The sequence below is a fragment of the Aplidium turbinatum genome, chromosome 1, assembly GCF_918807975.1.
Source record: "Aplidium turbinatum chromosome 1, kaAplTurb1.1, whole genome shotgun sequence".
NCBI classification, from domain to species: domain Eukaryota; kingdom Metazoa; phylum Chordata; class Ascidiacea; order Aplousobranchia; family Polyclinidae; genus Aplidium; species Aplidium turbinatum.
In genome coordinates, this window is record NC_137472.1 from 44,680,787 (window position 1) to 44,824,965 (window position 144,179).

General features: G+C 37.6%; 4 protein-coding genes across 5 annotated transcripts; 1 reads left to right on the forward strand and 3 right to left on the reverse strand.

Annotated features, from left to right (window-relative positions):
* Positions 1-13,574: 13,574 nt before the first annotated feature.
* On the reverse strand, positions 13,575-39,304 carry LOC145779246 (ovochymase-1-like). Of its 2 annotated transcripts, none has more exons than XM_082590789.1 (15): positions 39,099-39,304; positions 30,221-30,372; positions 29,966-30,055; positions 28,544-28,676; positions 27,564-27,674; positions 27,108-27,169; positions 26,641-26,825; positions 25,793-25,900; positions 25,246-25,397; positions 22,852-23,006; positions 21,450-21,594; positions 20,714-20,853; positions 20,484-20,576; positions 18,959-19,079; positions 13,575-14,934 (listed from the first exon to the last, which is right to left on the reverse strand). In XM_082590789.1, the coding sequence occupies exons 1-15, from the start codon at positions 39,205-39,207 to the stop codon at positions 14,729-14,731; spliced, it is 1,962 nt and encodes a 653-aa protein (XP_082446915.1). In that variant the 5' UTR covers positions 39,208-39,304; the 3' UTR covers positions 13,575-14,728. The 2 variants fall into 2 exon arrangements, with proteins under 2 accessions (XP_082446915.1, XP_082446923.1); XM_082590797.1 differs by having other exon boundaries at positions 14,730-14,934; positions 18,955-19,079.
* A 10,617-nt stretch (positions 39,305-49,921) lies between these two features.
* LOC145775239 (ovochymase-1-like) lies at positions 49,922-75,720 on the reverse strand. The gene is made up of 15 exons (XM_082586495.1): positions 75,546-75,720; positions 74,028-74,164; positions 73,044-73,133; positions 71,534-71,666; positions 71,286-71,396; positions 67,651-67,712; positions 64,279-64,436; positions 64,027-64,134; positions 63,036-63,187; positions 62,089-62,249; positions 60,566-60,713; positions 53,324-53,460; positions 52,792-52,884; positions 50,797-50,917; positions 49,922-50,121 (listed from the first exon to the last, which is right to left on the reverse strand). Exons 1-15 carry the CDS (start codon positions 75,637-75,639, stop codon positions 49,961-49,963), a joined length of 1,866 nt encoding a protein of 621 aa, XP_082442621.1. The 5' UTR covers positions 75,640-75,720; the 3' UTR covers positions 49,922-49,960.
* A 6,108-nt stretch (positions 75,721-81,828) lies between these two features.
* Positions 81,829-99,856, reverse strand: LOC145766250 (ryncolin-2-like). The gene is made up of 6 exons (XM_082577928.1): positions 99,632-99,856; positions 95,349-95,424; positions 87,344-87,492; positions 86,544-86,640; positions 84,451-84,547; positions 81,829-82,497 (listed from the first exon to the last, which is right to left on the reverse strand). The coding sequence occupies exons 1-6, from the start codon at positions 99,854-99,856 to the stop codon at positions 82,491-82,493; spliced, it is 651 nt and encodes a 216-aa protein (XP_082434054.1). The 3' UTR covers positions 81,829-82,490.
* Positions 99,857-136,254: 36,398 nt separating this feature from the next.
* Positions 136,255-136,788, forward strand: LOC145766261 (uncharacterized). Its single transcript, XM_082577939.1, has one exon. It carries the CDS (start codon positions 136,255-136,257, stop codon positions 136,786-136,788), a length of 534 nt encoding a protein of 177 aa, XP_082434065.1.
* The last annotated feature ends 7,391 nt before the right edge of the window (positions 136,789-144,179 follow it).

Genomic DNA, 144,179 nt, shown 5'->3' on the forward strand with positions numbered 1-144,179 from the left:
TTGCTTTTGAAGTCTCAATTACCGAGAAAGATATCCTTTTAAAATTTCCACTCTACAGTTTCCAGTTTCCCCACTTTCAGTTCACAACGTGTGCCGATTATTATCAGCACTCCTGAAAGTTGGATTAGTTTTTAAAGGTGTACAAATCAATCATTTTACTTACTTTCTACTCTTGTTGCGAGAAGTAGCCTAACCACCCTCAAAAATTTGAACTTCAAGCTTTTCATCTTTTTAATTTTTAAGCAGTAAAGGTATATGCAGCTAATAGTTAACCTGTAGTTCAGTTCAGTTTATTGTGTGATGCTATGGACTGGAGTCAGCGGTAGACACTTTTACGTATTGCACTGCCCTAAAAGGTAACCGCAACCATGCGTGACATACGACATCGCTGACGTTGGTAGCGCTATCATGCGTGACATGACTCAACACGTGATTAACTGGTCGTCTTTATCGAAAGATGTTGATACAAAGAAATTTAACTGCATGCATCGCCACAACCAACATTGCCTAATGGTTGGGGCAGAGGAGTAATAATTTCGATTGCATGGGTTCGATTCCCACCCTCTGCTAATACTATTTTTTCTTCTTCAACTGAACTGAGTGCAAGAAGAATCGTAGTGACTGCAAACAATGGAGTTTATGAGAAAAGTTGTGACTAAAACACCAGTAATGTCATATACGATACGCATGGTTGCGGTTGCCTCTTCGGGCAGTGCAATACGTAAAAGTGCCTACCGGAGTCAGCTGCTCACATTATTTTGAAATCCCATCATGTTTATTTATTTGTATTTTGGAGGGTCCTGTAGCCTAAGCCGCTTGAAAAAATTACGTAGGCTAATATTTTCGATTTTCTATTTTTTATCAAATTTCATGTTGTGTTGTTGTCATGCTGTGAATTTTTATGGTAAAAGAAATGTCAAATGGAAACCACGGAATGTACAGTTGTAGGCTACACGCTTGCTGGAAAATCTCTTTGTTAAAAACACAGAAACATCAACAATGATTTTATTTTCAGCACAATTGAACAAGAAAATAGTCCATGCACAACTTTGATTCGCAATCAGCAAATTGAACAAACGCGACTATACTTCATCACCAGAGGAGCAGCAAGCACAAAACTTTGGGGGAGGTCAAATGAGTATTATTGCACATGTCAGTGAGCAGGAAAAGAGCTACCAAAGGCGGAGCAGGGAGAACCCACAGTTGGGTCTGCTGAAGGGCTCCTCCAAAAAAGTTTGAAAAAGTACTTTAGAATTGCACATTCTAAGAGGACCTTCCGGCTAAACAGTGAAACTTCATCGATTCAGTTTGTTATTTCAAAATTGTACGTAGAGAAAATCAACTGGTAGGCTATCAATTAATTTCTTCGGATGGTATTGTTGATCCAAAGCAAGCAGGTTTGCAGGTCGTTCCAATGCTCCAACAGAAAGGTTCACAGTTCACGCGCCGTGTGATCGATGTATTTATTGTTTTCAACATGAAACCTAAACTATTATTTTCACCAAACAAAGCCAAAAACAGTGCTAATTTATCATACATTAATCACTTATAAAAACCGAATGACAAGATATCAGTTAAGTTAAACAACCAGAAAATTTTTTTTGTACAACGTCAAAAATTTGCGAAATTGACGTACGTTAAAGCATAGATATCTTACATATAGATATGCAACTCAGTGGTGCGTAACGATGTTTGAAGGCTAACAGCGTAGCTATGGCTGTATGCATTGACTTCAAACTTGGCACAGCAAAACAACTTTATTTTTAATATAGTTTTTTGGTTTTTGTTTAAATAAAACTTTCTTCGTTTTCAAGTTGACGTATGGATTGCTTGTGATGACGTCACATTCTCGTTCCGCATGGACTGCTTTATGGAGATTCTGGCGATTGAAAACAAATCACAGTCACAGAGGCTAGGCCTACCTCTAAATACCCATTGTCAGGCATTGTAGGCATTGTCGGGCATTGTCAGGCATTGTTGGGCATTGTCGGCTTTTTGGGGGGTTGTGGAGCATTTTCAGGGGTTGTCGAACATTTTCAGGAGTTTCAGGTCTTGTAGAGTAGGCTAACTACTTTCAGGCATTGTTGGGAATTTCTAGGCATTGTGTAGGATTTTCAGGCATTGTCGATCATTATCAGTGGTTGACAGGCTTGTGAGGCATTGTCGAACATTTTCAGGCATTATCGAACATATTCAGGGGTTGTCGAGCATTTTCAGGGGTTGTCAGGCATTGTAGAGTACCGTAGCTACTTTCAGGCATTGTTGAGAATTTCCAGGCATTGTCTAGGATTTCCAGGCATTGTCGATCAATATCAGTATTTGACAGGTTTGGTAGTCATTATGGAACATTTTCAGGCATTGTCGAACATTTTCAGGGATTGTCGAGCATTTTCAGGGGTTGTCAGGCATTGTAGAGTAGCTACTTTCAGGCATTGCTGGGAATTTCTAGGCATTATCTAAGATTTCCAAGCATTGTCGATCAATATCAGTGTTTGACAGGTTCGGTAGTCATTATGGAACATTTTCAGTGATTGTCAAACATTTTCAGGGATTGTCGAGCATTTTCAGGGGTTGTCAGGCATCGTAGAGTAGCTACTTTCAGACATTTGTTGGGAATTTCCAGGCATTGTCTAGGATTTCCAGGCATTGTCGATCAATGTCAGTGTTTGACAGGTTTGGTAGTCATTATGGAACATTTTCAGGGATTGTCGAGCATTTTTAGGGGTTGTCAGGCATTGTAGAGTAGCTACTTTCAGGCATTGTTGGGAATTTCCAGGCATTGTCTAGGATTTCCAGGCATTGTTGATCATTATTAGTGGTTGACGGGTTTGTCAGGCATTGTCGAACATTTTCAGGGGTTGTCTAGCATCGACAATGCCTGGAAATCCTAGACAATGCCTTGAAAGTACCGACAATGCCTGACAACCCCTGAAAATGTTCGACAATTCCTGAAAATGTTCGACAATGCCTGAAAATGTTCCACAATGACTACCAAACCTGTCAACTACTGATATAATCGACAATGCCTGGAAATCCTAGACAATGCCTGGAAATTCCCAACAATGCCTGAAAGTAGCTACTCTACAATGCCTGACAACCCCTGAAAATCCTCGACAACCCCTGAAAATGTTTGGCAATGCCTGAAAATGTTCTATAATGCCTAACAAACCCGTCAACCATTGATAACACAAGGGAACACAATTTTTGTTGACTTCGATCTAACAATTGTTTTTGACTAACTTTTGGGCGCTGAATCCAAAAATGACATCAGTTTTTTTCTATCACGTCACGTTTTTGAGCTAGGCACCCACCACTTTGTCTCATAACCCACAAAAAGTACAACATTTAAGACATCTGCGTTTATTGTATAAAACGTTTTAAGAACTACAAGCAACCGAAAGTAACTCCATGGTTTTCAAATAAACATTTGTACAGCTATATTCTATTTTTTAAAACGGATATTGCTTCTGCAGGACAAATAAAGAGCGACTTTTAGGGCAAAATTTACGCTTGTAGCTTTTCCTGGCATGTTCAAGCTATGGGCAGTCTCGCTTAATACTCCAGCAATTGTCAGCCAGCATATGCAAGTTTCATCTTCCCTGATATCTTTCCTCCATCACCTTCAGATCTTGGTGGAATCTTTCTCCTTGCCCATCGCTGATCGCACCAAGGTTTTCCGGGAAATTAGCAAGATGGCTATGCAAAAAATGCATCTTGATGCTCATGTTGTAGCCGAGTTCTTTGTAGCTTTCCAATAGCTTCTGAATAATTTCGATATAATTCTCTGCCCGTGTATTCCCAAGAAACCCCTTGGCAAAGTTTTTAAATGATAACCACGCATTTTCTTCCAATTCTGACATTGAACCACTGAAACGTTCATCTTTGATCAGTTGCCGAATTTGTGGACCATCAAATACACCAGTCTTAATTTTTTGTGTTGACCGGCCAGGAAAAGCCAAAACGAGGTAATTGAAACAGTTGCTTTCACTTTCAGTTGGCAATGCTTTAACGAATCGCTTCATTAGGCCGAGCTTTACATGGAGAGGTGGGAAAATAATTTTCTCTCTGTCAACAAGTGGCTCATGTAGAATATTGAGATCACCAGGTTTAAGGTCAGATCTCGGTAACAAAGCTGCTGTCACTTCGAAAGTACGGTAAAAACGCACTTTCTTTCGATCGAAAGTATGATACCTTCGCTCTTTTTCAAATTAAATTTTTCTCATTTAACTTAATCTGGATGCTAAGAGTTCCAAAGCTTTTTTTCCTAGTTCTAAATCTCGTGCCAAATCATTCAACTCATGTTGATGTAATACACCACGTTCTGAATCGTCTTCAATTTCAAAATCTTCATCATTAGGCCTGCCATCACTAAAACAATACATATATTGATTTCCATTTAGGATAGGCTAGGGGATCTCCAGACTAAGAAGCAGCAGGCCAGCTATTCTCCATCAAGTATCAATTAATCATTCTTTATTACAAAATACATGGAAAATCAGCAGAGCCCTATTGGCATATGCATTTCGCTCTAACTGTAGAGCATCATTAGTGCCTTATTCAAATAGATTTTATTTGAATAAAGCACTAATGATGCTCTACAGTTAGAGTTTAGTTTCTATTACATATTATTATTATTATATTATTTATTGTTGTTATTGTATTAGTTACAGTTTAGTTTCTATTTGAATAAGGCACTAATGAGTAATGATGCTCTACAGTTAGAGCGAAATGCATATGCCCATTGGGCTCTGCTGATTTTCCATATATTTTTGTAATAAAGAATGATTGATTCATCAGTAAAACATTCATCATGATCCAAATCTTCGAGCGTAGGTGTTTGAACGAAAACTGGAACTAGGATTTCAACTGAATGAGGCACTGGACATATAGCTGATGGAAGACTTGAATACTCAATTTTACGTTTGTTTTTCTTTTTATACCCTGAAGTTTGCACCAAGCAAAAGTAATTGTGTAGACTAATGATCTTTGGGCTCTCGCCACAAACCATGGGTCTACCGAATGCCAATTTGTCACGTGTTCCCTTGGTCTACATCCGCAAACTCTCGATACACTGCTTGCATACCTTGTGGGGTGCCCAAGACTTATTTTGATCACCAAGTTTTATTTTTAAAATATGTGAAGTAGGCTTGTTTAACAAATGACGTCTTTTCTTTGGCTAAAAATAGTAAAACTGCTGCAAATATAGCAAATAGAATCCGGATTATTTAGACACTGACGACGAGAAACAGCAGACGCAGACAAGATAGTATTCTAACAAACAAACATGTAGATTGTAGTACATACATGGTTGAAAGTGGAAAGCAACTAACTTCAACTTCATCACGGTAATCTAGTTTCGTTGGATGATTGCATCCTCCTACCAAAAATGGGGAAATAGCCTAGCATCCACCTAAATCGATGCATGTGCCTTTTTTACTTAATAATTCAGTTGAACCTCCTTGTATATAACTTACTATATGATTAGCTTGTGCATTCCTTTTACGTATGGAAAAGCAACACGGCTAAACTCGTGAAAAGTTGCATATTTTGGATGTATGCTGTAGAGCAAAAACTTGACGTGATAGAAGAAAACTGGTGGCATTTTTGAAATCAGCACGCCGGAATTAGCCTAAATCAAGTGCAAAATCAAAGTCAACAAAAAAAAATTCAAAATTGTCCCCCAGTGTAATGATCGACAATGCCTGGAAATCCTAGACAATGCCTGAAAGTAGCTACTCTACAATGCCTGACAACCCCTGAAAATGCTTGAAAATTTCCGACAATGCCTAACAACAAGCCTGTCAACCATTGATAAGTAGGCAAAGACCTTTTTTGGAGCTGTAGTTCCAGGACAAGCTGAAGTTTTATTCAATTAATCTACTGAGTGTTACCAAAATGAAAGTTAGGCTACTGCTGGCTACCGAAAGCTGTGCTATAGCATTTGGTAGCCTAGTTATGGTGTGTACCAAACATTATAATTGTCTTGGTTTGGCGGTTAGATCCGTGAAGCTAATGAAGCTGTCTCAGCAGGGCGGAGGATGCCCCCTGCCCTCAAATTTTTTCTGGATGGGGGGCAATGGTGCCCTTTTAAGGTCATGTAAGCTACTGCAAATTTTGCAATATAGGCTAACAACTTCTGCTATTCGCTTTTAGCCAAATTATAGGGCCTATAGCCTACAGACAGTAGGCCCACACAAATTATCCCGTGGACACATTTTATACTTTGCAGCAGATTGTGATGCTATGAATGTGAAATTTACCTTTCGTTTCTTGTTCAAGCTATTGCAATTATTCATTTGTCTCACATTTCGACTTTCATGGCTAATAGCGACAGGGGTGTGCAACCTTTATTACAGGAGGGCCAGATATTAACAACTGGGTGAAACCGCGGGCTGCACGTTTATTTAACATATGATTTCTAGTAGTTGCAGGCACAAAAAGTTTTTTTTTTGTTATTCATGTTATTTTTATGGCATTATTAGGGGTTATCTCCTTACAGAAATAATAAGTTAAGACGCACAAATTTCTGAAGAAAACTGCTATTCAAATTTATTGTCACACCGACTTTAAACGAGTTCAGTGAGAAATTTGCAGCTGGTTTCTTTTCCCGACGACTTTTTCCAATTTAGTTTAATGGAAGTGATCGCAATTCGAAGTCCGTTTTTCAAGTGTTTGTTTGTCAGAACAGATTGATAGGAAGACTTCATGACGCCCATTTTAGAAAAAAATTATTCGCACAAATAGGTTGAGCCAAAAAGAGCCATTTTTGAAGCCATGGATTTTTTTGAAATGTGGAAAGTCATCTTAGTTGAGATGTTTTCGATAAAAATCGCCAAGATTCATTTCTAAATACTTTACTTTCAAATCCGTTTTCTCTTAAAGATCAATCAGTTCAAGTTGGATATCAGCTGGTGCTTTGTCAATGTCTGTGTTGAATGGCGAAGCAAATATACCAAACAAATGTTCATGAGATTTAAGTCATTGAAGTCCTTGAAACGAGCCAAAAATTCATACGACAACTTTTCAAGTTAGTCTGCAACTTCAGTTTTCTTCTCAGGATGCATTCCATAGTCTCTCAAAGTTGGAAAGTGGAAGAGATTTTCTGTCTGTACGTGAGCTTTCCAAAGTCGTAATTTGTTCATAATGCCTTTTATGACCATACATTTTACGTTCCAAATAATTAAATACAATGGATTGGTGGTGGCCGGTGAAAGTTTTAAAATGATTAACAGAAGGTGCGAAATCTATAATAATCCACTCCACAATAAATTGTTCACACGTACCAGACTAAACTAAATTATAAACACGTTTCGCGGGCCACACACAATTCAAAATTGGCACATCTTCGCGGGCCTCACAATTTTTCTTCGCGGGCCGCATTTGGCCCGCGGGCCGCACGTTGCACACCCCTGAGTTACTACATGTGTGCTTCTGTCTGTTTTTGTTTTATTTTTTGCTATTTGTTTTTTTTGGGTTTTGTGGCCGTGCTAACTACTGATATATAGCCTACTACATAATTTTTCATTCAGGCACGTTTTAAACCTTTCAAGGTTTTGCCACCTTTTTCCGTTCGTTAACGTGCTGGGGTAGGTCACTAGGTCTATATCGATTTTTGTAGTTAGTAGCTTTTTCGTCCCGGACGCGTTAATGACGAAAAGTAAAATGATTGATTAATGATTGATTGGAGTCTTGCTCAGTTTGGGAGGGGGGCTGTCGATTCTTCTTATGCTTTAGGAGTGATATCTCTGTTATTTTCTAAGGCACGGTTTCAAAATTTGGGATTCACTTTGTAAAATTATTCACGCTGAGCATATCCGAAAATTAGAATTGTGTGAATTTTAGAACTGTTCATATAGCCTACGTTGAAATGTTGAGGTGACTTATGACTTTTAAATTATTTTGTGATTGCGTGAGTTTACACATTATTTTTTGGTAGAGTAGGCTAATGAAGAACATGCATTGCAATGTTGTAATTAATTTTTTTTTACATAGTCTCAATTTGAATCTATATTTTTCATGCAAAATAATATAATAATGCAAAACAACATTTAATAATGCAAAATAACATATAAATAGAATATGAAATATTTCAGAGGATGTGCTGAAAATAGCCTTAGGCCTATATCTCTCAATTTATAACCTTTTTTCGCTCAAAATTTCAGCTCAATAGAGGTGAATAAAAATTAGGAAAAGTCAAGAAATCTCGTAGTCGCAGCCTCAGTAGTTTTAGAGATAGCCTACAACTATTGATACAAAAAAAGTTGAATTGACAGCCCCACACCCTATAACCTTCAAAGGGTTAAGTGTTTCTATTTTAAACAACCAAAAGTAATTTTAGCGAAGCAGATTTTCGTTTTTTAGCGCTTTCTCAGTGCTTTTTTGATCTGAAATGGTTATTATTTCAAACAAATAGGGGAAGGTGGGGTAAAGTGGAATACCTAAGGGTTAATTCAGTACAGTTCACTGATTTTGCCAATAAAATTAACTTTTTTTATTTGAGCGTTAACTCTAACATATTTCGACAATTTTTAAAGTGCACTTTTGATGACTGCCAGCTTTTTTATATAATTTTTTTTAATTTTAAAATTACCTCCAATAATCCACTTTACCCCACATATGTGGGGTAAACTGGACCGTTGTAAGTTTTGAGAAAATTCCGTAATTGTTTTCCACGCAATCAAATTATTTACAACTAGCATCATTAGCGAAGACATTATGAAACTTCACAATTGCAGTTCATAAGTCCATTACGAATCAAACTTTGAAAATTTTTTTTAAAAACGGAGTTCACAGATAAAGTTGTCATCCTCTTCATTGCAACCAGCACAGGCTTCATACGCCCACAGGATGTCCTTTGGTGATAACGAAGCATTCTGAAAAACAAGAATATAACTAAGTTAAGAACCAGCTCGTCTACTCGATCATGATTGGTGGGATATTCCGCCCCGTTAGCTCAGTGGTTACGAGCCCGGCTCAAGATTACACGGCGCTGGTTCGACTCTCGGGATGTGCGCTTGAGCAACGCATTTCAGGACTGCTCTCCATTTAGCGGTACTTAATGGATGGAATAATTTTAGGCAACAACACGTCAGCAATCGGAAACTTCACTCAGCCAATCTCGGTAACCGGCCCTGCGTCAAGAGCCTCTACAAGTGTGCGAAACTACCAGAAATAGCCTATCAAGGCTTTGTCAGTCCGAGGATAAAGATTCAATAACCAACCAACCATATCAGAACAACTATCCACTTGAGTGCTAATTAGGCCTACACAGCTGTTGTGTAAAATAAGCTACAAAATTATAAGTAACACAGCACCTAATTCGGTCAAGAAATCATAAACAAGAAAAAATATTTATGACGGGGTAAAGTGGATCACCACTGGTCCACTTTACCCCACCTCTACATTACTACTAATTTAACTGTTGGTGAAATTTAGGCTAGTCAGCAACAAGAGTGAATCTACGTAATGCGTACGTGATATAGTGAGGCTCATTTTTATTATTCAAAAAAACTTCTACCTAATGTACATAAGATACAATTTAAGTTACCATACATACCTTTCAATAGATCAGAGGGTGCCAAAAGTAATTTCCACGCTTTTTTGTGTCTTCTAAACCATGAAACCTTGAATAATGGCGTGTGCAGCTACTTTTCGTCATGCTTCACTAAACTTAATGGTATCCGCACAATAGTGAAACTTTAATAGCAAAAAAAGGCGGGGTTCCACTTTACCCCGTTGGTCCGCTTTACCCCACCTTCCCCTATGTCGGCTACTGCAACTTTAAATATCAGAAATTATTAAAAATCATGTTTGTGTCAGTAAGAACGGCTAGATTGAAAAGCATGTATGGTGCCATTGGGACCTTTAAACCAGTGATTGACAAATGGCAACCAAGATGAAGAAATGCTTTGCAGTGACTTTAATCAAAAAAAGAAAAAGGAATTAAGCAGCAAGCAAACTAAGTTACAATAAAAAAATGCTTAGCTTGATGACATACTCACTGTTTTTGGAGAGGAAACACCTCATTGTGTTGTGACTTTAATAATAAAAAAAAGGAATTATATGGTAAAAGTGACCCTGGGTCTGCACCTCTGGCCCTAGAGATGACGCGATGGCAGCTTGCTCAAAGTCTACAATAACAGTCGATAGATCCAGGGTGAGGTCCAATTCATGGCAACGATCCATGACTGCCAGCAAAAGCACTTCAGAATCTTGGTCTAGAGGAAAGCATAGACGGTTGGCAGAGATGTCCGAGCAAGAGGAACTCGGACGACATGAAGCTGGAAAACCCTTAGCGGTGTCATTGCAAAGTTATCATCCAAGTTTCAGCTGCAGCCATATGTTCAAGTGCTGCATTTTTTTCCAAAGGTGATAAGACGAGCGTTGGAGTCAGGACCCTTGTCGTAGAAGAAGAATGGATAACCTCTCGATGATTGCATCCCATCACCTTCGACACGTAGCTCACGAAGGGAATTACGAATAATTTTTTGTCATTATTATGGTTGAAATTATCCATCGATCAGACTCCGTTATTTTCTTTCATACAACTTCAAATACATTTTAAGCAACATTTGTTGGAAACCACCGCTGAACCAAATGACGTCAGTTGAAGCAATTTGAAACCTTGACTGGCTGTTTTATATTATAGTTTTTAGTCTTATATTATAATTTCAATCAATTGCCGTATATGCCTGCACACATACAAATATCTAATCGGCAATGGACACTGCATACAGAGTTTTAAATCAGATTTCAAGTTTACTTTGGATGCTTAGCAATTTTTATTCAAGCAAAATTTATTTTTTAAACATTCACAATTAATGAAAATGGCTGTTTTAATGTCTATTTTGTAGCATATCGTATATGTCGTAGTATCATTGTTCATATCTGTTTTATCTTTTTAATTAATTTTCAAAATTTCTGCCCTACACCCCCGAAAAACATCCTAGATCGGCGCCTGCGAGGGTCTATCATTTTACCACCGCAGATTCACAAAGTTCCCGGACTACACCCTACACTAGAAGGCTACTAGAGAGCAGCTAGTCTTGAGTGTCATCATCCATGACGCGCAGACCTTCCACTCCGTTAGGTGGCTGGAAGATGGTACAGTCATTAATGATGTGGTCTGCAGTCTGTTCCTCGGCACCACATTCACAGGAGGAAGAAAAGGCTATTCTCCATTGGTGCATGGTTGAGCGGAAAAGCCCGACGCCCATACGAAAACAATTGAGGCGCACCCATGCCTGCCTTTGTAGTGTCAGGTCAATTGGGCGTGTGTCGGCGTCAGAGATGAACAAATGGAGTCTGGTGGTACTTGACTTCCATTTATGGTACGCCCAAGTAGCGATCTCCACCTGATGGTTAGACCCCTGGTGACCTGCTTGGTGTAGGCTACATGTGCCCTCGGTAACGCATTTTCGCTTGTCCTATGTTACTCTGTAACTTAATGACTTCCATTGTTAATGTTGGCTGGAGTTTGTCACCCAGGCTTTATGTATAGATGTTCTTCAGGCCGGACCTGACCGATTTCTCTAAACTCGCCTTTAAGTGCAAACAATAACATGCGAGTTCCTTAGGTGTTCCGTTGATTAAAGTCACAAAACAATGAGATGTCTCATTAATCTCTACTCTCAGGCAGGTCACACCTGAGATGATAAGTCACAAATCAATGAGTTTGTCATCAAGCTAAGCACTTTTTATTATAGTTTAATTTGCTTGCTGCTTAATTCCCTATTCTTTATTTGATTAAAGTAACAAAACAATGAGGTGTCTCCTTGATCTCCAAATTCAGCAAAGAAAACGTTATTGTGCCATTTTTTCCTAAAATCAACTCGAAGTCAATTTTTTTCTGGACCTGCTATTGCATACAAACCAGCACTTTGAATTTCAATCTCAAACATTAAGCTACTGCATTTTGTAAAGCAACTTTAAAATGAATTTTGTACCAGCTCACACTAAAGTGTTTGAGTACGCTACAAGCTTTACGTAAGTTTGTTTTTCAATTTCTTCAAGCACCTCCACTAAAATAACCGTGCCTTCGATACTCTGATTACCGGTCTGCAAAAGTTTTTATTTTTCATCGATTCCCAGTGTTGAAAGGTTAAAAACCATTGACCTAAAGTAAAGACAGGTGGAAGAACTGGTCTCCATTCAGCGGCTACAACAATTGACAACATTACTTTAACAATACAGTACGGTACAAGAAAAACAAGATGGCGAGACGAACTCTACCAATTCGACAAACACTGGACACAAACTTGCAAAGACAGACAAAATTATAAAGATATGGGGAAGGCCTTCATCCTGCAGTGGAACAACAATGGCTGATAATGATGAATGAATGACTTTAACAATCGAAAACTCCACTATCAAACTCGGTGACCGGGCCTGCGTCAATCGTTCAAAGCCTCTGTAAGTGGGGAAACTCTCAGGATTGAGGTCTCAAACAAGCTTCTAAACATCTTGAAAAACCCAGTCCGAGATTTAATCATTCAAGATCTCTCGCCTAAAATAGGGTTGACGAGTAAGCATGCACGGGACATGAGTTTTTATTTGTTTATTGATAGGCCTACCATATTTTCATCACCCAAAAAGAGGACATGTTTAGTAAGCAAGCAAAATGCCAGTGGATTTTTACGTTTAAACAATTCTTACATCTTCTTAGATCAGGGGTTATTAACCTGGGCTCCATAAACCTCTATGGGGTCTGCGAGGCGTTTTCAGGGGGTCCGCGAAAGTTTCCGAATTTGCAGCAAGATTGATAAATTACGACATTAAAAAATTAGTTCTGCTTTATTTGTGTATTTACAATGATTTTCAAACTGTACCACGCAACAATGTGGTGCGTCGTTTGAAATTTCAAAGGGCGTCGCACAAAGGTTCGGCTTCCTAACTACAAAAAATTTCATTCAAAAGACTAAAATCTTTTCATAAGCCTGTGTATGATCAACTTAATTCTTTTGAGACAGCAGGTTGTTGATCAATGCTTAATTTAGAAATGGAAACGTCAGTCTGTAGCCTATTAGCACTCACGGTTTTTCCATGGCTGTGATTACAAAGAAATATTGGTTAGGCTACAAATAAAAAAAAGAGAAAGTTTTTGTAACGGTCACAAAAACTCTATTCATTTGCAAAAAAACCTTCAATCAGCATGTACAATACACATTTTTGATCCTGTGTGCCAAGATATAGTTCATAACATAACTTCGTCAATCGTCAATGTCATCAATCGTCATAAGTGCGTCGCGAGTTCAGCAGATTCTTCTAAGTGTGTCGTTTCAAAACTTACAAAAAAGGAGACGCGATATGCTATAAATTTTTTAGGGGTCCACAACCGCTTCGAGGACACCAAAAGGGGTCCGCCTAAACAAAAAGGTTAAGAACCACTGCTTAGATGATTAGCCTATAGAGCTATGTAGCAAAAAGTGACAAATGAAGAACATAATATATTTATTTGTCAGATTCAGTCAATGAACATTTTGCTGTTCATTTGATTTTCTCCACAGAAAACATTCGTTTTACATTTGCATTTTGAGCCAAAGCTTAGCCTATTGTAGATGAAGAATTGCTCGATTTTTAACAATTCATTAAAATAAATCCATAGTTCTGCAATATTTGAACTATTCTGTCCATTTTCTAATATGCCATCATTTAAACAAAGCTAATGCAAGCTAGCTATCAAGTTTAAGACGCCTTTGCACAAGCTTTGGTTTAGATCAAACAGTTTAACATCATCAATGCCAACATTTTTCTCTGACAGATACTTCCACACACCACTGAAAAGCGTTAACCTAGTCTTTGGTGTAAGACAACATAAGCAATAAGCATCCAATCAAAGGATGTGAACTCGAAAAATGAAATTAGCGGTCTATACAAGTATACATCCAAACAGGCAAAACAAAAGTCGAACAATAAAAATACATCTGACATGGTCATCGAGTAACACTTCCTTCGTTTGCCACAGAAATAAATGTATCCACCATATCCACAGCAAGCAATGTATTGTCAAATTCAAAGTCAATAAACACTTTTCTTAAACAAGGATAACCTACTTCTGCCACAGCTCACAGAAAACATAGGCTACTTTTCTTTTTTGATATCGTTGCTTAACCTTATTTAGCTTTCGCCAAGGTCACATCAAAATAAAACCTTGTTGAAAATGATAGCAATGCAAAAAAGAGGACATTTGAGCATTTTCAAGTGTCCTCGGAGGACAATCCATTTTTTGTAAAAAAAGAGGACAAATCCTCCTAAAAGAGGACATATGGTAGCCCTATTTATTGACCGTCTGTTCAAAAAATCATCACAAGCAAATACCGCAAACAAGCTTTCTAAACATCTTGATAAACAATGTCATGAATACTGTACCGTAGTTGTGAACATGTAGCCTAAGCCTATCTAGGCTACAGAAGCGAGTGCAACAGCTGAGAAACTGGAGCCAAGTCCTTGTTCTGCTTCGTCCTTCCAAGAGATGACTTCACCCTGAATCTACCAAAGCTCAAGTCTAATCACTTTTCTAGGATGCTCTTCAATCTACAAAAGCGTAAGCGTGACATTTTGGAAGCTACCGATTTGCTCTTCTATTGAAATTGGATAAAAGTTCTCGTTACGGAACGATTCAAATAATTGATAAAACTCAGCATGCTAGGCCTACAAGAAGGCCAGAAAAAAATTACAAACATAGGCAGCCTTCGTAGATAGGCCCAAGGCTATGTTATTTTCACTGTGACTAGGCCACTGAATAATAAATGCAAACAAAGTACAACGTAGTGACATAGAAATATACACAAAAACTAAAATCGTTGATCGCAGAACCAATATTCTTGTCGTCCTTGTAGGGTGATATTTCTGCTGATTTAAGAAAATCAAATTCTGCAAAACTGAAGTTGGACAAAGGCTCTGGGTTTAAACCTGATGCTCCAAGAAGGTCGATAACTAAAAACAAAGTTAATTTTGAAACTATTGCTAATTGATATGGCAGTGTAGGGGAGACCGGGGCTAAAAGTAACAGGGGTAAGTTGTAACACTATCATTTTCTCCCCAACTAAACAGAAAAATGTATTTTTCTATTGCGCCCTCTATCAAGTGTATTGTAGCTAAGTTACAGATAAACCCTCGTTTCAATATCTCTCCGTACAGTTGAGTTATAACGAAAAGCATTTTTTGCCTACTGGAAGTAAAATTTTAGAAAAATAAACTTGTAGTTACTACGACAAGAAAAAGTAAGCTAAAGGGCTGGTCTTTTTTTTTTGATATAACCATTTACTTAGGTATTTAAAAAATTAAAGGTGACCAAAAATATGTGGCATTTTATTGGTGAAATATCGAACAGTTCATGGCTAACTGCTATTGGGGCAAGATGTAACAAGAGCTGTGTTATGTTCTTTGGCAGTAAATGAGCTAGATTACTTGGTAACTGTTACAATTATGCGTAATTATAAAAGAAAAAGTGAACGTGGGAAGATTCCACCTGCTGTATTAAAACGTGCTGCTGAGGAAGCCATCACTGGAAATGAGTCTATTCGAAAAATTGCCAAAGATTACAACATATGCCATGTGACTTTGTACAGACTGGTTAAGAAAGTTAAAGGTAAACTTAACTAGCCTACCTAAGATAGCTTACTGATTGTAAGAAAAAACATTGAACACCTGTAGGCCTATGTCTTTCGAGCGTATTCGAACAGTAGACCGGGAGAAAATTGGGTCAGGTGTGAAAAGTGCCATGGTTGGTCGCATTCTCAATGTACCGAGGGATTGCCAAAGTATTATTGTCACCTTTGTGAGGAGTAAAGGAAAAATGTGAATTTTTGAAATGCCTGTTATATTGTGTGCAGTTTTGCTTCAGTGTGTACCTTCTGGTGAAAATTTTCTGACCTTGAGGAGTGAATAAACCTTTCTTGAAGAAAAGTGAATGTTTAGTAAAGTGTTTGCTATTTATTCGCAGGAAAAATATTCTGTTACAACTTGCCTCTGCCTGTATTACAACTTGCCCCAGATCCGGGGCAAGTTGTAACGCCCGATTAAAGTTTTTCTAGGCCAATTTTCTCAAAATCCTTCATATATATCACAGGGCTTTAGGTGGAATAATATGCGTAAATAGTCTACCTATACAACTAATCTCCAAAAAATTCGCTCAGACTTGTTTTTACAGACATATAATAAATAATTCAAAAAATGTTACAACTAGCCCCGGTCTCCCCTACTAATTTACCTTGCTAAACCTACCCTTTAAAATGAAAGACAAACATAGATCTACGCTACCGGTACGAAATACTTTGCAAAGCACCTGTAGGTTTTTGTTGTTACTTAATTTATCCTATGTTTGTCAGTGCTGAATGCAAAAAAAATTCTAATTTCACTTCATCATTATTTTTTAAAACAAATTAAATCACCATAGTGGTTTCATAAGCCCATATTTTAAACAAGTGGCTAGGCTTTTGAGAAAGCGCTTGAACCTGAAATTTTGTAGCCTATAAAATACATCTACGAGATAGCTTGCATTTCGTTGACACTTTAAGCTCAACGCTTAATTCCATGGTCCACTTCTCAAGTAAAAGTAGCTCTTTTTTAGCAAACAAATGTGACTGTCTGCTGGGGTGAAATATAACAGGCCTACTTATAGAACATGTTGTACCCAGTGGTGGATTTCCAGAAGATTATCTTCCGGAACGGTAGTTTTTTACTTTCCAAATGCGCTAGGTGCCGAAGAAGAGATTCAAAAATATGCCCTTATAAGACTTTGAAACAACACACTTAATGTACGTAAAATGTTGCTAAAGTAAGTAACCTATCATGGTCTATAGATGATAGGCTATATAGCGTTGTTCAATGCAAATATTCGTATTTTAGTAAAACAATAACACAAAAAAATACAAGTTATAGCCTACAATTTTTTAAGACATTTATCGTATTCAAAACCATAAAACCTCTGGCGACTTCGGGTCTCAATTGCCGGGTTACGTCCCTGGCGCAACCAGGATCCAACATACTTCGCCAGTTAAAACTATCTCAGTGGAGGACAGACCATTCGTATAAAAAGTAAAGTCGAAAGAGTTACAGTGTGTAGAGAAACACGGTCAGATGTCAGTATGAGGTTCATTTGTGAAAATCCGAGTTCACACTCGCTCGATAAAATTGGAAGAGATTTTAGTGACTTTATCAAATTTCGAAGACTCTGAGATCTTCTTTTCGTAGTTATATATTCACGAAGTCCTCTCACAGCTTCGCGTTCATCTAAGCGCAATCTCTTTGCCACTTCAATGATTTCGTTTTTTCCGTGTGTCATTACTGTGTCCTCTGGCCAAGTAGTTGAATCAAGTATTTTTCAGCTGTTAATAAATGACAAGTCTGTTGAATTTAACAAGCGATCTTGGATGGAATTTCCTAAGTGATGATAGAAGATGCGGGGATTGATTAGCGGGCTATTTCTGCAATTGCTTACATGCAATTCCACCCCTTTGAACTCAAGTTTTCTTCAGCATCCATGGCAATGCGATAATGTCGTCCGGGTTTGTTCCTGCGTGTTTCAAATAATTTTGCAAGATTATTAATTTTGTTATCTGCATCCCAAATGGTAGGCTACATGCTGTGTTTTGCAATACGAGGCTTAGGCTACTTCGGCTAATTCTTGGGAGGATTCGTACGTCAAAGCAAAGTTCAACAAGAAATCCGTGGATGTTATCTTCGACAAGAGTCCTTGATATTTCGCACGTTCCGAAGAATTTCTTGTGTCGCTACTAGCTCCTTTTTTGAAATGTTCGACAAGTGCTGGGAAATCATTCCAGACGGCAATAACTGTGCGGAAACTCGAGGCTACCCAACGTGCGTCCAGTACCCTTCCGATTTTCAACAACTGCACTTCGACAGCCGCTGCACATTTTTCCCACTATTGTTAGGAGAAGCGTGGTAAAGGCTATAGCGCTTGTCCATAAAAGATTGAAATCGATTCACATTACTGACTGATTTTACAACATCACCAACCGATAGTTGCAATCTATGGTTTGCACAATACCACACCACAATGTCTGGAAATTCATCACGAAGTAATTTTGCCACACCATTTTTGCAACCTAACATCACAGCCGCCCTATCACATAGGCCTACAACACCAATCAAACAAGAAGATAAAAATGTTGCAGACATGCCATATGATTTTAGGCAGCTCTTCAGGGAATCAAAGATGCCATTCGCCGTAAGACTAGCGAGCTCAACAAGATCTACAAATATATTCACAGGTTCGCTTCCGTCAAGACTGGTGCGAAGAATTACTCAGAGTGAATACGAGATTTAACGTGTTCGACTCATCAAGAATTATAGATATACTTTTACTGAACAGGGTAAAGCATAATAAGAGTATAAAATATTTGAGCTTCCGGAGCGCCGTTCCGGACAAGTCAACTTTTTGATCGAGCTTCCGGAGCGGCGCTCCGGACCGTTCCGGCTGAAATCCAGCCCTGGTTGTACCACATACAAAGGCTACCACTACGTACAACTGTGCCATGCCATGCATTCCAATAAAACAATCTAAACATTGGCTATCAAGTGCAACGATAAATAGACTTTAGTATCACAAGTTGCTACTTGCCAACTTGCACAGAAGTAAACATCTTCCGCCCAACAAGGGATATACTACATGAACTGTAGACCAGCTATATAGTTCAGGGGTTCTTGACCAAGGCTACCCGCAGTACTATTGCGTGCGAGACGTGTTTCTCGGGTGGTGTAAATGCTGAATCATTGCGGTTAGCGGTATAATGAGTAATGACGCAAGAAGCTGTAATTAACTCGGTTCAGGAATTTTAACCTACATTCTGGATTGCGGAAGATTTTTGCTTTTCAGCAATTTTTAAAAGGAATGCGAAAAAAATGTTTGCGGATTCCATGCTGGTGCCAAGATGGAAAAAGATTCAGCACCACTGTACTACTACATTGATACAAGTAAGTAGGCTAAGTTACCTACTCTGCCAATTGATCAAAAACCCTCTGTCAGTGTATTTTTGATCAGATTTAAAAATCAAAGTAACGTTCCCAGAAACAGATTGATAATGCCTCAGCATTTGACGTTCACACAAATGATAAACCTGCAAATTACATAATGTCGGTTCAATGAGAGTCGATTGTGCTTCGTCATTGGATTGCTGTGACGCTAGGTCATCGATGTCAGGAGAACTTGAGACGTTATAAATATAAAATTGCTTTTAAAAGTTTTGTTACCAGCAAACAAAAGTTTTAATAGGAAAATGGCCTCAAATGAATACAGCTTTTGCAGACTTTTCACTGTTTTAACTGAACAAAATGATCGATATTTTGTATATTATACAAATATATTTAAACTATAAACTTTATCAACACTACAAAAAGCACTCAATAGCAAGCAAAAAAGCCAACAGAGCAAATTATAAAAACAAATATAGTTGCAAGTCACCAAAAAACCTTCACAACCTGTTTCACCCAAACTGTGATAATCAGAAAGATTTTATTCAAATAGAATATTTTTTCACAACAAAATAACCTATTTGAATAAGAAACTTCTGATGATTTTAATTTGGATGAAACAATCTGTCAAGGTTTTTGAATGACTAGCAATGATATTTGATGCAAATACATTTTAAAGTTGTCACAATTTGTTCATAAAATTTATGAAAATGCATTTAGGCCAATATCAGCTACAAAGCAATGTATTTTATGTTAAGAACAGTGCAAATCAAAAGGCCTACATCATGATCAGTAGCGGATCCGGGGGGAGAGGTGCTTGGTAACACATCCCCCAAACTGTATAAACCAAAAAAGCATATAACTTTCTCCATTTTCTTTATCGAAATTTTCTTGCTCGCTTGATCGCATTTCATTTATCGAACTGAACACATTGTTCACAACTGGTTTACAATCAAATGGATCGTTGTTACCTTATTTTACCGTTGAGGTGAAATACGCCTTGAAGCTATAAAGTTACTATTTTAATAGCATGACAAACTTCGTCCTAAAATATACTATGGAATCTTTCTGTGTTCATGAAAAAAATGAAAAGATTTGAAACAAGTTAAATTTGAAACCAAACCTTGTAAGGTTTAAAGTTGATGAATTAAATGCAAGGTGTTTGTCTAGAACAAGAAAAGCGATATTGATTTACAAAACTTGCAATTAACGAAAGATAAAATTTACCAACATTGTCTGGGAGACAAGCCTCTCACAGCCCTTACCAAATTATTTGACTTCGATGAAATTCTGGTGCGCTGCTCCCAAAAAGTTTTTTCTTGTCTAGATCCGTTACTGGTCACGATAACTGGTAACTTCACATTTTGAATATGAATAATGAACACAAATCAAAACTTAATAGAAAATCACTGAAGCTAAATTTGCAAACATTTTGTGAAGAGGCCGCAGCCCTGATATGGATATTGGATAACCTATCATGCTCAAATTTAATAACATTTAAAGCAAGACAGGAAGTAGAGATCTAGTAACATTGAGCTAACTCAATTTACTTTCGTGTTTCCATCGTAAATATTCAAATAATCTCCCAAATGTTTGTCACAAGGGGCGCTCAAGCGGAACTGACGGAATCGAAGAACAATAATCTGAAAGCCAACAAGAAAAATGTTTAATGCTCTGCATTTTTTAATTAAAATCTTTAGGCTGTATCCTGATGCTCTCCATTTGGTCATCTCTAGAGTTTTATATTGATCAACAACAGAAACACATTCTAAGTCAAAACCTGATCATCTGGGTCTGCTAGGATGGTCCACTTGCACAACGAGTCATGGTAATAGACGAGAGGAAAATTAGGGGTGGTCACAATGCCGGTTGAGGCGGTCAAGTTGATGCCTTCACTGCAAGCATCTGTCCACAGCTTCACTGGCATTCAAAGTACATGGAAACATAATTTAGAGTTCTAATTCATCAATTTGTTTGAACAAGAGCTATGCAAAATCATATTGATTGATTGATAGAATCTTTATCCTCGGACGAATCTATCAACAAAACAAACAGATATCGCCCAAAATTAGTGAAAACAATTACATATTATTTTCTGACTTTGAAACAGCGTGGCAGATAGTTCTATAAGAAAAAAATTGCCTTAATTCGTTTATCTACCCGCTGCATGGGTGGTTGCGTTGGAGCTGAAATGATGAGCTAACCACCCTACCATGACGTCACCGGAAGAGGAACAATGACTTAAACCCGAAATGCTTAGGTATAGGTTAGATGTAATGGGTAGCCTACTAACTTAATTGCATAGGAGCCTTTGTACTAAATCTGATTTTAGTCTTTGCTTAACAAGTTGAAATTAGGAACAAAAAATACAGGTTTGCATAAAACACATAGTGCATAGATGTTTTCAGAACTTCAACCAAAAGCTTCTAATTTGATGATGGTGGCACGATACTCTGGATGATTCTATTTTTTAAATGAATAGACCCATGCATGGATGCATAGATCATTAGACCTACCTTGTTTAATCCACTCATTGTAAAATGAAACTCTAACATAAACTCCAGGGAAAATATAGCTTGCGCATGCTCTTCCAAAAGACGTTATTCCAACTTGATACCAAGTACCATTGAACAAACAAGCCAAAGGGCCGCCTGAGTCACCCTGTAAACATACACGTTATTCACCATGACGTTGATCAATCTTCCGTGATAACTAGGGCCATTTTTATTTTGATCTAAAAAAAAATTATTTTGACTTTATTTTTATCAAATTTTGACCTAACGAAATTGCTTATTGGTAGAGGCCACAGTTCTTCCTTGAATTGATACCAGTTACCCAAACATAATCTTTTGTCGATTGCAGACTCAAACGTGTTCAATAAAAGGGTCTTGTTCAATAAAAGTTTGCCTTGATTGCGATGTTTGTTGTCGCTCCAATCCAGCTCGATGGCGTTTACTTTTCTTGTGGCTTTCAACAAAATACTTTTTATCGCACTTCACTATAAACTCGCAAAAATTTCATCTTAAGTCAGTTAAATCACCCTCGGGAGTTGCATCAAATTCATCAGAAAAATCTCGACAAATCTGTATAACTTTTACTGAAGAAGATTTAGCTTGCATAATGCATAGGTACGTAACATTATTTACATATTTAGATACGTAACAATTATTATATAAAACATTATTTAGATACGTAACAACGAATAAACAATGGACAATTTGCGATAAAAGTTACTGCTGATCCAAGGGCATTGGACATATTTCCTGCTTTCATGGGTTAACATGGTTTAATTGTTTCGCAGTTCCTGATTTACAATGCTTCCACGAGGATTTTGACAAAAATTACTCTCAAGAAACACAAAAAGTTTGTCAAAAGCCATAATTTGACAAATTTTGACTTTAATCAAAATTTTGACTTTATTGTCAATTTTGACTTTATTTTGACCTATAAACTTCTTAGAAACAGCCCCCTAGGTGCTGAAAACAACTTTATTCTTTGATTTGTGGACAGACGAGGTCCTTAAAAAGATTTGACTTTATTGACTTTTGCGGGCCCAAGTGATAACTTATAATACTGACTTTGCATCAGTACTTGCCGACTACTCTGAGTAAAACGTTTAAACTTAACCTAACTTTAAATACGGAAAATCATTAGGCTACTGGTCGTTGAATTTTAGCATTTCTTTTTAGAACCAACGCGTTCACATATGGTCATTCATTGCTCATATAATTTTTCAAGCTGGAAATATTACTTTAGACAAAAAAATCTGCTCTGGAATATCTTATTTGAAGCAAACAACATTAAACTTCAATATTTGAAAGTATTGATATTCCTTTGACCGTTGTATCTTTCATTAAAGAAACACTAGGCCTATCTGTCATTGAAGTAAAGTTGTCTGACAAGTAAATGTAGACGTACCTTGCATGAGTCTGCCTCCCCTGTCCCTGCACAAATCTGAGCTGCCGTGATCGTGTATTTTCTCGTGCCATAAACTGTTTGACAATGTTCGAAGTCGACAATCGGAAGGCGGGCTTGGTACAACTTCGTTGTCAGCACTTGACCATCGGTGGGATCTAAAAACACAAGTGTAATTCAAACATATATCCACTTCACTTAATTAGATGCTTTCGTTCTATGAACTAACATCAAGCAAGGAAAATGAGCTGGAGCAAAATTACAATAGTTTTAAGCCTTTATTTGATGATGATGATGGCGTATGAGCGATCTTTCCAGGCTAGATTGGAGGGCAGGAAATCTTCAGCCACTCAGCAGTCTCGTCGTCCAGGACCCTCAGACCATGCGCACCGTGTGGAGGCCGGTGGGTTAGGCAGTGGTGGATGACATGGTCAGCGGTCTGTTCCGTGGCACCACACTCGCATTCTGATGAAGGAGCCAGGCCCCACTTGTGCATGTCTGAACGAAAGCGGCCGACGCCAGTTCGCAGGCGGTTAAGCCTGACCCAGGCAAGCCTTGTGAGGGACATCCCTGGTGGGCGGGGATCGGCGTCGGGTATGAAGTCACGGAGCGTGGAGGTGTGATTTTGCCACTCCGTGTTCCACATGTGGTTCGTCTAGTGTGCCGCACTTAAACCAAGTTCTTCTGCGTTCTTAAGTAGTTGTTGTGCGGCAGGCACAAAGGGGCGCGTCTTGATTTCAGCCGCTGCTTTATAGGTGGTGGTCGCTTGAATGTTGCATGGAGGAGATGGTCGAAGTCCAAAGCGCGGCGAGCGAGAGAAATCGTGGCTCCTTTACGTTTAATTTGATCATAATAATTGAAAAAGGATTGTATTTTTTGTTATACTTTTGAAAGTATACTTTCGAAAGCACAGACAGAGAAGAAGAAACTCTTTCAGTCATGCAGAACTAAAATGTTGATGTGTAGCCTAAAGCCTAAATGTTTTACCACAAACTTTAGTTTCATTTTATACCTCTACCTAGTGCTATAGGGTATAAAAATTTGGACATCTAACTAGGGTGTAAAAGTTGGGTGAGCGTATCGTTGCTGATGGAAAGGCGGCCGAAAGAAAGGAAAGGACTACCATATTTTCGTTGTGGCGATGAGAACCTTATCTTCCCATTCCCCAAAACTCAGAAACTGAGTATGGGAGTGCCTACTTACCTACCTACACTTTGTAGGCTACTATAAATCTTTTGTCAACGCCATGACGTACTACATAGAGGCCGAGACAAGGCACAATAGGATTGTTTCAATTGGGGGCAGATAGTGCCGTTACAGTACCATTGTCTACAATGAAATTGCGCAGGACGCTTCCACTTTGCTGTGCGCTTAATTCAGATAGTTTTACTTCAACGATTACCAGTACCTAAGTTATTTATCGGTGTCCTATCTCCTATGTCCGCATAAGCATGAGATAGACCGACATTTGAATAGGAAATAGCCTACTTTGATTTGTTTTGGTATTTCAAAATATGCTTTTTAATCGTTTCAAAATCCAAGCAATTTAAATCGGTTGTGCGTTCGAAACGAAAGTGAAAAATTAGACAAACTTAGTCGGGCATCTCAGAACGTAATGAGATGCCCGACTAAGTTTGACCTAACACGTCTGACGCTTATTTGAATGAGATTACCAGCTGAGCGTATGAGACTGTCATACAAAATTACTGGGCTAAGGCTACTAGTTTGAGAATATCAAATAGGCTTATCAGTCTCTGTAAGGTAGAAAACGAATAACTTTCTTTTGCCTTTCATCAGGAAACAGCTTTTCATCCCCAGTGCTATTGCATGGTAAGCTCCTTTTCCGTTTGTAACACAATGATTGTTTTTTAGTTCATGGGTGATTTGAGTGGAAACCGCTTAGCCTACTTGAATTGCTGGTGGACATTTGAACTTCTAGGGAAGAAGGTCTATCCTTTAGCCACTCCGGTTTATTTACTAGTAATGAGTCAGGATGCACAGTAAGTAGACTAATGGATATTGCAGAAAGCGGAAATTCAAAGCAAGTAAATTAGCATGGTGGGTTGCGAAAAGTTTTAGGCCCATATATATAAGCCTAAAATAGGCTAGATAGGCCTATAATATGGGCTTATATTAACATAGCCTGAGGTGTGGGCAATGCCGGCAATATCTGAATTGAATAACCTTTCTGTGTCATATATGTCCACCATCGTATGGTCAAGAAAATTGTAGCTTCTGTTGATGAATAACATTTAAGTTTCACTTTCCTTTGCGGTGAGATGCTGTCATCAGCTCCTTTAGTTTTTACGTCATAGGTTTGTCTGGTAAGCTACTAGTAAAATAAAGACAGACTAGCCTACAACACGCAGGAAAAGATATCTCAGAAGTAAAACCTACCTAGATCTCCCAGTCCTGTGGCAATGCACCGCGTACCCGGGTCAGGATCAAAACTCTTGTCATCAGACTCGGGAAGACAGATTGGACGGATGTCATAAGCATAAACAAGAGGTGTTCCAAGCTCAATCAGAGCAATGTCGTTGGCAAATAGTCTACCACAAATAATCAAACACTCAATTATAGAACGTCACAAGTTTGAGAACTGTAAGATGAAGGTCAACGTAGACCCGAGGTAAACCATAGTTTAATTAGTTTCATCCAGTAAGATTTTTTACCCCTGCTCATAGGTAGCCTACAGTACTTAGGTACTAAAAATTTGCCATCTTAAATTTTCTTTATACACTATTCTTCCTGTATTGTTTACGCGTGATCTGGATATTTCGGAAACAACATTAACTTTCTTTAACATCTGCTTCATTCTACAATGCACAATAGTGTAGGCTTATTTTTAAAGGAAGATAAAAGAGATATGTTTGAACGAGATCAAAATTTCTTTTTTATCAAGACGTAGTTTTTTATCTTCAATAATAGAGAAGTTCCCTCTCACCTTGGGTAATAACTTGGGTGAATAGTTACTTTGTACAGCCTGAAAAATTGTCTACCAACAACCTCCGTACCATTCTTTAAACCAACAGAGACAAGTACATTAAGAGTGCTGGAAAAGACGAAAAAAATCACGATTAATAAAATAGCGCACGAAAAGATCAATGAAAAGTTGTGACTGTAAGTAACATTTCCAGTGCAAGTCCAATAGTCCATGTAACAAATGTAACCCAGACTGCAAAATTCGTCATTTTACATTGATTTAACGTCTGCAGACGTTTGCCAAGCGTTTACATTCCAAGGCTGTAATGTAAAAATGACAAATTTTGCTGTCCGGGAAACTACCACTTACGGTAACCAGACCATTTGTCAGTGGTGTAAACCTTGAAGCTTGTTGAAATCAGAAATATGACTGGAAGAGAATATTTCAGTCCAAAAATTAATATTCGTTCAATAAATCAAGCTTCATATCAGCACAAATTAGCATCGAATTAATTGTCCATCCATATTCTGTTGTTTGTTTACACAAAGCAAATTTTAGCATTTGCGCATTCTCATATAGGCTGTAAGCTTACTCTTCAAAGAACGAAGGATGTTGGTGAGTATTAACAATGGATGGACTAACTACCAGCAGCCTCTCAGTCAATGGACGTAAGTTTGATGCCCTGGCGGTTCACACCAAAGACCTCATCAAAATAGAACTAAAATTTATTCCGGCTAAGCCTCTATACGACTGCGCTGAATCTATAACCTCTGCCATGCAATGAGTTTGAGAGCAACACATTTCTTCCATGATTAAAAACATACATAATTATATCGTTATAAAAGCTCAGCAAGAAAAGACCTATTTACCTTACATTTCCCAGAGGTTTGTATCTAGTAAAGCAATGGGCAGCGGTCATTATCAGGCGTGGATGAATGATTGTTCCACCACAGAAGCTCAAAAATGTTCTGCTTTTGTCTTTAAATTCCCCCAACTGTGCTTGCCAGGGCCATGAACCAGGGATAGCTTTACTTCCACCAAGAATTCTGTAATTCTTAAGAACAGACTTTATCTGCAGCCAAACGGCAGGTTTGGACCACTGCACTGAATGATTTTGTTGATTTACTCAATTGTTGATAGCCTTTGCACTTCAGCAAAAACTCTTTCTTCTTTGGAGTGTTCTATTTTTATGGCCATCATTTATTGAAAAGGCAAGAGCAAAGCCTTTCGAAGATCAAACTGGTGAAGAATTACGCGAAGAAGAAAATAGATTAGAACGTTGGTATAAGGTATAGTGGCTTGTGTAATTGACAATATTTTATATGAAAATAATTACCGATGGAAAATGGGGTGCCGCGCCTTGTTTTCCGCATTCACTCAAAGAAGTAGCAGGTTGCGCTGTTATGAGATGAGCAAAATTTATTATAAACAAAAGTACAAAAAAATGCAAGCACTAAAACCTTTAAGATTTTAGAAAATTAAATGTCATTGTAAAGAAAGAAAGTATAGTAAGAATTAGTCATATCTTTATGACATAATGACAAAAAAATGTAAACCGTTGCCTCGTCTAGTATAGATCTTGCTGATATTTCAAAACCAATCTGTTAGGCTACAGCCTACCGTATCAAAAACATTCATGGCTTATAGGCCTAGTCTATTGAAAACAGACTAGGCCTTATATTCATTCAAAGTTTTAGCAAAAAAACATAAAATCATACTTTATTGGAAAAAATCAATTTTTTTTATAGAACAGAAATGATTTATAAATGTAAAGTGTGTAATGTTCTCTCACCGCAAGTCATTTCATCACTGTTGTCAAGACAATCCTTAGCACCGTCACAGTGCAAAGCATCAGGGATGCAGGTGCCATCCCAACAAGCGAATTCGTCACTTTCACATCGCGCTGTTGCAGACACAAAGAGAACTATAAGGAGCCTGTCCCTGTATCTACTGACATGGGGCAAAAACTATGAGTATCCACGTTGCTGCGTAGCCGAGTGATGAGAACGTCTGCGCGACGTTCGAAAGAACATGGGTTCGACACCGCTCCAGAGCACGCGGCTGTGTCTCGATGGCAAAGACACTTAATGGCAAGCCAAAACAAGGGGAGCAGCTGACTCGAAGACTATATCGCATCTGTGATCGCAGTCTGTGATGTTATCGCAATGGGCGAAAATAAAAAACACGATTATTATAGACCCCTAACAAACACACTGCATGAGGTGGGTTAACGAGTTATACCACTACGTTACAGACACGTTGTTACTCAGTGTTTTCATATTATACATGAGATTCAGCGTGATCATATACTCGCACTACCATAAGCATTTTGTTTCAAACCACTACTCTAGTGTTATTTCAGAAAGGGTTACAGAATTGGCGAATTCTCTAACAAGACGTTGATTCATGTGTAACTTCAAAAATCTTGACATTATCTTTGCTACGTTAGATTGAATGTGGTATTAATGTTACAAAATCAATGTAGAAATTTGAATAACGCAAGTACTCTTTTTGCGATTAGAAGGCCTAATCTTTATTTGGCAATTCGCGTGGTCTAATAATGAGCCAGTCTGTCGGAGGCTCGAAGGGGCGGCGAATTGACATTAACCAAAAGCACACATCTAACGTCTTGGCAAAACACTTCATAACGTGCTTAAAAGGTGATCACAAGATTGGGTGTCTAGCACAATGCCCAAGTTCACTTTAATCCCAATCTTTAACTATCACGGCCAAATTTGGACTCAATCAAAAACAAAGTCCGCTAAATTTTACCAACAAATTTCCAGCTCATCATGAATCCGCTAAAATTGTCAGCTCCATCCGATTTAAAGATAATCGAAACCTCGCTCGATGCTGTTGAAAAATCTCTGGGGATGGCTGTTCCACAGAAGCGCGCTCCCGTGTGCTACATCAACGATAGGTAAACAGATAAAACCAAGTAACAACACGGCATTTAACATAATATATTAAACTGAACATAAACTATAAACTACGAACGTTTTCGGCCATACGCATGTTAGCCCTTTTCAAGTAACGAAAAATAATTGATTTTACAACTTGTCAAAATAATTGTAACTGATTTTACATCTACATTAAAATAAATAACTGATCAACGTTCGTAGTTTATATATAGTTTATGTTCAGTTTAATATATACACCGATGCATAGCGCTCAAGTCCGCTTTCCCGCAATGCAGGATAAAGATATGAAAAACAAACAAACAAAACATTATGTTAAATGCCGTGTGGTTGCTTGGTTTTATCTGTATATGGTTGAAGAAAGTTACCTCTTTACCAAAATTGCATTAACGATAAAAGTTACTAAAGTTTTAAAACTTTCAAAACATTTAAAACACAAAACACTGCCAAGCATTTTGCCTTTGGGATGTGTACATTAACTTCCTTCCTTCTATTGGGGCAAAATATTGTGAGATGTGTTGCAGTGACTTTTGGTTTGAAATGACGCAGTCTTATCCTGATATTACAAAGACGGCACTAAAACTGCTAATTCCATTTCCAGCAACCATGGCCACCTAAAGATACGGCCTGATTTGTCACATTTTGCAAAAATTTCCAGGTTTTTCTAACTTTGGGCGAACGTTTAAATAAATTTTTCTAAGAATTAGACTTTTACGCTTTCTTTATTCTTTTCCCCAGATGACACAATAGGTTTTAACATCCTCACATGTTGAAGAGCAAAGAAAATTTGATTTCGAAGATTTTAGTCAGACTGTTAATTTTCAATAATAGTCTGATTTTGCGTTTTTCAACTTACTTTTTCTCGTTTGCTACTGCTCCCCCAAGGCAACTAAAAAGTTTTATGTCATTAGGAAACCGCAAAAAGTAAAAACATCTCAAAAAATGTCAGTCAAGCACTAGCAGTAGCTGTAATCAAAATCTGCAAAATGTGACAAATCAGGCCGCATCTCCAGGTGGCCATGCAACAACTTACAATTAAGTAAAACAGCATTTTCAACATCACTCGCTATCAAAGCAAAAGCACAAAACAGGTTGGATGTAACGCATGATAAAAAGGTCAGGTTGTACTGTACAAAAAAAGATTATTTACCGTATTTGCCCGAATTTGCCTTAATTTTTTGGTGGACCGTAAGTCATTAAAAAAATCGCAAGGAGAGAATTATACATTTTTTTTTGAAAAAATTTGAAAACTACTGAGCTAGACTTTATGCCTCACCTTGTAGGTGCCATAATATATTTCCAGATAATCATATTTGCAGCTGTCCGCACCTTCCAAAGAGAATTTCAGAAATGTTATCTCAATGTACTGAAAAATATAACATGAAGATTATTTTCGTTGCACCTTCTTCGTAGCTACATCTCTTTCGGATGAGGCTAAAAATTGATGAAGGAGAGTACGGTATATATTTTTTTATTCCAACACAACAGCCGCGGTTTTACCTTCTGGCTAGACAGCCAAACTACCACCTACTTTGTTCAAAGGTGCTACAACCGTCCAATTACAAAATAAATTTGGATTGTAATCTCGTGGAAAGTTTGGCGAAAAAATCAAGCCATCTTCTCGCTTTATTGTTGAACCACTCAAACAAGCGTCTCTTGTCTCTTCAGAAATGCTAGTTTCACCTGAAATAACACAAACAGGTTCAAATGCTGTTACAAGGAATTATAAAAGAATAAAGTTCGCCAACAAACTGTGCGAAAGTAAGATATTACAAAATATTTACAAGTAGCAATAAATAGTACAAGATATTTACAAATAGCACCAAAGTGTCAATTTTGCAAGTAAGAATAATACCACGTCCACCTCAATGGCAAACTTTTCTCCACTTAAGTTTTTGTAGACCTCGTTCAGTTCCGTAGTCGAGCCATAACGATCCACTGTATAGTGTATATACACAGGCCTTGGCATCGTGTGAACTGAAGGCCTGACTAAAGGCTGACGTATTTTTCGATTTTGATGTCTAAACTTACTTTACTTTATATCCCTTTGAAACGATAATTTTGAGAATTCAAATTGTCAAAGTGTGATCACTGAATCCCAAATCACTGCAGAACTTCTAAGTTTACGTTTTAAAAAAAAAAAATCTTTTCCTATTACCAGTGTTACCAGATACTTTTTGGATTTCCAGCACATGTGCCAAAATCTAATCCGCTAGTTGAATGGCAATAATAGTACAAAAGAAGTTTAAAATATACACAAAGACTATATTTATCAACTAATACTCAAACTATCAACTTATACTAGTGATTTTGGCTACTAACAGATTGGCCTTCAGTCAAATTTTAAGCTGCACGTTGTCATGGCCTGTGTATGCAGGTCGCCGCCATGGTCGAGGCATACCAAATAGTGTAGCACCGATTGTGTCGCTGATTCTTGGATAAATATGTAGATTACTTTTTCAATATTCCTTTTCAAGATCTCTGAGTTGGATTAATTTTTGTAAATATCATAAATTTAATGCAAAAATGATGGTAGTCTATTGCAGTGTTACTCAAACTTTTTAATACAGCATATCGGCAGAGATTTTATTGTCATTTGGAGTACCGATCATAAATTCAAAAAAAAATCGAAAATGACAAGTTCAGTTTTAGTTTTACAAGATACAATAAGTAATTCACAGTCCAAAAACGATAAGGTTTGGCTGAACTTTGGTCTGCAATATCTTTATCGTTTCTGGACCATAGCATCTTTTCACAAATTGGGACTAGGTGGGCAAATTTTCAAAAAAGAGCACTTTTAGCGCTAGAGTTATGTTAAAAAGGGCACTTTTCGCGCGTAAATGATGGGAAAAAGGGCATTTTTTCCCGAGAGTAAAACATGTGAGCTTAAAAATGTAGATTTCTCAGCAAGTTGTGGGTAAAAAGCCATATTATACAATACATACACTAAACTTTTGAGACCCATAATTGATTTCTATATTCATCCCCGCCCACAATAGGGCAAACCGGGGCGTGTCGTCAAAGCAATTTTTTTGTACTTGCACTGACTGCTTCGAGTCTATATTTGTAGCATGTGCTTCGTTAAGAACCATCTTCATTTTGAGGTTAGCAAAGTCAAGAAAAGACAGCAGATTTAGCTTAAATTAAATTATTATCAAAAATTTGGTCATCGATGTAAATTTCACTAACTTTTCAAAATTGTGTGACGCTTTCGTAAGAGCAGTCTGACCGCAAGTACGAAATCAGTTTTATAGCTTATTATGTTAGGAGTTTAGCTGACACTTTAGAAATTGGGTCTGCTACTATTCGGTGAGTCCGATTCGGTGAGTCCGATTCGGTGAGAGCCTTTTTCGGAGAGTTCCCTATTCGGTGATTTTTTGAAATTTTTTTTGAAAATTATCGGGTACCGTAGCCTAATTATCATTGCCGCTTTTACATCGTTTTAACGTCGCTAAACGTTGAAATAAGACCTTAATCCTAAACCCTAACCCCTGTCCCCTAACCCTGAAACGGCAATGATAATTAGGCTACGGCAGGGGTCCGCAAATAGTGGGTCGCGTCGCGAGACCATCCACTGTGGGTCGCAAAACAATTTAAACTTACTATCAATATAACTTGTTTGGCAAAAATAAATACAACCACATACTCTGTGATGTCATAAGTTTCATACAATTTTGTAGCCTACAAGGAAATTTATACTTTCAATGGTAATAGCCTTGCCCCTCTTATTAAGCCCGTGGTTAATAGGTCCACCCACTTATTAAGCCCAGTTTGGTCCATTTCAGAATTACTGAAAGTATAGGAGTGGCAAAGAATCGTCCCTCGCTTAATAAGCCCAAAATTGTCCTGTCAGGATGTGGGCTTAATACGCGGAGACGACCGTATTGAAATTGATATTAAATTGCAAAGTATTTTGAGCAATATTATATGCTTCCGAAACGTTTTGGGTCGCGAAGAATCAAAAGTATTGTTTTTTGGGTCGCTCCAACAAGTATTTGCGGACCCCTGGGCTACGGTACCCGAAAATTAAAAAAAAATCACCAAATAAGGAACTCTCCGAAAAAGGCTCTCACCGAATAGAGAACTCACCAAATCGGACTCACCGAACCGGACTCACCGAAACGGGCCATTCCGTTAGAAGTTAATAGCGTGCCTTTTCTAGCCGCCTTTAAAACTTTTGTCTGACTGCGTACGTCGGGGAGAGTTGTCACAGCTGTGACAACACGCCCCGACGTACAAGTTTAATGCAAGAATATTAATAAATTTCAATGAAACATCCTAAACATTTCAAAAACTGGGGACTTCACCCCCATCAACACAAGTCTTTTCTTTGAATTCTGTTTAATTTACGGATTTTTCTATTAAAGTGAAAACGTAACGCCAAAGTGCTAAAAAGTACATTTTAGGATTTCAAACCGTAAATATTTAACGTAATTTTAAGAGGGCCCTTTACTAGAATTTGGGCGGGGGCCCCAAATGGACTTGATTTTCTTGAAATCCTTTTGCGGTTAAAAAGTTTAACTAGTGGCAAAAGAAAGTGTAAGTGGACAGCGTACGAATGATATAACCAAATCACTTGCATTGTAGCCTATATAGCAAAAGCACAAATCGAAAATCGCCAAACCTGTGACAACACGCCCCGGTTTGTCTTATTTTATAAATAATAATGTAATAAAATTTAATCTAGCAACATTTAGTTGCAGAGGTCTTTTGTACTAAAGTAAAAAGAAACAACTACGATATATAATCTATGAAACACAACTGCTAAGATATTATAATGAGTTGAATCTTTGCAAAATTAGATGATTCTAAAGAGCTGGTAGGTTTTATTTTAATGAAAATCAGGAAACAAACTTAATTCAGACATTTAGAATCTCACACAAAATTTGAGGTACTCACCACACAAATTGCTAATTAATCTGCTTGAATGGAACATTAAGAATATTATAAGTACCTCAAAGTCAAAGGTAGGCTCATAAGTTCTAAATGTATGCTGAAGCTTTCCATTTAGCTGTTCATTCTGTAGCTTGGTTCTAAATTAAACAAAAATTAAGTCTTAAAAATTGCCCACCTAGTTTCAAACTAGGGGAGCAAAGAAAGGGCTAAGGGGGCAAGCAAAGGGACTAGGTGGGCAATTGCCCACCTAGTTTATATGTGAAAAGATGCTATGTTCTGGACTGTGAATAAAAGTTGCTTGATTCAACCTTTGTGTTAATGAAATCTTTGAACTACCTAACCTCGTGACAATGGGAAACTATGCAATAATGCAAGGATGTGTTTGTTAGAATAGAATTTGCAATAAGCAAAAAATTATGCAGTATACTTTTGCATTTGGTTTCAACTAACTTATTTAGAACTTGAATTAGTCAAAAGTGGTATCAACTGAATTTTATAGCATAATCAACGAAATGAAAGAGATATCTTTTGACAGATCTCAAACACACAACAATGCTTGATAAGAACAACTCGGTTAGCCGAAATGTCTTGTAATCATGGCGATCTATACTACTGGCCATCCCAACGTGGCAACAGCCAAATAATGTGGGGGCCTATACGAAATTTCAATTTACCGACTGAGATAAGTGTTACAACATCAAATCAGCAATTTTCATTGCTCAAGTAATGTTTTTTAGCCTAAAAATTGTAAATACAGCGCCAAAACGTAATTAAGATGTAATATTATTAAATAAGTGGCAAGAAAGCAGGACAATAGCCACATGTTAAGAATACTATGAGAATCAAGATATCTACAGAATCAAGGTAGGCTACACGAAATCAAGAGTGACACAACTTTCAAAACACTCAGTATGTTAAAAAATTCGATTTCTAATCCAGAAGTATTTGTTTTTAGTAATAATTCATGCAAAGACGCCTTTTTTACGCCTAATACCTGTTAGTTGCCAAAACTTAATAGGCCCCCACCAGTAGCGGCGCCACGGGGTGGACTGGGGTGGACATGTCCACCCCACTCCTATTTAGGGTCAATTTTGTAATTCGTCGAGATCCGATGAGAAAACTTGGGGGGTGTATGCAGGGGGTTAGGGGGGCCTAGTGACTTTGTCATAAATTAATTTCAACTTCTTACATATGAATTACTTTTGCAGCATTGACATATGAAGAAATGAAGAATCTTCATTGTTATCGCTCTGTTGTATTGATTGATTGTAGTCTAATTTTACCAATTTGAGGTGATGGCTTTTATCACAGCTGAGACACAAGCTTTGCAAGACCTAATAGACAAAGGTTTTGATGGGGCCACCAACATGTCAGGCAAGGATTGAAGGCGCACAGCAACACCTAGTTGCAGCGGGTGCCAAACTGTCGGTATATTTTCATTGTTTTGCACAACGATTAAATCTTGTGCTTGAGCACAGTGTTGAAAACGTAGCGACAGTCAAAACAATTTTTGAAACAATTGGTAACATCTACCACTTTATGGACTGTTCTCCCAAGAGACATTTTTTGTACAGTAGGCTATAAAGAGCATTTGAAAAAAGAGGGAATCATGTCTGGAAAAATTGCATTGCACTCGTTATCTGATAGGCTACTAGATGGTTTGCAGGTTTAGATGATCTGGATGTTGTTATTAATGTAGCCTATATCCAGCACTGCTGTCAATGTTCCAACAAATGTCAAACAAAGGTAACTAATAGTGTAGCTAATGGTTTGTTGTTCCGCATCAAGCAAACTGAATTTGTTACTGCTAGTCTTATTCCTCATAAATGATTTTCGTTAAATAAACAGGCTTCAGATTATTTAAAAAGTGAAGAAATGGATCTCACCACTGGGGTTGCTGCTATCAACGACTTGACAAGAGCATTTGACTCACTGCGTTCAGAGGAAGATTTTAACAAATTGGTTTTCAACTCATCGCTGTGTGCGGATCGAAATCAAATTACCAATGAAACCACCACACCGGCTAAGCGATGCCGCTACCCACCAAGCCATTTCCGAGATGGTCCGATATTATTGATAGGTTGCAACAGTCTGCCGTGGAGTGAATCTGAATCCATTACAGAAAAGTTAAGAAGAGATTTTTCTTTATCCTTTGACAGAATGCTAAATGAACTTAAAAAGCGTTACTCGGATCAAGCATGTGAATTAATGTCAAATGCAGCTGCATTTTATTTCACGCACATGTCTCTATCAAATTTGCCTAAAGTTGAATATTTAGTCAAATTCTATAATTTCGATTAAAATCAGGTTGGGCAGCAATAGGATCTTCTTTTTTTGAGGTCAGCTAAGTTATAATTGTCACAAGTGGAAACTAGAATTTAAAAAGCACCAAAATGGATTGACCAAGACCGCGTGGTTGTGTTTGCCTTCACTTTTAAAATAATTGTTTTGACAAAACGATCTTAAATCATTTGTACAGCGATTTGTTTCAATTTATTGCTACTTTGCCCATGACTCGGCATCTTGTGAACGTATCTACATTCTACAGCAAAGTTAAGATAATAAACAATTATCTACGAGCTGCCATGTCATCACAAAGACTTGAACATCTGGTGCAGATCAGCAGTGAGCGAGACATTGCCGATAACACTGATCTTCAAAAATTGGTGAAAGCTTTTAAACTGACCTGGGAGCGCAAAATAAAACTTTAGTGCAGTGATTCTTAACCTATGGCTATGGGTATTATTGGGTAGGTAATAGCTAAGTTTTTTAAAATTCTGTTTAAGGGGCCACCCAATAAATTTTTATGAGGCCGCTCATCATTGCAGCAGCTCCATGACATAAAATAACGACAAGCTTGCTAAAATCAAGATCGTAGTCGGAAATTCCATGGACTGCATAGGAAATGTATAGTAGCGTTTGGCCCCATTCTATTCTTTTGTTCATAATTTAGAGTGCGCTCAATGGAAGACAAGCTTTTACCCCCTTTCAATTTCCTTTGTTTATTTTTCAATAAATTTCACAACCGAGCTGCAGTGAATCACTTCGCAATTGGTAATCTAAGTGACCATATTTTACGGTAGCATTTTACCTCGAAATATTTTTGTCCACCCCACTCATTTTTGGCTGGCGCCGCCCCTGGCCCCCACATTGTTTGGTTGTTGCCACGTTGGGAAGGCCAGTAGTATAGATCGCCATGCTTGTAATAAAAACAAAATTATTTTCACGCAAATCACTTCGTCATTGTCGTCGTGTGAGCGTCTGGCGCCGAGGGTCTATCCTTTTACCACCCCAGATTCACGATGTTCAATCACTTCAACCTTCAACAACTAACAAACCAATTACGGTTTTCTAGATAATCTTCAGTTAAGCTTATTCAAATATAATCGTATGCCATGTCAGTGAATACGAACGAAATGCAATCCAGACAATGAAAAATCTTCTGACCTGTTTGCAGAGATGTACGTATAGGCTACGCCGCAAATTCTACGCCGTAGACTTGCGGCGTAGACTTTTTGTTTACGCTAACGCTTGCGGCCACATTTTTTTGGATAGTTGTCGCTTTGAGGCTAGGCCGTAGAGTTTTCGCGTTTTTTTAGCGCATAGCGTCAACGCATACTTTTTAATATCTTAGCTGTTGTTTGCATTTTTTTTTATCAAACTTTCCAAATCTTGAATAAGTTGAAAGAACGTTTTCAATGGGCAAAGACATATTGAAACCAAAACACAGCAAAATGTCAGACGAACACTTTCAGATGCTTGTGTTTCATCATGGAAATTCAAAATAAAACTTGTTTGTTTTGAGTAGTTTACATCGTGTAAATGTTGGGCACCTAGCAAACAAAATGAGTTTACGCTAGTGTATGCGCTGACGCTGACAACTTTTTTTTACAAGTTACGTTGACGCATACGGGGTATGGTTTTTCGAACGTTGGCGTTTACGCTGACGGCGTCAATATTTTTTGTATGCGCGTACATCACTGCGTGTTTGACATGCACGACTCAGGTAAATATCTCGTAATACAAACAAGTCAGTTCAATCATAAACAGCTAAATATCGATTTCGGTCTGTTGGCAGCTAGATCATCTTCAGTTAAGCTTATTCAAATAGAATTCTATTTCATGGAATGTTGTTTTTTTAACAAAAATAAGAAAAATAATCGTTTTTTTTGTGCAAACAATCTGTCTAAAATTTAAATCTTGGAACAAAATTTACACTTTGTCCTCTCTGAAAAATTTGTTCTGAAATAATCAAGAAGTCGATAGTAAATAAAAAAAAACTTTCGTCACTAAACTTTCCATAAAAATCTTTCACCAATTATTATTAAAAAGAAAGTGTGGGGCAATAAAATAATTAAAAAAGTATATAAAGGATATCACAATAAATTGGCCAATTTAAGTACATGAAATTTAAATTAAAAGAACTTGAATTTTCCAACTTAGTGTGATACTCTCTGTTTTTTTATCGATAGACTAGACTGCAGTTTCACCAATTAGGCTTTACAGAACTTTTATTCATCATAATAGGCTATATATATATATAGTAATGTATATAAAAACAATGAAAACTATTAATACTACAAAAAGTGCTCAATGCCAAGCAAAAAGGCAAAGCAGAGCGAATTAAATCAAATGTAGTTATTACTATCTGAAGCCTTTACATTTTGAATAATATTTTCTATTTGAATAAGACCTTCTGATGATCCGTTAGGTGAAACAATTTGTAAAGGCTTCAGATAGTAATAACTACATTTGATTTAGTAATGTATATACATATGTAATAAAAAAATGAATCGCAGAAATGAAGAAAATAAACAAACTAATAAAAGAACTTAAGACAAACAACAAAGGAAGTTGACTGTTAACATGGTCACCACTGGGATCATTTCCCATGATTCACCATCCGAACAGTCCTCATCCTCATTATTGGTAGCACTTGAAGACAAATGGTTCATTGGTACCACTTGCTGAGTGTGTGTGCGGCCACTTTTCTGACTTGTAAAATTTAGTCAAAATTGCAGTAAACTAATTTACAGTAAGTCATTCAGCAGCCATAATTTCAAAGTCTCCTACAACTCAGCAGTATGAGCAGTTGTGAACTGAGCAAGCGACAACTGAACAAGTGACAACTGAGCTAGCAACATTTCAACAAGTGGCTGAAGTTAGTAAATGAATCTGAGAAAGTAATAGGCTAACTGAGCAAGCCGAAACTTGACATGGCACAAGTCAGCAAATGCAGTTTAGCAAGCGATGACCAAACAAGTTCGTAGCTGAAATGTAATTGCTGAGTAGAAGCACTTGCTGAGTTGTCTGATGACAATAATTTTACAGTTTCTTTTGCAGTTCTTTGTTATGATAAGCGAAAATAGTTGTTACTTGAAAAATGTGTGAAACCATTTGAAATATAGTAGGCTATAAAAAAAAAAAAAACGATTAAAAACGACGACTAAAAAACCTGATTCATCCCTGGACACGTTATATTAATTTCTACCTCGTTGAGTTGGAAATCTTACCTTTTGCACCTGAATTTTCTAACGAAAGTTCATAGCAAACAAAAAGTAACGACATTACTATAAACCGTGACATTATTCCATTTTTTGCAGTGAGGTAATAAGATCCCATTTGCAACTGACTACTTCTTTACAATAAATTTTAAAAACACGATTGCGCAAACTTTTGATGCTCAGCTGTAAACGATCAACGTTAGCCTAATACTTAACAGAAAAATACCTGGGATTTAAAAGTTCGTGTGTAAGTGTAGCCTATGTATAAGTAAGTGTACGAAAATGTCAAATCAACAATTCAACACAATTCCAAAATTAAGCCACCGAAACTAAAAACAAAAATCTCGATTAAACTAAGAATGCAGGGCTGTAGAGTTGGAGTCCTAGAATCGGAATGATTTTAGCGTATCCGTAATCGCACTCGTTAAAAAGGACAACTCCGAGTTGGTAAATTACGATAAAAATTTGTGTAAAGTACGGTTATCAAAAACAAAAGGCACCGTAGTTATTCCATGAAAGTTGCTGTAAAACGAAACAAAACTGCCCCCAAAACCTAAGTTAGAGGCCTACCCATAGGCTATTCATATTTATTTGGTACAGCGTTTTTCGGCAATTATAAATAAAAAATGTGACAGTACTGCTACAAAAAGTCAAAAACTCGACATTTTTTAGGCTTAATCTTCATCAATAGGTTTTGTATTGTTGATCATCATTTAAAATGACTGTATTAAGCCAACCAAACCAGTAAATCTATGCTGTCTTGTTGGAGTTCACAGGAGAAGTAATAGCCTACTACGCTTTCGGGTTCGTAGAAAATGTGTTTCAACGGTTGATAGCATAAGACTTGTCCAAAATTAAACGACTATAAAGACTATAAGATGTTCAATAATGGCATTCCGAAGCGTTGACAATGATTATATCCAGCGTATAATTCTGCATTCGAGCTGATTTTTTTAATTCAAAAACTTTTTAGGAGGGGTAAGGGGTAAGCTTACATACGGAAAGAAACTCCACGTCGCCAAAATTTTTATACCTACCTTTCTAAAATGGGCTGTTTTGCATTCAACCCAGCGTCTTATTTTGGCGTCTACGTAAAACATTATACTGGTCAACAGCAAAGTTTAATCGGAGATCTGATTAGGTGGTTCTTGAAGGGTTTTAGACGCTAATTCCGAAAATGCCCTAATTTTTTTCAAGCACACCAGGTTTTTGAGATATTTAAATTTTTGTTGTTTAAATTTGACTGAAGGCGATGCAAAGACGACGCAACTATACCTAATAATGACAACTTTGACCTCAAGCTCGCAGAATGCGCAGTGATTGCCAATTGCATTTTCGGGACATATTTTTTTATAACTGACTATGTAAAAACCAATGTTGTACGTTGACGCCGTCAATTTGACGGCGTCATTTGACGGCGTCAACTTTTTGTTGACGCTGAGGCTAGCGCCGTCAATTTATTTTTCAGTTGACGGAAGTGATAGCGCCGTCAACTATTTTTCCGATTTTAAGCGTCAAGCGCTAAGCGTCATTTTTTGTTTTCATGGAAAATCTCGTTTCACAATGTATTCTGGCCAGCGCGACTCATCCGAATTACCGGCTTTTGCGTTGGTTGGAATGGCTCCCTGGAATACATGCGGAAGATGTTCGCCAAATGGTGATCACCCTTGTATTGAGAACGAGGGATCAGAGACAGAAAGCGAAAAATCCATGAATGGCATCGCGGACGTTGAATATACTTTATTTCAAGAGCTCTATGCTCCTAAAAAGACAGGTGTTGGTGCAGTGGACCTCGTTAAAAGAGTTATTAATGCTAAACTATCACAGCACGCTTGAAACAGTGATACCTTTCCGACTAAACGTTTTCAACTTGTTTTTGAAATACAACACACCAATACCAACTAGCGCTGCTGTGGCACGCATGTTTTCACTTGGAAAGGACAATATGCGCAGGGGCGCCGGAAGCGGGGGGGAGCAGGGGAAGCGGATGCCCCCCTGCCCTCACATTTCTGTGGATGGGGAGGAAAGAGGGGGCAATGGTGCCCTTTTAAGGTCATGTAAGCTACTGCACACTTTGCAATATGCTATTCGCTTTTAGCCTAATTATAATGTTCTATTTTTGCCTCAAAATAATATTCACGACACAAAATTTTCCATCACAGTAAGTTATATTACATCATTATAAAATAGCATGATGCCCTTTCGTGCCATTGTTCTTTGTATAGCGGACACTTGTATCATTACTCGATAATAGATGATAGATGAGCATTATCGCTATATTTTATCTTAAACCTTACAAAAGAAATTGGCCTTTCAGCAACAAAAGTGCCCTTTTTTCATACTCCTGGCAATCCAGTCAAAAATCGCTCCGGCGCCCCTGAATATGCGTCCCAAACGCAGCAGATTGTCAGACAAACGTTTTGAAATGCTTGTTTTTCTGCAAGGAAATAACTAATAGGCTGAGCAGCTAATTACAATACAGTCTCAAAACATAATACCTGCTCTTTATTTATAGCTATTGTTAGCCTGAACTTGGTTGAAATATTTCCGTTTTATGAGACGCTGGCAAAAAATAGCGCTAGAAATTAGCGCTGACGCTGACGCCGTCAATTTCTTTAAGAGCTTACGCTAGGGTTACCATATTTGAAAAAGCAAAATTCCGGACAGTGCATGACTATTTTCATGAGACAATTATATATGCGCTACCGAAATGCTAAAGCTGCAAACGTTGTACGATACTCATGCTAAAGCGCCAGTTACCGAAATGAAAAGTATTGTCTTCTGTCACGAGCAGAATCTCACACCAGGCAGGGTAAGCACTCTCTAAATATAGCTACGGACCGTCACTGAAAAAAATCTCAACTTCAGAGTGAAAAATAATAATGAGAATTAGGTTGTGCCGAAAAAGGAAGAACAGCAATTACATGCTTAAAACAAATTAAAGACACGCTTGTAAGTCAAGTCACTACAAGTTTACTCTTCTGACCATGCATATTTTTCTGAAGATCTAATTCTCTTCAATATAATAATAACAAATTATAAACCAAAAAAATAAAAAAAATAATAAACCACATCGAAAAAAAATAAACCAAACGGTTGCAAAATAAACCAGATTTGGTTTTAAAAAGACTAAAATGGTAACACTGACTTCTAAGTGGTAAACATCATTGATAAGGAAAACGCTCTGTTACATCATAATTCCGTACAACCTCGTAGTAAAAAAAATGCACACGGTACGAAATAACAATGTTCTGCATTGGCAGTGTGCACAGTACGATTGCAGATGCAGTAAAATGAGCTGGCTGAGCAAATTTTCTAGGACACCCCTAATTTACAGGATTATTCCCGCAAGTTTAATTCCCCCAAAACGCCCATCATAGAATTCCGGACATTTGAGCATTTTTTAAAATTCCTCCCGGACGCAAAATTTAACCCTAAATTCCGGACATGTCCGGAATTTTCCGGACGGTATGGCAACCCTAGCTTACGCAGTCTTTTACGCCGTAAAGTTTTTAGGCAATTCGCGCTGACGCTGACGCCGTCAAATTATTTCAATGACGCGTACAACAGTGGTAAAAACACTTAAAATATTAAAGTGCAAATATTTTCAAAACCTGATATGTGCTGGAGAAAAACGAGCGCAGATTCGGAAATAGCGCCGGAAAAGGAATTCGGAATTCATCCAGAAAAGTTTACTCGTATGTCTGATTAAAAAAATCAGTTAAAATTTATTGACCAGTGATCCGACGTCACAAGTGTTAGGTTATACCCGATTTTTTTGTTTTCAATAAAAAATTTATTCAAATGAGTAAACAAATTGTTGCAAACTAAAAAATTATCGTCCATGCAAGCTGAATATGGTAGGCTAATCTTACATACGACTTACTGGTTACTATTAGGAAATGGGCGTTTTAACAATTCCTTTTCTTTTCGATTCGAAAAAAATTGTGAATGCCCTCCCCCCCCCTTTGAGAAAATCCTGCGTACGCCACTGCTTACACATCATTGCGTTTTGTTGTTCAATCCTCCCTCCCCTGCGGCTACCTAAGCTATAAGCTATGGTTTTGACAAAAATTGATTTTTTGCTGCTTCTCAAACTAAAAATCAACTTTATCTTTGAATCTGAGTTTTTAAAAAAAATAGTCGACAAATCTGCGCAGGCCTAATCTATCTGATTTAGCTACCTACTGTACAGTAATTCAAACTGCAGTAGTGCAGTTTACCAAAAACAGTATTACTAGAAATGTATAATCCAAGGTTGCCAGATGTTTTTAAAATTTCCAGTCCAATGAAATGACAAGTAAAATGCTGAAAAATAGCCCAATCGGTACAAGTGATTAAACAAGCTCAAAGTAACCCAAAATATGACAAATTTATGCAAAATAGGCTATAGTCAAAATTGAAAAAATTTTGGATTAACGTAGAATACTTATATTCTACAAAAGTTAACTGAAATGAAACCAAACCAAACCAAGCGTCTGGATGCTTTTGCCCAAATTTTTGCAAACCCTTCACGAAGTAGCCTATACACATATGTTTTATACTCTCACAACGTTAATCATGCACATTTTTAGCTGATTTTTCTAATTTTTATGCGTGAAATTCAATATTAGGGCAAAATTCTGAGTATTTGTACAAGAAATCAAAAAACAGCTCAATTTGCTGATTTTACATGCGTTTAATTCAATATTTGAGTATAATTTTCATTATTTGGGCAAGAAATCAAAAAGCAGCTGAATTTTAATTAAAGTTGTAAAACATGTCAACATGCGTTCTATCCAAGGGGGTGAGGGGTGATCACCCCCCACTCATTGAAGTGGGGGGTGAGCAATGCAAAATCACCCCCCACTCATTTGGCTTTGAAAAGGTTTTGTGATAGTTTATTAATCGAATTTTGAAAAAAGTAATATTTCGGCTGTTATCACTCCTTTGATTTGGTAACCCTGAACTACGGAGACAGGCGTTTATGCTGTGGAGTTTTAACTTAGTTAAATCAATCATAGATGCTATTTCCGAAACATACTTTGTGAAACCATTTGGAAACCCTGTGCACATTGATGATCAATGAAGCTGATGCTGCAATGAGTGGGTCTGGGGGGTGTATAGCTAGACTTACCATAATTTCTTGGGCATAATCCGGGACAAACTCAAAACTATGAATGAAATAACTGGACGTAAGGCCGAAGGCCTGAGCTGGGCAAATTTTTATTCCATATTTATATTTATAAGCTTTAATATTGCATAATAAAGTATTTTAAGCTTACTTAGATTGAATAAAAAATTTTATTACGGTACTTTATTTAAAGGAATATACATGTTAATTTAAGCAACACTAAGTCACAAATCAGACATTTATAAGAAAAAAAGAAAGAACAAACACTGAGAACAAAGAAATAACACTAACTCACAAATCAAACGTTTATAGGTGGATGCATTCAGAAACCATTGGCTTCATCGTTTCATTGAAGTCGATAGAATGATGACGCAATAGACGTCACTCATTATTCCCTAACTAAAGGATTTCTCAAGCTGTGCGCGATATTTTACTCAACCTAATAAGCTAAAAAAATTAAGATATTAAAATAAGCCTCGAGTTAAAGCAAAGTTATGCCTTTTGGGACAGAATTATTTCATAATTTTGCATCAGGTTGGAGTTAATTTTGAAAATTTCACTAAAGTAAAATTCCGGGACATTTTGCTAACCGGGACGGGACACCGGGACAGACGTTTAAACCGGGACGTATGGTAGGTCTACGTATACCCCCCAGAAGTTTAAATGACTATGATGATTTTAACCCACTGTCCAAAAATCACCCCCCTCCCCCCGAATTCTAAAAGTGGATAGAGCCCTTGCATGTCAAAAGTTCTTGCCCAAGTTTGTTTTAAATTTTACCAAATTTTCAATCTAATGAATTTAACACTTTGCTCCTCAAAGGGAGGCCAGATTTGGCCCCCCCCCTCATATTTCCGTTGATTACTTGAAGCACAGTAACGCCATGCACTTGGTTTTTCTTGACTTTTCCTAAAATTGCCAGGCGGATCTGATGATACTAAATTTGATGCTAAAAGTTGTGTAGTTTTCTTGTAAATTCAAGATTTTGGTGAGTTTTTGCTATTTCTAGCTAACTTCCAGCAAAGCGTGAAATGGATTACATTGCGATAACAAGCCATAAGCTCATAATTGCTTCGTGAATCCATATGCGCGAGCAGAGAGAAACACCCTCTTGTTTTCCTTTGTTTGGTTTGACCTCAATAACACAAAGCGCGTTATTTCTAATGCTACAAAAAGAAGCCAGTGGTCACAAAGTTGTTAATTAGAAACAATAATAGCAAACGTTTTTTTGCGTTATCAGCTTTACGAAGAAAAGCAATCTATGATCAATGTAGGCCACAAACTATTCAAAACAGTTGTTTCAACCAGCAAATATCCATTGACGAATAAAAAGCGTTACAAATAAGAAATCTTCCCGTAGGTAGTGAGTAGTGACATGAAAAACCTGGTTTCGAAATAAACGTTCTATGGAAATACTCTCATTGACAAAACTTTCCATTGAGGAAATGCATCACTTCAAATGCTTTTGGAAGAAGCTGAAAAAATGGCGTTTTTGCAAACAGTAATTGTGAGATACAGTATGCTCAAAATTATGAGATCACGTAGCAGCTTACTCGATGACTACATGTCCCTTCGCTTCTTTATGTCGCCTACGCTTACTTGTTATGTGTTGCATTTTTGTTCGACGGTGCACTGTGTATTGTTCCAAAGAGCGCAAAATAAAAATGATAATGCCTCGTCTTCACTACAAAATATTTTGTATTGTAGACTAGGCACAATGCTCGGCGTCACATCAGACAAACAACAAATCAGCTTTCTTGATCATTGATTCAACATCTGAATACGTTGCGCCAATGTATAAGAGGCCGGCTATTGTGAAAATACCGATGTCTTCATTTATTTTGGAAAAATGCTGCCTAAACTTATCAACAAAAAATACCGAAAAAAACGGCAGAGATCCCGAAAGCAGAATTTGCTCGACTTTGACATGAATTTAGTCAGACAGCTAATAAATCCACACATACAATAACGGCCACTCAACGGCTATAATATTCATAATCAACCTGGTTCTGGGCGGTTTGTGTAACAGTTCAGGGGAAGACACTACTTGAAATGGTGCATCACACAAAAGATTTTCAATGTTGATTGTGGATTTCTAAAAACCGGTGTGGATTGTGCTGCACAGTGACTTCAAGTTTAGGACAGAAAAGGCACAAAAATATCAAGATAAAAACAAAGACCTTGTGAGAAATTTGTGGGAATCATAACACGATGCAAATACCATAAACGCGTAGTTTGCATGCTGCTCTAAGCTGGCCGGTAACCACAAAGGTAGACAACAAAGGCAATTAATAACTAGATAACAGCGTAATAAACATTATAAATACGTAACCCGACAGTTTTCTTTTACAAGCGTTTTACGTCTAACAGTAAAGTCTCCGCAAAATTTTTGTGAAGCGTTTACAAACCATGGTTATGTAAAATTATTCATCATTATTATTTTTACTTTTCGGATGTTGTAAAACTTCATCAGAAAAAATCACAAAAAAACATTTCATTACTTCAATGTAGTAGGCCTAAGAATTTTTTATAGAATTGTAGCCACGTTTTATCAACCAAGAAGCCATTTTTTGGCAATATGAAGTTATACAAAATAATTTGCAATACTGCAAATGTTTGAAAAGAATCTAGGAAGTCTTCTCACAATCTAGCACAAAATGATTGTATTTATTGTATCTCTGCAATATTTTTTATGACAAATTTTGAAGCTTCGTTATAATCATTTTTATCTTTCAAGTCATAAGTCCATTTTTTGGCCAGAAACGTAATCGCTGCTTTGTTCTTGTATCGCTTCGTCGCGTTTACGCGTATTTTTTGTGTTCCAAACAATAACGACCAAGTCAGCAATTCAGTCCTTTTACATTGATTCAACATTTGTAAACGTTAAATTAATGTAGATCTGCTGACTGTGGGTTTATTTCACATTTCCTTTGTTTACGCATGTTCCTCACTGCGCTGTTGAATTGTTTCGACGCTGGCGGACTAAAATGCATTTTCAAATTGATTGACACAATCTTCAATAAAAAGTGAACTTCGAACTTAGCTTTGTTGATGTAAATGCTGTATTTTTAGTGGATGTAATTCATGAGTTATGTTTATAAACACCCGTAAGCCAAATGACTTATGATGTAGCCGGCAGGATATTTGTGATGCGACTTGACACAAATCCACAATTCCAAAAGCGCCTAATTTGAACTTAGAAATTTCAGATAATTTCAACAGCTTATTCAATTGTCTTCCCTCTACTAAAAATATTCATACTACAAACTCAATTGTAGACCTAAAATACACAAACGAACATGTAAACAGCTATTCAAGTAGGCCAAGGTGTTACTTATGAGAAGTTTGGTTCCATAAAACAAGAAGCTGGCCATGGGTTTCGCAAAGCATTAGTTCAGGACAAAAATATAAAACAACGCAGTTTTGTTTTTTTCAAATTCATGTAACAATGTTACTCTGTAACTATTTTATAATTAATGAGTAGCCTACAATAAGATTTGCTCGCATGTCGTAAATCTTTATCGACGTAATGAGTCGGCACACCGCACACACACTTCGTGCGGTTGATCGAGCTCTTTGTCCTTTAGAATTTTGCATGAAATCGGATTAGCACGGTTAATTAAAGGCGGCAAGTTAAATCAAAATTGTCGTTTTTGGGTACCTTTGCAAAAGTTGAAATATCAAGTTTAACATATAAAATTTTAGAATAATGACTTTTCAAACTTATAGACAAATGATTTTTTTTTCACACCAGTGCAACTTCTGTTGAAATAGCACCAGCGGATCACACGTAACAGCTGATTGAATTTGATCCAAAAACGGCCCCCCCTTGAGCAGTTAACTTCCAAAAAAACGTTGAAAAGCAAAGGGTTAAAGGAAGATGTAATCAAACCTAAGGAAAGCTGAGAAGAGTAGGCTAAGCTACTCGCAAGCTTGAGCTGTTGTAGGATCTATTAATTTAAAAGAAAAAGATTTTATTTTTCTGGCGACTGAACGCTCCAACAACTCCTGAACTCTCCAAAAGAAAATTTCCGACGCTTTTAGAATCAGCAGACCAGCAGTTGTTCTAACCCAGGCTATAGCCTACCAGTTGTTTGTTCTCCAGGTCTAAATGTAAAAGTTTGTTTGCAAATTTTCTAAACCTACTCTGGTCATTTTTCTACCTTCCTGTCCTTCACAATAAGCATTTCGTCTCAGGTGACTAGACATTTTCGTGCAATAGTAGTTATATAGTATACGTATGTCAATGTTAGTGAAATATAAATGCTATACGTTAGTGCAATTACTTTGAAATGTAGAAACGTTCAAAAATGCCTTATATTAATGAGCACAAGTAACTTTTTGTTTAGTTTACCGGGTAGTTATAATTCAAAAATTTCAATTTGAAGCTATTTTCGGGAAATTAGAATAAAAACCGACTTTCTGATGTTTTTTCAACTCAAACACTTTATTTCAATAAATTTGTTGAGTAAAAATATAATTTTTATACGCACAATAGGCTACACATGGCTCTCGTTATTAACGATTAATTAGCACTGGGCTAAGATAGCCCGAGACGTGCTTTTCGCGTACGAAAACAGCTCGTATTAAGATAGGGTTAAAGTTAAAGGAATTCAATTTCACGCTGAGGAAAGTACAGTCCAAAGTTCAGGTTAAGACACATGATGCAACGCATGATACAAAATCATTGCTTTAATTTTGCTGAAAATTTTTTCGTAGGCTCATTTTTCGCATTGTTTCCCGACCAGTCCTCATTCCTTTCGGAGACGCGGGTGCCGAGGAACAGACCGCAGACCACATTATCAAGGTATGTAGGCCTACTAAAGCCACCTAACGGAGTGAAAGGTCTGCCCGTCTTAGATGATAAAACGAAACACTGGCTGCTCTCTGGAAGCCTTCTAGTGTAGTCCGGGAATACCGTGTATCTGGGATGGTAACTAGATGGACTCTGCGCCCCAGAGGCTCACACGATGAAAAAGAAGAACTGCAAATTGAGTTGAAAAGTTTCATTCATTCTAGTGACTGTTCTCAGAAAAGTCGCTTTTGATTCTGTATTTTTTATGTGATTTGTATGGTTATAGTTATTTGGAAGCATTCTGCTATTATGGACAGCTTCTCATCACATATCAGAGATTCTATACGTCAGTTTATCGAAAAATATTGCTGTAAACCAGTCGTTTCCAATTCAGAACTTACAGATAAGATACCAAGTAAGTCTCTGAATGCATTGATGACTGGGATAAGATCTCATTTTTGCTCAAGTTGCTTTTGCAAAAAAAGGAGGTTTGCTGTTGGAAAATTCTAAGACTTGAAGCACCAGTAAATTTTCTACATTTTAACTTGAGTTTGATGACCTAGTGACTTATATGCCTTTTCTTTAATGTTTGTAAGCTATGTGTATTGTGTAGGCTATTGCTCAATTTAGCCCGACAAAAATTTTATGGGATACAGTATATTGAGCGATGACCTGGGGTTAGTCGAAAGATTAAGAAACATGCCCGCCAATGAAAATCTTCAATTTACTTTATGGAAAATTCTATTTAGTGCTCAACTATTGAATTACGTTTACATAATGCTTGATAACATGTTATTTCTTCTCATCCACTCAAATGTCAAACTTGTTTGAACAATAAACCATCCTTGAAATCTTTGTTTCACCGAATTTGATGCTAAAATCCACGAAGCTTTCGTCTAACTATAGATTATCCAAAGATTGCATTTCATAAAAAAAATTGGTTTATTCGCGTGGTATCATATTTTAGCTAAAAAAAGTAAATAAGTAAAAAACAAGGAAGACAAAATGTAGCCATTTCGCTACACAAATGTGATGAGCAGCAGAACCTCCTGTGGTTGTTTCTGTTTCAGAAAAAATATCAACTGTGGTAACCATCGGAGAATCGGCTCTTGGTTCGGTGAGGGCTGAAATACAAGAGATCAGTTGGAAAGAATTTTTTGATTTCACACACTGTAATTAACGAACAGCATCCTATGTGTGGTACCAAAGCAAGCTCCTGAACTGCTTCACCATAGAAAAAAACTTACTTCGTTCCTATAGGCTAATTCAAAAGAAAATAAATGAACAAAAGAAAGCTGTAATTCTAACACAGTTTGATAGCCAAACCTTTGCTGATTTAAAGGAAGAGGTTTTCATAATCGAACAATATCTGCAGCTATAGAATGTAAGCAAACTTGAACTACATATACAACAAAAGCATTATCTCTAAATCTTCTTATTCTGATAGTTGAAATGAACCTCTGCAACTGCCCTTCCCTGCATACCGTATAAAATGTAAAAAAACGTTCAAATTTAAGAAAACGGAAAAGAAAAGTTTTTTTTAAGTACAGCGAGGTTTGCGTAATAAAGCGATATGATGACGTCGAAAATAATGCTAGAACATGTTTCCAGTAGACTAATGTGACTCTGGTGAAACTTAAGACCAATAAGGCAATCCCAGTTAGTACAAATTTACTTACTACGAAACGCTAAAAACAAACTTATTTAGGGCAATATTACAGTCAGTTAGTTTTTAATAAATCAGGTTATTCTTATTGTTACCTCTGTATGATATTAAAAATATAATTGTATTTTCTTACCATTCCAACGAATAGAAAACCCAGTGTTTGCGCCTGAATCATCAGTGGTGAAGATCACAGTCACGTTTTCAGTGTCTGATGTGAAGTCGACTGGTGCTGTATTTCCACAAAATCGATATTTCTGAAACCATCATGACGCAATAAAGATGGGTAATTATTAGGGCCCGCAAAAGTCAATAAAGTCAAAATTTTTAAGGACCTCGTCTGTTCACGAATTAAAGAATAAAGTTGTTTTCAGCACCTAGGAGGCTGTTTCTAAGAAGTTTATAGGTCAAAATAAAGTCAAAATTGACAATAAAGTCAAAATTTTCAATCAAGTCAAAATTTGTCAAATTATGGCTTTTGACAAACTTTTTGTGTTTCTTGAGAGTAATTTTTGTCAAAATCCTCGCAAAAGCATCGTAAATCAGGAACTGCGACACAATTAAACCATGTTAACCCATAAAAGCAGGAAATATGTCACAATGCCCCTTGGATCAGCAGTAACTTTTATCGCAAATTGTCCATTGTTTATTCATTGTTACGTATTTAAATAATTTTTATAAAACACTTCTTCACAAACGTGTTCTTTTCGAAGATCAACAGTTTGGATTTTAAGAATAGCTTACTGACATTCTGTAATACAAAAATGCAGAAGCAAGCTAAATTGTCTTCAGCAAAAGTTAAACAGATTTGTCGAGATTTTTCTGATGAATTTACTGCAACTCTCAGGGGTGATTTGAGGTGCAATTTTTGTGAGTTTATAGTGAAGTGCGATAATAAGTATTTTGTTGAAAGCCACAGGAAAAGTACCTACACGCCATCAAGCTAGATTGCAGCGACAAGCATCGCAATCAAGGCAAACTTTTATTGAACAAGCCCCTTTTATTGAACACGTTTGGGTCTGAAATCGACAAAATATTATGTTTGGGTAACTGGTATCAATTCAAGGAAGAACTGTGGCCTCTACAAATAGGCAATTTCGTTAGGTCAAAATAAAGCCAAAATTTGTTAAAAATAAAACCAAAAAAAAATTTTTTAGGTCAAAATAAAAATGGCCTTAGTAATTATTTATTAATTAATCAAAGAGATACAATTCTGCAGACATATTCCTGTAGCCGACAAATGCAACAAGTTACAGATATATATTTACAGGTTGTATATCTGAAACCAATTAATAAGCAATAGTAAGCAATGGCATATCACTTGGGGAGTTATTAATGTAATCGCTTAACGTAACCATCAGCGACAATCACTTTCTACAATCTTTTACAGTAGGTTCTGCTACTATTCGGTGAGTCCGATTCGGTGAGAGCCTTTTCGATAAGAGCCTTTTTCGGAGAGTTTCCTATTTGGTGATTTTTTGATTTTTTTTTTGAAAATTATTGGGTACCGTATCCTAATTATCATTGCCGTTTTTACATCGTTTTAACGTCGCTAAACGTTGAAAGAGAGAGAAGTTCTTTTATTTGCATCAACAGCACATGTGGAAAAAACAATACAAGTTGAAATAAGACCCTAACCCCAACCCCTAACCCCTAATCCTGAAACGGCAAGGATAATTAGGCTACGGTACCCAATAATTAAAAAAAAATCACCGAATAGGGAACTCTCCGAAAAAGGCTCTCACCGAAGAGGGAACTCACCAAATCGGACTCACCGAAACGGGCCATTCCGGTTACAGTAAAGTGCAACGCAGGCGATTAAAGTCTACATTCAATACATCAACCGCAATGGCTAGTAAATATTTGTGCTAAGGTAAAGCTCAGGATATCGAAGAAAAACAATTTTGATGCAAACGTTTTATTTTTGGCACAGACTTCCCAAATGGGAAAGGTTGGACATGGCCCTTGGAAACTGTGACTGCAACAGGCTTTAGCTATTTACATTAATCCAAAACGTTTCGCATAAATGAAAAAACTTTATTCGAAATTAAAAACAAATATTCTCCGTAATGTCAATTAAAAGTATGTCACTGTTTATCAATTCAGCAAAGAATGCAATACGAATCCTTACCAAAAAATTTCCGTCAAAAATTTCCAGGAAATCTCCGCTATTTGGAGTGCATTCACTGTGTAGTTTCACGTTGATGTATTTAATTTGTATTTTCTGAAATACAAACAAAACAACGTGGATTGCAGCAGCTGTTACAGACACAATCAAATAGTTTCTTTTTTCCTTCGGGTCTTTTCCAGGTCTGTGAAGCCAAAAAGGGGCATAAAAGAGCAATTCCGACTACGGCTTTGTGTAAGAAGAATGGTGCTACTTTTTGCAACGATAATTATTTTTATCGAATCTTGTGCAATTCCACTTAGGTTTAAAATCATTGTTTTGCCGAATTGCAATTTTACTGCTTGAAAAACGACTGGAACTGAAATAAAAATTTTCAATTTTTTTTTAAAACAGAATAGTACCAAAACAATTTTGCGCCGAAGTAATAACAAATAAAACACAACATGGACTGAGTAAAGAATTGTTGAAGGTTGTGTGATCTTTTCTCCAAATTGAGATAAAAATTAAAACGAGTGCATCTGCAGCGAGTTCTAACCTGTCCTGGTGATCCAATTATCTTCCACTCACATCTTGAATTACTGTGATAACCATCGGGATAGTTTGGCGAGTGAAAGTAACCAGTGGTTTCAGTCAGTCTCAAGCTCGTTGTGCACGCATCGATCCAACCGAGTCCTAAAAGTAAAGTAATGAGAAACAATGTTCAATGGTATGTAAACAATGTTCAATGGTATGTAAACAATGTTCAATGGTATGTAAACAATGTTCAATAAACAGTGTTTAATGGTATGTAAACAATGTTCAATAAACAATGTTTAATGGTATGTAAACAATGTTCAATAAACAATGTTTAATGGTATGTAAACAATGTTCAATAAACAATGTTTAATGGTATGTAAACAATGTTCAATAAACAATGTTTAATGGTATGTAAACAATATTCAATGATATATCTTTAATGTTATACTAGTTAGGGACAATCTTGTTTTAGCGAATATTTTTCTCTTGATGATTCCTTTAACCTTTGACCTAACCAGCCTACATCTGCTGCTTTGGTAACAAGCTAGGGAATGTTTTACCAGTTTTTTTTTCTGTTTTTAAAGACAGTGTTGCCTATTCAAACTATGCTTTTGGGAATCTTAAGCTCAAATTGAACACTTTTATGTGTTTTACTTAAATTATTGAAATAGTTTAATTACCGTACTGAAATAACACATAAATGAAAAAACAGACTAGATATTAGGCTACGTCAACGAGTGGTCAAAACTGGCTGACAAATAAGTCATCGAATCTTGTTGCTATGCTCTTCCACACAGTGGCTTTATGGAGAAAACTGCCTTGTATAAAACAAGTTAAGTTACAATTATCCATAACATCTTTTGAGTGACATACTGTAGTAGGCCAGTACCAAGTGGGCTCCCATCAATACCCTGGTCGTATTTTTGACTTTGTTTTTAAATTTAATATAGATTTTTTTGTACGCGCAGTAGCAGATTACTAAACCTAAACTTGGAAAATGCATTCCGGTTGGATGGAACCCAAAATCGGACATAAAAACAGCGAGTCGCGTAAAGTTCTTAAACTCTGTAGCCCACTGGAGGTCAGCCAAGATTGCCGCAGTGATAAAAGAATCTTCAGAATTTTTATCAGCAATTATGCGGTCGTTTGGCCTATTAATGCTTGCCTTGCAGCAGACAGAAATGCTCGCATATCTGTCCATGAAAGTTAATGCATAGAACAGGAGTGGGATCCGTGGCATAGTGATCAAGAAATATAGGCTAGTGGATTTTGCTCTAAGAATAGTAAAGTCATCTGTTCGAACGAGTCACAAGCATCCAGCCACAATGCACAAGTCACAGATATTCAGCCACAAGAAGTCACAGGTTTGTGCAAAGCCTCGATAGCTCAGTTGGTTAGCGCGTGGCTTCGTGAACGAAGAAGCTTCAAGATCAAGTGGCGCTGGTTCAACACTCGTGGTGTGCGCTTTGGCAACGCATTCGAAGGACTGCTCTCCATTCAGCGGGACCCAATGGACAAGGCCTCTGAGAGAAATTTTCACTAGGGGTACGAAGAGTCATTCCGGGCCCCCCTCTCACTCCGGGCCCCCTTTGTCTTGGGAAAAACGCGTGATGTTTGCTGAGGCATATAATATTGCACACCATACATACAACGTTTTATTACAGAATAGGACATCTATGCGCAATAATAGTATCAGGCTGCAATAAAACTATTATTTAGTGTTTAGTGTGTGCATATCATGTGATCTGTCCCTCGCCAATTTGTGCATCGTGTATTGAATTCGTGCGTCAGTTGTTGATAGTGCTGTTGAGAGGTGTTGCTTGTACAGCTTTATGTAAAATTTTCAAATTCATTTATTTATTTCTCTTAAATGTAGCCTATAATAATTAATCCTGATGGTCACTATGTGGTGTCGAAAACGTTGGATTTAGCAGTTTTTTTTCTTATTTTTTTTTGTGTGTTTATTAAAAAATGTTAAATTTGGTAACGTTACTGAGTGTTATATGTATCAGATTGTATCTGGTACAACAAGTCAAGCTCTCTACCAAGGCTCAAATAAAACATCTTGTTAAAATGTAATCAAATTAATAATCTGACCAATAACCTTTCTTCATTAACTTTTGCATTCACCACACCACATTCCTAGCAGAGGTGAACGAAGTCACTTTTTTTACTCCTTCTCCGACAGTATTGACTCCGGCTCCTGCTCCAAAATTTGTTTTAAAGTGAAATAAGCGTGAAACTATCTTTTTTAAATAGTTTTTAAAAAATACAAAAAAGCCCAAAAATACCAGGGCTTTGAAGAAAAACCTGGCGGGTTTTTCACCCGGGTTTTTTCAAAAACCCGGGTTTTTTCAAAAACCCGGGTTTTTCTAAACCCTGCTTCTGCTACACTATGCCTCCTCCTCCCCCTCCCCCCCGGACAGGAGAATAACCAAGTTTTATGATTTAATTTAGGGTGTTTTTAACAAAACATTTTTGCACGTAAAGCATTAAATTACCACTTTGGGCACCACAATGCATTCAATTACCTTTCTGGCCAATTTTCTACATCACGGGCCCCCTGGGACTAAAGAATAACAACTTTTATGTTTGAACTTAATCGTTTTGGATGGTTTTACCCAAACATTTTTGTGCGTAAACTATAAGATCACAATTTCGGGCCCCCCAACAATCACAGTCCTGGGCCCTCAAGGGCACGCCGTACCCTCCGTACCCCACTCACATAGGCCTTGCTAATGAATAGAATAATTCCTTGGCTGCAATACTTCAACAATCGGAAAGTTCACACTGTCAATCTTAGTAACCGGTCCGCCGTCAAAAGCCTCTACATTAGGGTGTCCCACTTTTAGGCGACTTTTCAGGAAAATTAGGTTCGGGGCAATATCTGACTGGATTTTCGTCACTGATTTCAAAAATGACGTTATTTTTTCATTATGACGTCATCTTGATGTGCCAGCTAGCGGATTTTTACTATTTTGGCCTTATCACGAATATGGCAAGAGCTAGAGAGTTGGAACTTGCGCCAAAATGACCGGAAGGGACGATTTCCTATTCGTCGTCAATACAATATGAAACGCTAACTGCAACAGAAAAGAAGTTATTTTGAAAAAAACATGTTTTTGCTCATTTTTGGACAAAAAAAATGAGAAACACGGCAATTTTGCTACAGTGACGCTTGTATTTCGGTTGTTAAGTTGCTGTGCTGCGCCACATTGTTTAACAATTAAGTACAGTGGTAGTTAGTCTAGCATATTGTGTTTACAATTGATTACCTCAGCATTGATTTTTACATGCATGTTGCAATTAATACTAGCTAACTTTATTTAAACCCTTGATCATTTAGTTCTAGATGTATTAGATCTATCAAAAAAAAACACCGTTCAACAACCAACACAGCTCAATGGGATGATTTATCACACCATACTGTGCAAAGCAGCACGAATGCGTAAATCTGTTTTGGCCAAACCATCTTGGTCATCTCGAATCAAGCCGTTCACAACGCGTTTCAGTCTGCCAATGAAGCGCTCTGTTCCTCGATTGTTGTTGTCGATCTAGGGATTGTAGATCATAGGGATGCGAAACTGCATCCGCTTTTGGCTTATCCGCAACACTAGAAGGGTTACGTTTTTTTCTAATTTATAAAATACTTTACTTTTTATGGGTTATATAAGAAGAGTTAAGTTGGTTTTAAAGTAATTTAAGGTTTTTAGTTGAAAGCAAGCCTGCAGCAAAGCGTAAAAAAAATGTCAAATTGGCAATTGACCCTTCTAATGTTGAAGGAACAACGGAGTTGCGCGTCCCGTAATGTACCGTCCCTATTGTCGATCATACGCCAAAAACACTGATGGAGAAGAAAAACATGCAATGCATGGAGCCATCTTACTTTCTTCGGAGAAAAATCACGTAAGTTGCCACGCTTCAAAAGCGTCTGCATCAACGTTTCTTAGAAAACTTTTCTGTCTTACCGCATCAGTAGCAAAAGGCGGAGCTTCAGCGTGGGAACTTAAAGCAAAGTTTTTAGAGCTCAACCATTAGGATGCATGCTTAACGAAATGCTTCAGAACAGCGTTGAATACTGGTTCAACAGATTTATATGGAAGTAACAAATCTCTTGTAAACAGTACAATTGAGGGACCTTCAGCAGCGGAAGGTTTAAGATGGATGACTAAAAATGCTGGCAAATAAACACAAAAAATGAAAGAAACCATGCGTTGAAGTTTAGGGATATCCTGAGGCTAAACAGACACAATAGGCCTACCCAAAAATCCGTATTCTTAAGTAACCACTCGCTTTTGTTATCCAACGCGCATGGGACACGCCTTCTTGACGATAAAAAAGTAGAGGTTTCAAATTTCCTGGAACATCCATCAATAAATGAGCTGCCAGAGCAAGAAGACACATATAGTCGCTCCGAAAAGATGAATCTTTAGCTTCTTTCTTGTGCTCAGAAAACCATACGATCATGGCTTTTAAATGATTTGCGGCTATAGATAGCTCTGATGGAAACTTTACAATCTTGTCAGATTTTCAGATGTTGGGGCTTAGGTTTTGGTATTTTCTTAATTCTGCTCATCAAACCGCCATCTTCGTATATGCATTAGGGCATTTCACTTTGCCTTCCAAAAATTTTTTTGCGTGTGTAAAGTAAATCTCATTTACATGGAAGAGACATTCAAGAGTGTGTACCACTACTACACTAGCTACCACTGTACTTAATTGTTAAACAATGTGGCGCAGCTTAACAATCAAAACTGTAGCAAAACCCAAGCAAAATTGCCGTGTTTCTCATTTTTTGTCCAAAAATGAGCAAAAACATGTTTTTTTCAAAATAACTCCTTTTCTGTTGCAGTCAGCGTTTTATGTTGTATTGACAACAAATAGGAAATCGTCCCTTTCGGTCATTTTGGCACAAGTTTCAACTCTCCAGCTCTTACCATATTCGTGATAAGGCCAAAATAGCAAAAATCCGCTAGCTGGCACATCAAGATGACGTCATAATGAAAAAATAACGTCATTTTTGAAATCAGTGACGGAAATCCAGTCAGAATTTGACCCGAACCTAATTTTCCTGAAAAGTCGCCTAAAAGTGGGACACCCTACTCTACATTCTACAAGTATGCGAAACCACCTGAAATCACAAAGGCTTTGTCAGTCCGAGGATGAAGATTCAAAACCAAACAACCAAATATGAACAAGCCAGACACGCTTTGTTCTATCATAAAAAGTTCAATGCAGCTGTTGGATCGTCATGTTCCGTTGCACATGGCTGATCAAGCGCAAATAAACCTCACAATTCAATACTACGATTAACTGCTTTGTTGTTCAAAAGTCAAGTAAACACATTAGATGCAAATAAACCAATTTAACCAATGACAAAATTTTCCACACGTTGGGCCACACATAGATCTATTTGGAACAGTTTTAATTACTTTGATAAATCCGGTGACAAAGCAGCATTATTGAAACATTATGCGAAACTCCACAACATTGAACTCAAAAAGAAACCAGCTCTGGCAGACTGCTTTGTCGTTACTTTCGCCGAACAACCCAGCAAACATTATTTAGACATCGCTGAAGATAAATGGTTACATACAATCAAAGCCACCATAAACATACAGAAATTGATTCGACCAACCACTTAAATCCCATGTCATCAGCAACCTCCGACCCCTGTGGTGTAGATTCTTCAACTATGCCCATTTAAACGTATTCTTTTTTGACGCTTTGTCTATGTAAGCTTATGGCAATGGACTGAAATTAAATTGCGTTTTTCTTTGTATTCGTCTTGTTGAACTGTTGTAATTTACTAGATGGATGCCCATTTACACTTATTCTTTATTGACGCTTTATCGATATAAACTTACGGCAATGGACTGAAACTAAATTGCGTTTTTTCTTTGTATTCGCCTTCTTAAACTGTTGTAATTTACTAGACGGATGATCAGGTTAATTTTTATATTTCTTGAATTTGTACCAGAATATTGTTGGAAATCGTGGGAGAACACCAGTTAAGATTTAGGCTTGCAGGTTTTGATTTTAATATTATGTAACCATCTATTTAAAATATAATTTTTATGCGTGTTGATAACATCGGAGTTTGCTTTATTTGTTCGTTTTACGTATTTTTCAAATTTTCTTCTTTTTTTACATGTGCTAGCTGAAGATGCTATTATAGCGAAATCGATTCTTAACTTAATAAATTACACTAAGAGGTTAGATTGTTGTGCAAATGCCAGCATTTGATGAATGCAAATTAGCAGTACCAAATAAAATAATGAAATAAAGTCCATCATACTAACAACAATTTATGGCTTAACTAGAGACTGTGCTTCTACGATGGCGGTTTAACTGAGCATGAAAATAACACAAAGATATATAATGCTGATAGTGACAGGTGAGGAAAGAAAATGTCAAATGATCTCTGGTTAAAGTTTAACACATATCATGAGTTGTAGCATGGCCACCTGGAGATGCGGCCTGATTTGTCACATTTTGCAGATTTTGATTACAGCTACTGCTAGTGCTTGACTGACATTTTTTGAGATGTTTTTACTTTTTGCGGTTTCCTAATAACATAAAACTTTTTTGTTGCCTTGGGGAAGCAGTAGCAAATGAGAAAAAGTAAGTTGAAAAACGCTAAACCAGACTGTTATTGAAAAATTAACAGTCTGACTAAAATCTTTGAAATCAAATTTTCTTTGTTTTTCAACATGTGAGGATGTTAAAACCTATTGTGCCATCTGGGGAAAAGAGAAAAGAAAGAGTAAAAATCTAATTTTTAGAAAAATTTATTTAAACGTTCGCCCAAAGTTAGAAAAACCTGGAAATTTCTGCAAAATGTGACAAATCAGGCCGTATCTTTAGGTGGCCATGGTTGTAGTCTTACTCAATTAGTCACCATGAGCCATTTCATCTAAGATAACATGTCATATACCATCGCTCACTGGACATGTTGATTGTTGAGCTTTGTAAAACCTTCAACCAAACAACTAATAACGGTTGCCAGAGCTATTGCTATAACAATAACACAATATATAGCCAAGACTCTCTAAAGTAGCCTATACAATAATACCCAGTCAGTCAACATACGAGACGAGCGTGCAACGCAAATTGGTCGCAAATGGCAACTCTGTGTAAATCAGTGAAACTTTTAATTCATAATGCCTATCAAGTGTAACTTACCTTTAAAACCACTGTTTTAAGAGATATTTCTTCCAAAAAACATAAATAATTTTACAATTTTTACAATAAGCCTTACTTTTTTCAATCCATTCGTCATAAAAAGAAACTTTTTGATACACTCCAGGATATGCTGCATCGTTGCAATCTAGTCCAAACGATGTGATGCCCACTTGGTACCAGGTACTTTCCCCAAATAAACACATTAGTGGACCCCCGGAATCTCCCTAGAAATAAAAAGCTGAAAATGAATTTTCACAATTCTCTTAAACTTGAATTGCACAACACAAAGCAACACAAGTAAGCTATTTGTAGAAAAAAAAAACAATAAGGAATTGACCTTGTTGCAATTTCCAATGTAGTTTGTTTCCTGGATACTGAAAAAAATGAATATTTGGATGGTAGGCTACTCATTTGCACATTAATTCGATTTTTAAAGAACGCTTCTACCTGCAAGGAATTGTTAGGCTAGTTTGCTTTTAAGCAAACACTAGCTCTGTAATTGTGTTTCTGTGTGGTAAGCGAAGGGAAATATTTATAAAACAGGCTATTTATATTCTATCATAAAAATAGTGCCCTATAAACCAACAAGAAATGAGTCTGCTTTTTTGTGTGCTTGCATAAAAATATGTCGGCTCAAGCAATTCTTGCATGTCAATATGAATAAGCCAGCTACAAATGGAGGATTGGCAAAAAATGCTCAAGGGGTATATGTACAGCAGGTTTAAAACGTTTTTTTGCTAAAAAAAATAATTTCATTACAAAAAAGCAAGCATCGATTAGCACTAAAAAAAATTAAAAAAAGCACTAAAAACTAAAAAATTTAAAAAAAGGCTACAATCGATTAGCACTAAAACATAGCATCGGCTATGGTGGACAAAAAACAGCATTTTTCCGTTCAAACATCAACACATGTGTCAAGTCATTTACTCCCATATTATGTTTCCTGAAAGAACAATATTTTTTCAACCACAGACATATACAACCAAGCAACCACACGGCATTTAACATAATCCATTAAAATTGAACATAAACTATAAGCTACAAACGTTTTCGGCCATACACACGTTAACCTTTATGTATGGCCGAAAACGTTTGTAGCTTATAGTTTATGTTCAATTTTAATAGACTATGTTAAATGCCGTGTGGTTGCTTGGTTGTATATGTCTGTGGTTGAAGAAAGTGACCTCTTTACCAAAATTGTAGAACAATATTTTCCATCAATTCCTTGTTCTTAGAAATTATCATACTCATCTGTGCATTTCATGGCAGCTGCTAACTAAGTTTACTTTTACTTGCAGCAGATATTTAATTGTCATTTGAAAGAGGCTGTTTACATCAACAAATGAGGTTATTTTGAGTCAGCCACCAAGATTATAATATCAAAAAGGCATTTAACATTATGGAAAAACTGACGTTAGTTAGGCTACAGCACTGACGTTATCGCACAAAATGAGAGAAAACAAGGACACAAGCCAAAAATAAGGACATTTTTTTAGAAATAAGGACAGGAATTTGTTCTAAGACGTACTTCTTCAAATCAAGGGCAAACCTTAAAAATAACGAGGGTATGTTGGCCTTACCCGCAAGCCTATAACTTACTTGACATGCATCGCCATTTCCAGCACCAGCACATAGTTGTGATTGTGAATTCACAGGAGCATTGGTGTTAGCATATTGATTCATGCAATGGTTAACATTCGCTATAGGCAACCTCACTTGGAACAAGCTGTTTGACGTCAAGACACCATTTTCAGTCGGGTCTAAAATGACAGAAACAGAAGTAGGCTATGCAAGTGCAAAAATAGCTTTAAATTGCATAAACATAGACTTTTCCTGCAAAATCTCCGTTGAACTGAAAAACTGTATGAGAATGTGAGAATATCTGATATTTTGCAATTTGTAAGCCTTTGCAGTGGTAATAAGTACAATACGGTAGCAAAGAAACTTGAAACCTTTGATGTATGTAACCACCTTTTATGAGCTTAGAACAAATGAGACATACAAAATTAGTAACTTAGACATGGCAGTACCAGAAAGCTAGTTCCCCTACTGCTAGTACACCACCTACACCGCCAATGAAGCAGCTCTGAGGTGAACTGACCACGTAGCAGAGATTTGACACTATTCCATCGCAAGCCAGGCAAGACGAAACTTCATTTAAAAATATTTGGCAAACATTTTGTTTGTAGAATTGCACAGTTCGGTTAATACAATCCATGGGTGAAAACATCAAGCTTCCAACAAATCATCACTCGGTGGAATAACATGGATCAGAAAAATTCAATACCAATGAAACTTGTGTTGTTTAGAAGGAGTGATTTTTTTTCTGGCGTGCGCACGAAGCTGAATACTCACAATAGAACAGCGAGCATTGCATTTGCTAACCATACCGGTGTAGCCTCCACGCTAGCCATCAAGGAATTAAGAATGAAAGTGACATCAAATTACTTATCCATTCTAGCTTTAGAAAAACTTAAGAACAATTTTAAAGAAAACGGTGGCTTTAACATCACCAGGAATCCCATGCAAAAAAATTTTGCCATCACCTGTGTCTCCAAATCCAGTGGCAATGCAGATAGTGCCATCTTTTGGTGCAAATTTGGGGTTGTTTTTAGGTGGAAGACATATTGGTCGAATAGTTTTTGTGAACGTGATGCTGCTTGCTAATTCTAGAAATGCCACGTCATTAGCAAATGTTCTGCAAAATTTTTTAAAGGTTGTTACAGATCAAAACCTTTAAATCAAATGTTATATTTCAATAAGGTTTATGGTTGATGGTATACGACCATAGCCTATATTTTATTCTAGCAATTTTGTCCACGTGAATCAAAATGGTTTAGCTGTATAATGACACAAATTGTTAATAAATTCAAAAATTAATTGCTGAACTTTGAAGTAAACTTGTTACATCATAAAGCTTTTGTACTTGTGTGCGCATAAGGTGTCCACTCAGTGTGATACAAACAAAACCAAAGTTTAATACAGATTAAATCATGTTTCCCTAGCTAATAAAAATCTAGCTCTGCCGATGCTTCATAGTCACTTCAGTCAGGTTTGCAAAATCAGGTCACTTGGAAAGTAGTAGGCTAACCAATTGCAGGCTAAATAAGTTCAAGTTTACTAAAATTACGAAGTGCTGAATACAAAAAGCTTTTTTTCACAAATTTAAAAAGCACAACAGTTGATATAAACAACTGGGCGAAATGATTTGCTATACAAATCAACTATTGTTTCAAAGTCATTCTAAATAAAACAAACTAAATATAAATCTCGATCTATGAAATCATCTTTGATCAAACTGAAAACAAGCAATTAGCAAATATCAATCAGGTAAGATTCTGAATAGTGATTAATCGAATATTTGTCAGCGAAAAAACATTCTGTTGAGTTGATTTTGAAGGCGAACTATCTGCATCATAAATCCCAACAACAAGGATGAATTAAATTCGGTCACCAAAAGATATTCAGTAAAAAGCACTAAAAATTAAAATATCCCAACATAACAAAAAGATAAATACAAAAAAGACCATAATTTACTTTAAGTAGAAATCGGAGTGCATCATAAAATTGCGGACTTTTATCAGTTGATATCCCCTTCTGTTGCGTGTATGATGTCTTCCCACTACAACCTCCACTTGTGAAACGCTGAAATTAAAAAAAAAATACATGAGCCGAGATTTCAACTAGTTAGTCAAAAATGTAACATTGCAACAAGCATTCATTACATGAAGCTTCTTTATGTTTTCACTCGTTTCATTACTGTATCCAAATGCAAAAGGCTTGGGCTACCTTTTCAAAATTTCCACGCAATGTGCAGCTGTCAGTATAGCCTTGGGATGGATGATGGAACCACCACAGAAAGTTTTCTGCGATGAAACGAAGACGAGCTCTGCGTGCCATGGCCATGATCCTGGAATGGCTTCGTTACCTTCAACGATACGAGGATCCTGCAATGGAAGTGAGAAAGAAGTTACAAGCAAAACGGTTGGAACACCTGGCTAATCTAATCAAAAAATAAAGAGCCCAATACGTAGATAGTAAGCTAAACTGTTTTCATCTGTACTTTAATAGCATTGAAAATGAAAACAAAACTGAAAAACTTAACTTTTAACTTCAGTTTCGAAAGCTAAACTGTTTTCATTTGCCCTTTCATAGCACTGAAGATGAAAACATTTTAGTCTTAGAAATGTTTACTTTGCAATGTAAATATTAACGACCTGTTTTAGCCTGATGCTGCGAGTTCGCTGTGGTAATCGCGAATTGCACTAGCTTTCGAACATAGTTCTGTAGTCATGTGCTATGACGAATGGTGTTGAAGTCAGTGAGTCGTTGTTTTATGCGGCTCTTTCGTTTGAGGTTGCAATCTGTTGAGTTTCTGTGTTGTTAGGCGCTATTGCTGGGAAATTTTGTTGAATCAGTTGATTCATAGATTAGATGAGCAACACTACACCTGACAAATTCGAAAAGACGATCGAGGACAACGAATACCCCAAGGACTTTAGCAACCACCCAGACGACGACGACACCAGCAAAATAGACAAAATCCCCAAACACCATATAATCCAATACATTTTGAATTTCCTTTTATGAGCGGCGACGCGGACCGTAAAGAAAGTCTTCAAAGACTTGGATTTGCAGGTCCTCCTCTTTTGACGCTCGCAAACCCTCCGAAACGCCCTTCAAAAACGACAAAAATCCGAACCTTGCAGGCTACAAGACTGCTCACTACGGAACGACGACATGTGTACTACCAATAACTGTGTTTACAAGATCATGCAAAAATGCAGAGAAGGCCATGCAGGCAGCACCATTCGTCCACGCCACTCCCGCCTGAAGAACACCTTCGCTCAAATAAAATTTCGGTCTTTGATCATCAACAACAGTGCCTCACCGACTTTGAATTTACAATCATTGCCAGAGAAAACAACGAGGTACAATTGGGCTTCAAAGAAGCCATTTTCATAAGAAGACAGAGTTCAAAGATCAACAACCTGCCGAAAGGGAAGAACTACGTCGCCTAATCTATGAATCAATTGATTCAACAAACTTTCACAGCAATAACGCCTAACACAAAATCTCAACAGACGGCAGCCTCAAGTCAAACAAAGGAGCCGCATAAAACAACGACCCACTGACTTCAACACCATTCGTCATAGCACATGACTAGGGAGTAGGGAGCTGTGTTCCGAAAGTTCATGCAATTCGTTTTTATCACAGCGAACTCGCAGCATCAGGCTAAAACAGTTCGTTAATATCTACAGTAGTCTACTTTGTAAAGTAAGCAACGATCACGCTGCCAAAAGCGAAACTCAATCTATTAAATATTTGGTGAACGTAAGTTTGGCTGCTGCAGTTTGGGTTCTTTATTCTTTGATAAAGTTTTATATTCGTTCCCATTTATGACGTATTAATACAGTACATTTATTCGACTGCACCTCTAATCTAATCATTTGGTGTTAAAATAACAAGACCAAAGTTATCACTAGAGCCATTTTGATTGACCTAAAAAAAATTTTTTTGACTTTATTTTTGTCAAATTTTGACTTTATTATGACCTAACGAAATTGCTTATTTGTAGAGGTCACAGTTCTTTCTTGAATTGATTCCAGTTACCCAAACATAATATTTTGTCGATTTCAGACCCAAACGTGTTCAATAAAAGTTTGCCTTGATTGCGATGCTTGTTGTCGCTCAAATTTAGCTTGATGGCGTGTAGGTACTTTTCCTGTGGCTTTCAACAAAAATACTTATTATCGCACTTCACTATAAACTCACAAAAATTGCACCTTAAATCACCCCTGAGAGTTGCAGTAAATTCATCAGGAAAATCTCGACAAATCTGTTTAACTTTTGCAGAAGACGATTTAGCTTGCTTAGGGAACGTTCAAATATTACGTAACGCTTTTTTCCGAATTTTTGACCCCCCCTCCCCCATGTAACGCCAACGTAACGCTTTTTTCAATCCCCCCCTCCCCCATGTAACGCTTTTTCACTACGAATTCAGCACAAAAAACTACCATTCCGTACTCGAAAGCGTTACGTAACGTTTTGCTTGAACCCCTCCCCCCCGATGTGACGCTAACGTAACGCTTTGCATAAACCCCCCCCCCCTCCCCCTCGAAGGCGTTACGTAATATTTGAACGTTCCCTTAGACATTTTTGTATTACAGAATGTCAGTAAGCTATTCTTAAAATCGAAACTGTTGATCTTCGACAAGACCACGTTTATGAAGAGAAAGTGTTTTATAAGAATTATTTAAATGCCTAACGTAACAATGAATAAACAATGGACAACTTGCGATAAAAGTTACTGCTGATCCAAGTGGGCATTGTGACATATTTCCTACTTTTATGGGTTAATATGGTTTAATTATGTCGCAGTTCCTGATTTACAATGCTTCTACGAAGATTTTGACAGAAATTACTCTCAAGAAACACAAAAAGTTTGTCAAAAGCCATAATTTGACAAATTTTGACTTTATTAAAAATATTGACTTTAATGAAAATTTTGACTTTATTGTCAATTTTGACTTTATTTCGACCTATAAACTTCTTAGAAACAGTCTCCCCAGGTGCTGGAAACATTCTTTGATTCGTGGTCAGAGGAGGTCCTTAAAATTTTTTGACTTTATTGACTTTTGCGGGCCCTAGTTATCACTGATACCGACGAATGGAATTAGATACAAAGCACAATGACTGATGATATTTCCAAAGAGTTTTTTCTGCTTTTTGTTGTCATAATTCCAGCATAATTCTCAACTAAAAGTAGTTTAGGCTACTTGGTTGATCAAACAAGAAATTCTAAAATTTGGAAACATGTTGTTTAATGAACTTATTAAATATAGATAACATTCCTGTATAATATTTGAGTTTTTTGTAAACTTGGTATGAGAACATACTGCTAGAGTTCATCTACTGTATAAAGCTAGAAGCGTCTTTGTTGACCATGCCAAAACGGCTCGATTCGCTTTATGCTTTTTATGACTCTTTATTAAAGCAAAGCATAATTGAAAGTGTCTATAGTTATGCCTACAAAGAAAATAGATATAAAAAAAAGTATAAAAGCTGTACGAGCCATAGAGAGGTCGGTCAATAAATTTTACGAATTTGAACAGTCGTTTAAAATGCAGTTTTATGCTAAAAGCAACAAACAAGACGAACCCATGTGAAATGTGGAGCAATATCTTGTTTCCCGCATTCATTCATGTCTTGACTACTTCGGGCTGAAAAAAAAAATTATAAAACAAACTTCGTTTCTATTGTTCGAACTTTGACCTTCTATGAATAGATGTCTTTGGCACAATCAGTTGTATTAGTTCATATCCATGCAGTATGAAGTTTTCTACATTATTTATTCATACTCTAGAGTCTAGAGTCTAGACTCTAGGCAGTGACGTGCGGTGAGGTTCCTAGATGGTGAGGCACTACTTTTTTCAAGTCACTTTTACAATAAAATTTTTTAACAACAAAAACGGTGTCATAACTTACTAATCAAAAAAATTAGAAGCATGCTTTCACATTTATTAAAAATAAAATCCATGCGCCTATCCTTTTGGACCAAAACATCTGTGACTTTGTTGTAGAGACCCTTCTTTACTCCAAACATTATCCATGGCCACCTAAAGATACGGCCTGATTTGTCACATTTTGCAGAAATTTCCAGGTTTTTCTAACTTTGGGCGAACGTTTAAATAAATTTTTTTTAAAATTAGATTTTTACGCTTTCTTTATTCTTTTCCCCAGATGACACAATAGGTTTTAACATCCTCACATGTTGAAAAATAAAGAAAACTTGATTTCGAAGATTTTAGTCAGACTGTTAATTTTCAATAACAGTCTGATTTTGCGTTTTTCAACTTACTTTTTCTCATTTGCTACTGCTTCCCCAAAGCAACAAAAAAGTTTTATGTCATTAGGACACCGCAAAAAGTAAAAACATATCAAAAAATGTCAGTCAAGCACTAGCAGTAGCTGTAGTCAAAATCTGCAAAATGTGACAAATCAGGCCGCATCTCCAGGTGGCCATGCATTATCACTAGATATTGAAAATAAGAGACGGGAAAGCAGAAAAGGCAATTTTTAAAGCATAGCCACACAGCCACTTCTTTTTTGAGTACCAATCTCTTTGAAAGTTGCAAGTTATTTTTTTTTGTTCAGTCGTCTGATGCAAACCTTATAAATTTGGAACAGGTCTTCCTTTATTTATGACTTCAACTTTGGATTGAAAGTTTAGTTTTTAAAAATCTCTCAGATTTGATACTAAATCTTCCTCCATTTTATTTACATTTTATAAGAAACAATCCTTTACGCTGCAAGAAGTCACATACCCCGTAGGCTCGCGGGCACTCCAGCTTGACGAAAAAGGTTTCATAGCTGTGACGTCACATTTGAGGCGTGCCTCAAATCGTAGCTAATTCGTTCATGATGATTTCTGGCGACTTTGCAAAAGAAAAAGGCACGCATAGTGCAGTGTATGGAAGTTTTCTGATCTGAAGTGAGGCAAAGCTGGCGTTGCCTCTCCTTGCGTATTTCAACGATTTTGACCACATGAACGCTCGATAGGAATATCGCCACAGACACAGAAACAAATTAAAGCACAGTTTGGGTGTAGAAACGTAAAATTTGGGGGAAAGGGGGCACGACTACAGCAATTCACACAAACTAAAGCACCTAAAAACGTGCAATATTTACTACTTTTTAACAAAAAATATTTATTCTGTGATAACCATTTCTTTGATATAACTTTTGCTTTGCCAGATGTTGGCAGGTGAGGCACTGCCTCACCTGCCTCCCCTGACTGCACGTCCCTGACTCTAGGATACCATATCAGGAGACAATGGTGTAACCAACGTAAAGTCTATCTTAGTCTGTCAATCCTGTTATGCGTTTGGGACAGTCTATGGCTGGGAGGAGAAATATTCAGCGTCTGACAATGATCGGTGATTGATTTTCGTAGATTGAGACGTGCCACTAATGCAGTGTATTGTTTGTTTTTATGACCAAGCTAGCAAAGGATTTTCAGCAATAGAACAACAAAGCAAATGAATTGTTTCTTTTCCAAACATCCGTTCTTGATTCGGCAAGCACCATGGCTACAGCCGAAGTAGAAATATGCGCGTCAACCAATTTATCCGAGATATAGCCTACTGAATGGGATGAATTCGCCTTTAGGTGATGAAACCCTATTTTTACTATCCACCGACCATTCAATGTTGCAAGTTGCTTATGGAACTAAATAAAGTAAATCAAGAAAAAAACGAGTTGCATTTTGTTGGTCTTTTGTGTAAAAGTAAAAAGCAAAAAAAAACAGTAAACTTAAATGATGTAACGATTGAAAATAAACGTTTCTGATAAATCAGTAAAGACCATTCTAAGACCATATTTTTTCGGCAATGTTCCCACAATACACAACCATGGGCGGATCCGGCAAGGAGCTTCAGGGGGAGGGGAGGCGATTTCAACAAAACAGAATAATGTGAGGCATACATTCATCTCACCTTGCAAATGTCCCGTAAATAAATTTACTTTTCTGTGTTGTTTTGGGGGGGTGGCAATCGCGCCAACCCCCTCCCCTGGATCCGGAACTGCACACAACTAAGCAGAGCGTAGCTGACATGGTGCATGGATAGAACTGCTTTCCTTATTGGTAAACTAAATGATAAAACCAAGATCCTGAAATTTTCACGTATTAAAATACAATAATTGTATCAAATATAACCAATTGGGGGTGTTTCAGCAGTTGCGTAATTACCCAGTTATTGATCAGGTAGCGTGCTTTACATCCGTTTGAAAACAAAATATACCATTATGAAACTAATAAGAATTCAACCGTACAAGGCTATGCCGTGTCTTTTACACTTCATTGTGATATGGTGAAAGCCATATGACAATAGAAAAAAAGAAAAGAAACGAAGACTTGGAAGTGAACTAAACTAGAATTACGTAAGCACATATAAAAATTTAAATTTAAAAATCTGATTTATGTGACAAAGATTTTGCATCAAAAACACAAAAAAGAAAGTCTTGAATCTTGACGTAGCACCAACGCAACATTGCATCACGTTGACCCATAATTGAGAACCAAGCAACATACAAGTCAATTGTATGTCAACAGCAATCTCAACAATAATCATTGTAAAGTGCAGAAAAGACGTACCGTATAAACTCTTTGTTTGTCCTTAAACCAATAACTGTTAAACACAGCTTTTATTTGCAGCAGGAGATGTTATTTAATTTGGGTTCGGTTCTAAGATCTCTAAAAGCACGGAATTTTGATCCGGCTCTAGAGAGTAGGGTGCGACAAAAGATAAAAGTGTAGTCTAGTCAAGTATTCTTTTATCTCAAATACTACTTTTAATTAATTAAAACTAAACTTGTCATTTATCTTGGTAGGCAATTATAGATTTGTTCTTTGACTTTTTTCCTCCGAGCGAAACTTTGTAGTCCATCAGCTAGATTGTTTCAGCTTAGTTAGGCTACTATATTAGTTTCAATCTTTCCACTTTGAATCGATCAGAAGTACATAGACCATCTGGTACTTGATTCTAAACTAAAATGAACTTGTTCCTTCGTATTCCGGTAGGCTAGTTATTAACCGTTTGTATTGGTGACAAATTTTCTATAGTTAAAGTGGGGATTCTGTCAAAAGCTAACATAGACAACACTTTTTCGAGTTTTTCAAGCTATTGCGATTGAACATATCCGAAATAAATAAACTTTACTATTTTTGAAACAAGCGTGCCTTACTGCATGAGAACTAAAGTTATTTGTTGTGTTAGCTTGAAACTTGTCCTTACCGCACTCCATTTCATCGCTGTTGTCCGCACAATCCTTGACCTGGTCACAATGCTTATCACGCGAAATGCAAGTTTGATCCCAACACGTAAATTCCTCTCTTGTACATCGATCTATAAAACATGTGAAATTTTTAAACTGTTAGATTACCCACATATTTCCGATTAACAGCAGCTTCAAATTACTAGGTATTAAAACAGGTTTCCTTCATTTTTGTTTTAGCTTTTAGAAATATCAATTGTATATAAACCTCTGAAATTCCAACGCAAGAAAAACCCTGTCCTATTGAAGCCCTCGTCCGATTTGAAGATAATTGTGAGCTTGCTGGAATTGGAAATGAATGGAGTTGGGGTAAGTCTTCCGCAATATCGGGCAGCCGCCAACTAAAATACAATTTAGAACAGACTAAAGCAGGCTATACACTATACCCAACACAATAGGAGTTAAAGCAAGCGACCAAAGATGTTAAACATAATAAAACAGTTTTTAGAATAACTCACTACAATCATCAGTTAACGACATTATTTTTCTGGCCAGTAACATTACAAATTGATAATAAAACCATAAAATTGTCCCTAATCAACTTATAGAAACACAGGAACCTCAACACAACAAAAATGAAAACGGAACACTGCGTCAATAAATTTTTACAATGTGTAGACGACTATGATGTAATGTATTTGCAAAACTACAACAGCTTACTTCGAGTGGCTCAAATATTATGAATCAGAAATGGTTTCGCAGAATCAAAATATTTTGGATATCAGCTGAGACACTTCAGCAGTAAACACCAATAGCATCAGTATCGAAACCAGGGATTTCCAGAAGCACGGGATGCGAAACTACATTCTCAGAGTAAGTACGTTAAATAATAGTATTGCCAGTTTTTTGTTTCTTCATAAATTGTATTCTTGACTTGTTCAAAAGTAAATTAATGCTTGTTTGTTAAATCAATTTGACAATTCGCGAACACAAGGTTCCAAAAAAAGCTTACAACATTAATTTATCAACGCCTCATTGCAGTAGTATTGAAAATTTTAAAGTCAGAGGAATTATAGGCTACAACCTTAAAAATTATGAATTTATCAAATAAGCTAATGTTGTTTCAACATCATCACTCGTCAACTTATCTAAATAGCCTATATCATTACTGGGTAAGTCAAGTAATGAGCGCAATATTTATTACATTTGTGATTTCTTTTTGAGTTGTTATTTCTACAGGGATAAATTGGTTAAATTTATCAACACCAATACTTTGATTAGATTTACCAGATTTGTGCGTTGACAATAGATCACTTTAGAAAGTTAGATAATTCGTGCAGTTGTTGCAAATTGTAGTCCAGGCTTGACTAAAGTTTATTGGCTGATTTTTGAGCTAATTAATTAAAAATAGGTTTTTGTATAAAAATTTGCAGAAAATCTGGCAACACTTTTTCATAACACCCTACTCTGAGAAAAAAGATGGCGTAAGTTGCACTTCCCGATATGTTCTGGATTTCCCTGACAGAAACAATTTTAAATTCAGACAAAGTTTTCTTTGAATTTAAGTTATCCTTCACAAGTTTTATTACCACTAGAACACGCTTTAACAGTGAAGTATATAAGTTGATGTAATTTGCATTATGAACTTATCAATAAACACTACGAAATACAGACCTAAGTCAAAACAACAACACAACAATAGCCTGAACTTTTCTAAAGAAATACGCTAACTTCCTAAACCGAAGTTTGCAAAATTTAAAAATTGAGCTCAAACTTACTTGTTCATTTCCATCAAAGATAGTCACAAAATCGTACTGACAACTTCGGGAAAGTTCAATGTTAAACGATTCAAAGTTGATTTCGATTGTCTAAAAATTAATTCCGACAAGTTGCCATGTAACTAAGACCATCTTCATTTTAGTGTTAAAAAACTTTTTGGCTCAACATTTCTTCAATATTGACCTAAAAACGTTTCTACATTGTTTGATTTTGGCTAAACGTTGCAAAGACGTAATTTGAAAAAATAGCCTATCAAAACACATCATTCATATTTTGTCTTCAGCAGCTTGACCAAAATCAAATCTCATATTGTACAAATGTGTATTCAACTAACCATCCATTATAACCAAGATTTAAAATTATTATGCTTCCAACTCGCGCACGTGACTTCTATCCGACTCGTTGCGCATTAAAAAACCGTTTTCGGTGCAACAGAATATTCATAAAATATATCACCGTTTAAAAATTTTTGTGGCGAAACAAAAAAGAAACTGATTGTTTTGACAAGACAAAAAAGAGACTAATTTTGGCATTATTTAGACCTGTGAAACTTAAAGCACATAAATGCATCGCATTAGCTACAGCCATAAATATGCCGCGCATGATCAAAGTGCAGGTCAATAAGGTAACTATTTCCTTTTAAGTTTGCAACAACACACACTTTGATCTTTGTTGCTAGCACAGAAATTGGAATTCAGTTGTAAATTAGCTGCTAACTTGTGTATTTAGTCAAGTGAAGTCATTTACAAAATGAGAGTGTATATAAAAATTATAGAAAACAGAGAGTACAATTTTATTGCTTTATTGCAACAGTTTCATCAACCAACATTCGATCTCGTTTACTTCAGGTTTTATTATATTTATTTCTGCCGTTGGCGTGAGGATGACCACAAGACGCATCAAGATGCACATACTGCATATTTAATTTCAGTAGACATATCTCAGGACAAATAGACTTTTAGTAAAAAAGAATTGCAACAAACCTGATTGGCCGGGGAGATAATAGACCATCTGCAACGGGCATTGTCAGGATAATTGGAAGGGTAGTTCGGTGATGAAATGTTTCCGACGGATTGATAGAAAGTCGTCAAGGTATCGGTGCATTCAGGTGCATTGGACTCTGCGGTAAAGTCATTGCAAATATTTTTTTTTCTAAAGATAACATACTCACAACACTCCATAATATAATTGAAAACTTAATAAATCCGATCAAAGCAAAGGGTTAGATTGAAACAGTGTAAAATTGCAAGTGATCCGATGTACACCGTAAACCGCATTAAAAATATACCTAAAAGCCGACTGTAGCCACTTTCTGAATAAGCGTTTAGAACTGGTGAGTAAATATTGTCATCAAAATAAATTTAAACTCAAATTCTTGTTTAAAATAGCATAAATTTACTTTGCAATGTACATATTAACGACCTGTTTTAGCCTGATGCTGCGAGTTCGCTGTGGTAATAACGAATTGCACTAGCTTTCGGAGCACAATTCTCTAGTCATGTGCTATGACGAATGGTGTTGAAGTCAGTGAGTCGTTGTTTAATGCTGTACTTTTGTTTGGCTTGAGGCTGCTGTCTGTTGAGTTTCTGTGTTGTTAGGCGTTATTGCAGTGAAATTTTGTTGAATCAATTGATTTACAGATTAAATTTATTATTAATCTATCAATAATACAACTAAACAAAATAAGAACGACCCACTGACTTCAACACTATTCGTCATAGCACATGACTAGGGAACCGTGTTCCGAAAGCTAGTGGAATTCGCTATTACCACAGCGAACTCGCAGCATCAGGCTAAAACAGGTCCTTAATATCTATATTGTGAAGTAAGCAACGATCAAGCTGCTAAAAGTGAAACTCAATCTATGGCAACCTTCTGATTATCCCAACCATAGCGATCTGTATAGTGTATACACAAACACAAGCCTTGACAACGTGCGAACTGGTGGATTGACTGAAGGCCAACGTATTTTCAATTTAGAACTCAAAGCTAAATTTACTTTGTATTCCTTTAAAACGATAATTTTGAGAATTTAAATTGCCAAAGTGAGATCACTGAATCTCAAATCACTGCAAAACTTCTAAAATTACGTTAAAAAAGTGACAATTTTCCCAATTACCAATGTTGCCAGACGCTTTTTAGATTTCTAGCACATGTACCAAAATCTAATCCGTTATTTGAATGGTAACGATAGAACAAAAGTAACTCAAAATATAGACAAAGACTATAATTATCAACTAATACCGGTACTTATACTGGCGATTTTGGCTACTAACAGATCGGCCTTCAGCCAAATTTTCAGCTGCATGTTGTGATGGCCTGTGTTTAAAGGTCACCATGACCCCAACTAAACGTGAAACAGCCTGTAAAGTTTTTTAGAAACTACTTTTTGTAGTAATAATAGTATTTATTGTTCAAAAATATCTATATTTTATTAGGCTAACCATGGGTTAAGTTTTAAACCAACAAACTAACTACTATATCAACCACACACAACGTACGAGGAGTTAGTGCTTCTGCGACTTCAATCAAAGCAACGAGCCACAAAAAGCAACAGAAAACGTTATCCGGTAGCTGAAGAATACACTTAATCATACTAAGAAGTAACTAATTAGAACTGCAAGTATATTCAAATATGCCATTTTCGTCCATTCTTTAACAACTTTATAGATACAATCATCTTGTGACTTCGGGAAGTTAACAATAACTATTAATGCAAAAAAAGTTGCTAGGTAAACAAACACAAAAATCAAACTAAGCTAAAACAAAAGCGAGAGTAGGCCTATTTCGTTCAAAAAGTGTCACAGCTGGCTTTCTAATGGATAGAAATACAAATAGTAAGCCCATCCATAGCCAAACACGTCGTTTCAAATTACTGTACAATCCACCAATTGAAGAGTTTTTTGAAAGTGCGAAACTTAAGGATGATGAGTAGAAGACGGTTCATGGCCCGTAATACAGTATTTTTCATCAGACTCTCTTTAAGAGCGTGTGTTCACAATGAAATTGATCTAAAATTCTAAATGGGTACGGTAGCCTATTTATAGACACTTCAAGCAGAACATTCAGAGCAGTCTATAGTTTATAAATATTCCACCAACTCAACGGCAAGCTCCTGGTGAGGTGAGACTAAAATTAGCGATTTCAAGCCCATGAACTATCTTCTCACAACACATAACTAAGGACATATGTCATATAGCAACCCAACTGACAACTAACAAAACGATTCCATGCTCTACTCTGCATTCAACATCACCTTCTTTCAGAAACTTGGGTAACATGATTTTATGAGCGCAGCGATGATGTTTAAATTTTTATGTGATTTATTCAAATGCTTAAAACTGTTGACCTTAAACTTATTTTTATTTTACATGGTAGTCTACCTTTGTGTACAATAGTTTACTCAAAGTATTGCCTGGCTCAAACTCAGCAGCAAAATATAAAGTAAAAACGCACTGTTTAGTGTATAGCCTACCGATGATAATCAAAACGCGTCTCTTTAGCTCACCTACAAAACTAGAGTAATTGTTATTTAAAGCCTGTTTTCGTAGCAGAAATGGCCCTCACTTGAAGGCAAGTTGACTTAGGTTAAATTGATAGCAGGCACGCTTCGGTGAGTTTCTTTATGATACGGTAAGTAACCAAGTGCAAAGTAGATATTTGCCAGACGTACGTCACGTCATTGTCTGTATAATGACGTGTGTTAAAAAACAAGAATAAAACATTATGGAATCTGATGACATCAATCCGGACAAATCAAGACGCAGTGTCATCGTCAATGTTTTTTCAATCAAACAAAATTTTACTCTGCGAATGACGGCTTGAGATAAAAGGAAACTTGAAATAAAAGTCAGGACTTCAAGAAAGGAAACTTTATCTAAATGAAACCAACTTAGGGGAATTTTGAGGTAAAACGAGTTTTCATTTGGGAATGCAAAGGAATTTAAGCTTATTCAAACATAATTTGTATTTGAATAAGAAATTCTATTTGAATAAGCTTAACTAAAGATGATCTAGCTCAGTGGTTCTCAACTTTTTTGTCTTGGTGGACCCCTTTTGGTGTCTTCGAAGCGGTCACGGACCCCTAAAAATTTCAATTTGAAATTTTGGTATATCTCGTTTCCTTATGGAATCATATGTTACATAAGTTTCAAAGCAACACACTTAAAAGAATTTGCTGAATTCGCAACGCGCTTGATGATTGATGAGATTGACGAAATTATGTTATGACTTATGAGCTATATGTTGGCACACAGGATCAAACATCGGTAAGCTATATGCTCATTTGATGTTTTTCTATAACTTTTATCAAAAGTTAATAGAATACTTGCGACTGTTACAAAGAATTTCTCCCTTTTTTCATTTGAAATCAATATTAATTCTGTGAGTGGTGATAGACTGCTGACTAACGTTTGCATTTCTAAGTTAAGCATTGATCAATAATCTGTTGTCTTAAAAGAATTTAGTTGAACAATAGCCAACATAGCCTTATTAAAAGGTTTAAGTAATTTATATGATATTTTAGTTAAGAAACCAAACCTTTGTGCAACGTCCTTTGCAATTTCAAACGACGCACCAGTGCGTTGCGACTTACAGTTTAAGAATCACTGTAGGCTAATACATAAACAAAGCACAAACAATTTTTAAATTTCTTAATTTATCCGTCATGTTGAAAACTCGGAAACTTTCGCGGACCCCCGGAAATCGCTTCACGGACCCCTTGGGGTCCGCGGACCCCCAGTTGAGAACCACTGATCTAGCTACCAGCTGATCGAAATAGATTTTTAGCTATTTATGATTGAATTGACTCGTGTGAGAATAAATTCCTTTGCATTACAAGACATGTAACCGAGTGGTTAATATCAAGCATTGTTGTGGGTTTGACACCTGTCAGAAGATACAGTACTTCATTTTCTAGATTTCATTTGGGAATAATTATGTTTTATCGTCAAACACACTTCACTAAGCCGTAAAAAAACTGTTCATAAAACACGATGCAAGGCAAGGCCATGGACTGAAGGAGAACATAGCAAGGCTTCTAAAATAAACGAAAATGTTTTGTTTAGCTTCCAGTTCTACGAAAGGTTTTATTTTCTGTGATTCGAAAGCTAAGCAACTTCGCTTCGTTTTGCGTTTGAATCGAAAAAAAAACAAGAGAATCTCAGAACACGGTTGGTGAGTAACAGTGTAAAATTTTTCGATTAGCCTACTTACGATTTGTTTTTAATTTCAAACAAAAACGCTTCGAAAAATATAACAATAGCCTTATATTATAATTAACATTTCGAAAATATTCTTTGGTGCAGTGTGTACGTTGATTCCGTCGAACGTCGTGGAGAAACTATTGTCACGCGAGGCCTACCTTAAAATATATATAGGCCTACCTTTCGCACAAAATACAACATAGGCCTAGTAGCCTACTTTTATCTAATATTCATCTAAGGTGTAGGCTACGCCGTACGTAGAAACAATCATTCGACAATACAGTTGGCTACCGCATTGGGAAATTAATGAAGCGGATGTGGGAAAACTCATTTTGTGGGGTCTGGCAACACTGCTTCAAATAACAAAACGGATACATCACCCCGCTAATCGGGCATACGTCTGTAGTTCAAAGCCTCTAGTTTACAAGTATCAATAGCTACTAGGATTAAACTTCTAAAATCCTTTTTTGTTACAAGATAATTCAAGTAGCTATTTTAGAATGAGCGGTTGTTTCAATGCCAGCCCAGAACGCAGGCCTAAATATACAGTTCTCATTAAACGTATTCTTGTTTGGTTATTATTACCCAGGCTACTTTCATTTTAAAACATGTTCTCCTTGACAAGAGGCACGGGGGAAAGCAATACAACTAGTCGTATCTACACCGTATTCTTAGTAAAACAGTAGGTTACATTGGGCAACATAACATAAAAAAAATAAAAACAAATTGAACTGAACATTTTCCTAAGCGTAAGTAGATTCAGGCTGAAATATAACATTACTTACGTGTTCAAACTTGTGTTAGATTTTTGTCAATTCAGGTTTTGGTTAATTCAGGGCTGCCAGACAGGTATTAAGGTTGGTGGCCAATTCCACAGGTAAAAATAGCCAGTTTTAACATTTTCAAAAGACCGTTAAGATAGGTCCAGTTACCACTTATAACTTCATTTTTATTATAACTACTACATTGAATGCAATACTTTTTAAGCAGTTGCAGGGGCAATCAGGATTTTTGCAAGGAAGGGGCTTAAGATTAGAAATTAGAAAAATGAGATCGTGGCGAAGAAATCGGATAGCAACAAAAAAAAATTCAAGCGGTCTGAACTGATGGATTCATGCACAATCGCCGATTGTGACTCAGACTCTGAAGTGATAGATTTGCAGTGGTCTTAGGTTATTTTTATTTAACCCCTGATGACAGCAGAACCGCTACTGTCGGGACAAAGTTTGGCATCCGGCTGTTGTGGTATGTTGTCTGTTGTGGTATCTAGATTGCTATGGTGTTATTTTATGCGTACTGTGTATAATTGCACCGTACCATTCTCGCAACAGACAAAATAAAAGGTTTTTCTATATCTCTCCGGCAACACTGCGCTGAGTGATTCTGGTTTACAAGCAAAGACAACAGTGTTGCCAGACAATTATCCATAAAGATTTTATTTAGGCAAATGGCAAATCGCGTCGAAAAGCCAAACATCAATGTGTCTTTTCTTTTATGTGTGAGACCTGACGTTTGTTCTGCTGGCAAAGAGTCCACTAGGTGTTGTAGGCCTAAGCTTCGTTTTTATAAAGCAAGAAATCTCAATTGAGATTGAAAGCAAGTGTGCTAAATTTATATTAAACAACATCTATTTGAAGTTTCTACATTTGAAAATGTAGTAGTCACGTCATGCAAATAAAAAATAAATGTTAGCGGAAATAAGCATGATTGATAAATCAAACAAATTACAAGCCTCAAGGAAACGGAATTCACTATATCCACGTGTGCAGCAGTTTAGGCTACGCTAGCCATTAGTTTGATACAGATTTCTTACCACATTGCTTTGCGAAATCAGGCAATAGAAGATTTTTTAGGCTTATCGCTTTACTTAAAAAATAGACTTAATTGATTGATGCCTGAACAAAAGCAAAGAATTATTGCAATCACAAGAAGTCGTAGCCTATTTGCAAAGTGAAGTCTCGCGGGCAAACAACAATTTAGATCAGTGGTTCCCAACCTTTTTGTCTTGGTGACCCCCTTTAAAAAATTTCGTAGATACCGCGACCCCCACTTATATGCTTTCCTAAATGCAAGTACAGTAGAACTCGGTTAATCCGGATTCGGTTAATCCGGATCTTTGCCTAATCCGGATAAAACTGGAAGTACAAATGATTTGTAATTTTTTTCTTGAGAAACAGCTTTGGATTATCCGGATTATTTAATCCGGATCTTCGCCTATTCCGGACAAAAGTTGCGCTTTTTCTATCACTTTATCCGGATTTGTCAGTGATTACTTTGTTTGACCGTGATTTTTTGTAAGTTTTCCATAGAAACTCGTCTTCGGTAACTATTTTCATAAGTTTTGAGTGACTACAGATTATTCCGGCACGCATGTCTGAAAATGTAACTTTTGCCAGTGTGTTCTTGCGTTAGACGCAGAGTCTACAAACACATTCATTTTACATGCATAGCCTATTGCATTTCAAAAAAACTCTATCACTGGGTCGCTAATGTGGTGATCGCGCGTCTCGGAATTGACAGATGACCACACTAATGCGTTCAATTTCGGTGATTTTTACCGATACCCTTCTATCTAGGTAACGTCAGGCTTGATAGAACCGTCATCGGTTAATCCGGATCTTCGCTTAATCCGGATGGAATCGCCGGTCAAATCGAATCCGGATTAACCGAGTTCTACTACACTATTAACAAATAATACAACAAAAGGCAGCACTAAAAATGTTTTTCTTGCATTTATTGACAAATCAATGCAATGGTTGACCTTGTAGGTCTGCAGCTAACCGTGAAATTCGAGGTTGCGTGTTAATCTAGTCGTGCCAATATAATGTTATCTAATATACTGTACAAGGCTACTTCGTTAATAGAGTTTCAATTTACACTTTTACAGCGAATAGTCCAACACAGTAAGCTATGCGTCCACTGTGATGTAATAAACGTGATTGTAGGACCAACAGTCACGCTTATTACATCCAGTGGACGGATACTGATGCAATAATATTGTGCTACAAGCAACCCGAATGAAATGGCTAGCGGACCGGTACCTCGTTCTACTTACATTCAGGGCTCCCATTCCTGGGTTTTTAAACCCAGATCTGGGTTTTTAAGTTTTTTTTATATAAAACGTTGATATCTAGGTTTTTTTCTGCATTTTTAACTTTTCTTAAATATCTATTGATTTTGCATAAAATTATAGGAATCGCGAGCTGAATTAACCATTCTAAGTAATTATTTCGCTACAAAATATAGCCTATCTAAAATAAATTCTGTCTGATTTGAAAGCTATAAGCTAGTTCCCCCTCTTGATCACAAGTAATGCATTCAGTTTCCAGTTTGAGTACCGGTAATGACTTTCAGTCAAGTTCAATTGCAGTTTTACCAGGCTGCTCTGCTGAGTGAGTATCACTAGTTTTGGTTCAATTGCTAGTTTTGTGAAAGATTTGTTGATAGCAAAACAGGCCATAAAAAGAGCGGAGCAAAATTGTCATACCTGGGAACCTAAAAGAAAATTGGTGAGCAAAGTAATGGAGGGTGTTTGCCATCAACGTTATGAAAAACGACTCCAAGGACAAAAAAACTTGCAGAAAATAACTCTTGTAAGTTTAGAATGAAATGTATTTGAACAGTCGATGGGTGGTACAAAATTTAAAGATAGCAGAAAGTGTAGTAGACATCTCAAAGCTTTTCTATTAGCTATCATGAACATCTGAGTTTTTTTAAGATAAAATCTAGGTTTTTTTCAAATTTGTGGATGGGACCACTGCTTACATTCACTTTTGTTGTTGCATGAGCAACAGCTTCGCGACCCCCTATAAAATGCTTTGCGACCCCCTTGGGGGTCGCGACCCCCAGGCTGGGAACCACTGATTTAGATCAACCAAACATTCCTTTTACAGTCAGATATCATTTGTAAGAATTGTAGCCTACGTAAGCTATGGATACATTTTATACAATTTTGTTTTTGCATTACGAGCAAAATGCTTTTCATAAATTTAATTGATGTTTGGTTTGATTTTCATTTCGGAAAACTTCAGTGAATATCCATTGCTTCTAAAAGTGTTCCAATTAATTCCCTCATAAGTCGATTGACCTGTATTTACGTAACGACCGTTTAGATTGGCATCAAAACAATAACGGTTCCCATTATGCCACCAGCCGCTTCGATGACGAATTGCACAGTTTTCTGGGAACACGTCGTTGTCTTGATCTTTTGTAGTAAACTTTTGGTTGTTGTGGAACCGAAGACTATTTCCTATTGCATAAATAAGAATGAGCTTAGGCCATGTCAGTTTCACAAATTAAATCGACTTTATTGGGAAAGTTCAGGCTTATGTTATTAATTCTAGCGTAGCCTACATTTTTAATAACCTACTTAAATTTGCATATTAGTTATTAACAGTAAAATTTTTGCAGTAATCAACATTACATTTTAAAAAGCTAGATGTCATAATATCTGAGTGTTAAAAATTTTTACTGTTTTTCTTTTTAGGGCTAGGCGTTTCAAAAATCATCATTAAGTGTCTTTTCCTAGTCGGTTGGCTGTCATTTGTTTCCATATGTCACACTTTTCCGCTACGTTTGCTTCCCTGATGCTTGACAAAGACAAGTCGGTCCACTGTTTTACAGTAGGCTACATCCTTTCGACCTTTCCCCAATTTTGTCTCTTTCCCCTACAGGCCTACACCTATTTGCTTCCACCATACCTTCCATAACCAACTGATGCAGTTGTCCTGACGATCCTTTCAAAATAGGCTATGTTTTTCCAATTTCATTTTTTGTTTAGCTAAATCGCATGCCCATTTATTTTGCACTCCAATTCTTTTTCTAATTGCTTTGTTTGTAATGTGTTTATTTAGGCTATATGATAAAAAAAAACTTGGCTAGAAAATGGAAAAAACAACAATATTATCCAAACTTTTAGTCAAAATTGCGATCAGCCATACGAACCTGCCTGCAAACAACTACAAAAAACATCACAAACCTGCATTTCCTCTGTAACCTTCCACATTCAGGCGATATTTCGAAGTTTGACTGCCGATAACAAACGACCTGGTCCAAAACAAATTTTACAAAGTCAAATTACCGTAGCCTACGTATAGAAATATTTTGTGCAATATCTTGGCCCAATAGTCTGAATGAAGTCTAAATTTCAAGTAATGTATGATCTTTTTTAAAAACCTTAATGCTAGATCCAACAGTGTACGCAGCACTTGCTTGAGGACGCCGGCCATTTCCATTTTTTTTTTTTTTTCTTTTTGTAGAAAACGCTTGTTTTTTCAGTTCTGTAGTAGGCTAGCCAGCATAAGATTATTGTATCATTCTAAATAGCGATACCAACTTTTGGACTTGCAACAATCTTTTCGATCAAAAGCAGCACAAAACATTTCAGAAACAATAAATGTGTTGAAAATTACTGTAGTCTATTGTCTATTGGTAAAGAAACGGTAGATTTTTCTTTATTTCTTTACAATTTAAGCATTTAGTTCAAGCAGCTAATTACTTGCCTCAGTTTCAAAAAAAAATAGCCAAACCAGGCCCAATTTGAAAAGTAGTCACACCAAACCAAAAATGAAAAATCCTATTTTATATGGCCAACTCACTATATTCAACAACATAACAAATGTTGCAGTCATCGCAAAACTTCGTGTGGATAAATTTGGAAATACAATTTTGGTATAGAGGTTACATTCTTCAACCATAGACAGATAAAACCAAGCAACCACACGGCATTTAACATAATACATTAAACTGAACATAACGATCGTTTTCGGCCATACACATGTTAGCCCTTTTCAAGTAACGAAAAAACTAATTTACATCTTCATTGAAAATAAATAACTGATCTTCACAATGAATTGAAAACGAAATGCATAAGCATGAAACGGCAAAACAGAAGCAGACGCCAATACTATACCTAGGCTACATTTAAAGCAACATGAAATGTAAATAGGCTATTGATACTTGCTTAACACACCTTTTACACGAAGGGAAAAAAATATTGAGTAGTAAAGGTTTTGCTTTTGTCTACCTATTATAGCCTACTATACCTGCTCCATGGTAGTAAAATACACTCTGCACAAAATGACGCGACCATTTTATAAATTAGTCAAATCCATATTTGTTGTAGTTTTTGCTACCGATAAGTTTTTACAAACTCAACAGTAAGTTACTTTACAAAAGCTTACTACAGCATCACACTCGTTACGGATAGCTTGCAAATCGTTGAGTGTTCTCAAAATCTTCCAAATCGATTCGGAGCTGGTAGCTTCCACTTGCGGTAATGGCATGTAGTATTTTCAAACCTGTACTCAAACAATGCATTTCAGTGGCACTTGGGTAGCTATTGTCTTACGGCCAGTGCCGGTCTTTGGGATGTGCAAACCGTGCGATCGCACAGGGCCCGCAAATTAGGGGGCCCGCAATTTACTCAGAAAATGCAGTAATTTTGTCATTTTCAAAGGAAAAATTCAACAAGTGAATTCAGCAAAGGAATTCGCAACAAGAAAACATAGAGACTCAACGAATTCAACCTATTTCGTCGCCTGAATATTTTGTACCCTGAAAAGATCGAGAAAAAAAAACGACATAGCCGCAATCGCTGATCGGAGTTGCCGCAAACATTTCAAAATTTCTCGATCTTTTCAGGGAACGAAATCAGTCGAAATTTAATTTTGCTACACGATTTCAGGGGACGAAATAGGTTGCATCCAGACTCAACATACTGTAGAGACATAGCTTTATTTCCGAAAAATGCCAAAGAAAGCATGATCTTATCCTTTTGCTATGCCACCGGACAGCACCATTTCACAGTAATATTCATACCTAAATTTTTGTTGAACATGCTCTCAGAATGTCCCAAATTCAAAGTATTTTTTCAAAATTTTTTGGGGGAGGCCCCCCAGACCCCCCGCCGCTGGTTGTCGTCTTTGGCGATCACGCCGCCACCGCCGCCCCTCCCCTTTCAAAGTGCCTAGCTACGCCACTGAATTGGATTATTGTCATTGGGGCCCGCAAAAGCATATTCCCCACAGGGCCCGAAAAACCCTAAGACCGGCACTGCTTACGGCCTTAACAAGGTTGGCTGATATCTGAGAGTAAACTGAAAAATGTTTTAGGTTTTTCCATAGACCGACAAAACAAAGTAGCTTCAACGGGTTTAACTTATTTTATTACACAACAAAATATAAGTTAGCATAATTAAAATAAGATCAAACGTTTTCGACACGTACTTGTGTCGTCATCAGAAATTGCTTTAAATCTGATGCAATACATCAAATGAGAATTATAAAATAAATCTGACCATGTACAGGCCAGGGGCGCCGGAAGCGGGGGGGCAATGGTGTCCTTTTAAGGTCATGTAAGCTACTGTACATTTTACAATATAACAATATCTGCTATTCGCTTTTAGCCTAATAATATTCTTTCATTTTTGCCTCAAAATAATATTCACCGCTCAAAATTCTGCAACACAGTAGGTTACATCATTAAAGCATAGCATGATGCCCTTCTTTGTATACCGGACACTTGTAGGCTATCATTACTCAATAGTGAGCTGATAGATGAGCATTATCGCTATATCTTATCTTAACACTTAACTTAACACTTAACTTAACACTTAACACTTAACCTAACACAAGAAATTGGCCTTTTAGTGAACAAAACTGCCCTTTTTTCATAATCCTGCCCCGCCCCCCCCCCCCCCCCCCAGTCAAAAATCGTTCCGGTGCCCCTGACCATGTACTATAACTACACTTCGAACTGAAAATCACAAACTCAACAAGTGAAACAAGAATGATTACGAGTAAATAACACGGCGGAAACAGATCACCTGAGGTGTAGAATACAATTTCCCGCCGTGCTATCTACTTGTAATAATTCTAGTTGAGATTGTGCTATTCAGTCCTGAGTGCCGTTACAGTTATAGTGCATAGTTAGATTTATCTTATAATTCTCATATTATGTATTGCACCAGATGTAAAGTAAAATAGTCATTGAAGCGCACGCTCTAAATAAAAAGATAAACAAAGCGACAGCAAAATAGAATCAATTGACAAAATAGTTTAGTGAGGTAAAACGTAATGTACCACATTTGAAAGGATATTTTATGAATATAAAATAATTTGTAAACGTAAATAAAGTTTGTCCACTTTCTGCTACACACATTACGCACATAGTGTAGCCTACCACACGACACTGTGTTGTAAAATTACTGGACTAGCCTACTCTTGCTTGTCGGCTCGTCCAATGTGCAACAATAATATAAACTACAAACTGGTAAAAACATTTTCAATTTCGTACCCAACCAGAAGTTTCCACTTATGTCTCCAAATCTATTTTCGTATTCTGAAAATGTTTTTTCGAAACTCACTGCATTGCTTACTCTTCTTTGGAAAACCTAATTTTCAAACATAAAAAATAACAGCATAAAAGAAATAATGTGACACCACAAAAAATGGGTTAATTTATTGAAAAATAACATGTCAGAAATGCGTAGTCGCCAAGTCTACAGTAGGCTATAGCCTACTCTTCAGAGTTGGATCAATTGAATGTAATTGTTGTGTTGTTGTGTCATTGACATTGTACTTTAAAAACCATATTGTTCCAAATTACAATTGGTAATTACATGCATGATATTAGTACTTTTGTTAAGCCGCTAGTTGGGGTTCAAAATGGACTTCTACATTGCAATTTAATCCATTTCAAATATAATTCTACTTGCCTTTGATGGAATCAAACTGTAGAAAATCATTGATGAAGATAAATATTGACATATTTAATGCACAAACACAGCAATGCACTTAAAATTTCTATAGATCAAAATAAAAGGTTGATTTGTGGCACACTATGTGAATAGCCTACAACGAGAAAAAGATTGTTGATAACTCGAAGCTGTGGTTTTTAGTCTGACTCTCTTTAGAAGCTGTTGTCAAAGTAAAGTGAACATGTAATGGAGTATTAGTTAAAAGAAAATAAGAAAATTTACTTTATTTAACGACAGCTTTTCAAGAGTCAGACAGAAACTGCAGCTTCGAACTATGCACAACCAACCTTCTTCTCGCTATTTACATAAGTCATCTAAATATAACTTTGCAACAAACCAGCCATCCTCCTCCATCCGTTTCCATATCGCAATAAACATCAATTACTTTCCATTTCACCGAAATGGAATATATTCCGCTCTCAGTAGCTCCAATTTCAAAAAGGTCTTGGCAGTTTTGAATATTTAAATAAGTTGGTACTTTTCTGTCTACAAATACATAACAGATAAATTTAACTTTAGAAAAAAAATTACTTAATTATCGCTATTACGAATGTGACTACAACTTATATTCAGCTAAATAGTGTCGTAGCTCGTAGGCCATTATGAACAACTATCTTTTAAGATTGTTCAAAACAACTTTTTGGTCACAATGAAATTTATTTTCTGAAAAGCGATTCAAAATGAAACAAACATCTTCAAAAGAAAAATATTTCAAAAGGTAATGAAAACAAATGAATTTAGGAAAGAGAAAAATGTTTTCTAATTTAATTTTTTTTTAAACAATAATTGTATAATAAGCCTAATCCTGAATTATCTGTAATCTAAAACCGACAGTTGGCTTGTACCGACTGCTGTCTTATATTCGTCACCAGCCATTATTCTGCGGTGCAGTCCAACGTTCTCATAATTCTGTACTGTTTAGCCTATACTTTCAAGTTTTAATATTTTTAGCATTGCGTCTGGCAGCACTCGCCAAGGGTGACTGATTTCGCCTATAAAACAGACTGGTGTGGTAATCTTCTCCCTTTTCAATCAACACACTTCTGATGGAATGACGTGACGTTTTTGAATCCGCCTTGATCGCTTCAACACGTGGCGTAATACAAGATGTACTTCCTGATCTCAACAATTTAGTATCGTTGTCAGCCACCCTTAGTCAGAAGCATTCAACCGGCAATTCCAGGAACGTTACAGGCTTTCTGCGTACAGAGAGTTTAATGCAGTTTGTTTCAAGTAGCCTAGACTATTAAATAAAAAAATTGCTTGTAATTGAAATGACCTCATTCACTGAAAAAATTACCGTACTTCAAAATGAATCAAACGAAACTAAGATGAGAGCGTTTGCGTAACTACGTAATGTTTTTGTTTCGAGCAATTTTGACAAAACTGAATCTCAGCTCAAACCCCCTGACTGTTCTAGGCTACGTTGCACATCATATCCATTAATCATTTAATCAATTATTCAGTCGGCAGCCGTGGCCGAGTGGTTAGCGCGTTGGGCTCGCAGTCGAGAGCCTGCATGTTCGACTCCAGCCACCCGCACTTGCTGTTGTTTCTCTGGGCAAGAAACTTAACGATAATTGCCTCTACCTAGTGATCGATTTCGAGTAATGGGTAGTACCAAATTTAAGTCATAAGTAAAGTAGACAACCGGAAACAGACATTGCCGTCGGCTGCAGCGTGGGTCAGGTGTATGTCGGAAGGCGTACATCGATGCATAGCGCTCAAGTCCGCTTTCCCGCAATGCAGGATAAAGATAAACAAACAAACAAACATATTTGATCTGTGCAATCATTTCATGCAGTGGCGGCTCGTCCACAGAAGCTGCGCACATTTCAGCATCTATTTTTTTTATTAATTTCATATTTTTTTCTCATTTTCTCTAGATCCTACCGACTGGAAGTTTCATAATTTCTGGATTTTAAAATGCGTTATAATTTTTTAATTTTTATATTTGGAAGCCTGGAACTGCAAGCTCTGCAGTTGCAATCTTATAAAAGAAGAACAAAGAGAAAATGTGACGTCATATTTTGGCTAAGGTTGCTTCAAAATCCCACAATTTCGATCTGGTCAGGCTAGCTACTGTTGCAAGTAGGCTATACTTCATCGTTTTCAAACCCGATATTACGAGGCTGCGACTGATGCTGTTACATGATTAGACTAATGTGCTTTACTTTGTGCACAAAAAGATAAAGCTTAGACTAGGTTTTTGTTGTTACTTAATCAAATTTAAACTGTTCATTGCTAACTTATCATAATAAGTTAAGGCCAAAGGTCACATGCTAAAACAGCCTATTTATATTTGTTGTAGGGGAGACCGGGGAGGGTTGTTACAGTTTTCAGTAAATGTAAGATTTCTTTCCTACTATTTGCGCAAAGTTGCTGCAAATTTAATACGCTATTGCCACATGACTGGTTGTTATAATCGCAACTTTAATTATTTTTTAAATTGAGCTTTAAAAAAAATATTTGCATTTACATACCTATGAGTCAGTTGTAACATCTCACCCCAGTATCGGGGTGAGATGTTACATAGTATGAGGTGAGATGTTACAGTTTTTTTTTTTAGACTGGTATTAGCTATTTTTTATAACTAAGAAGTCTATTTTTAAGAGAAAACATCTAAAACTGATGGCATATTTAACAAAGTCTGTCAGAATTTATTGAACACCCAAGTTTAATTGAAAAAAAAACAAGAACAAACAAGCAACAACATCACCAAACACAATCCATTATAACTGGGTGTAACAAACACACAATCTCTACCCAACTACTCATTGCAGTTTTCACAGACATATTGCTTTTCAAAGTCAGTGCAAGCTTCATGAGACCAGTCTTTGCAGTGTACACACTGTAATACCATACATATAGTCACACAAACAAAGTTGGTTTTAATTAACTAAGAAGTTGCATAACCTAAAACACAATAAGGTTAACTCACAAAACTCAACAAACAACACTTCTACTAAAGGTTAAACTAAACAAAGCAACTGCAGCTCAGTACACAAGACAGAACTCAACTGTGGCAAACAAAGTAAGCGTACAAATTCATCAGCGTCAGCGCAAAGCGCTTCAGGACAGAAACGTCCGAAATCGAGTACCACATTCTTCCCTCCTTAAAATGTTTTGCCAAATTATCACGATAGTCTGAAATTACAGGTAATTAGATGGGTTGAATCGGTCAGGAGGTATTTTTGTTCTTTGCGAGCGCCGAAGCTCCGTCTTTCCTTGTGAGTCGTTTTCAACTTGTGTAGCGGTATCTGAGGAACTTGAAACAGTAGGCCCACTTGATGAATTTTCCTTGTTCTCAGAAACTTCTTGGTGAATTTCGTCATTACTTGAGTGATCATTAAAGCAGTTGGAAACATCAGCATTCGTATTCTCTTGTGACTCTGGTTCTGCTATCTCTGCTTCTTCACCATAAGTTGGGGCCAGGTTTTTAAGAGCAACTGTGTCCTCTCTGCCGTTCTGGAATCGTATATGAGCGTACTGGGGGTTTGCTTCAATGAGTTCTACTTCCTCTGCCAGTCGATCATATTTTGATGCTCGAACGTAACGTTTCAGTAGAACGGGGCCTGGCGTCGTCAACCATGAAGGTATGGAAGTTCTAGTTGTTGACCTGCGTTGATATGCAAAAAGACGTTCATGTGGCGTTTGATTTGTTGCTGTGCATAACAGCGTGCGGATAGAATGAAGTACATCATCTAACACGTCTTGCCAACAATTATTCGGCAGTCCATGCGTTTTAAGGGCTAAAGTGATCGCTCTCCATATGGTCCCATTCATACGTTCAACTTGACCGTTTCCAGTGGGGTTATAACTTGTGGTTCGGCTTGTAGCGATACCTTTTTCATGAAAGAAACGTTTCAGTTCTTCGCTCATAAACGCTGATCCTCGGTCCGAATGCACATAAGCTGGCATTCCAAACACGGAAAAAAGTTTTTGAAGATGAATAATGATGCTTTTAGTGCTTGTGTCTTTGCAAGGGAAAGCAAATGGAAATCTGGAGTAGCCTACTCATCACATATTACTAGTATAAATCGATTTTTATTAGTAGACGGTAAGGGTCCCTTGAAATCCATACTCAGTCTTTCAAAAGGTTGAGTAGCCTTTATCAAATGCATTGCGTTGGGTCAATAAAAACGGGGCTTACACTCGCAACAAGTTTTACAGGATCGGATAACATCGCGAATTTGATCGAGTGAGAAAGGTAAATTTCTAATTTTCACAAAGTGGGCCATGCGCGTCTCACCTGGATTGCAAAGAGAATCATGTAAACTTTTCAAGGTATTTTTACTCAGTGTCATGCATTTAATACGAGAAAGTGTGTCAGCTGGAACGTTTTCTTTCCCACATCTATAGATGATATCGAAATCATAAGTACAAAGTTCAATGCGCCATCTCATGATTTTATCGTTCTTAATTTTACGTTTGTGCTTTGTGTCAAACATGTAGGCAACTGACTTCTGGTCAGTAATTAAAGTAAATCGTTTGCCTGTGAAATAGTGTTTCCACTTCCGAACGGATTCAATAATGGCGGCTGCCTCTTTTTCAACTGCTGAATGTTTCAGTTCGGATCCTTGCAAAGTTCTGGAAAAAAATGCCACTGGGCGGCCATTTTGATTAAGCGTTGCGGCTAAAGCAAACTCTGAAGCATCGGTTTCAATTTGAAAGGGTATAGTGCTTCGTCAATAGAAGCAACTACTGAATTTTCGATTTCACGCTTGAGCTGCTGGAAAGCTGATAATGCTTCTGAATTAAGAGGAAACGATTTGTTTTGAATAAGAGGTCTGATTTTGTCAGAAAAATTGCGTATCCACAGTGAATAATAAGCAAATAATCCCATAACACGCTTCTGACTTTTCATGTTGGAGGGAGGGGGAAGATCTTGTAAAGGTTTAAGTCTATCGGGATCTGGCTTTATTTGACCATTACAAACTACATTTCCGAGAATGCTTAAAGTTGTCGTGGAAAATATGCACTTGTTTTCGTTGTAAACCAGATTTTTACTTTTAGCTGCTTCCAGAAAGCGATGAAGGTTTTGATCGTGATGTGCTTGATCTTTACCACAAATGGTAACGTTATCTAAATACGCAAAAGTATCACATAAATGTTCGCCAGTAATAAAATTGTCCATAATTCTTTGGAACGCAGCTACGCCATTCGTAACACCGAAGGGTATTCCATGGAATTGGTAAAGCCGACCATTGGCTTCGAAAGCAGTGTATTTTTTATCTTGGTCTCGAATAGCGACTTGATGATACGCGCTTTTCAAGTCCACGGTACTGAACACACGATACTGCGCAATTTTGTTCACAGTATCATCTATCCTTGGTAATGGATATGCATCTAGGTTAGTGTACTTGTTTATCGTTTGTGAATAGTCAACGACTAACCTTTTTTTTCTGACGTTCATTTCTCGTGACAACCACTTGCGCTCTCCAGGGTGAGTTGCTTGGTTCTATAATCCCTTCTGAAAGAAATTTTTCAGTTTCATTCTTGATGAAATCGTGATCTTCGCGACTGTACCTACGCGACTTGGTGGCAGTAGGCTTACATTCCCGGGACAAATGCAGAAACAACGGCGGTGGTGGAGCATCCAAGGTGGTCAAGTTACAGATTTTTACAGGTGGTTCTTCTCCGCCGTACTTGATCGTTACACTTTCGTGTTTGGCTTGCCAATCCTGTCCCAGTATAATATCTGCACACAGGTTTGGAAACACAAACAGTTTAAGACGATAATGCCTATTGCCAACACGAATACTGGCAATGCAATGTCCTTCAACTTCAGCACACAAGTTCTGAGTGGCCATTGAAACGCTTTCCCGACTCGGAGTTATTTCCAAGGAGCAACGCTTTGCCACTCTTGAGTGAATGAAATTGTCCGTACTTCCCGAGTCAACGAGGGCAGTCGCATGTTGATCGTTAACAACGACGTGGATGGAGGACTTTCTTAAACTATCAGGTACACCAACAGGCCTTGTAGTAGCAAGTGTAAGATTTCCAACTGTTGCGTTTAAAGACTTGGTCGGTTTTGCTCGACATACACGCTGGTAGTGCCCCTTTTTCTTGCATTTGTGGCAAGTAGCCTCGCGAGCAGGACACGACGAACGGGGATGATAGTCTGAACCACAGAAGAAGCAAGTCCTTTTTGTAAAAGAAAGAGTTGATTCCTCGACACTTTTAGACGCAAACTCTTCTTTTTCAACACATGATGTATTGATCGACAAACCGATATCCTGACTTCTGTAGCATTCCGAGCTTTTTCGTGCTACATCTAAAACCCTCGCTTGATCAAATGCGTTTGCAAGTGTTAGCGTTTGATTTTCAAGGAGACGTTGTCGAATACTACTATTTAAAATACCGCTTATGAAAGCATCTCTAATGGCCTCATCTCTGTGAACAGTGGCAGTTACTTGTTGAAAATTGCAATCTTTACTCATATTCTTCAGAATTTGAAAAAATTCATCCAAGGACTCTTCTGGAAGCTGTTTACGAGTGGATAAGGCATGTCTCGCAAAAATTTCATTAGGTGTTTTAACGAAAGCTGCCTTAAGAACTCTTAAGGCGTCTTCATAGGTAGTAGCTTCGCTGAACAAGTCGTAAATATCGGCTGCTACGTAATTGATGAGTACATTCAATTTGTTCAGGTTCTCTGACGGCAAAGTAGCAACGAAGTTTTCAAACGTGACAAGCCAGTGTCGTCACAGTTTTGCTGCATCTAGAGTATTCGGGCTGACATCAAACCTTGCAGGTTTCAGCACTTTATCCATGGCCAGCTTTGCCGCTAATCTTAGTTAATTAAATTGTAATACCATACATTTAGTCACACAAACAAAGTTGGTTTTAATTAACTAAGAAGTTGCATAACCTAAAACACAATAAGGTTAACTCACAAAACTCAACAAACAACACTTCTACTAAAGGTTAAACTAAACAAAGCAACTGCAGCTCAGTACACAAGACAGAACTCAACTGTGGCAAACAAAGTAAGCGTACAAATTCATCAGCGTCAGCGCAAAGCGCTTCAGGACAGAAACGTCCGAAATCGAGTACCACACACACTGAATCCATGTTTCTGCTGATGCAGAGTTTGAGTATGAATCATCACACACCATGCAGAACCACTCCTTTGATTTTTGGCTGCAATTCTTCTTCAAAAGGTTTCGCTTGGCTTGTTTGTTGTGGCCAGTCTTTTTAGCTTCTCTGATAATGAAGGCATCTTCTATTTTCCTTTTTTCGGGAGTAGAAGTAACAACAGCAGAATAACGTTTTCGAGAAGTATGTTTACCTATTCTTGCTGGGGCTTTCGGAAAGGGCCGAATTGAAACCCGAGATGCTGTTATGCCTTTAGGTAAATCCTCCAATTCAACACATGCTGCTGCAGTTTAAGGCATTTCAGATGCTGCACTAGTAGGCTACCTTCCACAGAAGATGAAATGGCGCATAATTTAACTGCTTGAGCAATTTAAAACTTGAAAAATTTATTATTTAAATACCAAATCAAATAAATTTTCTGGTAGGGGAGAGATGTTACACCTTGTAACAAATCACCCCTATGGAGGTTGACTGAATAATGTCTAGATATGTCAAACATTTGATAATCAGCTCCAAAATATTTTTAATTAATCTAAGCTACAGCTCTTGAAGCCTACAGTAACTTTGAAACCAAAAAGATATCACTCCTCTCTTTATAGAAATCACATTTTCTTTGACAATGTAAAAATTTACTTTTGATAACCCCAAACCACTTTTCATAAATAATTTGCTACTACACCTTTCAAAACAGCTGAAACTTTGTTTGGAAAGAGAAAACAAGCGTCTGAACCAATAAACTTAATTCCAGCGGTTGGAATAATATAATTAATAAATTAAAGGGAGTGTAACAACCCACCCCTGTAACATCTCTCCCCGGTCTCTTTTACATTAGGAATTTAAGTGATCAAATAGCCTCAGAATGCACGAAATAGGCTACCACTAAAATAAGGTAACATTTTATGGGGGGCATGCCTCAAGACCCCCCTAGCTTGGCATCGCACCTTTGGCGCTCGCTCTTTCACAAATACTTCCGGTTGCAGCACCCCCTGTTATAAATACCATGAACCGCCTCTGAGTTCATGCAGAACCTTCAGGAAAAGTGAAGAAATTTCGGTGAAATAGGCTAATATGTTCACACAGAAAGCAGACAATTACCAAAACGTAAAAAGCGTAGCCTATATATTTTTTTTATGAAACAACATGCTCTTATAATGTAACAAAAATAAATAATCGTTATTAATGTTTTAAGCTCTCCTAAAACTAAATTCGGAACATTTTAAATCATAGCAGATTTGTAGGTCTACTTTTCAGTTGGGCAACTTCAGCCTTTAAGCGTTCCAATTCTTCTGATGCACTTTCATCAGGACTTCCTGGTTCTCCCTTTAAAAAGTAGGCTGAAATTACAAAATAATCCCAACAAAAATCCAAATTACTGACCATAACTATTTTTAAAATTTAAATAAAGTTAATAATATGTTGTGACTTTTGTATTTCATTTCTCAATCTGCTTTTATGTTTACATCCACCGCTTACATCTACTTTCGGTGATTTCGAGAAAACCACGAAAAACGTTTATGACAGTTTCGCTTGATAAATGTAATGCGCTTTTGATTTCTAACGATGTATAACTACCTACTGAATTGAGCCATGACGTTTGTCCAGATCTAAGGAATATTAGAAGGCTTAGAATCGCCTTTTTATAAAATTAGAAATGTGGATAGCCTATAAGCGGTTTTGGAAATAAACTGGAGAATAAAAATTGCCAGAACGACAGAAACCAATTTTTGAAACCATTTTTCCAAGCTGACCACCACTAATTCATCACCACAATCCAAATCCACTTTAAACAAAGCAAAAAAACACAGTTATAAAGCTCAAGTAGGCTACTAAGCAGTCTAAGCACCGTTGGTAGCTGCAACAATAGGCTGCAAGCCTATAACAGTGCTATAATCAGTGTTGCCAGATAGTAGATGCTTCAAACTACCAAACACATTTCAAATTTTGCCAAACTGACCAGAGACTGACTGTCAACTCACCAAAAATGTTTGCCAAAATTCTGCCAAACAACGTAAAATTCTGCCAAATCTCGAATTTGGTAGTGAAATTTGCCAAATGGTAACACTGCTGCTTATCACGAAACGATGACGAAAACGGTTTAACAATCAGCGATATGTCACGTGATACAATGGCTTAATATGATTGGTTAATTGTGGATACAAGTGGTTTTGGAAACAAAGTGTGATGGCGCGTAAGCGGTTTTGGAAGAAAACGCAATTTTTAGTGTTGAATTTGAAGCAGAAAGAGAAGGTTTTGGAAAAAAAGGAATTGATAGTAGGTACCTATGGTAATACTCTACCTAATGACACTCTAAACTCAATTTTGGTAAAAGTGGCGCCTAAGCGGTTTTGGAAACAAGCTCTTCAAGTAGTTTTCCACTAAAGTAGCCTATACCTTCTGCGTGCCACAAGCTGCGTTTCAAAGTAGGCCTTATTTTTACCTACCACAGTAGTTTAGAATTTTTCTAATGCTCAAGCTTTCATCAACTTGATACCAGTGACAAAGGCATATCTGATGTTGATGTAGAGACGTAGCCTACAGCAATCATCTTCAATAAGTAGTTGTTGAGTACACAAAGGCATGGGAATTCGATTCAAGGATGTATTCCACTTAGAAATCCATGACTGGATAGTGGATAATCGATACACTGTGTGATATTTTCAAAAATGGAATTCTTGAGGAGGAACTAATAACATTGCGAAGCGATTGGTACTCAAACCGAAGTTCAATATCTCGTATCAATTGTTCTGGCTACAGAATCAAATCAAAGAGAAATACCATCACGTGTGGAAACAGGTTAAAGTTTTTCTCATTGGCTTTCCCAGCTCATAGTTGGTGGAGCGTGCTTTCAGTGCCGTGACAACCAGGGCGGATTAACCATTAGGCTAATAAGGCTATAGCCTTAGGCCCTGGAAAAATTCAGCCCTCAATTTTTGAAAGGCTGATAGTGATACAGATCCAGTAGCCTACTAGTACAGTACAGTTTTTGCTTAAAAACGAATGACTGAGTTGAGTCAATACATATGAAGAGCCCATTTCCAAAACCCTGTAGGCTCCACTTTTACCGAGATTGAGTTTAGAGCAGGGCTTTTCAACCTGGGGGTCGCAAGCCGTTTTTCGGAGGTTCGCGAGACGCTTGAAATTCCAATGTATTGCTTTCAATTGCTTTTTGACAGAGAAGATTAAAAAATGTGTTTTTTTCGCAATTGCCCATTCCTCTACTTGAGGTTATATCGTTTAAGCTTTCAGACGTTGCAAAGGCTTTAACTATGGGAAACCATTCGATATTTTTCACCAAGTTCTTGTAGCCTACGTTGTTTTGTGCAGACTAAAGTAAACCAGTTAGGCTACAACGCTATAGTAAAAAAGCAAAATTACGTAAAATCCTATGCAAAATATAGATTTCTTAGTATCGTTTTCAATGGCATTGAAAAAAATTAGTGTCGGCTATTTTGTTTGAAAGTTCTTTCAACAACAGGTGCACGCATTGACAAACTTAATAGTTAAAAATATGCAGCACCAACCGCCTCACTGAAATTGATTTATATAAATGCATAAAAGATTACAATAGATTCAACCGGTGAAAGTGCAAAAACGTAGATTATTCTCATTATTTTTTCTCCTATTATCTAGCTAGGCTTGATAAAAAAATGAAAATAAAAATCGTAGGAAATGTAATAAAAGCCGTGATAACACCGCAAAAAAACGTTTTTCGTTTCAGAAGTTTATCTTGGAACAGCAAAACTAAACATAACTGGATGTTGGCATGAATCAAATTTGGTTAAATTTTGCATTAAATATGCTTTTGTTGAATACTTTTATGGGGGGGTGGCGCGAGACTACATTGATTGCTCTGAGGGGGTCGCGCTAAAAAAAAGGTTGAAAACCCCTGGTTTAGAGTGTCATTAGGTAAATTATTACCATAGGTACCTACCATCCATTTCTTCTTTTTTTTCCATAATCTTTTCCATCTGCTTCAAATTTGATTGAATTGTGTTTGTTTCCAAAACCAATTACGCGCCATCATTAGCCATTTTTCTGTTATGTTTATGTTATTTTGCAGTAAATAATTTCAATTTTTCATGTATGTAGCCTATTTTTATTACTTTTTGTAGCTTGGTTTGCAAAATTAGGTCCTTCTCTAGTAAACAGCCTTAGGCCTACAGTACCCTTAATTCAGCCCTGGTGACAACCAGGGCCGGATTAAGGCGGGGGCTGATGGGGCTGCAGCCCCAGGCCCACCAAGAAAATAGGCCCACCGATAACAACTTACTAAGAGTAACTGACATGCTTATTATCAGGATCTAAAGAATAAAGGACGAGAATCATAGAACGAACGCTAACTGTGTAAACCAGTGGTTCTTAGGGGCACGCCTCCCCAAAGGGCGTCAGCTAATTTCCAATGGGAGTGCGAGACCTAACGTGCTCTACAACTTGAAACCGTTGATTTAATTGAGTTATGGTCGTGCATAATGGAAACGTTTCATAAAACTAGTCGGGCGCTGCGGGATAGCAAAACTACTTTGAATAAGGTAACAAATTTTCTTCATGGTCTACATAACTTTGTTAAAACATTAAGATCCCAATCTCAAGAATTCGAAGAAAAGGGTAGAGTATTAGGCTAAGTGTCTGTCATCATTAGCCTATATTGAAGAAAGTTCAAGAAAGAAGAGAAGAAAAGTATGGTTGGATAGCGGAGGTGGATCTGAAGACACAGCACTTTACATCATAATGCTCAGGTGCTGAGCGCTCATTTTCAGTGCTTAAAAGAGTAAAGAATCAACTGCGTTCATCCATGGGACAGAAAAGGTTGCATTCCAGAGCTGGTAATAACATCACCGGTGTCTATTTTTTTCCAAAACTTTGTTTTCAATGCAGAGTAGAGCTAAGGAATATAAAGCTCTTTGCTTTGTCTAGGCTAAATCCGGAAGACATGTCATTTGAATGTGTTTAATAAGTAAATACTGTAGTTCGGATATAAGTTTTGTTATTTCATTTTAATTGTGATAGGTACAATGAGGGGAATGAAATTTAGGCCTCAGATTACCATACCGCCCCAGGTCCATCAAAACCTTAATCCGGCCCTGGTGACAACGCTTCTGGATAACAAAAGAAACCGTCTTGACGTATTTAGACGGGGAGACTTATGATTGTTCTTATCCAAAATGGAACTCGATATCAAGAGGCTGATAACATTGCACCAACCTCATCCGTCTCATTAGGCTTGGACTTTAAGTTGTGATGAATGGAAAATAACATTGGTTTCACTTTTTTTGTCGAAGGGGGCGTTTAATACTCTGATCGTTGTCCAAGGGGGCGCTATTAAAAAAAGTTTGGGACACACTGCTATAAAGTATACTTTTTTTCTTTAAAGCAACCTTTGAATCACTTTGCTTTTTCTTTGTCTGTTTATCGATTTTATTGTGTAAGTTAGGCCTAATTACTCCATTGATGTTGTTTTAGCACTTCTTTAAAAAAATGATTTAAACGTGTAAAGCGAGTTATTAAAAGCATTTTTTTGTATAATTACCTTTGATCCTTTTTGTCCTTGGATCCCAGGAATTCCAGCCTTTCCAGGTCTTCCAACTTGTTTGCTGCTCCTAATTGTTGGAGAGCTTGGTACTGATGTAGATCCATCATTGCCACAGTAACAGTTTACGTTTGGTGGCGCAACAGCGCATTCAACGTTCGAATTTTGACATGTTACGAAGACCACCAAAGCAAGCACTACGACGATGCGAAACCAAACATACATCGTTGACTGTCGTTAATCCTTTTTACAAAATATACAGAATGTTTAATCTTTTTGGACATGATTAGCCTACAGATTTGTTATACAGAAAAATTAGAACATACAGACATAGGCTATCATCAGAGGTGGGCATGCGCTACTTTAAAGATAGCGCGCTACCCGCTTGGGCTAAAATAGCGCGCGCTACCGCTACCCGCTACCAATCGACAAAAGTAGCGCACTATCCACTACCGCTGCTCAGGATAAAGTAGCGCGCTGCCACTACATCTTCCGCTACTTTTGTCTTAACTTAAAATGACACAGGAAGCACTTTGTGACGTCAAAATGACCTGAAAAACGAAGGATATCAGTGGTTTATAGGCTACTGCCATTTCAGTGTCGTTATAGAAAACACGTTCTAGGTGAAATTTATTGTTACGCATTTTTCAAAAACATGAGCATTACAAAATGTGAGTCGCTATGAGTCCTTCCCGCTTTGGCTTCAGCACGTCTTTTTAAACGGAGAAAAATCTTTACATCGCAACGCTGGAAGGAATGGAGATGTTGCATTTAATAAAAGAGAGGTTATAAATCGGCATAAGAGAAGCACAACGACTTGCTTCTGTCTGAAAAAATGCCTCTACAATTGACTTTGCTTTACGTATCGACGTTTCATGCAATGGCACCTCTACACCAAAAATTTATCCTCGGAGTCGTGACTGGTGTTGGTGTCACTCTTGTCGGTATCAAGGTGGCTTGATGTTTTCCGCAATTGTCAAATGATTTATGCTTTGATTTTTTCACGCATTGGTTCCACCAAAAATCTTCAAAAACGTGTCATTTATTTCGCTATAAATTGGAAAGTAGCGGGTCGCGGGAGTACGACTGAAAGAAATGTTGCGCCTCTTCGCTACATTTCCGGAAAACCAGCTCTCCAGAAAAATCAGCTCCCTATACATACATGCTATAACTTTAGATCATAAAATAACATGAAGCAATTCTAAAAATTGAAAGTGATTTTCAAAAACAAATGTTTCCTGAAAGTTGGTTTATCAATCAAAAGCCTCATGTAATGAATCGTAGTGAGGCATCACTTTTCCTACTTTTTATAAAAAAAATAAAATAAGAAATAAAAAACTATTGCAAGTACTTGTCTGATGTATTTAAATTGGTTTCATGATGATTAAAAACTGTGCAGTATTACGTACAACGGTATACAAATTAATTCTGTTAAGACTCATACGGTTCACTCTCTCCTCGCTCTGACGTTATTTAAGTTTTTTGTTGATTGATAACATTTTAACTCTTTTTTTTCTAGTTTCAATATTTGCACACGCGATCATTTTTGTTTAGAAGCTTATTTTATTTTGCATGTTTGGTTGGTTCACAGCAACATGGTCCAGTGTTTTGTCATGCTAGACAGGTAGTCACTACCTGACCTAGCTCCCTGAAAAGGTCAGTCGTGTCTGATTGACGAAACGTCGGAATATAAGCCAATTATCGCGTTATATATCTTGTGACAGTTCAGCTTATTTTGCACCAGAAGGACGTACAGGTTTAAGGCATAGACTATTACGCTCATATCCATATGACTTCCTGGTGGGCTACATGAAGTCACCACGAAGTCCTTTTGGCTATGTTCACAAAATACAGCAAATGAATGTTAAATTTGATGCGTAGGCTATCCTAAAATGTGGAAATAAATTACAAGGAACACTAGTGGCTTGTAGATAGGCTATTACAGATTTCGTTTCTATATAATTAATTCCACAGTTATTTTCAGAATCTATTTCCATGCTGATGCAGCCGACATGTTATGACTATATTAGTATTAGCATTAATTATTTAAAAAAATTAAGCCCAAGTGCCAAAAAATCTGTTAAAATTTCACTCTTAGATGAACAAAGTTCAGGTACGGTGATTTAAGCTAACAAAAAATTAGATGTGCATTAAATGAAATTTTCATTTACGTGAAGCTACACCCGAAGAAGGATTTTAGATTTCTGCGTTTTTATTCTGAAAATCTTTAGCCTACTAGGCTTACACTGGTTTGATTGCTAAAGAAAACTGGTGCTTGATATCTAAAATTTCATTTTAGTCAACTAGCTGAGTTTGTTTTCAAAGCAAGCTAAACCTAAATAAATCTTTAATAACTGAATCTTGTAAAATACAAAATAGCTTAGGCTAATTTATAGCTCAAGGAAATTAAATAAATCAACAGTAGCTTAAATCAAATAATAAATTCAAATTAATGTTTGAACATACGACTTCTTGCGACTACGCTTTCTTCGTTTTTGTTTCGACATCATTCACTTGAGTAGGCTACTTCCTAAGCAAAACTATAAGCCTAAATACACCATCCATAGCCTGATGTGTAATGTTGCAAAGTAATGTCTTACATAGGGGAAGACGGGCAAAGCGGGACATAGATAAAGCGGGACATCGCGATTTCTCTCGTGTTGTACTCTTTGGCTCCCTCTAAACGGAAGCACTAGTTAGACACCTATAAACTGTATTTTCTGTGGAAAAATGGCGACTGGCAGAGCACAACGCGTGTCATGAGGAAGTAAAATGTGTTTTGGCATGGTTTGTTAGAAGAAAGAGATGGAAAAGTAGCTACCAGCACATTCGTTAGCATAAGCGAATTTGTTGGTAGCTTTATTTATTTATCTTAGACATTGAGACAGTATTTGCTGATAACAAAAGCAACTTTTACCTAAAACGTTACAGGTTTCAGCAAAGATGTTATTTTCGAAAGGCTATACTTTGGGGAAAAGTGGGACAGTGCATTAGGGCAACATGAAACTCTAGAAGTCTAGATTTATCTGTGGTTTTTCTATGGATTGAATTTTTGTTTACGACTCTTTTAGCCTTCAAGATTGTAAAATATTTATCAGCATTCATTTATATTGTATTGATAGGCTTACACAATTTAATTCTGACAATAGTTCGTCGCTATAAGAGAAAAACTGAAATGGGTAAATAGACGGATACCAATTTTAAGAATGCAATACAAAATGTGAAAAGCAAGAAGTTGTCTTTGAGAGAAGCGGCTAAACAGTATCAAATACCTAAATCTACTTTACAAAGACATTTAAATGAAAAGGTGGCAAAGCCTGGTGTGCTCAGTTTGGACGTTTCAGACAAGCTCTGAACAGTGAGTTTGAAAATGAACTGGCTCAGCATGCCAAAGATATGCAAATAAGATTTTTTGGAATAACACCAACTACGCTATGCTCACTAGCATTCCAACTTGCAAAATGTAATAATGTTCCTGTACTCTTCAATGAAAATAAAGAACAAGCTGGTTTTACATGGCTAGAAGGGTTTCTGCGACGCCATCCAGATTTAAGTTTAAGCATAGCCGTACGAGACCAAACCATTTTGGGGGGGCAGAACGTAAATTTTCTCAAATACGCACACTTTTATAGAAATTGCCCAAATATAATGTATGCGGTGCATGATAACAGTGAAAAACTAACATAACAAGATCACCAGCCAGCTAGAGTTTCTTACCAAAGTAATCAAGATAGAACAACTTAATTCATCTTTAAAGATACCTTGCCTTTGCTTGTGCATTGCTCGATGCTTCTGCACTTTAGCATGGTAGGTAGGAGTAACAAATATTGTTTTACACACCACAAATAAAAAACAACCCCACTTAAAGATTCTGTATAAACAAGTAAGGTAGGCTACCGGTAGCCTACTGGAATTGGACCTATATAGACCTAGTGCACTGATTAATAAACCTTGAAGTTGAAACAATGGAGCCTGTCTGTAGTTAGCCTATATGATTGCACAAATCATATAACCATTGCACATAATCATAAGCCATGTAGTCATTGCCATTTCATGTGAGGGACTTTCTCCATGTTTTCCCAGTTTTTTAGTTTTTTTCCAGTTACTGTACACAAACAAAATTCCAGAATTTTTTTTAGATGGATAGCATTCTATCCCTTTCGTTGAAACATTAAAACTTGTCCAGGGATATTTTTTGAACAGTTCAGGATTAAAACCTCGTTTTGCGGTTTCCCCTTGGCATTGCTTTTTGTCATACAAACTTAAAATCGGCTGGTGAGGACCTGCTGATATTGTAGCATTTGTTATAGTTGTAATTTCTTCCTGATCATTTGACACACAATTTTCAATAGATTTATTATTTTCTGCTTCCTGGCTTAAATCCATAACTATTGGTTCTTTGCTTATAATCTCGGCAGATAATTCTTCCTCATGCAAATCATGATCTACTATTTCTACATTTCTGGAAGATGTCAAATTTACAATTGATACATGAGTGGCCTCAGTATTTTCCATATCCTTATCAGTAATTGCTTCATTAGCAACCTCGGCAATTGTTGACTCTTCATCTGTTCTAAAGCTTGTGTTACTGCTGGAAACATTCTGAGCTCTTGTTGTACCGATACTAAACGTTAACTGCCGTTGCTTTGGATCTTCATTGACTTTTATAAATTTAATGTTACTATCTTCACTGTGTATCCTCTTCAGGTGTTGTTTTATGTTATCAGAATAAAGCCTTTTTTTTGCACACTGTACATTATACCTTATATCTGTACGATCTTTTTCTAGAATCCATTGCTTATCTTAGAAATAACTTATCTGTGTTAAAACACCTCATTGAGTATGCATTCAAGTGCTTTAATTAATTTTCCATTGTACAATATCTATGCCAATGAGGTAAAATCAAAATTAAGATAGGCATACATATCCAGATATAATGTTTTAGGTATGTTGCTCTCATAGTCAAATTTCTGCAGTATTGCTGGCGCTTGCTAACTGCTGACATCAGAACCAAGGGCTACATCTGCAGTAAATTATAGTACGGTACACATAACCAATGCATGCCATCGTGCAGCAGTAACTGTTGAATGCTTGAGCTAAAAACTAACTTATAACGATATGCTTTCTACATCATCACAAGAAACACTTTCTATGCATGCAGCTTGCCAACATTTTTTTGCAACTAGAAAAAGCAGGTCAAGTTAATGCAAACAACTGGATCTGTCTCCACAGAACAGAAGTCAAGATATTAATGAAAAAAGTGGAGCTGCCATGCTTCACACAAGATCTTGCAAAGCAAATATTTTGCCAGCTTGCATGGCAGGTTTTGAGTTTGGAAAGCTTTGAAATAAATGAATATATTACGATTGGTTTGAGATTATATATTTCAGCAGTAGCATTTTAAATGTTGGTGAAATTAACATGACACAGTTGCATAAACAAACTAAATATTTTATTTTCGGGCGTAACTGCATCATTTTAATTTGGGTAGTTTTATAAAAGTAACCAAACAAAGCTACGCAACACCACAACATGAACATTACATTTAACAGGTAGGCTATTACATTTTTTTGTTAAATGTTGTGGTGTTGCTTAATTATGTCCGTTTATGGTTGAAAAAGTACTGTAACCTCTCCACCCGAATTGATTTATAAAAGTATTCCCAAGATTTATATAAATTTACATTTTGTAGTTGCCCAAATCAAGATGATGCATTTATGGATATTATGAAAAAAATTAAAGACTTTGTAAATTTTGATGTCGAGGCAACTGCATCATGCAAATTTGGGCAGTTTTATAAATAGACCATGATTAGATAATTTCATATTTTTTGTTGCCCAAATCTAAACGAAACAGTTATGTAAATGGGAAAAATTAATAAATTTGTTCATTTTGGGGAAACTGCCTCACGCTAATTTGGGCAGTTGCATAAACAGACTAATCAGTTTCATCAGATAATTTCATGTTTTCAGCTGCCCAAATCAACAGGATGCATTCGTGAAAATTAATAAAATTAGCTACATAGCAAATTTTGCGTTTTGATTTGGGAAGCTTCACAAAAGTATTAGAGACATATTTTGGTGACTGCCCAAATTGGCATGATGCAGTTGGTTAAATGCATTTCGTACTACAGTTTGATCACCATGCAATAGCCTACAATGCATCAATGCGGGTGTGCCAAATAAAAAAATTGCGGTGCATTTCTTGTGCAAATAAGAGGCTGTAGGCTACTTAGTTTGATAGGTAAAAGATATAAATTTATAGTTTTTCTTAATTCATGCAATTTTGTAGGTTTTCATATAGCAATTTTTGCCCTAATAACTTAATTGCAAGATTTCGTTTGAATTCGCGACGTTGTGAAACAACACGGGGGCAGCTGGCCCCCCTGGCTCGTACGGCTATGAGTTTAAGACAACCGAAAGGAACAAGCGTAACTTGAGATGCTGGTTTTAATCATGAGTTTAAGGCAACCGGAAGGAACAAGCATAACTCGAGATGCTGGTTTTAATCATGTTCAGGTTGGCCGTTTTTTGATCTGCTTAAACAAACCCAACAGGAGCATGCAATTCCACCAGGAAGGATTTATAATGTAGATAAAACTGGCATCTCTAATGTCCAGAAACCCCCAAAAGTTATTGCAAAAAGAAGGCTCCAAAACAAGTGGGCAAAATTACCAGCGCAGAGCGAGGCAAAACAATAACAGTGACATGTGCAATCAGTGCCGGTCTTAGGGTATTTCGGGCCCTGTGCGGAATATGCTTTGCAGCCTCCAATGACAATATCCAATTCAGTCGCGTAGCTAGGTATTTTGAAAGGGAAGGAGAGTTTTGACGGCCGAAGGCGACACCCAGCAGCGGGGAGTCTAGGGGGCCTCCCGACAAAATTTTGAAAAATTACTTTGAATTTTGTGCATTCTGAGAGCATGTTCAACAAAAATTTGGATATGAATATTACTGTAAAATGGTGCTGTCCGGTGGCATAACAAAAGGATAAGATCATGCTTTCTTTGGCATTTTTCGGTACTTGCTTGTGAATCGAATTGAATTTTTTCTATTGGAAATGACAAAAATTACTGCATTTTCAGAGTAAATTGCGGGCCCCCTAATTTGCGGGCCCTGTGCGAACGCACGGTTTGCACACCTCAAAGACCGGCACTGGTGCAATGAATGCGACTGGAACTTATATTCCACCAGTGTTCATTTTCCCCGTAAACGTGTGGTTGATGCACTTATGAGAGGAGCACCACATGGAGCAGAGGCTATTGCATCTCCTTCCGGGTGGATTGACTCTAAACTATTTCATCAGTGGCTGCGGCATTTCCAACGTCACATCAACTCATCAGAAGAAAACAAAGCACTGCTAATTCTTGACAATCATGCCAGTCATACGTCTTGGTTTACTGTCGGTTTTGCTTGCCAAAATAAGATTATTATTTTATCCATACCCTCTCATACCTCCCATTATTTGCAGCCTCTTGACAAAACCTTGACGGAGGACTGGATTGAATGCAGTAAATGTGCAAAGTGGTGCCATGAGAATTGCTCGGGCTATTCCGGAGTGGGAAATTTTGTCTGTGACCTTTATTCCTAGTGTGTTATTTAGTACGTGATTGGTTTCTAATGCTGGTATGTGCTACCTTATTGTTGTGATTATTAGCCTAAAGTTTGATTTTGTTTGATCCTAAATGCGGTGATATTGATTCCTATACACTGTCAAAATAACCTTGAAATCACTTAAGTTACAGCAATTATCGGATGTTTAAGACTCAAAAAACTTCTTAGCAGCTTTATTTCATTGGATTTTCATTGAATGTAAATTGAATTGAAAAAATTTTTAAGCATTGAGGCAAAGCGGGACATTTAAAAAAAAAAAATCTTTTTTTATTTCTAAAGATTCCGCTTGATCTTCAAACCAAATATGCTGACCAACTAAGGCTTTCAATTAAAAAATAAATTATCTATAACCATCACTGTTGCTGAAATTCCGTTTTTACGAAAAGTGTCCCGCTTTGCCCGTCTTCCCTACTTCCGCATTAAACCTTTGCCTATCTACACTGCTAAAGTAACCTATAGCCTACTGTGAATTCTACATTAGCCTGTTTCCTTGTAAGGTACATTTAATTTCATTCACCGATAACAAGCAACTCATACGAGTTCAGTGGCCTAGTAGCTTTGGCTTAATTTTGCCGTATAGGCTAAGCCAAGCTTGCAATTTTAACAAAAGTTTAGTTAAGTGGGCCTAATTTAGGCCTACCACATTTTTATCGTCTAAAAAGGACACGTTTCGCCATCAAGTACAGTAGAATTCTACTCTTAAAAAATATTTTACATCTTTATAGATAATTATAGTATTGGTTTAGCCTATGCAGTAAAAGTTACCAACAATAAAAAAACAGTTTGACTGAGCGTTTTTACCTTACTTTTTTCTCATTTTTAATGCTTCCCTGGGACAAGGAGCATCGAAATTGAATAATACAACAAATTGAATAATGCACCGATTTTGTCTGAAGAAGCTGTCGTTCGAATTACTGATACACAGCCTGAGGCTGTTACGGACGATCTAACAAAAGGGCGAAGTGTTGTCGCACCAGAAATATTACGTCGATCTGCTCGTGAACGACGCCCGTTAATCGTTTAATATTAGTTATTGTCAAGTTTTTGTTAGTATGTATTGCTTTCTTTTTAAAGTTTGGGAGAATGTTGTAAAACTCTTGATTCTCTTTTCTGATTGGTTGTGTTTAATTGATCTTGCGTGCTCTGTGCACAATCGACGTGTTGGCTTCTGGCATAATTCGCGAAGCTCTTGTTCACATTTCTCTTTGTCCATTTTTCAGTTGTGTTGTTAGTAGAGATGTAAAAAAACGTTTTTTTTTGTTTTGAAAAAAAACGAGCTCGTTTTTTGTTTTTTTTTATTCGTTTTTTTTTTGGTTTTTTTTTACCTATTTTGGCATTAAATGTCACAATATGTAGCAATTAAGGTAAACTCATTGCAGTAACACAACAGATTATTCATCTGAGGACTCTGATCTTGCATAACTAGCCTACTTTGTAGCAGACAAATAGACCCTTACTACATCAGATTTTTGTTAGTTTCATTAAATTTGTTTTTGCTCCCAAATAAAATAAGTTTTCATCTTTGATGTTTGTTTTGTATCTTTCTCCTGCATTGTGGGAATATCAGTAAAACTTTATATTTGTCAGGAAAAGTAGCCTATTATGAAGCATTTATTCACTCTGTGAACACTAAGCAGTGCTGAAAAACACCACTTTAAAGGGAAAATTTCTTCATTCAGGGTTGTTAGTTACTTAGGCCTACCATATTTTCATCGCCTAAAAAGAGGACACGTTTCGCCAGCGAGCAAAATATGTGGAATAGAATGTTACGCATGAAAATTTTTTGACATCCTTTTGGATAATTATACGCGTAGCCTATGCAGTAAAAGTTAAAGCAAAAAAACAGACAAATTTGTTTTTCGCAAGCCGATTTGTGTGACAAATAAAAATGTGATGTGATGATGTAATAAAAATGTGACAAATCAAGCAGTAGGCCTATCTGCAGGTAGCCATGCCTTAACTTTTTTCGGAAAAAAGGATCAGCTTTAACGAAATCATAAAATTACTTGCACGAAATATGATTGAAGTTGTATACAGCTGTTAATGAGATGCTAAGGACAGACTCAACTAAAAGGCTGATTCCCTCCTTATACCATTGTGGCTACATCACAGCAGATAAAATTCATTCTACATTTGCACCCACATATCCATGCTACGATATATTTTGAAATAGGTTACCGTATAGCCTATAGGCTATATATTATGCATTGCATAGTGCACTTTGGATTATTTTTTCGATTTGCTTCACTTGACAAATTAGCCAAACTATTAAGTTGGTAATCAGCAACGTTTACAAGCGCTGAATCAATATAAAATAGACCTGGGCAGTGGCGTAGCCAGAAAAAAATTTTGGGGGGGGCCAAATATTTGATGAATTGAAGAGAACGACAAAATGTTTGATTTAAGACATCGCCACCTGATGTGCAGTGGCGCATCCTGGTGGGTTAAGCAAGGGAAACAATAAAGCTGGTGGGGGTTAGAGCGTGCCGAAGGCACGCGTATTCTAGAGGGGTCCGGGGGCATGCTCCCCCGGAAAATTTTTGCAAAATTACACTTAAATAATGGATTATAACGCTTTCTGAAAACACTTTCAGGGTAATATTTGTATGAAACTTATTAGCAGATAAACAGCTATTAACTTATTAAAGGTAGCTCTTATCTACACACAAACGGGCAAAAACTGCGGCTAAAATTAGAGAACACAAAAAACTCAGCTACACAAAAACCCTACAGAGTAAGCGATTCTGAAATTGCTTCCACAGATTAGTTAAAAGAAGCGTAAATCGCGTAAACTTTGAGCGATTTACGATTTGCAAAATTTATTGGTGTCTTTCTGTGTGTCTAAAACAAGTCCTGGGGGGTGTTAATAGCCAGATGTCTTGGAAAACAATATAAATTTCTACAAATTATATTATATTCTCAACAAAGGGTTCAACTTCGGAATCCAAACTTTGAAAATTTTGGGGGGGCCGTGGCCCCGTTCGCCCCCCCCCCTGGCTACGCCTATGGCTGGGTAAAACAATAATTTATTGTAAAAGTGTGAGAAGCTTAAAATGTAAACATGTCAAACTCTTTTGCAAGTTTTTGCGTTTTTAATGTTTTATTTCTTTGTGATTTACTCATTTTTTGATTTTCTCAATTTTTCTTTTTCATAAATTTGTTGATCAGATCTCCTCAAATGAGGAAATTTCCTCACAAGTGAATTTGCAGTTCCACTCGCACTCATCGCTGACCATTTGCCTACCTACGACAATCGTAGGTAGGCAAATGACAAAGCAATGTACAAATGACAAAGCAAATGTAGTGTTTAAATGAACGTGTAGAATTGTTTAGAACAACAGATCAAATAGTACGCCAATGTTTTTTGAAAATCTATAAATCAACACGTTGCATTGGTACGAAAATGGTTGGAAATTACTAAAAAGTCACATAACAATGAAATCCTGTTGAAAATATGAGCACGAAAACTGAAAATGTAAAAAAAGAGGACATTTGAGCATTTTTGGGTGTCCTCGAAGGACAATTTATTTTTCTTCAAAAAAGAGGACAAATCCTCTTAAAAGAGGACATATGGTAGCCCTATAGTTACTAGCAATAGTCAACATTGTTGGTGGGTATTTGAAAGGAACATTAACCTAAACCTTTTCTGACAAATGCACTTACTTCTGACAGCTAAAAATATCAGTGATAAGATCTCTTGCATTATGTCACAAATGATCTGCAAGAAGCATCAATGACAAAGTGTCTAAGACCTTACAACACACGAAAGGAATACTTCTGTTTCAACATTTATAAAGCATATACAATATACATCGTTGGCCGTTGCCTAGCTATCAGTTAAAAAAAATGTTTAAACAAGCTATTGGCAATAGCTTGCATTAGTAAATTACCACAAACAAGGTAATGTGTGTTCTGAATACTGCCATCCAGTGGCGTAGCCAAGGGGTTTTGGGGGTTTCAACCAGGGTTGCATTCCTGGGGGGGCTCAGCCCCCCGAAATACGAAAAGACTTGATGTAGGGGGGGCTCAGGTGGGGCTCGTTCAAGCTTCTATTTTTCAGCTTTTTTGGCTGAACAACAACTTCTCGACTGAACAAGTAATACTTTAACAGCTTTCTCACAACAGAACTGCAAAAAAAACACGAACATAAGTTGATAGCAATTGCCATTTTTCCTGATTAGGTCCCCTATAGTTACTTAGTTATCTTATTCTATCATGCAATCTACATGGTAGTAAATCAAGCTTTTTGCAAAAGGGCAATAAACAGTGATGTAGGCTACGCGCATACAAAAAATATTGACGCCGTCAGCGCAAACGCAAACGTTCGAAAAACTATACGCCGCATGCGTCAACGCACACGGTATAAACCACTCGAAACAAACAAGTTTTATTTTGAATTTCCACGAAGTAACACAAGCATCTGACATTTTGCTGCGTTTTGGTTTCAATATGTCTTTGCCCAATGCCCATTGAAAACATTCTTTCAACCGCAGCACTGGAAGGTATTGGCGTGTTGTAGCGAAAAAAAGTATTTTAGAAATCTTTCGTTGGAAAAGCGCCCACGGTTAATGGTCCTTTGTGTGGCCTCTCTTCCAAGTACGCTTTTACAACCTCGTCTATGCTGTCTTCGCCAGTGTCCTCATAAAGAGCATGGAGTAGCCCACGGGGTTCGTTGTGCTCTCAGCCTCAGAGTTTTTTAACAACTTTGATATGTGGCGAGTGCCTATCAAGAAAATTCTAGTATTATACTAACTGTCGCTCCTAGTAATATACTAACTGTCCCTCCCTAAAAATCCATTATAAAAAACACTATTTTTAAAATGATTCCGTTTGAATAAGACTGATGTTGCTTTTAAAGCCATAATTCTCTATCAGTAAGCTCTATGCTTTTTTCTGATAAGATTTTTAAAAAGTGGGTTAATGGAAGACAAAACTGCCAGACACATGCAAGTTTAGATTCTGAACTGCACAACTCTTTGTTATTAGCATTCAGGGATAGTTAGCATTTAGCCTACTAGTGTTATTAGCAGTAGGCTACTCAAAACCTCTCACAATTGGCCCCTGGATGCATGTTTTGCTAAACTGCTCATCAAGTTACAAAAAATGTACACTGTGACACAACACTAGAACAATGGGCAATTGCAAGACGTCAACATTTCGCAGTTTGACAAAAAAAATTGCAAGCAACAACTAAGACATTAAAAAGTATGCGTTGACGCTATGCGCTAAAAAATCGCGAAAACTTTACGACGCAGCCTCAAGCGCAAACTATCCAAAAAAATGTGGCCGCAAGCGTTAGCGCAAACAAAAAGTCTACGCCGCAAGTATGCGGCGTAGAATTTGCGGCGCATACGTACATCTCTGGCAACAAAGAATGACATAACAAATTTTGTGGCTCTTTTGACATTCTAGATGTCCGCGTGTGATGTGGCTTTTGCATTGAATAGCTTTTCCCACCCATGTGCCCTAAAATTTAGGCTATAGCATTTTTACCAGGAATGTTTTTGCGTAGCCTACTCACCGTAAAAAATAGCAGACCTCAAAAGAATATAATTACATGCTTACGCAACAGAATGTATAAATTGTCAAGTAAAAATTACCTTAGCTTGATAGGCTACTGTATGTAGGCCTACACATTACTACGCTACCTACATAGCCTACAACAAGAATAACCGGCAAAGGCAAAGTAATGTACTACCGTACATATAACATACAGAGTACAACATCATGCAATATAAGCAATCACGGTCGGAGACCAAATATTTGAGTTTGTTTAGATACATAGGCTGCACTGCTCATTGCCTGAGAAGTTTCTGATTTGCCCCAAAATGCAAGACTTAACTAATATAAATTAAAGTGCTCACAATTGCTTACAAACGCCTTCAACACTGCTTGACTAAAAATACTTCACACTACGAAGCCAAGTCATTGTTTACATTTTAAATGGAGCGACATTACCAACCTACCTACTTGCTTGCTTACATTACATTCCTGTTCTGACCCGTAATTTACTAATTTTTCAGTAAGCCTAAGTTGTTTTAACTAATTCTTTCTTTTTTTCGGCAAGACTTCAGTCTCCACGTGGGACTCTTATAGCGTCAAAGGCAGTAGTGCAATATACAAACAAACTCCAGCTGACTAAACAATAGATGACACTGTGACACAACACTAGAACAATGGGCAATTGCAAGACGTCAACATTTCGCAGTTTGACAAAAAAAATTGCAAGCAACAACTAAGACATTAAAAAGTATGCGTTGACGCTATGCGCTAAAAAATCGCGAAAACTTTACGACGCAGCCTCAAGCGCAAACTATCCAAAAAAATGTGGCCGCAAGCGTTAGCGCAAACAAAAAGTCTACGCCGCAAGTATGCGGCGTAGAATTTGCGGCGCATACGTACATCTCTGGCAACAAAGAATGACATAACAAATTTTGTGGCTCTTTTGACATTCTAGATGTCCGCGTGTGATGTGGCTTTTGCATTGAATAGCTTTTCCCACCCATGTGCCCTAAAATTTAGGCTATAGCATTTTTACCAGGAATGTTTTTGCGTAGCCTACTCACCGTAAAAAATAGCAGACCTCAAAAGAATTAACTTTATTCCTCCGAAATGGCTTCCGATTGTATGTTGACAATCCTTGTCATATACCAGATACGATAAAGTTGCTCAAGAACGTAGTAGGCTACTAAACATGATTGCTATAAGTTCTGCTGAAGCCGAACGTGGATTTTCACAAATGAACTTGGTCATCACACGGTCAACCTCCCTTTGGCACGTGTGTAACCTCACGATATTGAGAATGATGCTTTTAGTCTCTTTATGTCTCTAAAACAAAGTTTGTCTAATTTTAAACGAAACTGCATTAAAAGAGCGAGTTTTGCCAATACCAAACATTCAAATATCAGAAGAAAACATAGAGACTTAGCTTTATTTCCGAAAAATGCCGAAGAAAACGTGATCTTATCCTTTTGCTATGCCACCGGACAGCACTATTTTACAGGAATATTCATACCCACATTTTTGTTGAAAATGCTCTCAGAATGCACCAAATTCAAAGTAATTTTTCAAAATTTTCTGGGGGAGAGCCCCCACCGCTGGGTGTGGTCTTAGGCCAGGAGTGACAAACCTTTTTGCGGTCGCGGGCCACTTTGTCAATTACACATGAGATATCGGGCCACACAACTTTTTAATCGTAACCTACTATGAAATCTTTTAGAAGCGACTCAACATATTATTCATGAAAAGTAACAAACGGCAGATAAAAGTAATAAAACCCACACAGTTGAAATTATCTTACGCAGAATTGAAACATACAACAGTAAAAATAAAAACAAATCAACTTGAGCAAAAAGGATAGAGCAACAGTACTTGCACTGAAGACAGTTTAATTTTTCAAGTTTAAAGTTCCAGTTTAAGCGTTTGCTTTCTTCTTTTTTTTGGCTCTATTATTTTTGCTCAAGTTGACGAAATGTTTCGACTATTATGCTCCGAAACAACAAATCAGTTAATGAAATTTCTTTTTCAAACAACAAACAAAAGCCCATGCAAATCATACAGCTGAAGCTATCTAATGCAGCATTGAAGCATAAAATATTAAAAAATAACATTGAAGCATTGAATTTTGTTGCTTAGTGGGATTTTTGGAAAGTTTTTTGCTTGACTAAGCGTTCAATATTAAGTCGAACAGACGATGTGGCAACTCTCAACTGCACACTAAGATTTTCATCTGTCAGCCTCGACCTGTAGCAAAGGAAAGGTGTAGCCTACCAGTGAAGGCATAAAACAGCTTTGAGATGTCTTTTGTCTTTAATGCATGAGCGATTGTCAAATTGTTTTGCGGGCCGCACAAAATTCTTTGACGGGCCGCAGGTTCGTCACCTCTGTCTTAGGCGAACACGCCTACGGGCTTCGCTCGCCGGCCGTCAATCCCACCCTTTCAAAATTCCTGGCTATTCCACTGCAATGCCATCTTGTTTTTGCCAAATTTTCAACCCATTAAGTGTGTACAACTTATAACAAGTAGCCTACTGAAATAGCCTACTTAACGCCGTATAGGCTACCTTCCATACAAGGAAAAAGAAAATAACTCATGTGCATTATGTCATGCATCAAACTGCATTAATTCAATGTTTGTCAGGTCTACTGCCACAGCTCACAACACATGCCTGAGAATGAAGAAGAAAGTGAAACAACGTAGGGCTACGCAGAAAACATATGCTGCTGCCAAGCACAAACACTTAGGAATTTCAGCACACCAATAAAACCATTTTTACTAGTTTAGTGTTTTTCAAGAGCACTATAATGAAACTAAGCTGCAAATTGTAAAAAATTTGCAACTTTTCCAAAAAAATATGAAAAAAAACAACAAAAAAAACAAACAAACGAGTGTTTTTTGGGCCCAAGTTTTCTTTGAAAAAAAAACACGTTTTTTTTGCATTTACAACTCTAGGTGAGGGTTGTAAAAGTTTATGTGCTTACTTTAACTTATGTTTATATTTAGCTATGTTTTATAAAGCCTTTGTTATGACAATGTTATTGAGTAAATAAAATAATGTCAATAGCTATCCGTATGATAGGCAACGTGACTTACCGCGTCATGTGACAGCTAGTACTATTCAAGTAGAACAAATCCTTTTGAGCTTTCATCTAGCACTTCTCAAATGCCGTAAACAATTTCTTTCATCGATACAAGTTTGCAAAATACAGTTGGCTTCATCATCAGTCGTTATCTCCGCCTGCGGCAGATTGCGCATCAACATGGCTTATTTGCTTCCAAGAGTGGCGATTTTGAGCCAACTCGCCCAGTGTCGTCAAGTGGAGTCCGGTCCATGATTGAATGTCATCTTGCCATCGTTTTGGTTGTCTGCCACGTTTTCTTTTTCCTTCTACTTTGCCTTCTGTGCATACTTTGCTGATTCTGAATTGTGATCTTTTAGTGTGGCCGAACAGTTTTAAAACTTTTGATTTTATTATTGCTGCAATTGGATGTAGTTTTGTCATAGTTAGAAGATCTTCTATTTTTGTGTGATCAAGTAACCTTTTGTTGGTCATGCTTCTCATGATGTGATTTTGAAAGGTAGTGAGTTTTTTCATTGTTGATGATGTCCAATTTACGCATTCTAGACCGTACAGCACGACTGGTAAAACGTAGGTGTTGAAAATTTTTGCTTTCAGTTTGACTGGGAGTCTATTCGATGTTAGAATCTTTTTGTTCTTTTCAAATGCTGCCCAGCCTAAGCCAATTCGGTGTTGCACTGCAGTCTTTCCATCGTTGGTTGCGGATAGTCGGTGGCCAAGATATATGAATTCTGGTACTTGTTCTATTTGTTTTCCATAGAGAGTGAGATTGAGTGTGTTGTTAGTTTTGTCGGTTGTCATACATTTGGTTTTGGACACATTTATTTGGAGGCCGTATTTAGCAGCATTTTTTGACACAGTTGGCTTATTGGTTGATAAATGCACTCCGCAATTTCGTCAAATCGTCTTATTTCAAAGCTTAGGCGTACGAGCCAGGGGGGCAGCTGCCCCCCCTGTTGTTTCAAAACGTCGCGAATTCGGGCAAAATCTTGCAATTATTAGGGCAAAAATTGCTGTATGAAAAAATTCAAAATTGCATGAATAAAGAAAAACTACAAATTAATATCTTTTACCTATCAAACTAAGTACGGTAGGCTACAGCTTTTTATTTGCACAAGAAATGCAGGCTACCGCAAAATTTTCATTTGGCACACCCGTATTGATGCATTGTATGGTGATCAAACTGTAGTACGAAATGCATTTAACCAACTGCATCATGCCAATTTGGGCAGTCACCAAAATATGTCTCTAATACTTATGTGAAGCTTCCCAAATCAAAACACAAAATTTGCAATAAGCTAATTTTATTAATTTTCACAAATGCATCTTGTTGATTTGGGCAGCTGAAAACATGACATTATCTGATGAAACTGATTAGTCTGTTTATGCAACTGCCCAAATTAGCGTGAGGCAGTTTCCCCAAAATGAACAAATTTATTAATTTTTCCCATTTACACAACTGTATCGTTTAGATTTGGGCAATAAAAATATGAAATTATCTAATCATGGTCTATTTATAAAACTGCCCAAATTTGCATGATGCAGTTGCCTCGGCATCAAAATTTACAAAGTCTTAATTTTTTTTCATAATAACCATAAATGCATCATCTTGATTTGGGCAACAACAAAATATGAATTTATATAAATCTTGGGAATACTTTTATAAAACAATTCGGGTGGAGAGGTTACAGTACTTTTTCAACCATAAACGGACATAATTAAGCATCACCACAACATTTAGCAAAAAACTGTTATATTATAGGCTACTGTACCTGTTAAATGTAGGTTAATGTTGTGGTATTGCTTAGCTTTGTTTGGTTACTTTTATAAAACTACCCAAATTAAAATGATGCAGTTGCGCCCCAAAATAAAAAATAAATATTTAGTTTGTATATTCAACTGTGTCATGTTAATTTCACCAACATTTAAAATGCTACTGCTGAAATATATAATACTCCTAAATGTTACTCCTAGGCTACCTACCATGCCAAAGTGCAGAAGCATCGAGCAATGCACAAGCAAGGTATAGCCTATTCAAAGATGAATTTAGTTGTTCTATCTTGATTACTTTGATAAGAAATTCTAGCTAGCTGGTGATCTTGTTATGTTAGTTTTTCACTGTTATCATGCACCGCATACATTATATTCGGGCAATTTCTATAAATGCCTGCAGATTTGGGCAAATTTACGTTCTGCCCCCCCCCCAAAAAAATGGTTTGGTCTCGTACGGCTATGTTTCAAAGGTTTGGCTACAGTCGTTGTTTACTCATTTACAATACCGTACTCTGCAAAATCACTGTTTTTTAGGGAGTGAAGCGTCTGTGACGGCTGTTGTCGAAAAACACTTATAGTTGTACGTCCATGAAGCTCGTATTCTGAGTTTCCCCATCCCTTTCCCGCAGATTTATATATTACCACCAACACCTTTCTTTTGTTTTAACATCCAGGTCTTCCAAAATGAGATTTAAAATAAACTTTCACATAAACCAGGGATATCTATAACTACGGGATTGGAAACTCTATTCAGTGCTATACATCAGTAGGGTCATTACATTACTACGACTACAGAAAGATTAACAAAATACAATACCCACTTAAAGATATACACAATTCGATTTTACAATAATAATACAAAATGTACACTCACATTAAAACTTAATTGATGTATAAAAGATTAAAAGTACATTTACGCTGCTAGAAAAAAAAAACGATGAATCCAAAAAATGAATGAATGCAATGAGTCCAAAAACCGCCTACTGTTGTTCTTTAGCATTTTGTGTACTGCAAATCGGATCAGAAGTAAATGAGGACTGTTCAGCAATCAGTGAAATGTGCTGTTGTATCATCAACTTGTTCACAGAGACCAATCCAGTACGAAACCAATACGTTTACAATGTTATCAGAACTAAAACCAATAGTCATTCTGGAAATTTTTTAAGCAGCAAACAAAATACTACATGACTGCACTAATGGAATACAAACAAATAAACAAACCAGGCAAGCGCAGTCCTTACAATTTACAGGTGAATTGATTGTTACATTTTTGGTTGTTTGTTTAGCCTACCACTTGCTGCCCTTTGAGGTCAATTTATGTGATTATTTATCACAGCAGCGCACAAAGAAAAGTGACCCTACTGGTGTATAAAATGGTTTTCAGTTCCACAGAGTTTCCAATCCCGTAGTTATAGATATCCCTGACATAAACCTTTCTTACAACACCAAATAAGTAAACACAACATTACGGCCGTCCGGACGGCATCTCACATTGAACTGAACTGGCAAAACAAGATGGTGTTGCCTTTCCTTTGAGAAAGGTATTTTCCACAGGTAAAGACGTTAACAAATAGTTATGCAAGGCGTGAGCACAATCAATTATGCCAAGAGCTAACGCTTCCGACAGAAATCAGCACAGGTAGGGAAAACAATACGAAAAATGGGCCCCAAAATACTTTTTATCAAAAATACAACTAATTTATATCTTGGGTTGCATGCTCGTGCTGAAGCAGTGCCGGTCTTAGGGTATTTCGGGCCCTGTGCGGAATATGCCCCTTAATTTGCGGGCCCTGTGCGATCGCACAGTTTGCACACCCCAAAGACCGCCACTGAGCTGAAGTTAGCCTACTTTCTTCACATTAACGACCTGTTGGTATCGTCAGCAAAATTGGTATCAAATTGGTATCGTCAAACACAAATTGGTATCGTCAAACACAAATTGGTATCGTCAGCAAAACAAACATAGATTCAGAGTGTACTAAACATCTCGAAAAATCATTAACATAGATTAAAAATAATAGTGGTGCAAGAATCGATCCTTGTGGTACTCCATAACATATTTCTCATTGTGGTTAAATGCCATTGTGGTTAACTATATTTTGTCTAGAAAGCTTTGTAAACACCATAGTTAATAAATATAAGAAAAAAAATAGGTTGAATACTTTAACATATTAACGTCCACCTTGTAGAGTACCGTACCGTACAAGTCAATTCAAAGAGAAACAAGAGTTTATTTACTAAACTTCCATGTTTGATCAACTACACCATTAATATTTTTCAAAGTTTTCATGTCCAGCTTGAAATTATCTTGTTGCAGATCGCGATTTCGGGTATTAAACCCTCTTCAGAACAACTATATAAATCAGCTTTGAAAACTTTGAAAAATATTAATGGTGTAGTTGATCAAACATGGAAGTTTAGTAAATAAACTCTTGTTTCTCTTTGAATTGACTTGTACGGTACTCTACAAGGTGGACGTTAATATGTTAAAGTATTCAACCTATTTTTTTTTAAATTTTCGACGCATAAGTATCTGCTTTACGTGGATCCCTTAACAAACTTTACGTTTATTTAAGGTTAAATGTGTCAAACCCCTTTTTAATTAGTGATTTGAAGTATCTTGCATCCGGCTCGCTCGGATCATTCTACAGGAGGCTGGCTTGACTGGTCTCAGATTTGGGCGTATGTCAGCTTGACTGACCCCCATTTTTATTGTTAGAATTTAAATACTTCCCAGAATGCTTTTAATGTATTTTCTTTGAACATTGTATGACCCAATTGCCTTCATAATTTGCATAAAAATTGTCATTGATACTGCTCGTAGACTAATTTCGCAGACTAATTCGTTTCTTGGCAACCACATAACAATTTTGTCATTTTCTAAAGTGAACTGTTGTAAATTTTACTGTACTATGCTGTTTATATAGTTGTACTGAAGAGGGTTTAATACCCGAAATCGCGATCTGCAACAAGATAATTTCAAGCTGGACATGAAAACTTTGAGAAATATTAATGGTGTAGTTGATCAAACATGGAAGTTTAGTAAATAAACTCTTGTTTCTCTTTGAATTGACTTGTACGGTACTCTACAAGGTGGACGTTAATATGTTAAAGTATTCAACCTATTTTTTTTCTTAAACTTTCGACGCATAAGTATCTGCTTTACGTGGATCCCTTAACAAACTTTACGTTTATTTAAGGTTAAATGTGTCAAACCCCTTTTTAATTAGTTAATAAATATACTGTACCTAGTTCGCCAGCTTCCGTTGTTTTAAACGGTAGGCACTTCAACATTACCCACTGTTCGAAGAGGTACGCAATCATGCGTGACATGTTCATTCGCGATTCAGCTGATTTCAGTCATGTGACTCGTGACGTGATATTCTGATCGAAAAATTTTGATACAAAGAAATTTAACTGAATGCTTCACCACAACCACCGTTGCCTAATGGTTAGGGCAGAGCAGTGTAGTAATTTCGATTTCGTGGGTTCGATTCCCACCCTCTGCTAATACTATTTTTTCTTCTGCAACTGAACTGAGTGCAAGAAGGATCTTAATGGTAGCCACTTTAACAAGTCGAAATTGTGACTAAAACACAAATATTGATTGAACATGTCACGCATGATTGCGTACCTCTTCGACCAGTGGGTAATGTTAAAGTGCCTACCGTTTTAAACTCGGCACGTACGCCCTCTGTCGGTGGTTAATACGTTTTGCTGAATCAGCAAAACTACTAGACATAAACCTGTAGAAAAATGTCGAATTGAATGGTTGCAGTATTTGTTAGCAGGGTTGCCAGATGGCCTTTTTTTAGGCCAAATTCCAGAAAACTGGCCTTTTTAAATTGCAGTTGGCCTACAAAAATTGATGCAAATAAGGCCAGAAAATCTGGCCTTATTTGGCCCTTTTTATGACTGCAAATTTTGACCGGTTTAGAAAGTATTATTTTAAGGAAATTCAATTTCAATTGTATAATATAAAAGTATCACTTATCATCACTTAGAGCCTGACCTATATTCGTTTTAATTTTAATTAGTGAGTAGAGACATAGGTAGAGAGTAGAGAATGTGTTAGCGGTGGACAGGGCGGTTCTATTAAGTTGAACCTGATTTCGGGACTATTGCCAAGTAGCCTAATTAGTGAAGTCTTTTAGCTTAGTCAGTACCGTACATAGTGTACCAGCAGTATAGTAAGGCGTAAGCATCTGATTCTGTGAACCATCTAAAAACTTCATAGACCTGCTGATTATAGGCTAATAATAAAAAGAACCAATTTCATCAGAAATAGTTATATTTAAATCATTTTTTTTAACAGCCTATGCAAGTATTAAAAATGAGTAGTAAATGGAAAGCGAGGTATGACGATGGAAGAAAATATAACCAAGCATGGGAGCATACTCGTGATTGGATCAGAAAAGCAAGTGATGGCAGTGAAAATGCTTTTTGCAAATTATGCAAGGTACAAATTGCCCCTAAGATTTGCCGTTTACAAGCCCATTTTTGATTTTTTAGATTCGTGGTTTTAAACTTCTATACATCAAATAAGTTTTGATGTGAGTGAAGGCTATATTTTATATTGTTATTGCGAAATTGAATTTTATACATTCTTTAGTTGATACAAACAGTGTTTTATTTTAATAATTCTTCTGTAGTCATGTATAGCACTGAAAAGAGTTTCCAATCCTGTAGTTGTAGACATCCCTGGTAAATACACTCAATAAGACAAATTCATGCTTATTGCTTAGCTAGATGTTTCGAATAGCACTGTTCATGAATTGAAGTAATAATGGTTTCTAGTTTATCTGCTACTACAGTAATTTTTCATTAATCAAATTATGCAAACGAAGGTCATTATGCTCTGACAGTGCTAAATTATTATCTGTCATATTTGATCGTAAAATGGCATTTTCAAAAAATTACCGTATTTTAATTAAATTGTTAGCATTTATTTAGCCTTAGAAGTAAATAGAAAATTTGGCCTTTTTTTGGCCTTATTCTATAATGGATTTGGCCTTACTATAGCTTGAGTATCTGGCAACCCTGATTGTTAGGTGAGTTTGGGCTGCTGAATGGGGGGGAATAACGCTAGAAAGAAGAAATTGTGTTACAGAAGTGCTAAACGTTCCTATTAGGCCTTCACTGTGTAATTTCCATTAAAATATAATACTCCATGTGCAAGTTTTCCTCAGAACATACCGTAGCTCAGAAGTCAGAATGCTTGCTGCACCAAGTTGAGCCATATAGACAGAAAGCATGCAGAAAGGCACTGGTAGCATGACTAGGCCAACAAGTAGTTAAAAGATGATGTGAGTTTTCAAATTCCTAAGGAAGTGATTAGTTTATAGTTTGAAGTAGTGGTCTTTAAAGTTCATAAGTTTAAAGGTGGTCTTTAAAGTTCAATGTACCAAGTATATACAGCAGCTTAGTAATTGAAGGGTTTAATTACTAACTATTTGTGGAAGCTTTAAGCTAAAGTAGGCTTGAAATTAGTACCATAATTGGAAGATGCTACGGTACTTAGCCAGCATCATTTCCAAAAAAATTGATTGATCAACTAATTCAGTTGACAGTTATTTTGAAAAGTGTATAAAGTTGTTTTATTTAGTGAAACTACAAAATGGTGATAGGTTTCAATTTGTTGCACTCAAAATAGCCACTCCCAAAAATAATTTGTAAACAAAGAGCATTAGCAAGACAAATTTGAGTATGTATGTATGCAGGTTCAGTAATTTAAAGCAACAATGTCTCAAAGGTGAAAAGTCCTGAGATTTAGCTTAAAACTAGTTAGGCTGACTGAAGATACAGCAGAATCAGATACCGTAACTTGTTCCATATTTGGGGAGCCTGGTTTGCGACATGTATAGCATCTTAATTGATTATGTACACGCTGGAAATTTGATGAATGGACCAGTTAAGGCAGTTATGCTGACAAAGGTTATGTTTTGTTTGTTTCCTTTGTGTTGTAATTTCCTATTCTTTATTATGTTAAGCATACCATTTTTTGTAGGTCAATTAGTCTACTTTGAGACTACCAGCAGGTCACTAATGCAGTAACCGGTTAACCACTACATTTGTTAGCAATTATCTTTTGTTGTTATTAGCATTACAGTTCATAATCAAATGCTGTACTCTTTTTAGGATTATGAATGATCTTAGTTATGATTATTTAGTTGGATAATGTCACAAGTTGAGTGTAGATGTGGTGAAATATTGGAATAAACTGCTGTTTACCACAATGTAGCAGCACTACAAATGTGGAATTTTGTTTGTACAAAGTTCCAAGTGGTGAAAAGAAAAAAATTTCTGTTTCAACAGCACAGTGGGCAAAACAGTTTCATCAGGTAAGATCAACACAATAAAATAATGTAATTTTATGTCATGTAGGTTGACATTGGTAAAAATTAAGAGCTTATGCCTAGTGAATCACGTCATGTGTCATATATATTATGTACCGTATTTTTTTTTAATTTAAGCAATAAGCATATGGTGCTTACTGCTACTGTACTCGTATGTTGAGAAGATTCACTAATCTGGCATCCCTGTGTAATGTGTATGATATAGTTAATTTGTGATGAACACGTGTGCTAATAACATACATTGCTAAACATATGCGCCGACTTCCGGGGGGGTCGATGCCCCCCGTAAATGTATGGTTGAGGGGCAACAAAAATGGTTATTATAAGTGGTGTTTCAAAAATAAAACACTTCGCGAAAGAGATTTAGATCATTTAATCGGGCTTAAAGAATGCCGAAAGGAAAAAATAGCCTACGTTGCTCTTGCCCGCAAAACAGCAGCTGATCGCATGGCTTTCTCATACGGTATGGAAATTTCAAAGTAGATGGTAGAGTAACTAGAGTAACTATTCATTGCAATATTAAGTAAACATGGTGTCAATGCGACCAAGGTGTCAATATAAACAAGACACTAAGCTTAATCAAAGACTATTTTAATTGAGTAAAATAGCGTTATGGTTATGACGTCATCACCTTTCTCGCCCCCCAAGATTTTTTGAAAAGTCGGTGCCTATGTTGCTAAATGTTATTTTTGATAGGTCATTGATTTTCAGATTTAGTTGGGGATGTCAATAGAGAGAAGATGCTACTAAGTAAAGCTTCAGATGCTTTTCTCGTATCGCCCCTGTCTTTACCAGCGATAATTCAAGAAACGTTTGCTGCTGGCTGCTGTACTTACAAGAAGAATAAAGCAGGATCATCTTGAACACTACTTCAGTTGTCAAGGTCAAAGAGTTGCATGTGATACCGCACCTACAGTTCAAATGCTTAGCAGTACCACAGAAATTTTAGATATTGTAAAGCACTCTGCAGTGAAGGGATCTAATGTCGAGAAGTGAACATTAGACTAACCACTCTGGCATACTGCGCTTTACTCGAGACTGCATAAAACAGTGATTGAAAGTGGCGTATCCGTATCTACAACACATACTGTATGCTAATTTCCGGTACAGTAAACCTTGCATATAACATACAGTATGGGTATATAGACGAGAATTTTAATCTGGATGGTTTCTTATACATATTAGTTCATTCAGATGAATGAGGGTTGGTTATAAGAGTGGTTTACTGTACTTTCACTGCAACTACATCATTGCCGCATTGGCACCCTTCTATGTACTTTTTACAGTACCTATTTAAGTTACGGTGTTAATAGAAAGCCTATTTTATTCTTTAAAGTAATGTGCTATGAAATCAGCATGAAAAGCATACGATAAAAGTATGCTACGATATTTATGGTACAAATCAAAAACGGATGACTGTCACAATCAAGGTGCAATGCCTCGCGATGGTTTGCTTTGTATCTTCAACGAGCGTGTTGTTTTGGTTGTAGAATTCTGGTGCGATGTGTTATTATCGGTTATGACCTGAAGTAACCTCTGATTACAAAATCTGTATTATGTAAAACGTGTTTTCTGGAATCATTTTCCCTACGTGACTTTCTAGAGACTTCTGTTGTTTACATTTAAATGCTGCTTGATAGAACAATGGTTTTTTATGATGTAACCTTACGTAACCTTCTCGAAGTTACTGGACTGAACAACCAACTATAAATAGTGGTGTAGTTTGTGTAATTTTTATAATGATGATTATTATGAGTTGATTATGAGAGTTGTGCAATGAGTTGTGGATTGGTAGTTGATGCAGAAATTATTGGTGATTGAGACTTGAAGTAATTGAATACAAGTAGATGAGAATTGGTGCTGATATAAATTGTGTTCGAAATTAGAGTTATTTGAGAAGCCGTTCGTTAAAGTCCTTCAAGAAGTTAGATTATCATCTCACTAGTAGAACCATTCGACATTTAATTGACTGCTTTTCGGTTTGACCCATCAAACTACGTCATTGAACCTTTCCAAGTCTTTTTCCTGGTAAGAGATAGAAAGAAATCGTGACAATGACAAAATACAACAAGAATCCTCCCTCAATGTTTGCTTTTAGAATTGTTTATACTTTTCAGACTTCAGAGTGCTACGTAGTGCACTGTTCGGCTTATGCGATTGTTTTGCTGTTTTGTTTCTCTTTGAAGAAGTCTTGTAGTGGTAAAAAATATGAGTCCTCATATGGGCGCAAATAAAAGCATGATTATTATTTGTTATGTATTTTAGTTTATTTGCATTGAAACGATGCACTTTGTTTTCGTTTCCCTCAGGTCTTCTCTTTTGCTTAGTATTCATCCGCCTGCTTTTGTTAATTGGCACTTCTCGTTTTGGGCTTACTTTGCAGGTTTCACACTATATCTTGGTTGTGCAATTTTATAATAAAACAGAATTCCAGTATGACTCTGATTGAATGAGCTAAAAACACAACAGAGTTATTTGGCGACGAGGATGGGATGCTGAACGTCTGAACGAGAAACTTACAGTGGTACGCAGAAGTGTTCAGTCTTAGTCCCTACGAGTTTTACTTTCTACAAGATCTAGTTTTTTTAAAATTTTTTACAATATGGACAAGGTGGTTGAATTAATGCAGTCGCAGCTAGAACATATGCGACAACAAATGCAGCAACAAGAAGAACAGGCGCGACAAAAAAGGCAGCAACAAGAAGAACAGGCGCGACAACAAAGGCAACAGCAAGAAGAACAGGCACGACAACAAATGCAACAGCAAGAACGTCATCATGAAGAACAATTGAAGGAGTTAATTTCAGCCCTCAAAATTCCATGCGAATCAGAAAACCAAAATCGATTATCTCAAGCTATTCCAAAATTTTGTGAATTTGATTCAACTTTAGAACTTTGGACTGATTATTGGTCACGTTTTTGCACATTTGTAAAAGCACAGTCAGTTCCTGATGATAAGAAGGCTCAAGTTTTCCTCACTAACCAGTCCGCCAGCATCTACAAGATGATCCTCAATCTGGCCGCACAAGAGTCTACAGCAAAGCCAATCAATGAACTTACAATGGAGGAAATTTCGAATTACATGAAGGCACAGTTCAACCCTAAGCGCATCGTTATTCGTGAACGATTCCGCTTCTGGAGCAACTTGAAGCGGAAACCAGGTGAGACTGTTCCAGAATTGGGTGCACGAATAAAGCAAGCCGCTGCCACGTGCGACTTTTCTTCTATTACTAATCCTTTAGATGAAGCTTTGCGTACTTGTTTTATGTGCTCGGTAGGAAACGAAGCAGTTCTTCAAGAAAAAGAAGAAGAAGCTCTGTTTAAAATTAAACCTGACGATCTTACTTTTTCACGTGCTCTTGAAATAGCCATAGAAACTGAAGACGCTGCAAAAGTGGCTAAGGAGACGGTGTTTGGCACTGAACCGTCGGTGGTACATAAAGTTAAAGGCACCGATAGACGATATTCTTTCAAGAAAGCTACAGTGGCCAGTGCTAATGCTAACAAGCAAAGTAAGTACTATCGATGTGGTAACTCTAATCACCTTGCTAACAACTGCAGATTTAAAAATGCGGTCTGTCATTTCTGTAAACTTACAGGGCATGTACAATCCGCATGTAGTAAAAAAGCCGCACAAGTTTATTCTTCTAAGGTCAACTGCATACAGGAGATAAATACTGTTCATAATTCGTCGAGTAAAGTTCCTAAACTGGAGGTTCAAATTTTTATTAAGTCTTTTTCCGTCTTAATGGAACTTGATACAGCTACAGGGGGAAATTTCATCTCTTCTGAAGTTTGGTCGCAGCTAGGCAAACCTATCCTGCAGACTCCGCAGCTACATTTTCAGTCGGCAAGTAAGCACTCGATGCCTATTATTGGATCTTTCACTGCCGAAGTGAGCTGCAACAAATCGGGAAAGACGACCACAGTTCAATTTATGGTATGTGAAATCCCTAACCTTAACTTATTAGGGCATGATGCTATTCAAGCACTAGATATTTCGGTAGATAAGTTCTTTTCTTCATCTTTACATGCTATTCATCGTCACAACGACATAGATTTTAACTTGCAAAAATCATGTTCCGAGTTATGTGACCAATACGAAGACTTATTTAAACCTGAGTTAAGTTGTCTTCAGGATTACGAATTAGAGATTGAGTTTAACTCTGATTGTAAACCAGTGTTTTCAAAGCCCAGACCAGTGCCTTTCGCCATTCAAGAAAACTTAGCTCTTGCCTATGACGCCGGCATAGAAAAAGGTATCTGGACACCTGTACAATTTTGCGACTGGGGAACTCCTGTAGTACCAGTTCGCAAGGCTTCTACCGAAGGTAAGAAATCCAAATTAAGGGTTTGTGGTGACTATTCTTCGACAGTTAATCCACAACTTAAAACTCACAGGCACCCTTTGCCTCTTCCAGAGGATTTAATGCGTAAACTAGGGGGTGGCCACGGATTCACTAAGATTGACCTGGCAGATGCTTATAACCAGATTAGGTTAGGTCCAAAGAGTCGAAAAATATTGGCATTAAGTACCCATAGAGGGGTTTTACTGCAAAATGTTATGCCTTTTGGCATCTCTTCTGCCCCAGGCCATTTCCAAAAGATAATGGATGATTTAACTAGTGACCTTCCAGGTGTAGCAGTGTACCTGGATGACATTTTGATAAGTGGAGCTACAGCGGAAGAGCATTTCCAGAACCTTAAACGACTACTCGATCGTTTATCTTCGAAAGGTCTTAGATGTAGGAAGGAAAAATGTAGATTTGCCCAGGCAAATGTCGAGTACTTAGGTCATGTTCTTTCTAAACAGGGGATTTCAAAGGGTCCTAAAGTCGATGCAGTACTGAACATGCCTGCTCCTTCCAATGCTGGTACCTTACGTTCTTTTCTGGGGTCGGTTCAATTTTATTCTAAGTTTATGCCCCCAGAATTTTCTACGGTAGCGCAACCGTTATATCATTTAACCAAGAGTGGTGTTCCTTGGAGATGGGAACACAAAGAAAAATGCGCTTTTGCAAAATTAAAAACGTTTCTTTCCGCAGACGATTTTCTCGTACACTTTAACCCGTTGCTTCCTTTAGGAATCGCATGCGATGCATCAAGCGTGGGCATTGGCGCCACACTGTTTCACCGCTCCCCGGACGGAAGCGAGAGGCCAATAGCAAATGTGTCGAAAATCTTGACGAAGGCTCAAAGAAACTACAGCCAAATCCAAAAGGAGGCTTTGTCTATCATCTTCGCTTTGAAGAAATTTTATCAGTACCTCTACGGTAGGAATTTTATTTTGGTAACGGACCATAAGCCTTTACTTTCACTTTTTGGTCCAGATAAACCTACCCCTTCGCTGGCGGCTAACCGGTTAGCACGCTGGGCGTTGTGTTTGAGTCAATTTAGTTATACTATAGTATAGAGTATCGCAAAACAACGCATCACCAAAATGCTGACGCCTTGAGCCGTCTTCCGTCCAACGATGACACAATTTTTGATGGGGAGGAAAGTGCAGATGATCTTGATATTGTCTGCGCAATTGATACGTTGGACTCGCAGGTTAGTCATTCCGATTCTTCTACTTTGCGCAAGGAAACTTCCAAGGATCCAGTCTTGTCTAAAATCATTCGCTTTACACAAGAAGGATGGCCTGCGAAATCAAACTCTAACGATCCAATCGAACAGTTTAGAAGAGTTGCTGATTCTCTAACAACATGTTATGGTTGTTTATTATATGGTTCTAGAGTAGTTATTCCTTTTAAACTTCGCAATGACATTCTTTCTCTTTTACACGAAGGTCATTTCGGCATGCAGCGAATGAAACAGCTGGCCAGGACAGCAGTCTACTGGCCCAAGATCGACGCGGACATTGTCGACCTCTGCCGAACATGTACTACATGTGGTGAGCATCAAGCTGCACCAAGCAAGGCTCCTATCCACCCATGGATAGCTCCAGAGAAGCCTTGGAGTCGAATTCATGTCGATCACGCTATTAATTTTTTAGGTCATAATTGGCTTATTGTTACCGATGCTTATAGTAAGTATCCTTCTATTCACCCAACTTCTTCCGTATCGACGTCTGTTACTATTGATCTTTTAGAGCAGGATTTTGCCCATTTTGGATACCCCCACTCCATTGTCTCAGACAATGCGACTACGTTTTCTTCAGAAGACTTCAAGAATTATTGTAAAGCTAGGGGTATAGTCCACATCACTGGAGCACCATACCATCCAGCTACGAAAGGTGCTGCCGAGCGTTTGGTGCGCACTTTCAAACAGGCGTTGAGAAAATCGTCGTTACCGCCTAAAAGTGCGACCACTCAATTCTTAATGCAGTTTCGCCGTACGCCTAATGCCAGTGGTTACTCTCCCAGTGAGTTATTAAACCACCGACAACTACGTACTAAATTAGATATTTTACTTCCTTCCTCAGCTCAGATCACGAAACCATCGACGAGTCCTTCGCCTCGGAAACAAAACCGGAAAACAATTAACTTCGATGTTGGTGATCCTTGTTATGCTTTATACTTTGGTTCCAGGCAAAGCCGAAGCCCTCGGTGGGTTCCTGCCGTCGTGGTGAAGCGACACGGGAGTCGTAGTTTGCAGGTTCGAGTAGACCCTCGAGGTCCAATATGGAGACGCCATATCAACCAGCTACGTCCGCGTTACATCTCGCCGGAAGACGGGGACCCAGGGGAGACTACTTTCGCGTCGTCATCGACAGCTGACGAGTTTCCGGTTCCATCGACGCCGATTGCGACCGAGGATTCATCGACGCCGACAGCGACCGAGGATTCATCGACGCCGACAGCGACCGAGGATTCATCGACGCCGATTGCGACCGAGGATTCATCGACGCCGATAGCGACCGAGGACTCATCGACGCCGATAGCGACCGACGATCCATTATCGTCATCGCATCAAGAACAAACATTAAGGCGATCAAAGAGAAGACGCCAACCACCTCTTCGTTATGGGTGGTCATAAATTTTATTGGGGAGGTGTTATGTATTTTAGTTTATTTGCATTGAAACGATGTACTTTGTTTTCGTTTCCCTCAGGTCTTCTCTTTTGCTTAGTATTCATCCGCCTGCTTTTGTTAATTGGCACTTCTCGTTTTGGGCTTACTTTGCAGGTTTCACACTATATCTTGGTTGTGCAATTTTATAATAAAACAGAATTCCAGTATGACTCTGATTGAATGAGCTAAAAACACAACATTATTATTATTGTTATCATGTATCTCTACAGCACTTTTTTTAGAAGTTCATTTTTTTTATTTCTGACCATCACAGCGAAAACAATACATGTCAACATAGCAAGGATCTAGAAAAGTTCTTCAAAGGTGCCTTCGTAGAGGGTTTCCAGTTAATAGATTGCTGTACACCTTGCACAGTCCAAGTTCGGCAATAAGCTTTCTTCACAGTAGTCATGATTTGCATTAGGCAGATTAAGGTTATTGATTTCATTGCGCAATAGGTCGGTGTAATACCCCACGTTTCGAAGAGAATTTCCACCTTCCAAATCTTCATTCAACTGTAAAATACAAATAAATTCAGTAATACACCATCTTCATCAAGTGCCATTATTCTCTCCGAACTTAGAAGGTATGGCACCCAAAGAAGAACGTTCATTACCTCAAAATGTAAACATAGCTACGGAATTATTGAATTAAAGCAAGCTTCTAAAGTGGCACCATCATAATGGTGTATATTGCATATATATTATGCTTTTGAAAATTAACTTTTTCAACCTGAAGGCTAACCCTGAAGCAGTTAAAGATTTCATTGGCTAGATTTCCAAATTTCATATTGATAATATTATTATTATTATTTGTATCAGACCAATAAGTCCATATTAATTACCATACATGCAAAACGACAAAAACAAAAAATGCAAGAATAATGACAATAACCCGGTTAACAGATAATGCTGTTGCTGTGAATGGCACATTTAAAATATGACGATTTGACAAGAGCGTCAGAATTGCAGATTTAACGAGCATTTTTGAATAGGAGTCTTAAAGAGACTTAGTAAGATGTATGAATAGTATTTTGCATCTAAACAAGTGTGGTTAAACATACCTCATCAAAAAATATTGTAAGTTCTTCTTCACTCGTGTCTTGAAAAGCCTCCAAACATTGTGACAACATTTTAATAACTTTTAAAAACAATATACGGTAATTAAAAACCTTTCTGTACACTTATTGCTGCATTGTAATAAATACATACTGTATTTATGAACATTCTCTATTTGTATTATGCATATAAATTGTTTTCTATATCATGAGTGGCCCACGAGTAACATGCTAAATGTGACATATCCGAAATATAGAACTGCTGTATATATTTCCTTTTCCATGAAGCTAGCTGTTTGCATTCAAAAGTACCGTAAGTTACCAATACCTTAGCCCACCAGTGTTTAATTCAAACATAGTTATTTTGCTTATGTGCTTGCGAGAATTAGCACCAGCATATTTTTAGTGGAAATGGCTCAAAATCAACTGTGGTTAGTGAATAAGAACTCATAGTACGGTACCAGTACAAATGTGTCATGTCAAATGCACTTCTTCATTTTGGTGCAAAATACCTTAAGTGGAACAAGAAAGGAGATTACATACATAACGTAACTTTATATTTTTAGCAGTAATAAACAAACAAGTTTTTTGCAAGTACATCTGCAGTCTGTAGTGTACACTGACAAACAATAAATATTCAATGGCAAATTAGAATAAACTTATTGGGCTTAATCTAGAAAACTAGCCACGTCTTGATTCTAGGTCAATTTCCATGGGCAACAAGTGCCTTCCTTTAAATTAACCAGTGCCTAATATTCCTGGCAGAAAAGTTACCAACTGACCAGCCTTTTAAGAACCTATGTTTTGGTCTTCTGCTGAAGAAGCCAAAATTTAATTCCTTAGTAATTTAAAAACTCACATCATCTTTTAACTACTTGTTGGCCTAGTCATGATACCAGTGCCTTTCTGCATGCTTTCTGTCTATATGGCTCAACTTGGTGCAGCAAGCATTCTGAGCTACGGTATGTTCTGAGGAAAACGTGCACATGGAGTATTATATTTTAATTAAAATTACACAGTGAAGGCCTAAAAGGAACGTTTAGAGCACTTCTGACAATCTTGCTTTGAGTAAAGGAAGATGCATACATAGCAATATTGTATTATTTAATGTCATTTTCATGTAACAAACAAGGGCTGCAAGAGGGGGGAAGTCGGGTAACTTTCCCTCCTAGCATACCGGTAACACTGTAAAATAAAACAAGTAGTTTTTCGTTTTGAGGGGGGCCCATTTTTATTACTAGGCCTACAATAAAAATGTACCAACTTAAAAATAAACAAATTTTTGAATGAAATGCTTAGGCCTAGTTCCAAATATTTTTCGATTAATGTGGGTGCTACTTAAGAACAAATCATTCTCGTACGCAACCCCAGCCACACGTGCTTGCCATCAACAGTGGGTTCAAGAGAAAAGTTTGAAGATTGGATTTCATCACTGAGCTATCAAAGATTATCAAACTAGTGTGTAGGCTATCAAATGAGCGAAGACCTTCTTTTGGAACTACGTCCCTGATTTGCCATTTTTCAAATAAATTTGGTTTTGAAAAGTGGGTGCGGGCCAGGCTCACCCAGAAAATAAAGTAGGTAGGCCCAGGCCCACGTGGTTCCTCCATGCATGTCTTTAGGTAGACATGGTCATTTGGTCAAACCAATAATTTTCTTGCGGAACACCTGACGATCTTTCACTAAACACCGCTTGAAAACCTGCTCTCGGGGTGTGCGCTTGAGCAACGCACGTTGAGGACTGCTCTCCATTCAGCGGCATCTAATGAATGGAATAGTTCCCCGGCAACAAGACTTCAACAATCGGAAACTTCACTCTGTCAATCTCGGTGACCGAGCCTGTGTCAGTGATTCAAAGCCTCTACAAGTATGCGAGACTGCCAGGATTAAGCTCTGCAAGAAGCTTTCCCAGTCCGAGGATAAAGATTCAATCAATCAACTGCTCTGGGCAAATGCTGTGCATTAAAAGGTTTTTATCTATTTTGTCTAAGAGCAGTAGGCTGCTACATTAAGTTTCATACTGACTTTGAAATAAGTAAACTTGATTTATTTATTTTTTCAAAATACCGTTTCACAGTGGCATTTGTAGCGCCAGAGAGCTCTGTTGTCTCTGACGTCACACGTACACGTCACTAGAATCTTCCAGAAGACTCCGCCTTGAGCGCATAACTGTACGTCTCGGGAATTCAATTCAGCAATCGGAAATTCAACTTCTGTAATCAACGTCACTATGTCGAATTCCTACCTTGGTTCATCGTTATGTAGAATTGCAGTCGTGTTGCGTTGTGTGATCATATGTAAAACTCGCAATCTCACACTAGTACCTTCTTAAAGAAGTTAAGCTCATGATTTTAAAATCAATCAGTCGTTTGCTATGTGAAATTTTAGTTTTTTGTAGAGTTCTACAACATGTAAAAATCAGAGTGTGTTAAGTTTTTGCTATGTGAAAATCAATAGTTTGTTGAGTTTTTGTTCAATATGAAAAGTCGGTTCTTTCAATATGGAAATCAGTTGAATGCAATATCAAAAGTCAGAACTTAAAACCGGCATCAAGAAATCAGTCTTGGTAATTCTAAAGCAATATATCGGTTTCGTTGTTGCTACTGTTTTCTATTTTTGGCACTGCCAGGATGACGTTTGGATCAGTTTATTGTTAATGTAGCAGCGACAATATTTCGTATCCAGTTGTTGGTGGTGGAGCTTTAATATTCCGGTGTTTTCCTTTACTTTCTGTGTTGCTGGATCGAAGATTAAAACTATAAACAATTACGTTGTGAGCAAGCATTGATCTTCTGAGCTGAGTTAGTAAACAATAGCAGCGTAATCGACCTCGTGTCCTATCATTCCTTGCCGACTTTGCCCAGGAATGTTGCCATCCCACTGATGGCTGTGTATGGGTGGATATGCTGAAAGCAGCGTCCGCTACATATTTCTGGTGACCCCGACGTGATTTTCGACGTGATCTTCCCGACGTGATTTTTGCTAACTGTGAGCTGTAACGACGCGATCTTACTGTGAATTAATTACTTGACTTAATTGTGAATTGACTGAATGTGAACTGATCGCTGGATGCACTGGATTATTCTGGATTATCTCACGGATTATAACAAGCCTGCCTTTCATCGGACGCTCCTTCGACGACGACGCCGTGAGACTCAAGTTAAGTAACATTAATTCATGATGTTTGAATACTCTTTTTACATTATCGTAGTAGCCGTAAGCCTTTTTATTTCCCTCGTCGTTGTCGTCCTTGGCTGCCGCCTCACCCGTGGCGCGCGATCGGGGCGTCTTGACAGCAGCGATGACGATGTGTTTCGCCCCCGTCCGGACGACTCCCTTCAGGCACTGGATTGTGGTGTCTGCAGGCACCCCAGGCCCTATGGCATGTCGTTGCCGAGGTTCTTCGAGACGGACGTATCCCTTTGGATTGAGCTAGTCGAAAGCTTCTTTAGAAATAGGGCCATTGATAATACTGACGAACGATATGACTTAGTTATACAGGCACTCAACGAGCAGCAATTGCATAGGGTCGCCGACGCCGTCGTCGACCGTGACGGTTGTGACGACCCCTATGCCATGCTTAAACGGGCCCTCCTGCGCGAGTTTGGTCTCACGGAGGGAGACCGTGTGAGTGCCTTGTTCCACAAGACGCCTCTCGGAGCCGAAAGGCCATCGACTCATTTAACTAAAATAAGACGACTTTTGGGTAGTGCTGCTAGAGGAAATACATCCTTGTTGCGTGAATTGTTTTTGGGCAAGTTACCGACTGACGTTAGGCGCATTCTAGCCGCGCACGCGGGTGATGATTTGGAGACGTTGGCGCGCCGAGCGGATGAAATAGTTAAAATCTCAAGCGGCGATGATGCCGTTGTGCAGGGTTCACGCAGTCTTTCCTCGCAGGCAGACATTAATCAATCTTTGGATAGGCGTGTCTCCGCATTGTCTGAGTCTGTACAGTCATTCGATCGCAGGATGAACTCTTCCGGTAGTGAGATTTCTGGGAGCTTTAGGACGCCTGACTGTCGGGCGTCCCCCTCTCTCGCCGCTCGGAGGCCCATGCCCTCACGTGACAATCTTCGAGGTCGCCCTTCACTCTGTTTCTATCACGATAGGTTTGGTCCTAGGGCCCGTCGCTGCGCCCCTCCTTGCAACTGGGAAGGAGCAAAAAACGTATCGGGTCCCACTTCAGCAGAGCGGGCGAAGTGGGGACCATCAACTTAAACTCCGGCGCGATGCTTCGGCTCTACGACCCGCACACGAATCTAACTTTTCTTATTGACACCGGTAGTAGCCTAAGTATACTTCCCTGCCGTTCCTTTAATCGTGCTAAACCCTCTAGTGTTCTTACCGCTGTGAACGGCTCGCCCATTCGGGTGTTCGGCAGCGTGCGCAAGCGGCTCTCACTTGGCCTACCCGTCGAATTTGAATGGACTTTTAAGCTCGCTGATCTGCCTGTACCCATAATAGGCATAGACTTTTTGTTGCATTTTGGCCTGTCCATTGACATTCCTAATAGGCGCCTGATTATGCCGAATCGTGATAACTATGCTAATCATGTGCGACACACCGCACCCTCTAGCGGACCGAAAGGCAAGGACTCCAATGTTATCGAGCTAGGCGCCTACGCATTCTTAAACGTCGAGTTCCCGAAGGTTTTTGCCCTGGAAAACTATCATCGTCCGTCTAAACATGAAACGTGTCATCATATTCTCACTTCTGGTCCTCCCACAGCGTCGCGCGTGCGCAGGTTATCGCCGAAAAGTTAATACATCTGCGCGAGGAAATACAGCACCTCTTAGATCTGGGTGTCATTCGCCCTTCCAATTCTCCCTGGGCCTCCCCTGTTCACATGGTCCCAAAAGGGGACACAGGTTGCTACCGCATCACGGGGGACTATAGAAATCTCAACCGTCAGACCCGGCGCGATACTTATCCGCTACCCTTCTTGCATGACTTCGTCGACGCGTTGCATGGCTCTACCATCTTCTCTAGTCTGGATTTGTTCAAGTCTTACCATCAAATCCGTGTCGCCGAACGGGACATTCCAAAAACGGCCATCGTTACGCCCATTGGCGGCTTCGAATTTTGTAAATTAAGCATGGGTCTGTGTAATGCTAGCCAAACGTTTCAACGCTTCATGAACGAGGTTTTGCGTGGATTGAACTTCGTGTTTTGCTATGTCGATGATGTGTTAATCTTCTCCAAAAATAAAGAAGAACATGTGATCCACCTGAGGGCAGTTTTTCGACGCTTGACTCACTACGGGCTCATTCTCAATAAGGAAAAATGTGTGTCTGGTGTTCCGAAGGTAAAATTCTTAGGTCATGAGGTCAACTCTGAAGGCATTCGACCCCTCTCTGGCAAGGTGGAAGCAATCCAGAAGTTTCAGCGTCCACTACAGGCAGGGCATCTCAGGAGGTATCTTGGCATGGTGAACTTCTACCGTAAATTCATTCCCGACTGTGCACGGCTCTTGCAGCCGCTACACGGCATCTTAACTCCTAAGCTATCCGGTCAGAAACCGATACCCTGGACCGATGATGCCATCTCAGCCTTCGACAGGTCGAAGGAAGGCTTAAAGAGCATTTCACTGTTAGCGTATCCAGCCCCCGGCGCCGTGACCTCTCTCGTCGTAGATGCATCTTCCACTGCTGTCGGTGCCGTGGTCCAACAGGAAATCGATGGTAAACAGAAGCCCATTACTTTCTTTTCCAAATGTCTGGATAATACTCAGAGACGCTATTCTACATTCGACCGTGAGTTGTTGGCAATATACCTCGCCTTAAGGCACTTTAGGTACTTCCTGGAAGGTCGTAAGTTCGCCATATTTACAGATCACAAACCTCTCATCACTGCCTTCAAGGGTACGCTTGCCCATGCTACAGGTAGACAGTCTCGACATTTCTCTTATATCTCGGAATTCACGTCTGATCTACAGTACATAAAGGGTGAAGATAACGTCGTAGCTGACTGCTTAAGTCGCCCCCAGATAAATGCCATCTTCGAATCCCACTTCTGACACCGCCGTCCTGGGTACGACGTAAAACTGCATCCCTCCATCCCATCTTTCATCAGTTAGGTGCCGTTTTTGCATAAAGTTATCGTATTCATTACAGCAGTCTTCGTCCTGGGCATGACGTAAAACTGCATCCATTCATCCATCCATTCCACCTTTCCTTAGTTAGCTTAGTCATCGGTTTTGCATACAGTCTTCAAAGGAATTACACTAGCTCCCAACCACTTCTTAGTCCTGGGTAAGACTTGAAACTGCATACATTACCTCAGTTAATCACTCCCTCGTTTAGCAGTTCCCTGCTCTGTAGTTGTCTTTGGGAGCTTTAAGAGTTGTGTCTTAAGGAGCTGCGCTTCCCTCACATAGGCGTGCGACGCAGCACACTTCCCGTATACAGTACTTGCTATAACCCTTGTCTGACCACCGCTGTTTTGTTCACGTAGCGCCTCGTTGTTCACCCTTGTAGTCACTGTTGCTAGGATCTTGCTTGTCAAGGTGGTAGCATAGATATAAGTCGACATGCTGCTTGCGACTAGCTTGCCCGTCGCTTTCTGCCTTTTTGGCCTTGTTTCGTCACAGCTGCTCGCATTCATCTGTCCACCGCTGCCTGCTCTGTTGGACCGGTTCCACGCTCAGTCGCTTTGCACAGCTAGCATGCTTTCAGTCTATCTATCTTTCAGTTCCTATGTTTGCTGGTCGTCGTGAGGCTAGGTACTTCAAGCCTCGTCACTTCCCTTGGTTGTCTGCTGGCACTACAGTCCTGGTCTGGTTTCATTTAAACGTGTGTCCGTTTTTCTCACCTTCCCCGTTTGGTTAGGATACCCATCCTGCTGTCATGACGCTTTGCTCTCGCGTCGCGGTGTGTGGCAGTTTGTACTACTGCTTCGCACGGCCGTTGTCCGGACTGTCCCTCCGTGTCGTAGAGAGAGTGCGCTCTGTGCCCTCTGACGTGCTTCATCAATTTTCACAACTTAGTCGTCGTACTGCATATTAACATTATCTGCATCGTCAGTGTTCACCTGTGATTGATTAGTGCTTAGATTGTGTTTGTCATTGTAACTCTCCACATTTTTTAATTAGAAATCATCGAAGCCGGATGTCCGCCGCACGAGACCTCTGCTTCAAACAATCGAGAGCCGACCAGCCGCTCCCCGGAATCAGAGGAACTGTTAGCGCTCGCGCCGTGCGGAGGGGATCCGACCCCGTCTTGTTGTTCACCGTGTGTCTATGTTATAATACTCATCTTGTGCCTCGCCTGTTTCATTTCATGCTGCAAACATCTCATCAGAAGTCAAACGGCCACCCCGTTTTCCTTCTTGCGGGGGTGTCTGTAGCGCCAGAGAGCTCTGTTGTCTCTGACGTCACACGTACACGTCACTAGAATCTTCCAGAAGACTCCGCCTTGAGCGCATAACTGTACGTCTCGGGAATTCAATTCAGCAATCGGAAATTCAACTTCTGTAATCAACGTCACTATGTCGAATTCCTACCTTGGTTCATCGTTATGTAGAATTGCAGTCGTGTTGCGTTGTGTGATCATATGTAAAACTCGCAATCTCACACTAGTACCTTCTTAAAGAAGTTAAGCTCATGATTTTAAAATCAATCAGTCGTTTGCTATGTGAAATTTTAGTTTTTTGTAGAGTTCTACAACATGTAAAAATCAGAGTGTGTTAAGTTTTTGCTATGTGAAAATCAATAGTTTGTTGAGTTTTTGTTCAATATGAAAAGTCGGTTCTTTCAATATGGAAATCAGTTGAATGCAATATCAAAAGTCAGAACTTAAAACCGGCATCAAGAAATCAGTCTTGGTAATTCTAAAGCAATATATCGGTTTCGTTGTTGCTACTGTTTTTCTATTTTTGGCACTGCCAGGATGACGTTTGGATCAGTTTATTGTTAATGTAGCAGCGACAATATTTCGTATCCAGTTGTTGGTGGTGGAGCTTTAATATTCCGGTGTTTTCCTTTACTTTCTGTGTTGCTGGATCGAAGATTAAAACTATAAACAATTACGTTGTGAGCAAGCATTGATCTTCTGAGCTGAGTTAGTAAACAATAGCAGCGTAATCGACCTCGTGTCCTATCATTCCTTGCCGACTTTGCCCAGGAATGTTGCCATCCCACTGATGGCTGTGTATGGGTGGATATGCTGAAAGCAGCGTCCGCTACAGCATTCAATCTCCAAGTAAAGTTTCTCTTTATTAACCGATGTTAATTTCTGAAGATCTTAATTTCTGAAGATTTTTCTTCTAATCTAAATGCACCTCAGAAAAACTTTAACAATTATCTTTTTGTTTAGTTAGGACACTAGGATCTATTAATCTCAAGCAACCTACAATATCAAACTTTTTGCACTCAAAATTGTAATTGACCGATCTGGGCTCTCTAACCAAATCTGATTTTCATTTCTATTGGAAGAAGTCTGAAAGAATAAGAATAGCAACTAGCCTGTTTCCAGCCAACAAACATGTCCTTTTTCATTGATTCGAAGTTGTTCCAAGCTAATTGCTAAATTGTTGAAAATGAAAAAGAATCGTCGGCTATAGACCGGGAGCCCGCGACGTCCACCCTAGGTGAAAAAGTTACCAATTTTTATTCATACAGCAATGTCCGGTGGTATGTGGGTACTCATAATCTGGAAGTCTGCCGGGCCACCGGTGGTGGGTATGGGAATGGGGGGCATTTTTCATGGCCCAAAAAATGCGCTAGGTCAGCTGAAATAGTTACCGCTTGAAACTTAGTTGGTTGTAAAGTAAATTGTTTCTAGATGATTGTCTGGTATGTGACAGACATTTTTTGTTGTGGGGGGGGGGCTCTGACAGACAAGTTTTATACCCCCCAAAATTTGCGCTAGGTCAGCTGAAAAAGTTACCGGATAAAACCAACTGATTATTAATCTGTGAGTGTTAAGCTTCACAAAAATATATGTGACAGACAAATTCGGTGGTGGGTGTCCCCTGACAGACGACCTAAAGTAGGTGACCCCCCTAACTTGAGCTAGGTCAGCTGAAATAGTTACCGGATAAAACCAATTGATAATTAATGTGTGAGTGTTAAGCTTCACAAAAATGTATGTGACAGACAAATTTGGTGGTGGGTGTCCCCTGACAGACGACTTGAAATAGGTCTAGGTAGCCTAACTCCTTCCCTTTTTGCACTAAATCAATGACAGGAGTTACCGCTAAAAAAAACTTGAAGAAGTGTTTTGTCTTATGTGTGCACAACAGAAAAGAAGTAGCCTATTAGTATTACGTATAACAGGCCATTTAACTACTAATGGAATACCGGAATAAAAATGATGCAAATTGAGCAATCACCCAATTTGGGTTAGGGTTAGTTAGATCTATAATAACAATCACTGTTAAGGATATCCTATTAATACTTGAAAAGTTTTTGTCTGAATTTTTCGTCAACACTGAACAGTCTAGCCTATATAAGAAAAAATGTTTGGCAATGGTGGTGACTAAAAAAGTCATTGACTAAAAAAATAATTCCAAGTCAGATTCATCTTCCAAGTCGGAATCTCCGCTCTAGTGTTCATCACAACTTTCAATGTCATCCTCATCACTTCTTTCCTCCGATTTACTAAATAGCTCAGATAGTATAGCTGCGCCTTCAAACCAGCCTGGAATGATAACTTCATTTGTTTTCAACCAGCCATAATAGTGACATTTGCTCGTTTTCTTTAACAATTTCTGTGATTGCGTAATTGTTTCGCGGCATGCCGGCATCTTCGACTTGTTCTAACCCTGCAAAATATCTTAACTCTGTTACAGAAGCAGGTCTCTGTGTAACTGTGACACAACATCTTTTTATGGCACTTTTTGAGTTCCGAAACCAATTATTACTTTTACCTGCGACGCAGCGTCCCTATTTGCAGTTTGCTCTAAAGACAGATGGACTGCCGTCCTAGAGTAATCCTTTTTGGTACGGTACGCCTAACTGAGAAAGCACCATTATCCAGTATAGCCCCCAGTTTCGGATCCGCGTTTTTCAGTTTGTTGTAAAACAACGATCCCCATCTTGCATAATTTAGACAATTCAGAGCAAAATATATTTCTAGAAGTATTGGTACAATAACCATGTAACCACTTACGTTGTTCATCCTGACGCATCTCTGCACTTCTCGATAGAGTCGGTTTATTAAGAACACGCAGGACCTATCACGTAGAACCCATAGTGTCCAGAGCTGATAGGTTTCACCAAACACTTCCTTGATGGACCTGTTAAAGCATTCTTCATACTTTTCCCGATGTTCGGTGACGACTGGATTGGCCAAGCATACTTCTACTTTATCAGGGTCAGTTGGAATAGTGGACATGACTTGCTGGAAGTTGTCAATTTCATCTGCATCTAAAGTTGTTAAGAATCGATCGTAGCCTATAGCTTTCTTTCCATGACGTTGGCTGTAATTTCGTGCACACGAGTACAGTAGCCTACACCTGTTGTAAAATTTCCTATAATAAACCCTTGTAATGATCCCTCGGCAAGGATCTTTGACTCCGACAATATGGACTCTATCCCGCAATCATTTATGAAGGTTCCTTCTGCTCCGAATAATGCAAGATCCATGTGGAAATTCCCAAGCATAATGAGGAGATTGTCAAAAAGAGGGGCTTCAATGGCTTGAATGGAGTAGGTTTTTGTGTAACCAGGGGTGTGCATTGTGCAAGAGCTACGTCATACGTCACCACGGCATATTGTTGGTGAGTTTCAGTTGCAACCTTCAATCCTTCATGGTTCTAACCAGTAACAAGTGTTTCTTTAACAACGTTATTGTTGGTTGGTAATCTTGTTATTGGGTCCATGTAACATATTCGCTGTAGCGGTAGACAATCCACTCTATTATTGCTCATAAAACCAGCATAGAGTGGAGTTGCAACATCTCTACTTTTGCTGAACCAATACATATCTAGCGGCTTCATTTTGCATGTCAAGATAGACTCTTTCTCCATTATTTCCTGAATATGATCAGATGCTTTTCCCACGGAACGTGATTCTTACTTTCTTCCTGTCCTAAAGCGGAGTATGCAAATTCCGGCTCTAAACTTTTTCACATCATTGTAGTTAATTGTGTGGCCTTCCCCGTTAGGTATCTGCAAAGTTAACTTGGAACCTGTCATTGCTCCTAAACCAAGTATTGTGTGCTTCCATGGCTTTACATGACCTCGACTGACGTTATACACAGCATCTGACTACATTGATTCTACTTTTCTTTCCATTGTGTCTGTTTGAGAATCAGTGAATTTGGATTTCAACCCACATAATAGTGTGGTAGGCTATAGAAGAGTTGCAATCATTCAGGAAGTTTTGGGGCCATATCCTTCAAGCTCTCTACGATTGTTGGATTTGGGGTTTTGGTTTTGAGTAGCTCGTAAGTCAATATTTCACGTAAGAGAAGTGCCACTGCACGAATCTGATCATCTTGATTGGCACTATAATCACCTATCAGAGCATATTTTTCTTCTTGGGCGGAGAGAAGTGAGGTGTAAATAAAATTGCCTACTTATTGTTAGTGCTTTAGCAAACTTATGAGAAATTTTCCTCACAAGGTTCTGTGTGGTGTTAGACCATAGCTCAACATCATTTCCTCCATTTACCAAATACTCATCTTTGTAAAAATCAAATATTATTGAAAATAGCATTGGCCTTTGCTTTTGCATCTCTTCCTCAACAAATTCGCATATTGTTAGGAAAGGAAGGTTGTGAGTTTGGCAAAATAAAATATTCCAATTTGTGGTGGTTTGGGGATTGCTTTTAGTCTCAATGAACCTATTTTGTCCGACTAAGGGAGCGAGCTTCTGCATCTTGTTAGGGAGCGAGCTTCTGCATCTCGACTTTAGCAGAAGATAAAGCAACTGCCTTAGGTTGAAATGTTCTTTTAACTGCTGTACAGGTAAACTTTTTGTGACATGACTGATGATAAACACCTATGGGTAATGCAGAGGAACTTGTCTGGATAATTTTACGTGTGGTGACAGAAAAGCAATCGGATGATAATAATTGTAGTCGAATGCTTGCAATGTTTTTCCATGAAGTCCAGATTGTTGCATTCACAACTTTACATTTTGCATCGTCGGAAGTCGTGCTACAGCCAATAAAACATAGTTGATGTTCTCCAGGTCTTTCATAGTTGATCTG

Coding starts and splice junctions, on each gene's coding strand:
- LOC145766250 (XM_082577928.1), bottom strand. CDS start 99,856: ATGTATGTTTGGTTTCGCATCGTCGTAGTGCTTGCTTTGGTGGTCTTC. Junction 95,425..99,631: donor AAGGACAAAAAGGATCAAAG/GTAATTATACAA, acceptor TACTTTTTAAAG/GGAGAACCAGGAAGTCCTGA. Junction 87,493..95,348: donor TGAAGTTGCCCAACTGAAAA/GTAGACCTACAA, acceptor ATGTATTTGTAG/ACAGAAAAGTACCAACTTAT.
- LOC145779246 (XM_082590789.1), bottom strand. CDS start 39,207: ATGGGATCTTATTACCTCACTGCAAAAAATGGAATAATGTCACGGTTT. Junction 28,677..29,965: donor TATATTATGGCACCTACAAG/GTGAGGCATAAA, acceptor TCGTTGATGTAG/CACACGGGAGCGCGCTTCTG. Junction 21,595..22,851: donor GGGAGGCAGACTCATGCAAG/GTACGTCTACAT, acceptor GTATGTTTACAG/GGTGACTCAGGCGGCCCTTT.
- LOC145766261 (XM_082577939.1), top strand. CDS start 136,255: ATGCTTCGGCTCTACGACCCGCACACGAATCTAACTTTTCTTATTGAC.
- LOC145775239 (XM_082586495.1), bottom strand. CDS start 75,639: ATGATTAAGTGTATTCTTCAGCTACCGGATAACGTTTTCTGTTGCTTT. Junction 71,397..71,533: donor CTTGCGTTGGAATTTCAGAG/GTTTATATACAA, acceptor CATGTTTTATAG/ATCGATGTACAAGAGAGGAA. Junction 60,714..62,088: donor GAAATGGCGATGCATGTCAA/GTAAGTTATAGG, acceptor TTTTATTTCTAG/GGAGATTCCGGGGGTCCACT.